Source organism: Ranitomeya variabilis, chromosome 6 (assembly GCF_051348905.1).
Source record: "Ranitomeya variabilis isolate aRanVar5 chromosome 6, aRanVar5.hap1, whole genome shotgun sequence".
Taxonomy (NCBI): Eukaryota; Metazoa; Chordata; class Amphibia; order Anura; family Dendrobatidae; genus Ranitomeya; species Ranitomeya variabilis.
In genome coordinates, this window is record NC_135237.1 from 157,010,580 (window position 1) to 157,154,758 (window position 144,179).

Consider the following 144,179-nt stretch of genomic DNA (forward strand, 5'->3'; position numbering starts at 1 on the left):
GCGGAACATGAGTCAACAAATGCAGAGATAACTATAAATCCACATTTGGTAAACAAAGACACTAGTAAAAAAACAACCAGCAGTATGCATGAGAAATAACTTCAAACCTTTAAAACCAGTGTCCTTACATATTAATGATTTTTTTCTTTCTTCTTATTATTAAGAAATTCATTATTGTATCTTAAACAGCAAATCATTACATAGCCTGTTCAACAGCAGTATAGACAGAAACGAGCAGGTGTTCCAAGTTCAATTCCCTCCTTGAAGTCTCTGCAGGCTCCAATTTGCATCAACTCTGCTGCCTCAATAGGCTGAGAAGGAGAAGCCACTTAAATAACATCAAATGTGTTGTTATCTCTAAGATGTGTGTCCAAACGCACTACCAGTGACATGGCCTCTTTCAAGGACAATGGCGAGGGACTATAAACCAGCATATCTTGTATCTGGCTAGGAAGACCCTGGCAGAATTTATTGTGAAGAGCTGTTTTTCTAGGAGGTTTACACTCAGCCCAGTGTCTGAACTAAGAGCAGTAGTCCACCACTCAACGATTTCCCTGAACCAACCTACGGATCATTGATTCAGCAGCAGCAACTTTATCGGGGTAGTCATAAATGAGGCCCAGAGCAGAGAAAAAAGCATCCACAGCATCCATGATGGCTTCTCAGTCACAAGAAATGAAGTGGGCTGTTGATTATGTTAAGACAGTGTAGCAACTCACTCGGGAAAATAGATACGCTAAAACCTAATACTGACCATGCTTTTTTTGCTGTAAAGACTAGAGATCCTCCTGACCCCAAAGTCCCTAGTAGTTCCTGCATGAGCTGAGATAGCCCTAACCAAAGACTAGACTATGACAACTCAGACATATACTGCCTGAAAGGCCATTGAACGTTTGACATGCTTAATGCCACCTACTTCCTAAAAAGAAATAGAAAATAGGTGCAGGGTAAGGAAGATAAACAGCAGAAAGATTATCCATAGCTGGTCTTTCAGTGACTGGCTTAAACTACAGCATTATGGCTGGACATCCAAATGAGACTATTTCCAGTAGGAAATACCAGCAGGGGGAAAGTATATAAAGCCACATCCAAAAGGTGATAGGGGAGATAAATTAGTAAATTTAAACACCTGTCACCATAATAATAATCTTTATTTTTATATAGCGCTAACATATTCCGCAGCGCTTTACAGTTTTGCACGCATTATCATCACTGTCCCTGATGGGGCTCACAATCTAAATTCCCTATCAGTATGTCTTTGCAATGTGGGAGGAAACCCATGCAAACACGGGGAGAACATACAAACTCCTTGCAGATGTTGTCCAAGGTGGGATTAGAACCCAGGACTCCAGTGTTGCAAGGCTGCAGTGCTAACCACTGAGCCACCATGCTGCCCTAAAAAGATGGAAGCAAGGATAACAGAAACTAAACACTTGGAGAAGAAAAAGGTGTATCTGCTGTGGCTCAACAGAATAAGAAGCCGAACACAAAGCACAGGGTAAATAGGTTGAACCCAGACGCATGACACTGCAAAGTCCCTGGTAGAAGACTGCCACTGCCAGAGACTTTGCAGTGAGGAAGAATTGTAGTTCTAATGATGACTCATGCAGGGAAAAGAGATTGCCCGTTTCTATACTGTATAAACCTCAGAAGGATTCATTTTGTCTGTTTTTAAACATGTGATGTCAGAGACCTTATAGAAAAGTGTAGAATTTTCTGGGTAGAAAGGCAAAATTAGCAATTGTAAGTCACAGTGCTATATATTATGACTGCAATATATCAAGAGGATAAAATTTTGATGGGAGTGTTTCTTTAAGGAGGAATAAAAAACTACACACCACATATATCTACAAAAAAGATGCTACAGTTGATATTTAATTGGGAATACAAGTATTTTGTAAAACAGACAGGTTTTCTAACTCTGACAAGTCCTCTGTACATAGACAACAGCTTCACTATACTAAATTTACATTCTGGAATAATGCAAAGACAATGTTATAATTCGAACATTCTTCTAGTAAACGCAACAATCACAAGGAGAAGAGTGGGAAGGAAGATCAAATACAGAATTCCACACTGGCAGAACAGTAGCTGACAAGTTATGCTCTGATTATCTTTTGAAGTGGTACTGATGTCTTTACAGAAAGTATGACTTCAATTAACAAGCTGGATGGAATTTGCATTTGTTGGTAAAAAACAAATATAGATTTCAGCTTTAATAGATGGGAAAAACCTAAAGAAATGAACTGGGATATGAGGTGGTGTGCAGGCAGCATGTAAGAGCATGACAACAGTGTCCACTAAACAGACAAAACTCAAGGTAGAAACCGTGAATTGGTGGCTTTTGAATTTTTTGATCAAAATTATGTTAACTAAGTACCGTTTATTATTTTCATGCACTATTGCTCTTTATTTATTTACTGCAGGGTACTTGCTTATTATGTTTCTATCTTGGGTTTTGTCTGTTTAGTGGCAAGTGTGAACATGCACTTACAAGCTTCATACACACCAACTGATGTCCCAGTTCATTTCTTTAGGGTTATTTTTTAGTTTGTCATCACTGTGTGCATACAAAGGTATGGCCTGCCTTTTCTTTGAGCTGGACATTATACTGATGTGGTTCCCCGTGGCTGTATGTCCACTAGCCAGGTCTGTCCATCTCAGCCCTTATTTAAATGCCTGTCACTTGACAAAGGGTAGGGATTTAACCCCTTATCCCCCCCCCCTCAAGTCTGTTTGCACCTTCATGACCAGGCCAAATTTTTAGAATTCTGACAACTGTCACTTTTTGAGGTATTAACTCTGGAAGGCTTCATTCATTCTGAGAATGTTCTTTGAGTCATATTGTACTTGACGATAGTAGCTAAATTTCTTTGATATTACTTGCGTTTATTTGGAGAAAAATGGAAATTGTAGAAAATTTTGAAAATGTAGCAATTTTCAAACTGTATTCTCTGTTGTGAATCCGCTTTTTGGGCTCCCCTGGTGGTTGCTGGTGGTACTGGTGACTTGTGTGTGCTTTGCTGTCTCAGTTCACCTGCTCCCATCAGTGTTTGGGAGTTTCCTATTTAGCCTTGCTCTCCAGTCATTTCCTTGCCGGTCATCATTGTAACCAGAGCCTTCGGTTGCATGTTCCTGCTACTAGTCTGCTGATCAGCTAAGTGGACTTTGTCCTTTTGTTTTGTATCTTTTGTCCAGTTTGCAGTTTTTGTTTTTCTCTGTAGCTGGAAGCTCTTGCGGGCTGAAATTGCCACTCCTGTGTCATGAGTTGACACAGGAGTCTTAAAGTAATTTCAGGATGGTTTTTTTGAAAGGGTTTTCAGTTGACCGTGAAGTCCTCTTTTGTATCCTTCTGCTATCTAGTAAGTGGACCTCTCTTTGCTAAATCTACTTTCATACTGTGTATGTCTTTTCCTCTTAACTCACCGTTATTACATGTGGGGGGCTGCTATCATCTTTTGGGGTATTTCCCTAGAGGTAAGCCAGGTCTGTTCCTTCCTCTACCAGGCGTAGTTAGTCCTCCGGCTGGCGCGTGGCATTTAGGAAGTCGTAGGTATGCTCCCTGGCTACTATTAGTTGTGTGGTAGATTTAGCTCACGGTCAGCTCGAGATTCCATCACCCAGAGCTCGTCCATTATTTTTGTGTTCTGATGTTTCCCTGCCATTGGGAATCATGACAGTATGACCGGCCAACGTTAAAGTTATTGGCAGAAGAAAGGAGAGAAAAAAGAAGTCTGTAGATTTTTTTTTTTTTTTTTCCCCCTATGCTTGCTCCATAGGTGGATCAGTTGTATTTCAGCTCTAATTACAGCCTTTGCCTTTCTCTCCTTCTAATCCTTGAATGGCTCTGATCTCACCTGTTTAAAGATGGACCCTCAGAGTTTGGCTGTAGGTTTAAATAATCTTGCTACCAAGGTTCAAAATTTACAAGATTTTGTTATACATACTCCGATGTCTGAACCTAAAATTCCTACACCAGAGGTGTTTTCCGGAAATAGATCTCGGTTCCTGAATTTCAAATATAATTGTAAATTGTTCCTTTCTCTCAGACCTCACTCCTCTGGAGATCCTGTCCAGCAGGTTAAGATTGTAATCTCTTTGCTGCGAGGTGACCCTCAAAATTGGGCATTTTCATTGACACCAGGGGATCCTGCGTTGCTCAATGTGGATGCGTTTTTTCTGGCTTTAGGGTTGCTTTATGAGGAACCTAATTTGGAGATTCAAGCTGAAAAAGCTTTGATAGCCCTATCTCAAGGGCAAGATGAAGCTGAGATATACTGCCAAAAATTTCGTAGATGGTCTGTGCTTACTCAGTGGAATGAGTGCGCCCTAGCGGCAAATTTCAGAGAGGGCCTTTCTGATGCCGTTAAAGATGTTATGGTCGGGTTCCCTGCGCCCACAGGTCTGAATGAGTCCATGACAATGGCTATTCAGATTGATCGGCGTTTGCGGGAGCGCAAACCCGTGCACCATTTGGCGCTATCTTCTGAAGAGACGCCAGAGAAAATGCAATGTGACAGAATTCTGTCCAGAAGCGAGCGGCAGAATTATAGGCGTAAAAATGGGTTATGCTTCTATTGTGGTGATTCTGCTCATGTTATATCAGCATGCTCTAAACGTACAAGGAAGGTTGACAAGTCTATTTCAATTGGCACTTTACAGTCTAAATTTATTCTGTCTGTAACCTTGATTTGTTCATTATCAGTTATTACCGTGGATGCCTATGTGGACTCTGGCGCTGCTCTGAGTCTTATGGATTGGTCCTTTGCCAGGCGCTGTGGGTTTGATTTAGAGCCTCTGGAAGTCCCTATACCTCTGAAGGGTATTGATTCTACGCCTTTGGCTTGTAATAAACCACAATTCTGGACGCAAGTGACTATGCGTATGACTCCAGACCATCAGGAGGTGATTCGCTTCCTTGTGTTGTACAATTTGCATGATGTTTTGGTGCTTGGATTACCATGGTTACAATCTCATAACCCAGTCCTTGACTGGAAAACAATGTCTGTGTTAAGCTGGGGATGTCGGGGGGCTCATGGGGACATACCTTTGGTTTCCATTTCGTCATCTATTCCCTCTGAGATTCCGGCATTTTTGTCTGATTATCGTGATATTTTTGAGGAGCCAAAAATTGGTTCACTCCCTCCCCACAGAGATTGTGATTGCGCCATAGATCTGATTCCTGGCAGTAAATTTCCAAAGGGTCGTTTGTTTAACTTATCTGTACCTGAACATGCTGCTATGCGAGAGTATATTAAGGAGTCCCTGGAAAAGGGACACATTCGTCCTTCTTCATCTCCTTTAGGAGCTGGTTTTTTCTTTGTATCTAAAAAGGATGGCTCTCTGAGGCCTTGTATTGATTATCGACTCCTGAATAAAATTACAGTCAAATATCAGTATCCGTTGCCTTTGCTGACTGATTTGTTTGCTCGCATAAGGGGGGCTAAGTGGTTCTCTAAGATTGATCTTCGTGGGGCGTATAATTTGGTGCGAATTAAGCAGGGGGATGAGTGGAAAACCACATTTAATACGCCTGAGGGCCATTTTGAGTATTTAGTAATGCCTTTCGGCCTTTCTAATGCACCTTCAGTCTTTCAGTCCTTAATGCATGATATTTTCCGTGAATATTTGGATAAATTTATGATTGTGTATTTGGATGATATTTTGATTTTTTCTGATGACTGGGAGTCTCATGTTCAACAGGTCAGGAGGGTTTTTCAGGTTTTGCGGGAGAATTCTTTGTGTGTAAAGGGTTCAAAGTGTGTTTTGGGGGTTCAAAAGATTTCCTTTTTGGGGTACATTTTTTCCCCTTCTTCTATTGAGATGGACCCTGTCAAGGTTCGGGCTATTTGTGACTGGACGCAGCCTACTTCTCTTAAGAGTCTTCAGAAATTCTTGGGCTTTGCTAATTTTTATCGTCGATTTATAACTGGTTTTTCTGGCGTTGCGAAACCTCTGACGGATTTGACCAAAAAGGGTGCTGATGTTGCCAATTGGTCCCCTGCTGCTGCGGAGGCCTTTCGGGAGCTTAAGCGCCGCTTTTTGTCTGCCCCTGTGTTGCGCCAGCCTGATGTTTCTCTTCCCTTTCAGGTTGAGGTCGATGCTTCCGAGATCGGAGCGGGGGCGGTTTTGTCGCAGAAAAGTTCCGACTGCTCAGTGATGAGACCTTGTGCGTTCTTTTCTCGAAAATTTTTGGCCGCCGAGCGAAACTATGATGTTGGTAATCGGGAGCTTTTGGCCATGAAGTGGGCATTTGAGGAGTGGCGTCATTGGCTTGAGGGTGCCAGACATCAGGTGGTAGTTTTGACGGATCACAAGAATCTGATTTATCTAGAGTCTGCCAGGCGCCTGAATCCTAGACAGGCACGATGGTCGTTGTTTTTTTCTCGGTTTAATTTTGTGGTTTCATACTTACCGGGTTCTAAAAATGTTAAGGCAGATGCTCTTTCTAGGAGTTTTGAGCCTGACTCTCCTGGGGATTCTGAACCTGCTGGTATCCTTAAGGATGGGGTGGTTTTGTATGCTGTCTCCCCAGATCTGCGACGTGCTTTGCAAGAATTTCAGGCGGATAGACCTGATCGTTGTCCGCCTGGTAGACTGTTTGTTCCTGATGATTGGACCAGTAGAGTCATCTCGGAAGTTCATTCTTCTTCGCTGGCAGGTCATCCTGGAATTTTTGGTACCAGAGATTTGGTGGCTAGATCCTTCTGGTGGCCTTCCCTGTCTCGGGATGTGCGTGTTTTTGTGCAGTCTTGTGATGTGTGTGCTCGGGCCAAGCCTTGTTGTTCTAGGGCTAGTGGGTTATTGTTGCCCTTGCCTGTTCTGAAGAGGCCTTGGACGCACATCTCTATGGACTTTATTTCTGATCTCCCTGTTTCTCAGAAGATGTCTGTCATCTGGGTGGTGTGTGACCGTTTTTCTAAAATGGTTCATTTGGTACCATTGCCTAAGTTGCCTTCCTCATCTGAGTTGGTCCCTCTATTTTTTCAAAATGTGGTTCGCTTGCATGGTATTCCGGAAAACATCGTTTCTGACAGGGGAACCCAGTTCGTGTCTAGATTTTGGCGGGCATTCTGTGCCAGGTTGGGCATTGATTTGTCTTTTTCGTCTGCATTCCATCCTCAGACTAATGGCCAGACGGAGCGAACTAATCAAACCTTGGAGACTTATTTGAGGTGTTTTGTGTCTGCTGATCAGGATGACTGGGTTGCCTTTTTGCCGTTGGCAGAATTTGCTCTTAATAATCGGGCTAGTTCTGCCACTTTGGTTTCTCCTTTCTTTTGCAATTCAGGGTTTCATCCTCGTTTTTCATCTGGTCAGGTGGAATCTTCGGATTGTCCTGGAGTGGATGCGGTGGTGGATCGGTTGCATCAGATTTGGGGACAAGTGGTGGACAATTTGAAGTTGTCCCAGGAGAGGACTCAGCAGTTTGCTAACCGCCGTCGTCGTGTTGGTCCTCGCCTTCGTGTTGGGGACTTGGTGTGGTTGTCTTCCCGTTTTGTCCCTATGAGGGTTTCTTCTCCTAAGTTTAAGCCTCGGTTCATCGGTCCTTATAGGATTTTGGAGATACTTAACCCTGTGTCCTTTCGTTTGGACCTCCCGGCATCTTTCGCTATCCATAATGTATTCCATCGGTCGTTGTTGCAGAGATATGAGGTACCGGTGGTTCCTTCTACTGAACCTCCTGCTCCTGTGCTGGTGGAGGGTGAATTGGAGTACAATGTAGAGAAGATCTTGGATTCCCGTATTTCCAGACGGAGACTTCAATATCTGGTTAAATGGAAGGGCTATGGTCAGGAAGATAATTCTTGGGTAACTGCCTCTGATGTTCATGCCTCGGATTTGGTTCGTGCCTTTCATAGGGCTCATCCAGATCGCCCTGGCGGTTCTCGTGAGGGTTCGGTGCCCCCTCCTTAAGGGGGGGGTACTGTTGTGAATCCGCTTTTTGGGCTCCCCTGGTGGTTGCTGGTGGTACTGGTGACTTGTTTGTGCTTTGCTGTCTCAGTTCACCTGCTCCCATCAGTGTTTGGGAGTTTCCTATTTAGCCTTGCTCTCCAGTCATTTCCTTGCCGGTCATCATTGTAACCAGAGCCTTCGGTTGCATGTTCCTGCTACTAGTCTGCTGATCAGCTAAGTGGACTTTGTCCTTTTGTTTTGTATCTTTTGTCCAGTTTGCAGTTTTTGTTTTTCTCTGTAGCTGGAAGCTCTTGCGGGCTGAAATTGCCACTCCTGTGTCATGAGTTGACACAGGAGTCTTAAAGTAATTTCAGGATGGTTTTTTTGAAAGGGTTTTCAGTTGACCGTGAAGTCCTCTTTTGTATCCTTCTGCTATCTAGTAAGTGGACCTCTCTTTGCTAAATCTACTTTCATACTGTGTATGTCTTTTCCTCTTAACTCACCGTTATTACATGTGGGGGGCTGCTATCATCTTTTGGGGTATTTCCCTAGAGGTAAGCCAGGTCTGTTCCTTCCTCTACCAGGCGTAGTTAGTCCTCCGGCTGGCGCGTGGCATTTAGGAAGTCGTAGGTATGCTCCCTGGCTACTATTAGTTGTGTGGTAGATTTAGCTCACGGTCAGCTCGAGATTCCATCACCCAGAGCTCGTCCGTTATTTTTGTGTTCTGATGTTTCCCTGCCATTGGGAATCATGACAATTCTCATGCCCTTAACTCAGAGTTATGTCACAAACAATAGTTAATAAATAACACTTCCTACATGTCTAATTTACATTCTCAACATTTTTTAAACACTTTTTTCTGTTAGGAAGTTATAGGGGTCAAAAGTTGACCAATAATTTCTCATTTTTCCAACAATTTTTACAAAACCATTTTTTTAGGAATCATACCACATTTGAAATGACTTTGAGAGGTCTATATGACAGAAAATACCAAAAATTGACACCATTCTAAAAACTGCACTACTCAATGTGCTCAAAACCACATTCAAGTAGTTTATTAACCCTTCATGTGCTTCACAGGAACTGAAACACAGTAAAAGAACAAAATTAACATTTAACTTTTTTTCACAAAGATTTTATTTTAGACCCAATTTTGTATCTTTTTACAAGAGTAACAGGAAAAAATGGACTGCAAACTTTGTTGTGCACTTTCTCCTGAACACACCGGTACCTCATTTGTGGGGTAAAACCACTGTTTGGGTGCACGGCAGGGCTCGGGAGGTTAAGAGCGCCAGTTCACTTTTTGAATGTCAAATTTGCTGGAATCATTAGCGGACACCATGTCATATTTGGAGAGTCCCTGATGTGCATAAATAGTAGAAACCCCCCACAAGTGACCACATTTCGGAAACTAGACCCCTCAAGAAATTTATTTAGATACTAGATGGTGGCCCGATTCTAATCCATCGGGTATTCTAGAATATGCATGTCCACGTAGTATATTACACAGCCCACGTAGTATATTGCCAAGCCACGTAGTATATTGCCCAGCCACGTAGTATATTGCCCAGCCACGTAGTATATTGCCCAGTCACGTAGTATATTGCCCAGTCACGTAGTATATTGCCCAGTGACGTAGTATATTGCCCAGCCATGTAGTATATTGCCCAGTGACGTAGTATAATGCCCAGCTACATAGTATATTGCCCAGTCACGTAGTATTTTGCCCAGTCATGTAGTATATTGCCCAGCCACGTAGTATATTGCCCAGCCACATAGTATATTGCCCAGTGACGTAGTATATTGCCCAGGGACGTAGTATATTGCCCAGTAACGTAGTATATTGTCCAGCCACGTAGTATATTGCCCAGTGACATAGTATATTTTCCAGCCATGTAGTATATTGCCCAGTCACGTAGTATATTGCCCAGCCACGTAGTATATTGCCCAGCCATGTAGTATATTGCCCAGCCACGTAGCATATTGCCCAGCCACGTAGTATATTGCCCAGCCACGTAGTATATTTCCCAGCCACGTAGTATATTGCCCAGGGACGTAGTATATTGCCCAGCCACGTAGTATATTGCCCAGTGACGTAGTATATTGCCCAGCCACGTAGTATATTGCCCAGCCACGTAGTATATTGCCAGCCACGTAGTGTATTGCCAGCCACGTAGTATGTAGTATACAGTATTGGTCAGCCACGTAGTATATTGGTCAGCCACGTAGTATATTGCCCAGTAACGTAAAATAAAAAATAAACATATACTCACCTTCCGAAGTGCCGTTGAAGTCCTGGCGCCTGTGTACGGTGCACGCGGCAGCTTACGGTCCCAGGGTTGGTATGAGCGCAGGACCTGTGATGACATCACGGTCACATGACCGTGACATCATGGCAGGTCCTTCTCGTGCAGGCGCGCAGGACCTGTAATGACGTCACAGTCACATGACTATGATGTCATGGCAGGTCCTTCTCGCGCAGGCGCGCAGGACCTGTGATGATGTCGCGGTCACATGACCGTGATGTCATGGCAGGTCCTTTTCGCATAGCATCCTTGGCACCGGAATCTGCCGCTTGCACTGCCGAGGACACCGCGCCACTTCGGAGGGTGAGAATAACCTTTTTTTTTATTATTATTATTTGTAACAGATCTTTTTACTATTGATGCTGCATAGGAAGCATCAATAGTAAAAAGTTGGTGACACAGGGTTAATAGCTGCGTTAATGGAGTGCGTTACACCGCGGTCCATTAACGCTGACATTAACCCTGTGTGAGCGCTGACTGGAGGGGAGTATGGAGCGGGCACTGACTGCGGGGAGGAAGGAGCAGCCATGTTGCCACCGGACTGTGCCCGTTGCTGATTGGTCGTGGCAATGGTCATGGGCGTTTTGCCACGACCAAACAGCGACTTGGATTTCCATGACAGAGGCCGCAACCAATGAATATCCGTGACAGACAGAAAGACGGACAGAAAGACAGACAGACGGAAGTGACCCTTAGACAATTATATAGTAGATGTGGTGAGCATCGTGAATCCACATGTACCTTACAGAAAATTATGTGTCAGACTGGGTTAGCTTTTTGAAATAAATATTTTTCTTCAAAAAAATGAAAGGTTTTGCATATACTCTACTGTATGTTTTTCATCAATTCCATTCATTTGTAAAAATAGATAGGAACTTTTATAGCTTGCTTCCAGTGAATACATTATTCAGTTATGTAATAGTCACAAAGGTGTTTGGTGGGGTCACAGGAGAACTTTCCAAAGTAATTTTCCTCCTACTAAAGCCAGAGATTCCCCTTTCATTGTACCCATAAAGTACGATGCCAACAAAACTGCCCCCAAACACTACATGATACCCCCACAGTGAATTATTCCATGGTACCCTCCACATGCACAGTATGAGGACCATACTGCACCGCACCTAAACTCCCCATAGCAAAGTATGGTGACCCCAACACAGTATGATCCCCCAACTGTGACCCCCACACAGCCCTCCATGCAGTATAATGGCCCCACATCTTTCCACACTGTATAATGGCCCACACTAGCCCTCCAAACAGTATAATCACCCCCACACAGCCCTCAGCACAATATGATGGACCTCACACAAACCTTCACACTGTATAACTGCTTGCATACAGTATAATCACCCCATATAGCCCTCCATAAAGTATAAAGGCTCCCACATAGCACTACAAAAATATTATAATGGCCCCCACATAGACTTCCATATAGTATACCGGGCCCAACATTGTCTTCCATATAGTATGATGCACCCCATAATCCTACATACAGTGTAATGCACTCCCCTTAATCCTTCATGCAGTATAATGCAATTCCTATAGTCCTCCATACAGTATAATGCACTCCCCATAGTCCTCCATACAGTATAATGCACTCTCCATAGTCCTCCATACCTTATAATGCACTCTCCATAGTCCTCCATACAGTATAATGCACTCCTCATAATCCTTCATACAATATAATGCACTCCCATAGTCCTCCATACAGTATAATGCACTCTCCATAGTCCTCCATACAGTATAATGCACTCTCCATAGTCCTCCATACAGTATAATGCACTGCACTCCTCATAATCCTTCATACAGTATAATGCACTCCCATAGTCCTCCATACAGTATAATGCACTCTCCATAGTCCTCCATACATTATTATGCACTCTCCATAGTCCTCCATACATTATAATGCACTCTCCATAGTCCTCCATACAGTATAATGCTCTCCTCATAATCCTTCATACAGTATAATGCACTTCCTATAGTCCTCCATACAGTATAATGCACTCCCCATAGCCCTCCATACAGTATAATGCACTCTCCATAGTCCTCCATACAGTATAATGGACCCCCATAGTCCTCTATACAGTGTAATGCACCCCATAGTCTTCCATACAGTATAATGCACCCTCATAGTCCTATTTGCAGTATAATGCACTCCCCATAGTTCTCCATACAGTAGACTGCACTCCCCATAGTCTTCCATACAGTATTCTATACACAGCTGTATTTTTTTAGGCTTGGGAAAGGCCAATTATAGAATATGACTGCTTTGTTATCCTGTTTTGACTAATATAACCTGCGAGTTTGGTGCCATGGCTCTTCTGAGTTTTCTAATATACTGCACTTTCCATAGTCCACCACACAGTATACTACACTCCCCATAGTCCTGCATACAGTATACTACACACTCTATAGTCATCCATACAGTATACTGCACACCCTACTGTATATAGTCCTTCGTACAGTATTATGACTACCTCAATTGAAAAAAAAATACATTTCCTCCTCATTCACCCGCTGCTCCGATCTCTGCAGCAAGCGTTCTAAAGTGCCACATACCTCAGAACAACGTCGAGCACGCTGCTCTAAAACGTCTGATGCCGAGGAAGAACGATGGATGAGTAAACATCAGCTGACACTTCCGCCTACATCATTGGTTTCAACTGTATCAGAATCCTGGATGCCGATACAGTTTAATGTGCAATGACAGGTGGGAGGGCCCGGTGAAGGCGCTGGTACCGGGCCCTATAGCAGCCTCGAGGCCTGCTGCCATTGGCGGTATGCCACTATGTGTGCCCATCTTATGACCATACCATTTGAAGTAATATCGCAAGAAAAAGTGAGTTTACATGCCAACAGTAAGATGGCTTAAATTTGGAATGAGCGGATCTTTAGAAATTCAAATTCACTGACAACACCGAATTTTATATAAAAAAATAAATTTGCGATGATTAAATTTGTGTCAACCAACTGGAAAGCATGAACTTGCTCAGAAGATACATGTGAGGGAGAGGAGAGTGAGAGAGAATGTGGATGACTATAAGAGCTTGTACTCTACAGGACAGGAGAGAGAGGCCACCCCTGACCATCAGAGGTTATACTCCACAGGAGAAAGAAAGAAAGAGGAGACCCCGTTAACCATAACACCTTTCACACTACTGGAGAAAGTGACTTACCCAGTAACTTTAGAGATGGAAAACGATTCTGCCATATAAACTCTGCTTGCACTGGGAACTGCTGATCTGTGATGGCCCAGATACTGACCACCACTCTACAAGGTATGATAATCAGTAAATGTCATAGCTGGCCCATGCGGTAAAACAAAAGGACATTAGTCCACTCTCTGATGCTCCAGCAGTGTGGGAAATAGTGTCTGGCAAGTTTTCTTTCTTTGCAAACTACGAATTGAATCTCAAAATATTTTAAATCACGTCAAACTGCGAATTTCAAGAAATTCAACTAAAATGAGATTCTGCTTGGATTAATCCACTTATCTCTTAACATCAAGGCACAAAAGTACACTGTTTTATGTGTTGGCCATTGTGTTTTATCCATGACAAGGAACATTGTGACATACATATGAAAAATATTGTTGAGGAAAGACCAGGCCAAAAGCAGTTTGATGCCTGCTTTATTGACATTTGATTATTGATTTGTTTGTTTGTGGATTTCATTGCCGCCAGTGAATCTAGGCGCTGCTTGATAACTTGCAATGTTATTAAATACAATATGTATGTTTACCTGCTTTTCTAATTAGAAACTCTCTTGTTTTGCAGCACAAGAATAGACAAGAGACATGCTGGTGAAACGGACAATTCTACCAGGATTTTATTCATACATACTGCACAAATATAATAAGTACAATAAGCATAAAGCTGCACTGATCTTTCGGAAACAAAAACGTAAATGAAAACCTTGTGAGACTATGAAACTTCAGTATATGGCATTAATCGGCATTCATCTCACAATGGAACATACAGTAGCTGCTGGGATCATTATGGCTACATTTATAACAACAATGACAATTTTTGAATCTATATTTGTATCAGTCATAAGAAGGTACATTGTGATAAGTTTGTTTTCTATCACTTAAAGCAGATCTGTCACTAGAATAACCATGCCCACCTAATGTCTCCACGGTGCAATGCTTATTAAACACTATTCTCAGAGTTTGTTGGATAATTTTTAGACTCCCTCTGTCGTTTAAAAAAACAACAAAAAACATATATTCCTGTAATATGTAAGTCATGTTAAGGAGGTGATACAGCCAACTTGTGCGCCCTCAATATTCAAGTTTATCTCCATCCTCTGGCATCTAGCACTGTGATTGAAAGCCAAGACTTTCCTGAATTCTGGTGGAAAATCTCTCATGTTCTACCATAGATATAATGTATGCATATGCAAAGTTGTCCTTGGAGAGAAAGTTTTTTTTGTAGCAGATTATGTTACAAACTGGTATTACAAACTGAAATTGCTGCTGGAAAACAGAATTCATCATACTATAGTGCTATAAGACTGCAGCTTTTTCTGAGCATGTGCAGGATTCGGTAGTAGGACAGTGAAAAAAAATTGTCAATCAAGCTAGGTGGGAAGATATGACGTTAGCAGCATGAATTCAATTGGACTAACAGTATATAGATTGATTAAAATGCTGAGTATTTAAAAACGATGAAAGAGTTATTCTGGGATGGATTTGCATAGTAAGTACATTATCCTCATCAGTACTTTCATGATGTGCACAAATTATATTGTTAGATCTGGTGACAGATCATCATTCAACTCAAAGGTTAATGAAATTTATATTTTAAATTTAAAGCTGATCTGTCATCAGATTTCACATTACAAACATACCTTATTAAATAGGTATATTACATGTGATAAGGCTGTTGTATTTACTTTGAAATTCCATGGCAGTATATATTTTTTCCACTTTCTGTCCATCTAGCTTGATTGATAGCTCATCATCTGTCAGTCAGGCTGGGTTGGCAGAGACTAAATACACTTGGACTCAAGCTCTCTCACTCTTTAGCTGGACCCATAAATTGCAGTATTAATATCAGGATTATACAACAGTTCTGGTATTGACGTATAAAGTAAGTAGCCCAGTCTCATCAGGTCTGAGAGCTATGCCCTGATATATACAGTTAGAATCTAGTGATTGACCTGCTTGAATTCTTGCAGTGTGTAAGATCTCTAGTATATGTCTTTCTGCCTTTTTCAGGTTTTCTGCTTTACTATAGCCACATTGCCTTTCATTTTATTGGGTCTATGATCAATATGTCATTGCCTCCCTCTAATGATTATTAGCTATCAGGGCTCTCTAGGGTTACGTATGGGTTATGCAAGGGCATGTCGCGTGAACAAAATTTGCCAGATGTCACTGCTAATTGCAGCATAATACAAGTTCACGTGGTTGCATAGCGACCCTGAGTGTACCGCAACCGCGATATGCAAGTTGTAAGATGTCTTACCCCATCAGATTTTTGGCGAATTGCTTGTCGTAATATCCTAGGGGGCGCAGTAAGACCCCATTCACTTGAAGTGTGCTGCGATGTAGCTTTAAGACCAAATGAACTTTGGTTAAGAGACTGGTGTCTTGGTCAAAATCGCCGTTAAGCCCTAGACTCTTGTCTTGTTAGGTTTGGTTTAGGTTTACACTGGACTGTTGGGAGATTGGCATTACAATTTAGTTTTTTGTTAACAGATATTTGCAAAGATCTAGTCTGACAGGACTAATAATAACAAATATAAGCCAACTGGGTAATAGTGATGAGCCATATTTGTGCAACTTTCATATCTAAACTAGACAGAGACAGAGCTACGTCATTTCTTGTATTACTCCATCAAACCTGAAAATGATTCAGAAATCCCGGTAGACTCGACGAAAGAAACACAATTGAGAAATCCCTATTATGCCAGATCTCATGCTCTGCATACTTTCTTCCTCAAGCAATATTAGCCAGACACCAATTTTATGGGAAACCTTTATCTATTCCTTTCTGCAGTAAGCTACTCCAAAACAGCAACATTCTTGACAGAAGGCCAGATTTCATGCGCAATTCAGAACAAACAGGCTGATAACACTTTCTTCCAAAAAAATGTTTCTGAGATTACAAGGTCCTGTAGCTACTGATTTGGTCTGCAAAGATAGTTTCATTTTCTAATTAATTATTGTGTAGATTATTAAACAAGCATTTTTTGGCAGAATATAGTAGTTAAACTGCTTGAAATGTCAAAAAAATTTGCACAACTTGAAATTGCACAAAAATTTGCAACTTTTGGTGTGTCCAAGCACGACTTGCAAATTCATAATAATCTTTACCAAAAAAGAAGCATAAATTACAAAGGAAGTATATGAAAGCCCCTGCCTGGTGTATATTTATGGAGGTTGCACACAACTATTGAAAGATGGGCCTCAGTCATTAAAGAGATGCAAGCCACTTAATGAATTAGCCCCATCTTACTCTTGCAGTGCCTTCATTAGGACTGGTGTGCACAATGCCAGTCTTAATGAATCGGAGTTTCAGGTTAAGTTAACACAATGAGTTTTTGACGCTGCATATTTTCACTGCACGAAAAACGCAGCATCTTACCATTCCAGCAATGTGATGGGATTTATGTCCACTTAGCTTTATTTTACACTGTGTAAACTGACCTGCGGTGTATGTTCGAAATTCATAACGTCGATTTTTATGTGTGTACGCTGAGTTTTATGTGCAGATTTCTCCATAGAATTGGATTAAATTAGAAAAATCTGAGGGTTAAAAACACATATGTACAGTACAGACCAAAAGTTTGGACACACCTCATTTAAAGATTTTTCTGTATTTTCATGACTATAAAAATTATACATTCACACTGAAGGCATCAAAACTATAAACACATGTGGAATTATATACTTAACAAAAAAATGTGAAAGAACTGAAATTATGTCTTATATTCTAGGTTCTCCAAAGTAGCCACCTTTTGCTTTGATGACTGCTTTGCACACTCTTGGCATTCTCTTCATGAGCTTCAAGAGGTAGTCACCAGGAATGGTTTTCAATTCACAGGTGTGCCCAGTCAGGTTTAATAAGTGGGATTTCGTGCCTTATAAATGGGGTTGGGACCATCAGTTGTGTTGTGCAGAAGTCTGGTGGATACACAGCTGATAGTCCTACTGAATAGACTGTTAGAATTTGTATTATGGCAAGAAAAAAGCAGGTAAACGAGTGGCAATCATTACTTTAATGCCTTTCTGACATCTGACGTACTATTCAGTCGAGGTGGTATGGGCCCGTATGACCACCACGGGGGGAGCGCGGCCAATCGGGGCCGGGTGTCAGCTGACTATCGCAGCTGACATCCGGCACTATGTGCCAGGAGCGGTCACGGACCGCTCCTGGCACATTAACACCCGGCACACTGCAATCAAAGATGATCGCAGCATACCGGCGGCACAGGGAAGCATCGCGCAGGGAGGGGGCTCCCTGTGTGCTTCCCTGAGACCCTCGGAGCAACGCGATGTGATTGCGTTGCTCTGAGGGTCTCCTACCTCCTCCTCCCTGCAGGCCCGGATCCAAAATAGCCACGGGTGGCCCTCCGGGTCCTGCAGGGAGGTGGCTTTCAATCGCCTGCTCAGAGCAGGCGCCGGGAAGCCTCCCTGCAGTGCCTGTCAGATTGCTGATCTGACACAGTGCTGTGCAAAGTGTCAGATCAGCGATCTGTCACTATTCTGTGATGTCCCCCCCTGGGGCAATGTGAAAATGTCGAAAAAAAATATTTACATGTGTAAAAAAAAATATATATATATATATATATATATTGTTCCAATAAATACATTTCTTTATCTAAATAAAAAAAAACAATAAAAGTACACATATTTAGTATCGCCGCATCCGTAACGACCCGTCCTATAAAATGGTCCCACTAGTTAACCCCTTCAGTGAACACCGTAAAAAAAAAACGAGGCAAAAAATGACGCTTTATTATCATACCGCAAAACAAAAAGTGGAATAACACGCGATCAAAAAGACGGATATAAATAACCATGGTACCACTGAAAACATCATCTTGTCCCGCAAAAAACGAGCCACCGTACAGCATCATCAATGAAAAAATAAAAAAGTTATAGTCCTCAGAATAAAACAATGCAAGAATAATTATTTTTATATAAAATTGTTTTTATCGTATTAAAGAACCAAAACATAAAAAAAATATTAATGAGGTATCCCTGTAATCGTTCTGACCCGAAGAATAAAACTGCTTTACCAATTTTACCAAACGTGGAACGGTATAAGCGCCCCCCCAAAAGAAATTCATAAATAGCTGGTTTTTGCTCATTCTATCTCACAAAAATCGGAATAAAAAGCGATCAAAAAATGTCACATGCCCGAAAATGGGACCAATAAAAACTCATCCCACAAAAAACAAGACCTCACATGTCTCTGTGGACCAAAATATGGAAAAATTATAGCTCTCAAAATGTGGAGACGGAAAAACTATTTTTTGCAATAAAAAGCGTCTTTTAGTGTGTGACGGCTGCCAATCATAAAAATCCGCTAAAAAATCCACTATAAAAGTTAATCAAACCCCTCTTCATCACATCCTTAGTTAGGGAGAAATAATACCATTTAACATTTTTTTTATTTATTTCCATTATCCTATTAGGGTTAGGGTTGGGGCTAGAGAAAGGGTTTGGGTTAGGGTTGGGGCTAAAGTTAGGGTTAGGGTTGGGGCTAAAGTTAGGGTTAGGGTTGGGGCTAAAGTTAGGGTTAGGGTTGGTGTTAGGGTTAGTGTTGGGGTTAGGGTTGGGGTTAAGGTTAGGGTTGGGGTTAGGATTGGGGTTAGGGTTGGGGCTAAAGTTAGGGTTGGGGCTAAAGTTAAGGTTGGGGTTTGGGTTAGGGTTGGGGCTAAAGTTAGGGTTAGGGTTGGGGCTAAAGTTAGGGTTTGGATTACGTTTACGGTTGGGATTAGGGTTGGGGTTAGGGGTGTGGTTAGGTTTATGGTTGGGATTAGAGTTAGGGGTGTGTTTGGGTTAGGGTTTCAGTTAGAATTGGGGGGGTTTCCACTGTTTAGGCACATCAGGGTCTCTCCAAACGCGACATGGCGTCCGATCTCAATTCCAACCAATTCTGTGTTGAAAAAGTAAAACAGTGCTCCTTCTCTTCCGAGCTCTCCCGTGCGCCCAAACAGGGGTTTACCCCAACATATGGGGTATCAGCGTACTCAGGACAAATTGGAAAACAACTTTTGGGGTCTAATTTCTTCTGTTACCCTTGGAAAAATACAAAACCGGGGGCTAAAAAATAATTTTTGTGGAAAAAAAAATATTTTTAATTTTCATGGCTCTGTGTTATAAACTGTAGTGAAACACTTGGGGGTTCAAAGTTCTCACAGCACATCTAGATAAGTTCCTTGGTGGGTCTAGATTCCAATATGGGGTCACTTGTGGGGGGTTTCTACTGTTTAGGTACATCAGGGGCTCTGCAAATGCAATGTAACGCCTGTAGACCATTCCATCTACCATGCCTTGCGAAAGTATTCGGTCCCCTGGAACTTTTCAACCTTTTCCCACATGTCATGCTTCAAACATAAAGATACCAAATGTAAATTTTTGGTGAAGAATCAACAACAAGAGGAACGCAATTGTGAAGTTGAACAAAAATTATTGGTTATTTAAAATTTTTGTGGAAATTCAAAAACTGAAAAGTGGGGTGTGCAATATTATTCTGCCCCTTTACTTTCAGTGCAGCAAACTCACTCCAGAAGTTCATTGTGGATCTCTGAATGATCCAATGTTGTCCTAAATGCCTAATGATGATAAATATAATCCACCTGTGTGTATTCAAGTCTCCGTATAAATGCACCTGCTCTGTGATAGTCTCAGGGTTCTGTTTGAAGCACAGAGAGCTTCATGAAGACCAAGTAACACAACAGGCAGGTCCGTGATACTGTTGTTGAGAAGTTTAAAGCTGGATTTGGTTACAAAATGATTTCCAAAACTTTAAACATCCCAAGGAGCCCTGTGCAAGCGATCATATTGAAATGGCAGGAGTATTATACCACTGCAAATCTACCAAGACGCAGCCTTCCATCTAAACTTTCATCTCAAACAAGGAGAAGACTAAGCAGAGATGCAGCCAAAAGGCCCATGATCACTCTGGATGAACTGCAGAGATCTACAGCTGAGGTTGGGACAGTCTGTCCATAGGACAACAATCAGTCGTACACTGCACAAATCTGGCCTTTATGGAAGAGTGGCAAGAAGAAAGCCATTTCTCAAAGATATCCATAAAACATGTCATTAAAAGTTTGCAACAAGGCACCTGGGAGACACACCAAACATGCGGAAGAAGGTGCTCTGGTCAGATGAAACCAAAATTGAACTTTTTGGCAACAATGCCAAACAATATGTTTAACTTAAAGGCAACACAGCTCATCATCCTGAACACGCCATCCCCACTGTCAAACATGTTGGTGGCAGCATCATAGTTTGAGCCTGCTTTTCTTCAGCAGGGACAGGGAAGATGGTAAAAATTGATGGGAAGATGGATGGAGCCAAATACAGGACCATTCTTGAAGAAAACCTGTTTGAGTCTGCAAAAGACTTGAGACTGGGACAGAGATTTGTCTTCCAACAAGACAATGATCCCAAACATAAAGCAAAATCTACAATGAAATGGTTCACAAATAAACATATCCAGGTGTTAGAATGGCCAAGTCAAAGTTCAGACCTCAATCCAATCGAGGATCTGTGGAAAGAGCTGAAAACTGCTGTTCACAAACTATCTCCATCAAACCTCACTGAGCTCGAGCTGCTAGCCAAGGAAGAATGGGCAAGAATTTCAGTCCCTCCATGTACAAAACTGATAGAGACATACCCCAAGCGACTTGCAGCTGTAATCGCAGCAAAAGGTGGCGCAACAAAGTATTAAGTTAAAGGGGCCGAATAATATCGCACACCCCATTTTTCAGTATTTGAATTTCCACAAAAATTTAAAATAACCAATAAATTTCATTCAGCTTCACAATTGTGTTCCACTTGTTGATTCTTCACCAAAAATTTAAATTTGGTATCTTTATGTCTGAAGCATGATATGTGGGAAAAGTTTGAAAAGTTCAAGAGGGCAGAATACTTTTGCAAGGCACTCTAAGTCTGCATTCTAAACAGCGCTCCTTCCCTTCCGAGCTCTGCCATGCGCCCAAGTGGTGGTTCCCCCCACATATGGGGTATCAGTGTACTCGGGACAAATTGGACAACAACTTTTGGGGTCCAATTTCTCCTGTTACCCTTGGGAAAATACAAAACTGGGGGCTAAAAAATAATTTGTGTGGAAAAAAAAAGAATTTTTATTTTCACGGCTCTGCGTTATAAACTGTAGTGAAACACTTGGAGGTTCAAAGTTTTCACAACACATCTAGATAAGTACCTTAGGGGGTCTTCTTTCCAAAATGGTGTCACTTGTGTGGGGTTTCTTCTGTTTAGGCACACCAGGGGCTGTCCAAACGCGACAAGGTGTGCTATCTCAAGTCCAATCAATTTTGCATTGAAAAGTCAAACGGCGCTCCATCCCTTCCGAGCTCTGCCATGCGCCAAAACAGTGGTTTACCCCCACATATGGGGTATCAGCGTACTCAGGACAAATTGCAGAACAACTTTTGGGGCCCAATTTCTTCTGTTACCCTTGCAAAAATAAAAAATTGGGGGCGAAAAGATCATTTTTGTGAAAAATATGACTTTTTTATTTTTACGGCTCTACATTATAAACTTCTGTGAAGCACTTGGTGGGTCAAAGTGCTCACCACACATCTAGATAAGTTTCTTAGGGGGTCTACTTTCCAAAATGGTGTCACTTGTGGTCGGTTTCAATGTTTAGGCACAACAGGAGCTCTCCAAACGTGACTTGGAGTTCCATCTCAATTCCAGTTAATTTTGCATTGAAAAGTCAAATGGCGCTCCTTCCTTTCCGAGCTCTGCCATGTGCCCAAACAGTGGTTTACCCCCACATATGGGGTATCAATGTACTCAGGACAAATTGCACAACAACTTTTGTGGTCCAATTTCTTCTGTTACCCTTGGGAAAATAAAAAATTGGGGGCGAAAAGATCATTTTTGTGAAAAATATGATTTTTTATTTTTACGGCTCTACATTATAAATTTCTGTGAAGCACTTGGTGGGTCAAAGTGCTCACCACACATCTAGATAAGTTCCTTAGGGGGTCTACTTTCCAAAATGGTGTCACTTGTGGGGTTTTCAATGTTTAGGCACATCAGTAGCTCTTCAAACGCAACATGTCGTTTCATCTCAATTCCAGTCAATTTTGCATTGAAAAGTCAAATGGCGCTTCATCCCTTCCGAGCTCTCCCGTGCGCCCAAACAGTGGTTTACCCCCACATATGGGGTATCAGCATACTCAGGACAAATTGGACAACAACTTTTGGGGTCCAATTTCTTCTGTTACCCTTGGTAAAATAAAACAAATTGGAGCTGATGTAAATTTTTTGTGAAAAAAAGTTAAATGTTCATTTTTTTTAAACATTCCAAAAATTCCTGTGAAACACCTGAAGGGTTAATAAACTTGTTGAATGTGATTTTGAGTACCTTGAGATGTGCAGTTTTTAGAATGGTGTCACACTTGGGTATTTTCTATCATATATAGACCCCTCAAAGTGACTTCAAATGTGATGTGGTCCCTAAAAAAAAATGGTGTAAAAATGAGAAATTGCTGGTCAATTTTAACCCTTATAACTCCCTAAAAAAAAATTTTGGTCCCAAAATTGTGCTGATGTAAAGTAGACATGTTGGAAATGTTACTTATTAAGCATTTTGTGTGATATATATCTGTGATTTAAGGGCATAAAAATTCAAAGTTGGAAAATTGGGACATTTTCAAAATTTTCGCCAAATTTCCATTTTTTTCACAAAGAAATGCAGGTAATATCAAAGACTTTTTACCACTGTCATGAAGTACAATATTTCATGAGAGAACAGTGTCAGAATCATCAGGATCCGTTGAAGCGTTCCAGAGTTAGAACCTCATAAAGGGACAGTGGTCAGAATTGTAAAAATTGGCCCGGTCATTAACGTGCAAACCACCCTTGGGGGTAAAGGGGTTAAGAAATGAAGGTCAGTCAGTCTGAAAAATTGGGCAAACTTTGAAAATGTCCCCAAGTGCAGTGGCAAAAACCATCAAGCGCTACAAAGAAAGTGGCTCACATGAGGACCGCCCCAGGAAAGGAAGACCAAGAGTCACCTCTGCTTCTTGAGGATACGTTTATCCGAGTCAGCAGCCTCAGAAATCGCAGCAGCTCAGATTAGAGATCAGGTCAATGCCATACAGAGTTCTAGCAGCAGACACATCTCTACAACAACTGTTAAGAAGAGACTTTGTGCAGCAGGTCTTCATGGTAAAATAGCTGCTAGGAAACCACTGCTAAGGACAGGTGCAGCACCCCAGAGTCCTGGTTGTTGCAGTACTGTGGCTCCGCCACTATGGGGAGCTATGGTACGTCTGATTACACTAAGGAGTTTCTCTGACCAGGTACACTGACACCACACTTCACACTCCGGCCACCAGGGGGGGTGGTCCTATCTAGTAGGCCACTCCTCACAACTCTGGTAAAACTGGGGGTTGGACAGGAAGACAGGGAGAAGTAGCTGGGAAGAGCTAGTGAGAGGACCTGTCAGGGATGGGATCCTGGCAGACTCCTCAGAGCAGAACTAACCAGTAAACAACGGGAATACAGAAAAGGAGAAATACCAGAAGGGGTCCTGCTGTTAGACCGAGGCAACATCCTTCTGAGGCGCAAATAGTCGGTGGCCGGAACGCCGAGCAAGTAAGAGACTTTAAGTACATTGCAAACCACGGCCGGACAGCTAATTACAGGTTGGCTGTCTCACTTAACACCTAAGCAGACAACGGAGGCAGCTGTGGGAGAGGGGCGACTCTAGGGTCCCGGAAGAACTCCAGGCCTACCCCGTCATACGGGTGCGTCCTACCATATCATCTGGAGGACGGAGAAAGAACAGTAGAGACAGAAAGAAACAGTTGTGAGGACTATCCCGGGAGCTCAGCAGGGAAGAACTACAACACACAGCGCTAGAAGGTAGATACTGATTCCCACCTGTAAGGAGGAACTCCTGATGTGTCGTTGGACCGGCCGGTCTCTGAAAACCCAGTTAACAGCGCTCTGGACTGAGGTCTCCAACATCTTCAGTAAAGAGGTAAAGAGACTGCAACCTGGTGTCCTCATTATTTACCGCGACCTGCACCGTTACAACACCACTTATTGCACCGGACGTCCCCCACTGACAGACAGGGCCACGGACCGGGTCTAGCCACCGTGACAACCCCAGGACTGAGATCTCAGAGGCCCGGCTCCGGGTACCCCTCGGCCCTGCGGCGGTGTGGGGGCGCTCCAACCTTGGCGTCACGAACAGGATCTACTTAAGCCTGAAGAATCAGGTCATGTGTGCCTTGGAACTGTGATTTATCGTGCTTGGACTGTACTTTATTGAGAGAACTGTGTGCTACTGCTTGCCGCGGAGAGTTACCGCCAAAATTCGCCATTGCCGCGCGCGGAGGGAGGCGCCTTAGCTACGTGGGCGGGATCAGCCAAAAGAAGCGCGGAACGGAAAGCGCGGTAAGGCGCCAATCCCGGAAGAGGAACTCCGACCCCCAGCAGGTTAGTGGGAGGAAGGGACAGCCATGTCTGAGTCGGGAGGAGAGGAGGTGGCGGTCGCAGCCGCGGACGCAGGGGCAGCTCCGGTCCCCGCAGCGGGCGAAGCCGCAGCCCTAATACCGCCACTGGCTGCCGCAGAGCCCGCTGCCCCCATCAGCCAGTCGGACACCGCCGCTAACGCAAAAGCCATAATGCCCTTCTCCATGCCCTACCTGCCCGGAGCGACCTGGCTCCCACGATACTCTGGGGAGGCGCGTACATTCACTGACTTTAAAGAAGGGCTCTGCAGCCTGCTCGAGTTCTATCCCCTAACTGAGCCCCAGAAAGTCCATATGATAACCGGCCAACTCTTTGGGGCGGCTCTTAGAGAATTGAAATCCTGGCCCGCTGAGGATAAAGGAACTGCACAACAGATTTTTGCCAAGCTTAAAGCCACCTTTGATACTCGCACTGCTACAGAAATTAAACTGATTTTTTATGGATGCAAACAAAGGTCACAGGATAGCTTGCGGGACTATGCCCTTAATCTCCAGGAAGCGATGCGGGCCATTAAGCAGAGTGACCCCGGCAGCATGCAGGATGAAGATAAAATCCTGAAGGAGCGGTTCATTGAGGGGCTCCTGTGCAGTCACCAGCGGGGCCAATTGCACTTCCTGGCTATGCAAAATCCAGACTTGACTTTTGTGCAGTTTAAAGATAAAGCTATCCAGGCATTGCAGGAGCGACAGCCCAGCCGCGCAGTAACACCCAGGCGCCCCGCTCTCACCTACCACCAGGAGGTGGCATCGGATACCCCAGTTGCCGCAGAGGCCGACGCCCAGAGCTTCGAGGACGACTCCCCCGCAGGACTTCGGCTCCAGATGCAAGAGCTAACTAAGAGCGTCGCTGCCCTGGCCCGGACGGTGCAGTCCCTACAGGAGGCCCCCAAAGAGAAGATCCAGTTGGCTTCCAGCCCGGAGGATGTCACTTGGATGCGACAGAGGAGGACTCCGCCGACCAGGAGCCGGCCCGACGACCGCTTCCACCAGGATGGACGACCCATCTGCCGCCGCTGTCACCAGGTGGGCCATCTTGCAAGGTACTGTCCTTTAAACGAGCAACCCCTGGGGCAAAGGGCCAACCCCCAGGAGTAGGACGGTCAGGCCCGCAGCATTGGAGAACCAAGTATATTGGAGGACGACCAGTTCTCCCTGTAGTGATTGATGGAATCCCCTTGAATGCTTTGCTGGACACCGGTTCTCAGGTGACGACTATACCTTACGTGCTCTACAAACGGTATTGGGAGGACGCTGATATTACTCGTGGCCCTGACGATGATTTCACCATAATCGCCAGTAATGGTCAGCCGTTGCCACAAGTGGGGTATAAGGAGGTCACCATCAAAGTGGGGCGGGTGGAATTGAAAGCCCAAGGGATTGTGATTGTAGATATTGATCGTCGAGAATGTAATCCCATGATGACTCTTGGTACTAATGTTATAGAAAATTGTCTTGCAGAAGTGATTGTTTTGTTGCAACAGGTGGCAGAAAACGCTGGCCACAGTGAGCAACGTGCCCTGCAGAAGGAAATCAGAGCTCTGATGCAGAGACAGCAGGTAGAGCTGACTGGTGGTGAGATTGGTCGTGTCACTGTAAGTGATTCAAACCCCATCGCGATACCTCCCAAGAGTGAAATGTTAATATGGTGTCGAGCAGCCATAGGCCTCAGGGGTAGGGACTACCAGGCCTTGGTAGAACCTGTATATTCAGACAATAGGCCTACTGTTCTGACAGCCCGGGGGGTGGTCGACGTCCGACAGGGGAGAGTGCCCGTACGTGTCCTCAATTGTGGGGAGGAAGAGGTCCACCTAACCAAGTATACCACGCTTGCCAAACTGTTCACTGTCAATAATAGTGTAATACAGACACCTGAACCCTTGGTCCCGTCAAACGTGGCGGAGAACAAAGGTTCTGCAGAGCACTCAAAAGACTGGTGTCGGGAATTGCATGTGGGCACTGACTCTACCCCATCTCATCAAATACAGGGGGCTTACAGGGTAGTACACGAGTACGAGCAGGTATTCAGCAAACACCCCTCAGATTTTGGACAGGTGAAAGGGATCCAACATCACATCCCCACGGGAGATCACCGACCCATAAAAGAGAGATATCGCCCTGTACCCCCAGCTCATTACCAGTGTGCCAAGGACATGTTGCGGGAAATGAAGGAGGCTGGGGTGGTGAGAGACAGCTGTAGCCCCTGGGCAGCTCCGTTAGTCCTCGTTAAAAAGAAAGATGGTACAATGAGGATGTGTGTTGATTACAGGCAGTTGAATCGCATTACACATAAGGACGCATACCCACTGCCCAGGATAGAGGAATCTCTGGCTGCTTTAAAATCTGCTAACAACTTCTCTACCTTAGATCTCACCAGTGGGTACTGGCAGGTTCCTGTAGCGGAGGCAGACAAGGAGAAGACGGCCTTCACGACACCAATGGGTCTCTGCGAGTTCAACTACATGCCCTTCGGACTGTGCAATGCTCCAGGAACGTTCCAGAGGATGATGGAGTGCTGCCTGGGACACATGAACTTTGAAACTGTGCTGCTGTATTTGGATGATGTCATTGTCTTCTCTAAGACCTACGAAGACCATCTGAAGCACCTGGCCGAGGTGTTCGAAGCCCTGTCCAAATTCGGCTTAAAGGTGAAACCGTCCAAGTGTCATCTGCTCAAACCTAAAGTGCAGTACCTGGGCCATGTGGTGAGCGCTGAAGGAGTGGCCCCAGACCCCGACAAGGTCACAGTGATCAAGGACTGGCCAAAGCCTAGTGACCTCCACGAAGTCCGGCAGTTCCTCGGGTTGGTAGGTTACTATCGGAGATTCATTAAGGATTTCACCAAGAAGGCCGCACCCTTGCAAAATCTGCTGGTGGGCCAACCAAAGAAGACCAAGGGGAGGAAAACCACCTTTGATTGGAACGAAGAGCTGGAGGAATCCTTCACCTGTTTGAAGTCGGCACTGACGGGAGAAGAGATACTGGCTTACCCCGAATACGATCAACCGTTTGTGCTGTACACAGATGCCAGTAATGTGGGATTAGGAGCCGTGCTGTCCCAGGTTCAGAACGGCAAAGAAAGGGTGATCGCTTACGCCAGCAGGAAACTCCGTCCCACGGAAAGGAACCCTGAGAACTATAGTTCCTTTAAGCTGGAATTCCTGGCCCTCGTCTGGGCAGTGACAGAGAGGTTTAAGCACTACCTGGCCTCCGTGAAATTCACCGTCTTCACGGACAACAATCCGCTAACGCATCTGGGTACTGCCAAACTCGGGGCTTTGGAACAGCGGTGGATGGCCCGGCTGTCCAACTATGATTTCACCATCAAATATCGGGCAGGACACCAGAATGCCAATGCCGATGCTCTGTCCCGAATGCCCAATCTACCAGAAGTGGGAGAAGACCCGGAGGCACTTGAAGAGGTGGAGCTGCCTGCCTTCCATCGCCCCAAAGCCACTCAGAACTCTCACCATGTGAAGAACAGGCACAAGAACCAACCGGATGCCACGTTGAATCCCCTGCCCCACCACGGATGGGCAGAAACCCAGGACAGTGACCCCGCGGTCCGTCAGGTGAAGGAACTCTTGACGCAGGCTGGGTTGCACCCTGGCCCAGATGATCCACAAGAAACTCAACAGCTGTGGAAGGGGAGAAGCAAACTGTTTATCCATGATGGCAAGTTGTGCAGGAGGAGCATCGACCCACGTACTCATGAATTGGTGTGGCAGATAGTGGTGCCAAGGCGAGATGCGCCCATGGTTCTGGGAGCCTACCATGATGGAGCCGGACACTTCGGATGGAGGAAGCTGGAGAAGCTGCTCCGAGGGAGGTTCTATTGGATTGGCATGAAGAGGACCATTGAGAAGTGGTGTCGAGAGTGTGGTCCGTGTAGTCTGCGAAGGAAGGACCGTGACAGTCAACGGGCTCCCCTGCGGCCTATCATCACCAAACGGCCGCTCGAACTGGTCGCGCTGGATCATGTGAAGCTGACGCCTAGCCGGTCGGGCTATATCTACGCCCTTACCATCGTGGACCACTACTCCAGGTTTTTGGTGGTTGTGCCTGTCAAGGATCTAACAGCTAGGACTGCCGCCAGGGCCTTCCAGCAGCACTTTTGTAGACCCCATGGCTACCCAGAGAAAGTACTGACCGATCAGGGGCCTGCATTCGAAGCGGAAGTGTTCCAAGAATTCTGCCAGTTGTACGGGTGTAAGAAGATCAGAACTACACCGTACCACCCCCAAACCAACGGGATGTGCGAGAAGATGAACCAAGTAGTAATCGATTTATTGAAGACCTTGCCTGTGGAGGAACGGAACCTGTGGCCGACAAAGTTGCCTGACTTGGTGGATATGTACAACCACATCCCAGTAAGTTCCACCAACTGTACTCCAGCGTACCTGATGCGAGGAAGGTCTAGTCGGTTACCCGTTGATTTGGACATGGGGGTCCTAGTACCCGAAGATACCTCGCCGGAGGCAGATTGGGATACAGAAAGGCAGCGAAGATACCGCGAAGTACAGGAGTGTGTGGAGAGAAGTCTCGCCCAGGCTAGGCAGAAACAAGAAAGGGACTACAATCAACACGCTCCTGCGATTCCCCTGTCACCTGGTGAGCAAGTGCTTAAACGAAAGAGGAGGTTACACAAGCTTGATGACCAATGGGAAGCGGAACCGTATACCATCTTGCCATCCGACTTCGACAACACTAAGGTCTGTCTCATCAGCAAGGACAGAGGGGAGACCTCGACAGCGGTATCCAGGGATCACCTTAAGGTCTGCCCCGATAAGTTAAAAGAGAGGGGCACGGCCCCAGAAATCTCCCCGCCGGTGGAAAAGGAGAAGATGTTCCATACTGTCCTTGGTGACTTTCCCCAGTCCTGGACTCAGATAAATCAGGCCATCGCGGTACCTGTTCTAACGTTTCCACAGCCGGACCCACCAGAAACAACGGTGGTACCAGATCATCCGGTCCCGCAACCTCAACAAGCCTTGCCTGAAGAAGCCATGCCAACCGTTGAACCGGCAAATCCTCCCTCTGCTATCAGTGAGCCTGCCGTACCCACTGTTGATAGCAGCAGCTCTGAGAGCCCCAACCTGCCAGTGCTACCCAGACTCACTAGAAGTGTAGTTAGAAGACAGCGCACTACACCAGCGGTAGCAAGCATAGCGGGCCCTGTTAGGCCAATAGCAACCCCTGCGCTGCGAAGGTCCACACGCAGCACTCAAAATCAAACTCCCCTCCGCTACAAAACTTGGAGGTATTGATAGGGCTGCTATGTAATTGAAAATGTTTGTATGCATATCCTTTTGTTACAGGTTTTTAAATGGACACTAGAGTAATGGACGGTGAATTGCTCAAAAACTTCCACAAGGGGGGCCCCTTTGTTTACCCGGGGTCCCCGCTGTTTCAACCACTGAACTGAGAGTCATAAACTGTGCATGACCAAACTTTTGCAACGTTCAAGAATCCTCACCTCCCGTAAAGGGAAGCTCTGTTATGTTCAATTGTTATGCTATTTCAAAAATCTGTGTGTTTTCTGTTAACATGTATTATTGTTCTTGTTTTCCCAGTCCCGGAGTACTGGATTTAACCGGGGGGGAGTGCAGCACCCCAGAGTCCTGGTTGTTGCAGTACTGTGGCTCCGCCACTATGGGGAGCTATGGTACGTCTGATTACACTAAGGAGTTTCTCTGACCAGGTACACTGACACCACACTTCACACTCCGGCCACCAGGGGGGGTGGTCCTATCTAGTAGGCCACTCCTCACAACTCTGGTAAAACTGGGGGTTGGACAGGAAGACAGGGAGAAGTAGCTGGGAAGAGCTAGTGAGAGGACCTGTCAGGGATGGGATCCTGGCAGACTCCTCAGAGCAGAACTAACCAGTAAACAACGGGAATACAGAAAAGGAGAAATACCAGAAGGGGTCCTGCTGTTAGACCGAGGCAACATCCTTCTGAGGCGCAAATAGTCGGTGGCCGGAACGCCGAGCAAGTAAGAGACTTTAAGTACATTGCAAACCACGGCCGGACAGCTAATTACAGGTTGGCTGTCTCACTTAACACCTAAGCAGACAACGGAGGCAGCTGTGGGAGAGGGGCGACTCTAGGGTCCCGGAAGAACTCCAGGCCTACCCCGTCATACGGGTGCGTCCTACCATATCATCTGGAGGACGGAGAAAGAACAGTAGAGACAGAAAGAAACAGTTGTGAGGACTATCCCGGGAGCTCAGCAGGGAAGAACTACAACACACAGCGCTAGAAGGTAGATACTGATTCCCACCTGTAAGGAGGAACTCCTGATGTGTCGTTGGACCGGCCGGTCTCTGAAAACCCAGTTAACAGCGCTCTGGACTGAGGTCTCCAACATCTTCAGTAAAGAGGTAAAGAGACTGCAACCTGGTGTCCTCATTATTTACCGCGACCTGCACCGTTACAACACCACTTATTGCACCGGACGTCCCCCACTGACAGACAGGGCCACGGACCGGGTCTAGCCACCGTGACAACCCCAGGACTGAGATCTCAGAGGCCCGGCTCCGGGTACCCCTCGGCCCTGCGGCGGTGTGGGGGCGCTCCACAGGCAACAAGCAGAAGAGACTTGTTTGGGTTAAAGAACACAAGGAATGGACATTAGACCAGAGGAAATCTGTGCTTTGGTCTGATGAGTCCAAATTTGATATCTTTGGTTCCAACTACCGTGTCCTTGTGCGACGCAGAAAAGGTGAACGGATGGACTCTACATGCCGGGTTCCCACCATGAAGTATGGAGGAGGAGATATGATGGTGTGGGGGTGCTTTGCTGGTGAAACTGTTGGGGATTTATTCAAAATTGAAAACATACTGAACCAGCATGCCTACCACAGCATCTTACAGCGGCATGCTATTCCATCCAGTTTGTGTTTAGTTGGACCATAATTTATTTTTCAACAGGACAATGACCCCAAACACACCTCCAAGCTGTGTAAGGGCTATTTGACCAAGAAGGAGAGTGATGGGGTGCTACGCTAGATGACCTGGCCTCCACAATCACCAGACCTGAACCTAATCGAGATGTTTTGGGGTGAGCTGGACCGCAGAGTGAAGGCAAAAGGGCCAGCAAGTGCTAAGTATCTCTGGGAACTCCTTCAAGATTGTTGGAAGACCATTCCCGGTGACTACCTCTTGAAGCTCATCAAGAGAATGCCAAGAGTGTGCAATGCAGTCATCAAAGCAAAAGGTGGCTACTTTGAAGAACCTAGAATATAAGACATATTTTCAGTTGTTTCACACTTTTTTCTTAAGTGTATAATTCCACATGTGTTAATTCATAGTTTTGATGCCTTCAGTGTGACTGTACAATTTTCATAGTAAAATAGATCAACTGACCGAACAATATATATATATATAAATAGTTTGTAGCCAAAAAAAGTCAAATATAAAATAGATCAATGGCCAAACTTGTCTGTGCTAAAAACAAGGAAATGTGAAATATGTGAAATGTGAATAGCATACTGGCTTATGAACTTTATGAACAAACACATGAGATTTTTAGCACAAGATTTGCAAACGTTGTGAGCCCATTCACCAAAACGTCAAGGTAATCTCAGATCGAATGGGTAACTACACTGACTGTCTGGTGTGAACACTTACCTATGGTATCTGAGCTGAATGCCTAATGTGAACACTTGCTTATGGCTAATGACAGGATAAAGCCTACTTATATAGGAGGCTCAGAACCAATTGTGTTGAGATGTAATTAAAACATGGAGAAGGGCAGGGCGTTCAAGTCAGAAAATAGTATATAGTAAAATAGATCAACTGACCGAACAATATATATATATATATAAATAGTTTGTAGCCAAAAAAAGTCAAATATAAAATAGATCAATGGCCAAACTTGTCTGTGCTAAAAACAAGGAAATGTGAAATATGTGAAATGTGAATAGCATACTGGCTTATGAACTTTATGAACAAACACATGAGATTTTTAGCACAAGATTTGCAAACGTTGTGAGCCCATTCACCAAAACGTCAAGGTAATCTCAGATCGAATGGGTAACTACACTGACAGTCTGGTGTGAACACTTACCTATGGTATCTGAGCTGAATGCCTAATGTGAACACTTGCTTATGGCTAATGACAGGATAAAGCCTACTTATATAGGAGGCTCAGAACCAATTGTGTTGAGATGTAATTAAAACATGGAGAAGGGCAGGGCGTTCAAGTCAGAAAATAGTATATAGTAAAATAGATCAACTGACCGAACAATATATATATATATAAATAGTTTGTAGCCAAAAAAAGTCAAATATAAAATAGATCAATGGCCAAACTTGTCTGTGCTAAAAACAAGGAAATGTATTTCACATTTCCTTGTTTTTAGCACAGACAAGTTTGGCCATTGATCTATTTTATATTTGACTTTTTTTGGCTACAAACTATTTATATATATATATATTGTTCGGTCAGTTGATCTATTTTACTATATACTATTTTCTGACTTGAACGCCCTGCCCTTCTCCATGTTTTAATTACATCTCAACACAATTGGTTCTGAGCCTCCTATATAAGAAGGCTTTATCCTGTCATTAGCCATAAGCAAGTGTTCACATTAGGCATTCAGCTCAGATACCATAGGTAAGTGTTCACACCAGACAGTCAGTGTAGTTACCCATTCGATCTGAGATTACCTTGACGTTTTGGTGAATGGGCTCACAACGTTTGCAAATCTTGTGCTAAAAATCTCATGTGTTTGTTCATAAAGTTCATAAGCCAGTATGCTATTCATTGTACAATTTTCATAGTCATGAAAATACAGAAAAATCTTTAAATGAGAAGGTGTGTCCAAACTTTTGGTCTGTACTGTATGTGGTTCGCACACGACCCTATCAACAAAGTTTTGTCAAATTCAAATACCGAGAAGTATCAAGTACAAAGTAGTTGATTTAATACATGACAAAACAAAAAGAGACAAAAACCAGAGTGTCAAAAACACAATAAAAAAGCTTGGAAAAAAATGCGCTCAAAAACAGAAGTAACTTAATTTGCTTGGTATGCAAAAAATCTGCAACATCAAAAACTCACCAAATACTCATTGTGTGACCATAGCCTAAGGTTAGGTTTCCACAATGCATTCTTGGTGAGTTTTTGACACTGTATTTTTGCTGGTCAAAAAAATGAAGTGTTGTAAAATTCCAACCAACTGTATGGGGTTTATAGAAATCTCATGCGCATTTGGATTTTTTTTTACTTAGCATGAACTGTCTGTGGTGCATGCTTGAAATGCACAACATGTAAATGTGCAAATTTCTCTTGAGGGCGAGTTTTGGGATTTTCCCCACAGATTTGCATTAGGATCTCCACAGGTAAAAAATGAGTATGTCCATTTTACCAATTTTGCATTAAAGTTTAATAGCCTTTCATTGGCTGGACCATTTAGTTTTTTAATAGTTCACAGCCGCCTGCCAACCACAGGCTGTGATGTTGGTGCTCTTGTTATGGGTGAATAACATCACTGTCATGCGCCGGCTCATCCGTTCCTCAGGTGGATGAAAAAACATGTTGCTGCTGGACTGCGGCCAGGAAAGGAGAAGCTTTTTTTATTTATTTTTTTAACTTTTTCTGTAACTCCGCACTATGGGGGCAGGATAAGAGATCATATGGGGCAGAATGGAGATGACATAGGGGCAATATGGAGACATGGGGTTCAGTATGGAGAGGCATGGGGTTCAGTATGGAGAGACATGGGGGCAGTATGAAGACAACAAGGGGTCAGAATGGAGATGATGTGGGGGCAGAATGGAGACGACATGGGGCAGAATGGATACAACATGAGGGCAGAATGGTGACTACATGGTGGCATGATGAAGAGACTTAGGGGCAGGATGAACAGACATGGGGTGGGTAGTATGGAGAGACTTGGGGCAGGTTGGGGAGACATGGGAGCAGGGAGGCGTCGAATGGGGGCAAGATAGAGTCACATGGGGGCAGAATGGAGTCACATGGAGCCAGGATGTGAGAATATATGGGGGCAAGATGGAGACATATGGAGCCAGGAATGGGAAACCACAAGGGGCCAGGAAAGAGATACCACAAGAGGTCAGGAAAGAGACACCACAAGGGGCCAGAAAAGAGACACCACAAGAGATCAGGAAAGAGACACCACAAGGGGCCAGGAAAGAGACACCACAAGAGGTCAGGAAAGAGACATGTGGGATCCAGAATGGAGTATGGCAGCAGGATGTGGGACATTGTTACTGTAGGGGCTAATTAAGGAATAGTATTACTGCTGTGATGTATTTTATTTTTGAGGATACTGTTTTCCGTGTGAGGGAGGAGAGGTCCTGTTACTGTACAGCAGAGGTGTATCTAAGGAGGGCAGCCGGGGCACAGTCGCTAGGGGGGTGCAGTCAGGCTGCCTAATGTATTTGGCTAAGTGTAGGCACCATGTAGATTAAAAATGCTATTTACCTGCAGATTAACCTCATGTTAGCAAGTTAATAGCATTTTATTGGTGGCATGTTCCCTTTAAAACATGACATATCAACTAGAGACAAAAAACGCAGTGTTAAAAATGCAATACAAAAACATGTTGCGTTCTGCTAAGTAAGAGCACTGGACATGTTAGAAACGCTATATTTGCAAGCTAATTACATTTTTTTTTTCTAGGGACAGGTTCTCTTTAACCCCTTAACGTCCAGTGACAGATATATCCAACATTGGACGCCTCCCCCTGTTTGGTGCGGGCTTTGGTGATGAGTCCTCACCTTTTCCGGCACATGATCATCATCACGATCCACCCGCCCGCGGCTGTTAACATGTTAAATGCTGCTCTCAAACTCATTTAACATGCATGCGCAGGAAGCGCGTCATTAACCCAGCCCATCGGCGCCCGTGTCACATGACAGCGGGTTGCCAATGGGTTGGCATGACATCCCGCCATCTGCAGGAGACACCTGTGGTTGTCATAGCTGTATAGCTATGAGCGCCACTCAGCGGTCGGCGCTCATAGAAGTGAGCATTTCTGCTACATAGAGCAGGGCTGCAGCTTCTAGTCTCCCATGGAGACTATTGAAGCAAGTGAAAAGTAAAAAAAATATTTTTGAAATATTTAAATAAAAACCATAAAAGTTCAAATCACCCCCCTTTCGCCTCATTCAAAATAAAACAATAAAAAAAGCAAATATACACATATTAGGTATCGCCGCGTTCAGAATCGCCAGATCTATCAATATATAAAACGAATTAATCCGATCAGTAAATGGCATTGCAAGAAAAAAATGATAATGCCAGAATTAAGTCTTTTTGGTCACTGCAACATTGCAATAAAATGCAATATGGGGCGATCAAAAGATCATATCTACACCAAAATTGTATCAATAAAAAAATCCAATCAGCACACAAAAAGTTACCCTGCCCCAGATCACGAAATATAGAGACGCTACGGGTCTCGGAAAATGGCAACATTTTTTATTTTTTATTTTTTACAATCTTAGGATTTTTTTTTACCACTTAAATACTACATAACCTAGACATGTTTGGTGTCTGTAAACTCATAATGACCTGGAGAATCATACAGGCAGGTCAGTTTTAGCATTTAGTAAACCTAGCAAAAAAGCCAAACAAAAAAACAGTATTTGCAATTTCAAAAGTACAACTCGTCCTGCAAAACCAAACTTTCAAATGACCATATTGATGGAAAAATAAAAACGTTATGGCTGTGGGAAAAAGGGGAGCAAAAAATGGAAACGCAAAAACGGAAATACCCCTGGTCCTTAAGATGTTAAATAAATCTGCTTTATTTTTGATACGTCCTAGTATTTTGCTTTGACAAAACTTTATTTATACAGTTATGTGTGGATTACATGCATTCTTTGTATGTTTCCGTAGCATTTTACCAATTTTAGATTGACGTTTAATAGCCTTTCATCAGCTGGACTAGCAGCAGCAGTATCACGATTACCACTGTGCAGTACAAATACATGCATTTTAAAAAAGAAATTCTTTGTGAATATCTCTCTGTGGCTGATTGTGAATAACCATTTACATTGGAGTAAGAAGAGGGTCTTGAAATGCAATGGAGGTAATAGTCATCTGGTTTCGATCAGTTTAATGTGTAAAGGAACGGCCTTCCCTTCTCTTTACATCTTGCATTATTCTCCTCCTTTCATTGTCTAATGGCTTGCCTACCCTGACCTGAAAGCCATCCTCTCTGTTATGAGTGTGTGCAATTAGGAAAATAGGAGAGCAGGAGCTTTGAGATAAAGATCCACACAAACTTTTTATAATATTTCTTGGCTTCTTCTTTGCTAGCAAGTGATAGGTCTTCTTTAACTGTAACTGTCATCTGAGTTCCATCGATGCACTGTTATCAAGGCTTACCAGATTTATGAATTTAGCATCCTGTCTGAGCTGAGAATTTAACATTATATAACTATTAAGCAGTACAACACAAATAAAGCTTTTTTCTTTTTACAAAAAATATCCATATTTTATGTAGATTTATGCTTGAATATTGTAAATTTATAGTACAATTTTTTTCTAACAATGATCTGCCAAAAATAACAAGCTTTATTCCCTTGAAAAGCATTTATTCACCGCTATGGCCACTAAATAATAATGTCTAGACAAAATGGGCTCAGATGTTGATTGTTCATCAAGATAGGCTCACCTTCAATCCTTCGAAATTGGAACACTGGGAAGAAACTGAAGGTTTAATCAAGAATTATACATACTGTATGTAAAAAAGAGAGACTGCTGTTCTTGATCCTACCATAGATTAGTGTAGCCTAAAGGAACTACACTGGCAAGGTGATCTCCATTATTGCATTACTTCAGTTCAATGAGGAACATTTATTATCAAATGCGTGGAATAGTTTGCAAAGTTAATGGTTTTTTGTTCTTGTTCAGTGATGACAGGTTCAGGAATATTATCCAGGATACATATCCTGCAAAATTAGTTCATTGCATTCCCTGCTTGTGAAAAACTGTGGATCATGACAAACTATATTTAAACACCACAAGGCTGTCAAGTGAGGAATGCCTTTTGCCTTTTTTGGTTAATAAATGATATCAACACATTTATCATTAAAAAAAAAAGTATTTTACATGTATTAATGGTTATGTTCAGTTAACCCGTTGCACTAAGTTGCAAACTTCATTCATTTTCAGACCCACTGATATACAATTTGCAATATGCTCCTACTTTCAGATTTTTCTAATATGTGCATTTTCCTTACCAGCTATACCTGATGGATATGAGGTCTGTGTATCTATGGGTCTTGACTAGCTCTCATGTGTCATTACAGCTTCACTCTTGTACGGCTGGCTATCACTTCTTACAGCCCAAAGTATATTTTTTACCCTGTGCTGACGAAATGCTGAGTAATATGTGATTTACTTCTCCCTTGCATTCCGCCAGGGTTTTTCTCCACTCTTTAAAATTATACATGCTGCAAGTGATCACTTTACGTACCCCTTATAAACTGCCTAGTGTATTCTTATCAGCCATATCTATAAATGGTGTGATCAATTTTCCTTGATAACGTGGAAGCTTTATTCCCTTTTGACACTCTGATATGTATTGAAGACCATCTTCCCACTTCCCACTGCTACATCTAACACTGAGAAAAGGGAGAAGGAAACTGAGAGATAATATGACATCTGCCCTGAAAGGAGCAGTTTAAGGAGCATAATAAAGAAGGGAGCCAAAAAAGACAAATGCAACAATGGTAGAGATGTGGAGGGTAGGCTGCAGGACCTAGGACTTGAAAGTACTCTCTCTCCCTCTCTGCAGCCTGAGCTTTTTACCAGTTGTTGTAACTTGATCCAATCAGATGGAAAAGGAGGGGAAAGAGTATACAAAAAGCCATTCAGGCATTAAACAAGCTTTATCCTATGCTCTCCAAGACTCCCTTTGTGACAAGAAACTGAAAGAAAGATTAAAAGAGTATTAACAATTAGAAAATCAGAAGAAAAAGTGGTCGGCATGTGACCTTGAGTATGACTGTTGCATATGAGCAGTCAGGAGACAACTGCTGGCACAGTAAAAAAAGAGTTCAATCTTAACAGTGTGTATATTACTCACTGTTGTTCAATGTTAGCGATTTGTTTACTTGGACTGCAGTCCGAGTGTGCTCCATTAATTACCACCCTTTGTTTCATATCCCTGAGCCAGCTCTTAACCCAATTACACATATTTTGCCCTATCCCCATTATTCTCATTTTATGTATCAACCTTTTGTGTGGCACCGTATCAAAAGCTTTTGAAAAGTCCATATACACTATGTCCACTAAGTCTCCTTGGTCCAGTCCGGAACATACCTCTTCACAGAAATTGATCAGATTAGTCTGACATGAACAGTCCCTAGTAAACCCGTGCTGATACTGGGTCATGAGGTTATTCCTCTTCAGATACTCCAGCATAGCATCCCTTAGAATACCCTCCAGGATTTTACCCACAGTAGAGGTTAAGCTTACTGGCCTATAATTTCCAAGTTCAGTTTTTGTCCCCTTTTTGAATATTGGCACCACATTTGCAATACGCCAGTCCTGTGCAGGGCCGCCATCAGGGCTTTACTGCCCTGACTGGCGTATGGGGCCCGGTGGGCAGATGGGGCCAGCATCGAGCCCCGTCTCATCTGCTCACCGGGCCCCTACCGGCAAGCTAAACTGGGCCCTTAGTGGCACTGCAGCAACACTATTGACGTGTGGGTGCGGGCGCGCGACCGCACGTCAATAGTTAACAGCCACCAGCCAATCGGAGGCTGGCAGCTGACATCAGCCGCAGCGCGCACGTTGCCGGCGTCTGACGTCAGTGTCAGTTGCTGGCAAGTGGGTGCTTCAGCTGAGTGGAGGGAGCAGGAGCGCGGTCAGGTAAGAAGAACTTTTTTTTATTATTATTGAGAGCGGCGATCAGGGGGGCCCGGCACTGAATGCTGGACACACTGGGGCAGAATGCTGGACACACTGGGGCAGAATGCTGGAGCACTAGGGGCAGAATGTTGGAGCACTGGGGGCAGAATGCTGGAGCACTTGGGGCAGAATGCTGGAGATACTGGGGCAGAATGCTGGACACACTGGGGGCAGGACTGGACACACTGGGGGCAGAATGCTGGACACACTGAGGCAGAATGCTGGACACACCGGGGGCAGGACTGGAGACTCTGGGGGCAGAATGCTGGACACACTGGGGGCAGGACTGGACACACTGGGGGCAGAATGCTGGACACACTGAGGCAGAATGCTGGACACACTGGGGGCAGGACTGGAGACACTGGGGGCAGAATGCTGGACACACTGGGGGCAGGACTGGAGACAGGTGGGGCAAGAATGGAGATACGGGGCAGAATGAAAGACATGGGGGCAGGATGGATACGATGGAGACAGATGGGGCAGAATGGGGAGATCAAATGGAGGCAGGATGGTGAGGTCATATGGGGAAGAATGGATACTCATGAGGGCAGGATGGGGAGATCATATGGGGCAGGATGGATACTCATGAGGGCAGGATGCGAGAACATATGGCTGAAGCCAGGAATGAGACACACAGGGGCCAGGGTGGGGAATATTATTACCATAGGGGCTAATTAAGGGATATTACTGCAGTGACATATTTATTTTATTTTTTGAAGATACTGTTTTAAATGGGGGGGCGGTCCTGTTACTGTGTAGAGTGATACTATGTCGCCTTTTTTTCTTCATGTGGTGTAATGTAGAAGTTGTGACAAATTAAGGAATGGGTTCTGCAAGCGGAGCTCAAGATAACTGTCTTATTTCCTGCAGAGAAGAGTCCTGGCTGGAAGACGTGACGGCGGTCTGTGCTGAATGAAAGATGAAAAACAAAGATGAAGGACTTCACCTAGAGATGTCACTAGTGAGTCAGTGTGTTACCTATACACTGACACTATACACTGTATACTATGTACAGAGCTCCTGTGTATAATGTCACCAGTGATCACTGTATTACCTATACACTATATGCAGAGCTTCTGTGTATAATGTCACTGGTGATCACTGTATTACCTGTACACAAACACTATATACAGAGCTCCTGTGTATAATATCACCGGTGATCACTGTATTACCTGTACACAGACGCTGCATACTAAGTACAGATCTCCTGTGTATAATGGCACTGATGATATTAGTATTGTGGGGTTTTTTTTATTACTGATCAGTATTGTAGTATTCAGTCACTATGTGGTGGTAATATGTGGTCTGGACATGGTGTTGCGGTATTTGCCAATTGTATGTGCTATTTGGTCACTTTGTGGTGGTAATATGATGTCTGGTCATGGTGTAGCTGTATTTGTTCTTTGTATGTGATATTATTCGATCACTGTGGTTTTAGTTTGTGGTCTGGTCATGGTGCGGTAGCATTTGTTCCTTGTATGTGGTATTATTCGGTCACTGGTGGTAATATGTGGTCTGGTCATGGTGCGGTGGTTATTTGTTCATTGTATGTGATATTATTGGTCATTTTAAAAATTGAAAAATAAATAAAAATATACCTAAATTGTGTTGCATATTTTAACAAATATTTAGTAGGTTACAGTAGAGTAGGGCCCAGCCAAAAGTGTCTACCGTCTTATTGTGGTGGCTTAAAAAATCTTTCGGCCAAATCAAAAGCTGCTGGCTATAATGGGAACTGTTAATGTGTGATAGGTGAGAAGTGGAGTTTTTCCAAGAGAGAGCGGGGGTACTGTGGACAGTTCGAGGGGTGGAGGCGAGGCTGGGGTGGAGCCTGGGTGGAGTCTCAAGGGGGCCCCGAAAATGTTGCCAGTATGGGGCCCCGAAATTTCTAGTGGCAGCCCTGGTCCTGTGGTACAGACCCTGTTATGATGGGGTCTTTAAAGTTTAAAAATAATGGTCTGTCAATGACTGTACTTAATTCCTGCAGTACTCGGGGGTGTATCCCATCCGGGCCCGGAGATTTGTCAATTTTAGTGACTTTTAAGCCCTCGTCTCACATAGCGAGATCGCTAGCGATATCGCTGCTGAGTCACAAGTTTTGTGACGCAACAGCGACCTCAGTAGCGATCTCGCTATGTGTGACACGTACCAGCGATCAGGCCCCTGCTGTGAGATCGCTGGTCGTGTCGGAATGGCCTGGACCTTTTTTTGGTCGCTGAGGTCCCGCTGACATCGCTGAATCGGTGTGTGTGACACCGATCCAGCGATGTCTTCTCTGGTAACCAGGGTAAACATCGGGTTACTAAGCGCAGGGCCGCGCTTAGTAACCCGATGTTTACCCTGGTTACCAGCGTAAATGTAAAAAAAAACAAACAGTACATACTTGCCATCTGATGTCCGTCAGGTCCCTTGCCGTCTGCTTCCTGCTCTGACTGAGATCCGGCCGTACAGCGAGAGCAGAGCGCAGCAGTGACGTCACCGCTGCGCTCTCGCTGTACGGCTGCTCAGTCAGAGCAGGAAGCAGACGGCAAGGGACCTGACGGACATCAGATGGCGAGTATGTAGTGTTTTTTATTTTTTACATTTACGCTGGTAACCAGGGTAAACATCGGGTTACTAAGCGCGGCCCTGCGCTTAGTAACCCGATGTTTACCCTGGTTACCCGGGTGCTGCAGGGGGACATTCGGCATCGTTGAAGACAGTTTCAACTATGCCGAAGTCGTTCCCCTGATCGTTGGTCGCTGGAGAGCGGTCTGTGTGACAGCTCCCCAGCGACCACACAGCGACTTACCAACGATCACGGCCAGGTCGTATCGCTGGTCGTGATCGTTGGTAAATCGCTATGTGAGACGGGGCCTTTAGACACAGCCGTACTTCCTGCTGGGTTAAGCAGGTGACACTTAATGGGGAATTTTTGTTATCACTGATCATCATCTGCCATGGGATTTTCTTGTGTAAATACTGATGAAAAAAAGTCATTTAGCATATCGGCTTTTTCCTCATCCTCATCCACCATTTCACCCAGACTATTTTTATGGGGGCTAACACTATCATTTTTTAGTTTCTTACTATTTACGTAGTTAAAGAATATTTTGGGATTATTTTTACTCTCTCAGGCAATGAGTCTCTCTGTCTCAATTTTTGCTGCCTTGATTTGCTTTTTACAGAATTTATTTACCTTTCTGTATTTATTTAATGCCTCATCACTATGTACTTCCTTTAATTCTCTAAATGCTTTCTTTTTGTCACTTATTGCGCCCCTTACAGCTCTATTTAGCCATATTGGTTTCCTCCTATTTCTAGTATGTTTATTCCCATACGGTATATACTGTGCACAGGTCCTATCCAGGATGCTAATAAACGTCTCCCATTTTCTTTGTGTATTTTTATGTCTCAGGATATTATCCCAGTTAATTGCACCAAGATCATATCTCATCCATTGGAAATTTGCCCTCCTGAAGTTTTGTGTACTTGTAACCCCTCTACTACACATCTTATTAACCCTTCCCGACCCATGACGCCACGTAGACGTCATGAAAGTCGGTGCCAATCCGACGTGTGACGCCTATGTGGCGTCATGGAATGATCGCATCCCTGCAGATCGGGTGAAAGAGTTAACTCCAATTTCACCCGATCTGCAAGGACAGGGGGAGTGGTACTTCAGCCCAGGTGGGGTGGCTTCACCCCCCCGTGGCTACGATCGCTCTAATTGGCTGTTGAAAGTGAAACAGCCAATCAGAGCGATTTGTAATATTTCACCTATGAAAACTGGTGAAATATTACAATCCAGCCATGGCCGATAATGTAATATCATCGGCCATGGCTGGAAACCCTGATCTGTCCCCCCACCGCCACCGATCTCCTCCCCAGTCCTCCATCCTGTGCTCCGCTCCCCCCCGTCGTCCTGTCCGCTCCCCCCGTGCTCCGATCCAACCCCTCGTGCTCCGATCACCCCCCCGTGCTCCGATTTCCACCCTCATACTTACCGAGCATCCCGGTGTCCGTCCGTCTCCTCCACGGGCGCCGCCATCTTCCAAAATGGCGGGTGCATGCGCAGTGCGCCTGCCGAATCTGCTGGCCGGCAGATTCGTTCCAGCTAAATTTTGATCACTGTGATAAAACCTATCACAGTGATCAAAATAAAAAAAATAGTAAATGAAACCCCCCCTTATCACCCCCATAGGTAGGGACAATAATAAAATAAAGAAAATAATTTTTATTTTCCACTAGGGTTAGAACTAGGGTTAGAACTAGGGTTAGGGGTAGGGGTAGGGTTAGGGGTAGGGTTAGGGGTAGGGTTAGGGGTAGGGTTAGGTGTAGGGTTAGATCTAGGGTTAGCATTAGAATTAGGCTATGTGCACACGGTGCGGATTTGGCTGCGGATCCGCAGCGGATTGGCCGCTGCGGATTCATAGCAGTGTTCCATCAGGTTTACAGTACCATGTAAACCTATGGAAAACCAAATCTGCTGTGCCTATGGTGCGGAAAATACCGTGCGGATATGCTGCGTTATATTTTCTGCAGCATGTCAATTCTTTGTGCGGATTTCGCAGCGTTTTACACCTAGGAATCCGCAGGTGAAATCCACATAAAAAACACTGGAAATCCACGGTAAATCCGCAGGTAAAACGCAGTGCCTTTTACCTGCGGATTTTTCAAAAATGGTGAGGAAAAATCTCACACGAATCCGCAACGTGGGCACATAGCCTTAGGGTTGGAATTAGAGTTAGGGTTGGAATTAGGGCTACGGTTGGAAATAGGGTTAAGAATAGGCTTGTGGTTAGGGTTATGGTTAGGGTTAGGGGTGTGTTGGGGTTAAAGTTGTGGTTAGGGTTGGGGTTAGGGTTGGGATTAGGGTTAGAATTGGGATTAGGGTTAGGTTGTGGTTAGGGGTGTGTTGGGGTTAGGGTTGTGATTAGGGTTATGGCTACAGTTGGGATTAGGGTTTGGGGTGTGTTGGGGTTACTGTTGGAGTTAGAATTGAGGGGTTTCCACTGTTTAGGCACATCAGGGGTCTCCAAACGCAACATGGCGCCACCATTGATTCCAGCCAATCTTGCGTTCAAAAAGTCAAATGGTGCTCCCTCCCTTCCGAGCCCTGACGTGCGCCCCAAACAGTGGTTTACCCCCAGATATGGGGTACCAGCATACTCAGGACAAACTGGGCAACAATTATTGGCGTCCAATTTCTCCTGTTACCCTTGCGAAAATAAAAAATAGCTTGCTAAAACATAATTTTAGAGGAATGAAAAATTATTTTTTATTTCCACGGCTCTGCGTTATAAACTTCTGTGAAGCACTTGGGGGTTCAAAGTGCTCACCACACATCTAGATAAGTTCCTTGGGGGGGTCTAGTTTCCAAAATGGGGTCACTTGTGGCGGGTTTCTACTGTTTAGGCACATCAGTGGCTCTGCAAATGGAATGTGACGCCCGCAGACCACTCCATCAAAGTCTGCATTTCAAAACGTCACTACTTCCCTGCCGAGCCCCGGCATGTGCCCAAACAGTGTTTTCCCCCACATATGGGGTATCAGCGTACTCAGGAGAAACTGCACAACAACTCTTGGGGTGAAATTTCTCCTGTTACCCTTGGGAAAATTAAAAAATTCTGGGCTAAAAAAATATTTTTGAGGAAAGAAAACACATTTATTATTTTCACGGCTCTGCATTATAAACTTCTGTGAAGCACTTGGGGGTTCAAAGTGCTCACCACACATCTAGATAAGTTCCCTTGGGGTTCTAGTTTCCAAAATGGGGTCACTTGTGGGGAGTTTCTACTGTTTAGGCACATCAGGGGCTCTGCAAACGCAACGTGACGCCCGCAGAGCATTCCATCAAAGTCTGCATTTCAAAACATCACTACTTCCCTTCCGAACCCCGACGTGTGCCTTGGGAAAATACAAAACTGGGGGTTAAAAAATAATTTGTGTGGAAAAAAAAAGAATTTTTATTTTCAAGGCTCTGCGTTATAAACTGTAGTGAAACACTTGGAGGTTCAAGGTTTTCACAACACATCTAGATAAGTTCCTTAGGGGGTCTTCTTTCCAAAATGGTGTCACTTGTGTGGAGTTTCTTCTGTTTAGGCACACCAGGGGCTCTCCAAACGCGACAAGGTGTGCTATCTCAAGTCCAATCAATTTTGCATTAAAAAGTCAAACGACGCTCCATCCCTTCCGAGCTCTGCCATGCGCCCAAACAGTGGTTTACCCCCACATATGGGGTATCTGCGTACTCAGGACAAATTGCAGAACAACTTTTGTGGTCCAATTTTTTCTGTTACCCTTGCAAAAATAAAAAATTGGGGGTGAAAAGATCATTTTTGTGAAAAAATATGATTTTTTATTTTTGCGGCTCTACATTATAAATTTCTGTGAAGCACTTGGTGGGTCAAAGTGCTCACCACACATCTAGATAAGTTCCTTAGGGGATCTACTTTCCAAAATGGTGTCACCTGTGGGGTTTTCAATGTTTAGGCACATCAGTAGCTCTTCAAACGCGACATGTCGTCCCATCTCAATTCCAGTCAATTTTGCGTTGAAAAGTCAAATGGCGCTTCTTCCCTTCCGAGCTCTCCCGTGTGCCCAAACAGTGGTTTACCCCCACATATGGGGTATCAGCGTACTCAGGAGAAACTGGACAACAACTTTTGGGGTCCAATTTCTCCTGATACCCTTGGGAAAATAAAAAATTGTGGGCTAAAAAATCATTTTTGAGAAAAGAAAAATTATTTTTTTATTTTCATGGCTCTGCGTTATAAACTTCTGTGAAGCACTTGGGGGTTCAAAGTGCTCACCACACATCTAGATTAGTTCCTTGGGAGGTCTAGTTTCCAAAATAGGGTCACTTGTGGGGTAGCTCCAATGTTTAGGCACACAGGGACTCTCCAAACACGACATGGTGTCCACTAATGATTGTAGCTAATTTTCCATTCAAAAAGCCAAATGGCGTGCCTTAACTTCCGAGCCCTGCCGTGCGCCCAAACAGTGGTTTACCCCCACATATGGGGTATCATCGTGCTCAGGACAAAATGGACAACAACAATTGGGGTCCAATTTCTCCTGTTACCCTTGGGAAAATAAAAAATTCCGGGCTAAAATTCATTTTTGAGGAAAGAAAAATTATTTTTTATTTTCACTGCTCTGCGTTATAAACTTCTGTGAAGCACCTGGGGGTTTAAAGTGCTCACTATGCATCTAGATAAGTTCCTTGGGGGTCTAGTTTCCAAAATGGGGTCACTTGTAGGGGAGCTCCAATGTTTAGGCACACAGGGGCTCTCCAAACGCGACATGGTGTCCGCTAACGATTGGAGCTAATTTTCCATTCAAAAAGTCAAATGGCGCGCCGAGCCTTGCCATGCACCCAAACAGTGGTTTACCCCCACATATGAGGTATCGGCGTACTCAGGAGAAATTGCCCAACAAATTTTATGATCCATTTTATCCTGTTGCCCATGTGAAAATGAAAAAATTGAGGCTAAAAGAAATTTTGTGTGAAAAAAAAGTACTTTTTCATTTTTACGGATCAATTTGTGAAGCACCTGAGGGTTTAAAGTGCTCATTATGCATCTAGATAAGTTCCTTGGGGGGTCTAGTTTCCAAAATGGGGTCACTTGTGGGGGAGCTCCAATGTTTAGGCACACAGGGGCTTTCCAAACGCGACATGGTGTCCGCTAACAATGGAGATAATTTTTCATTCAAAAAGTCAAATGGCGCGCCTTCCATTCTGAGCTTTACCATGTGCCCAAACAGTAGTTTACCCCCACATGTGAGGTATCGGTGTACTCAGAAGAAATTGCCCAACAAATTTTAGGATCCATTTTATCTTGTTGCCCATGTGAAAATGAAAAAATTGAGGCTAAAATAATTTTTTGGTGAAAAAAAAGTACTTTTTCATTTTTACGGATCAATTTGTGAAGCACCTGGGGGTTTAAAGTGCTCACTATGCATCTAGATAAGTTCCTCGAGGGGTCTAGTTTCCAAGATGGGGTCACTTGTGGGGTAGCTCCAATGTTTAGGCACACGGGGGCTCTCCAAACGCGACATGGTGTACGCTAAAGATTGGAGCCAATTTTTCATTCAAAAATTCAAATGGCGCTCCTTCCCTTCCAAGCCCTGCCGTGCGCCCAAACAGTGGTTTACCCCCACTTATGAAGTATCAGCGTACTCAGGACAAATTGGACAATAACGTTCGTGGTCCAGTTTCTCCTTTTACCCTTGGGAAAATAAAAAAATTGTTGCTAAAAGATCATTTTTGTGACTAAAAAGTTAAATGTTCATTTTTTCCTTCCATGTTGCTTCTGCTGCTGTGAAACACCTGAAGGGTTAATAAACTTCTTGAATGTGGTTTTGATCACCTTGAGGGGTGCAGTTTTTAGAATGGTGTCACTTTTGGGTATTTTCAGCCATATAGACCCCTCAAACTGACTTCAAATGTGAGGGGGTCCCTAAAAAAAATGGTTTTGTAAATTTTGTTGTAAAAATGAGAAATCACTGGTCAAATTTTAACCCTTATAACTTCCTAGCAAAAAAAAATTTTGTTTCCAAAATTGTGCTTATGTAAAGTAGACATGTGGGAAATGTTATTTATTAACTATTTTGTGTCACGTAACTCTCTGGTTTAACAGAATAAAAATTCAAAATGTGAAAATTGCGAAATTTTCAAAATTTTCGCCAAATTTCCGTTTTTTTCACAAATAAACTCAGAAATTATCGACCTAAATTTACCACTAACATGAAGCCCAATATGTCATGAAAAAACATTCTCAGAACCGCTAGGATCTGTTGAAGCGTTCCTGAGTTATTACCTCATAAAGGGACACTGGTCAGAATTGCAAAAAACGGCCAGGTCATTAAGGTCAAAATAGGCTGGGACATGAAGGGGTTAAAGGATACATGAAAACTTATTATTTTGTGATCACTATTCCCCAAGTAACCCCCAACCCTTATATTTGCTATGCGGTCTGGCCTGTTGGTTAATATTAGGTCTAACAGTGCCCCCCTTCTTGTAGGGTCCTGAACCAGTTGTGGAAGGTAATTGTCTCTCAAAGTTGTCAAAAAACGATTAGGCTAGTTTCACATTTGCGGTAGGATCCGCAGAGTGTAATCCGTTTTTTAGATGCATAAGGTAATGCATGCGGTTAAAAAAAGCTGCGTTTTCACGCTTTTTTTATGCGTTTTGCATGCGTTTGCGTTTTCTGTTCGCATGGTGGAAAATTTAACAGGAGAAAAATGTAGATAAACAGACACCGCCAATGGGACTACAGTGGGCTTGTATTATTGGATATCTTTATATAGACCCTTGGACTGCTGAAATCTTCACAGTTTGCTACAGTATCCTGCGTCATGATGGATCTTCGCATGGAGAGCTTTTATTTCAACCTCAGGAGTTTCTCTCATCACACACAGTTGTGTGATCCCGGCCAAGGTCACTGCTGCAGTACACCGCATTGCAATACTTACAAAATGCATTTCGGACCCGAGTCGGGGCGCTGACCCAGCCATCCCTCATTGCTTTAGCCACCTCATTCCATAGCCGCCGGATCATCACGTTGTCCGAGTGCTGCTGAACCCGGGTGTCCCACAACGGGACTCGCTCATGGACCAGGGAGATTAGGATGTCATTGTCAATGAGGTCCTCATCCCATTCTGGAACCTAAAAAATATATAAAGACATTAATGTTGGAGACATTAACATAAGGAAAAGAAAGAAAACAACAGAGACAGAAAACTGGCGTTAATATACTCAAAGTCAAGAAAAAAAAAAGGAGTCAAGAAGAAAAAGGTAAAGAAAGAGGAAAGTAAAGAAATGCACATTCAAGAATAGTAAAGTCAGGATACAATAAACAGTCAGCCAGGTATACTTACAAGCTGCTGCCTTGCCACCTGACCGTGTCCATGCTGCTCCTGCTCAGCCTCTGCCGCAGTGGAAGAACTGCTCTAAAAAAAGAAAAAAAAATTTGTCACGTGTAGATGTGACAGAGAATACTTACCAATCTAAAGACGTGAGTACTCACTTCACTTTCAATTCCACCTTGTGCAGGCCCAAGCCGTTGCTCCTCAGAAGAAGATGAGATTCTGATGCATGCAGCAAAAGAAAAAAGACAGAAATTAGGACATATAGAGACAGAAAATAGAAAATAAAGACATTGGCTTTGATACTCACATTGTTCAGAGTGTTGATTCCTCCCAGGTTCCTGCGTCTGTCTGCTCTTGTTCCCAGTCTGCTGAGTTGTGGACTGCAAATGCCCACTCCCTCCTTTTATCAGTTTGTATGTGGGGGGTGGCTAATCAGTTTCTAGACGTGTTTTCCTGTGGTAAAAACGCATGCGTTCACAAACGCAAGCAAACGCATGTGCTTGCGAACGCATGCGTTCACATAGACCGTAATACTTTTTTTGCCGCATTCCCTCCGCTAACAACCGCATATGTTTCGAGGCGGAAAATTGACGCCTCTGAAATTACTACATGTAGCATTCACCACGCCAAGCCGCAGACAACGAACGACGCATGCAGCGTCAAATGGGCCAAAACGCAACCAATCGCAGGCACCTGCGTCCCTAATGTTAAAGGAGGAATACGACGCATGCAGAAAATTGCGGCACAAACGCTGCAGACACAACCGCAAATGTGAAACCAGCCTTACCTTTGCTGGAACTGCAGTTTTCTGTTCCCCAATCTATTTCAGGGTAGTTGAAGTCCACCATAATAATGACTTCTCCTTGAGTCGCACTTCATCTATTTGCTTTCAAGGATATTCTCTGTTGCTTCCATTATTTTTGGAGACATAACTAACCCCTATCAGTAATTTATTATTTTTCGCCCTCCCCTTATCTCCACCCACAGGCACTCTACATTTTCCTTAGATTCACTTATATTATCACGCAGGATTGGTTTAAGGATGATTTTACATATAGACACACACCTCCCCCTCGCTTATCCGTTCGGTCATTTCTGAACAGACTATAGCCCTGCAAGTTAGGCTACTTTCACACTTGCATTTTTAGCAATCCGTCGCAATCCATCGTTTTGGGCAAAAAACGGATCCTGCAAATGTGCCCGCAGGATCCGTTTTTTGCCCATAGACTTGTATTGCCGACATCGTGCACTGGATCCGTTGGTATTTGGCGGACCGTCGTAGCGAAAAAACATTCAAGTGAACGTTTTTTCGTATGTCGCGTCTGCCATTTTCTACCGCGCATGCGCGGCCGAAACTCCACCCCCTCCTCCCCAGGCTTTACACTGGGCAGCATATGCGTTGAAAAACTGCATCCGCTGCCCACGTCATGCCACAATTTCACAACGTGCGTCGGTACGTTGGCCCGATGCATGGTGATGGACCCGTACCGATGCAAGTGTGAAAGAGGCCTTAACAGCCCAGTCATGGCTCTCATCCAGCCATGTTTCAGATATCCCCACCATGTCATAATTATGCTCCAACAACATTAATTCTAATTCGTCCATTTTGTTGGCGAAGCTTCTGTGTTCTGCCCTTCCTAATGAAGGACAGGGGTTCGTTTCAAGCATTAAAAGGTTATCTATTATTATAGTTCTGGTTTTGTTGTGTTATAGCACCACCCAGTGGTGGATAAATTTATAACCTGTGTTTTCCATGAATAATAGAGTGTTGCATTGTGGGTTTCAGCAAAGCATCATGGGATTGGGGAATTCCCCAGCCTTTTCTCTTGTATTTCCTGTTCACTCGTGTTATTCAGCTGTGTTGGAACTACTTCATTTACCTGCCACCCTGGTTAGTTTATCCGGTAAGATTGCGATCCTTGTTCTGGTAATATATTGTTCTATAGAATGTGATTACTGTATAGCAGCCAGTACACAGGAAATGTGGTTACCAGAAATCTGCTGTATGTAGTTATGTAGAGGTTGCACCATACTGTATGTTTCCCTGTTAGTTGCAGTTGTGTTATCGTTTAGCCCAATACTTATACATATCATTTGTATTCTTCTAGTTTTACCACGCTCATGTTTACCAATAAACAAGTTAGACTACAGAGAACAGTCCGCTTATTAGGGAGACAGAAGTGGTTTATGCCGTATGTCGGATCACACACCGTATCAACGTGTATGAAGACAGAACAGTAAAACGGAGACTTAATACCAGCGGAGGCTAGTAAAACGGGAGCTAGGCGCCGGGATTACAGTAAAGGGAGGCTAGACGCCAGCGATAGCAAATACCACCTACGCAGCCGCTTGTACCACACCGCACTGCCTGCAGATACCACAGCGGCCGCCATACAGTCACAAGTACCGAGAGTGCAGCCCACCAAGCACCACACGTCTCAGTCCACGCTGAAGTCACCCCTACCCGCTCCGAGACGTCCTACAGCCTGCAAACGGACATAAAATGTCTGCAAGTCAAACATCTTCACTCAGGACGAGGTCCCAAACAAGCCGCTCTAGCAAGTCTTCCTCGAAAAGGTCTGCCACCCTCGCCCGAGCAGAAGCTGAGGCGGCGAAAGTGAGATCCTCCTTCGCTGCACAAGAGATGCAGTTAAAGTTAAGACAAGCAGACCAAGAAGCAGAAAGAGCCCGCCAAGAAGCAGAAAGAGCCCGCCTGCGAGCAGAACAAGAAGCAGAAAGAGCACGCCTGCAAGCGACCTTAGAAAGGCTTTCCGCTGAAAAAGAAGCAGCAGCCGCAATAGCCAAAGCTGAGTTTTTAGAAGCCGTGGAGTTTCCTGAATCCGAGCGAGGCAGCGACATACGCGGACCAGACCTTGATCATCAGGACCCTGCTCAACGCGTCACAGAATATGTCCGCCAACATTCCAAAGTGGAAGACAACTCTGATCCGTTACACCAACCAGCCTATACAGATTACCAGAGATCCTTCCTCCAAACACCGTACTGGAAGCAGGAAAGTATACTGCGAAACGACATTGATCACCACTACCGTCCTACGGAACAGAAGGTATGGCCTCCACCCAGACTGACAGGGACACCCTTCGCCACTGAACGGGTTTATACAGACTTTCCTATGCCAGAAGCTCCTACCAGGTATGAGGATGCACCACAAACACCGCATAACAACAGCACACCAGCTCACGTCGGCACAGACTCAGCCACTATGAACTTTGCAAGGTTCTTTACCCGCCGGGAGCTGGTGACCAAGGGACTTGTAAAGTTCACTGATCGAGCTGAAAGCTACAGAGCATGGCGAGCCTCTTTTCAGAATGCCATCAGAGACTTGCATCTTTCCAGTAGTGAAGAGTTAGATCTTCTGGTTAAGTGGCTTGGGAGCGAGTCAGCTGAACACGCCAAAAGAATCAGGAACATTAACATAAAGTACCCACACACAGGACTTCGTATGGTGTGGGAGAGACTCGAAGAATGTTATGGGTCAATAGAAGCTATAGAAAATGCTTTGTATAAAAGAATTGATGATTTCCCCAAGATAGCAAATAAGGGTTATCAAAAGCTCAGGGAACTGAGCGACTTGTTAATGGAGGTACATGCTGCTCAGGCAGAAGGTGATCTACCAGGGTTGGCATTTCTGGACACTGCCAGAGGTGTCAACCCGATTGTCCAAAAGCTCCCTTACAACTTACAAGAAAAGTGGGTCAGTCACGGGTCCCGTTACAAACACGCTCATAAGGTACCATTTCCTCCTTTCAGGGTGTTTGTAGACTTTGTTGCTCAGCAGGCTAAAGTTAGAAATGACCCTAGTTTCGATTTCACTATGTCATGTACCGCTGCCTCTGGTGTAAAACCCAGTAAAACACCAGTGGCAGTCCACAAAACTAATGTTACCTCCACAGGGGGTACCCTGGCAAGTACAGGGCAAGTAAGTCTTCTCCAGAAGAGGACAAACCGCAGGATCTCAGCAAACACTGCCCCCTACACAAGAAACCTCATCCTCTCCTAAAATGTAGAGCCTTCAGGGAGAAGTCTCTAGAAGACCGTAAGAGTTTCCTAAAGGAAAACAAGATATGCTTCAGATGCTGCGCGACAACCTCACACTTCGCCAAGAACTGTGAAACCAGTGTGAAATGCACAGAATGTAGTAGTGTGGAGCACAACACGGCCTTACATCCTGGACCACCCTCAGGGGTATCGTCACGAGTAGAAGAGTCTGCCGAAAAACAGACGGACCCCGACGTGGACACCCCAGTGGTCACTTCTCGGTGCACAGAAATCTGCAAGGAACTCGTAGCAGGAAGATCCTGCTCAAAGATCTGTCTTGTCAGAGTATTCCCAGCGAGCCAACGGGATAAGGCGATCAAGGTATATGCAATCTTGGATGATCAGAGCAACAGGTCTCTAGCTAAATCCTTTCTCTTTGACACCTTCAACATTGCTGGTCCCGGCTCTCCGTACTCCTTGAAGACATGTGCAGGTACTGTCGAGACGGTGGGGAGGAGAGCAACTGGATTTAAAGTAGAGTCTATAGACGGTCAAACCTGCTTATCCTTGCCATCAATACTGGAGTGCAACCAGATTCCAGACAACAGGTCTGAGATACCTACACCAGAGGTAGCAGCTCATCACACCCACTTGAGATGTATAGCTCACCTGATACCAGAGCTCGACCAAGGAGCTCCTATTGTCTTACTTCTCGGAAGAGACATACTACGGGTCCACAAGGCTAGAGGACAGATCAACGGCCCACAAAACGCCCCATATGCTCAGAGACTTGACCTAGGATGGGTCATTGTGGGAGATGTCTGTTTGGGTGGAGCACACAGGCCGACATCAGTCAACAGCATGCTCACCAATACCCTCGAGAATGGACGCCCGTCTCTCTTCCAGCCATGCGAGAGCAGTTTCCTGGTTAAAGAATTGCCACACCACACCCCTCCACCTTGTCCGTTAGCTGATCCTTCCTGTGAAGACCATGCATGCGACGGTGAGCAAGATCATATAGGGTGCACAGTTTTCCACAGGAAAAGAGAAGACAACCAGGTAGCAATGTCCATAGAGGACATACTGTTCTTGGACATCATGGAGCGAGAGATAGTAAGAGATGAATCAAAGAGTTGGGTCGCACCTTGTCTACAGTCGATTTGTCTCCCTTACACGCAAACTGCAGAAGGCACCAGAAACAAAACAACACTTCTTTACCTTCATGGAGAGAATATTCCAGAGTGGCCACGCGGAAATTGCACCTGTACTTCAAGATTCCGAGGAATGTTGGTACTTACCTATTTTCGGCGTGTATCATCCGAAGAAACCAGGTCAGGTAAGAGTGGTATTTGACTCAAGTGCCAGATACGAAGGTGTTTCTTTAAACGACGTCTTCCTGTCTTGTCCAGACCTCAACAACAGACTTCTGGGAGTACTTCTTCATTTCCGCAAAGACGCAGTAGCATTTATGGCCGACATACAACAGATGTTTCACTGCTTCCTTGTTAAAGAAGAACACAGAAACTACTTGAGGTTCTTCTGGTACCGCAATAATGACCCATACAAGGACATCGTGGAATATCGTATGAAGGTTCACATCTTCGGGAACAGCCCTTCCCCTGCTGTCGCTATCTATGGCCTTAGACATTCGGCCAGAGAGGGTGAAGCAAAGTATGGATCGGATGTAAGATCTTTTGTGGAAAAGGATTTCTACGTAGATGACTGCCTGAAATCCACACCCTCAGAGGAGTCGGCAGTCAGTCTCCTGAAAAGGGCACAAGAAATGCTCGCTTCATCCAATTTGAGGTTGCACAAAATTGCTTCCAACAGCCAGAAACTAATGGCAGCCTTTCCCTCTCAAGATTACTCAACCGATTTAAAAGACTTGGATTTAAGCACAGACTCCCTTCCCATGCAGCGGAGCCTGGGTCTACTCTGGGATTTGAAAAAGGATGCATTCACCTTCCAGATCAGCGAAGAAGAGAAACCCTTCACGCGTAGAGGCGTCCTGTCCGTTGTGAACAGCTTGTACGATCCTCTGGGATTTGTAACCCCTGTAACTATCCAAGGTAAAATGATGTTGAGAGACTTCACCCAAGAGACATCCGATTGGGATGATCCGCTTCCCAGCGATAAAAAAGAATTGTGGGAAAGATGGAAAAATTCTTTAGAAACCCTGTCAAGTCTCTACGTGGCACGACCATATGCTTCTGTGCCTTCATCAGAAATCAAGGTGCAAAGGCTTTGTATCTTCTGCGATGCTTCAGCCAAGGCAATTGCAGCAGTGGCATATTCGAAAACAACTGACATCAATGAACAATGCCACGTAAGGCTTGTTATGAGCCAGACAAAATTGGCCCCACTCCGTGAACACACAGTTCCCAGACTGGAACTCTGTGCAGCTGTGCTGGCAGTAGAGTTAGCTGAGCTTATCTCGACAGAAATGGACCTGGAAATCAAGGAAGTCGAGTTCTACACTGACAGCAAGGTAGTGCTGGGGTACATTTGCAATGAAACTCGTCGCTTCTATGTCTATGTCAGCAATCGGGTGCTAAGGATCAGGAGATCCACCGAACCTAAACAGTGGCACTATGTGTCCACGCACCACAATCCGGCGGACCACGCAACCAGATCCGTTGAAGCAAGACAACTTAAGGACACAACCTGGTTCACCGGCCCTACATTCTTATACCGTTCGACGCCATATGTGGACGAGTCAAACATCTTTGAATTGGTGGATCCAGAGGCAGATGAGGAAATCCGCCCTCAGGTATCCGTTCTACGTACTGTGACTAAAGACAATCACCTCAAATCCCACCGCTTCAACAGGTTCTCAACTTGGGACTCACTTGTTCGTGCCCTCGTTTGTTTAATTCATGTGGCTCGATCCTACAAGTCAACATCACCCGCCATCCAGAAACCTTGCAAAGGTTGGCACCACTGCAAGCTTGCTTTTACCGTTCCAAGCATGGAAAATGCCAAGAACTTTATAATCCGTACCATACAACGTGAATGCTATGCCAAAGAAATAGATAACCTCGATAAAGGCCAACCTGTTTCTAGAGATAGTGTCTTGAAGAAGCTTGATCCAATCATTGACCAGGATGGGCTGTTAAGAATTGGAGGTCGTCTTCAAGAAGCTGAAGTGGAATTTGGGGAGAAACACCCTATAATAATTCCTGGACATCATCATGTCACGACCCTGCTTGTGCAACACCACCACGTCTTGGTGAAACATCAGGGACGACTGTTTACTGAAGGAAATCTACGAACTGCTGGACTATGGATAGTCGGAGCAAAGCGATGCGTGAGTAAACTCATTTACAATTGTGTGATTTGTCGCAAACTCCGTGGCGGGACTCAAAAGCCGAAGATGGCCAATCTCCCACCAGACAGACTTAGTACAGAACCTCCATTTACCAACGTCGGACTGGACGTATTCGGGCCATGGTCTGTGGTTGCACGGAACACTAGAAGAGTCCAGGCCAATGCCAAACGCTGGGCTGTTATGTTCACCTGTATGTCCATTAGAGCAGTCCACATTGAAGTAATTGAGTCCATGGACACTTCAGGGTTTATAAATGCACTCCGACGTTTCATCGCCATCAGAGGTCCCGTGAAGCACATACGCTCCGATAGAGGTACCAACTTTGTAGGAGCAGTGAAAGAACTTCAAATCCCTTCCAACCTAGACACCACCGGTGTGGAAAGATACCTGAGTGAGCAGGGATGTACCTGGACTTTCAATCTACCACACTCTTCTCACATGGGAGGTGCCTGGGAGAGGATGATAGGAATAGCACGCAGAATCCTCGACTCCATTTTCTTGCAAGCAGGTAGTGCAAGACTCACACATGAAAGTTTGACCACATTCCTAGCAGAAGTTTCAGCCATCATTAATGCCAGACCATTGACTTCACTTTCTAGTGACTCTGAGGATCCGACCATTCTTACTCCTGCCATGTTACTTACTCAGAAAGCCAGCGTTCTCAGCGCTCCACCTGGAGAATTTAGCAACAAGGACCTCTACAGACGACAGTGGAGACAAGTCCAAAGTCTCTCCAATACCTTCTGGGACAGATGGAGGAAGCAGTACCTCTCCACCTTACAACCAAGGAAGAAGTGGCAGACCGACAAACCAAACATCAAAACCGGTGATGTCGTTCTCATGAAAGACAGCCAGTCACACCGTAATGAGTGGCCACTAGGCCTCATCACTAAAGTATTCCCAAGCAAAGATGGGAAGATCCGTAAGGTCGAGGTCAAAGTAGGCAAGTCCGGGGAAAGCAAACTATTCCTCAGACCAGTGGCGGAACTCGTCTTACTGTTTTCGCCAAAAGAACCTGTAGGTGGCATCGGTTGATGCCAAGCGGGGAGTGTTCTGCCCTTCCTAATGAAGGACAGGGGTTCGTTTCAAGCATTAAAAGGTTAACTATTATTATAGTTCTGGTTTTGTTGTGTTATAGCACCACCCAGTGGTGGATAAATTTATAACCTGTGTTTTCCATGAATAATAGAGTGTTGCATTGTGGGTTTCAGCAAAGCATCATGGGATTGGGGAATTCCCCAGCCTTTTCTCTTGTATTTCCTGTTCACTCGTGTTATTCAGCTGTGTTGGAACTACTTCATTTACCTGCCACCCTGGTTAGTTTATCCGGTAAGATTGCGATCCTTGTTCTGGTAATATATTGTTCTATAGAATGTGATTACTGTATAGCAGCCAGTACACAGGAAATGTGGTTACCAGAAATCTGCTGTATGTAGTTATGTAGAGGTTGCACCATACTGTATGTTTCCCTGTTAGTTGCAGTTGTGTTATCGTTTAGCCCAATACTTATACATATCATTTGTATTCTTCTAGTTTTACCACGCTCATGTTTACCAATAAACAAGTTAGACTACAGAGAACAGTCCGCTTATTAGGGAGACAGAAGTGGTTTATGCCGTATGTCGGATCACACACCGTATCAACGTGTATGAAGACAGAACATTCTGGCATTAGTATACATGCACTTTATGTATCTCTCTGTACCTCTATTCTTTCTTAAATTATTAATTGTTCTAACCCCACCCCTCATGCCACCGCCACCCCCAACTTCCTTATTTGTGCCAAGGTCTCTATCTGCACTATCTTCCCCTCCTATAAAATGAATACCCTCCTCCCCAATCCCTAGTTTAAACACTCCTCCAACCTTCTAGCCATTTTCTCCCCAGCACAGCTGCACCTTCCCCATTGAGGTGCAGCCCGACCCTAGAGTAGAACCTGTAGCCAACTGAGAAGTCAGCCCAGGTCTGCAGGAACCCAAACCCCACCTTCCTACACCAATTCTTGAGCCACTTATTAACCTCCCTAATCTCCCGTTGCCTCTATGGCGTGGCACGTGGTACAGGCGGTATTTCGGGAAAATACCACGTTGGAGGTCCTTGCTTTCAGCTTGCAGCCTAATTCCCTGAAATCATCTTTAAGGACCTTCCACCTACCTCTAACTTTGTCATTTGTGCCAATATGGAAAGGTTTTTTAAAGGGTCAATATCATTATCGAAGATTGCTCCTTCCAATTGGTTGCACTAGAGACCCTATTCAATTCCTTTTTGATAAGGCTATTAGCTTACCTTTTCCCCAGGGAGCATTTCGTGTAGTGTCTTTCCACCTGCTTGTCAGTCTCCTTATGAAAAAAACTTTACCCTTTTCATTGACAGTTTATGGTTCTAAAGAGTTTGTATTAACATTCTGACTTCTTGATAAAAAGTACTTCTAAGTAATCTAAATAAATCTTTTAGTTTATAGTACTAAGAACACTTATAATATCAACATTCATAGGGCTCGATAACACAACTTAAAATCTGCACAATTTCTGCTACCTGATGTGTGTTACACCTTCATGGCATTGGTATTGTCAATACCCAGGAAATAGGGCCTTCCCATGGGTCTCTGGCCCTCTCCCCAACCCAAAATAATGACATGACTCCCAAATTGGATATAATTGGCCACAGCGGTCTTTATTATAAACAAACAAACATATAACAGTAAATAAGCTGGGAAGGGGTCCTTGAGACTAAAAATCTGGTGTTAACCATAGTATAAAATAGTGGACAGAAAACCAACCATAGTTTACTCTCAGCCGTTACCCCACAGGCTCGAGAGCACCAAAAAATACCCTGAAGGGTTAACATTGTCCACATCCAACTTAGTAATCTGGCCCGCCGTTGCCAAGATTCCCCCAAATCACCAGACCCGAAACCAAAATTTATACCAACTGAAGAATCCATATCCCGACGGATCCCCCAGGCCAATTTAGCACCAACTCCAAGGACCCCTCCCACCACCACAACGAGAGTACTTGAACCCCTCAAGTAACCGAGACCCCACCACCCTTAACCGCTATGGCTCTTTCAATTCCATTTTGCAGCCCCAGGGCCCACAAATCCATGTCCACAGCGTTCAAATGGATGCCATCACCCAAAATAAATTCGTCACCCCCATGTTCCAACTCAAAATGACGAACTGCCAGACCCCCATTCCGAACAATAAAACCAGACATTGCCCGATTCACCTTGATGCGGGCCTTGTTAATCTTGGCCACTGACCTAGCATGCCTCCAAGACTTCCGCGGAACAATCTCCGACCACACTATGGCATTTCCCGAAAAGAAACCAATAATCTAAGTAAGTCATGCTTGATGTCTTGAATCAACTCGCGACAAGGGCGGATTCCCAAGTAGTTTCCCCCAACGTGCAACACCAAGATATCAGGCGGCCTGTCCAAGCGAACTTGATTATGCACCTCCTGCATGACTCTGTTCCAGCCCAAGCCCCGAAAACCTAACCACCTGATAACGGCCACGTCCCTGGAAAAACCGAGCTGTCTTCCATCCTGACGGACGTCTGCTCGCTTCGTGCCCCAATAACCATAGGAGTGGCCGACAATCCAAACCAACAGCGAGGTTGCACCTGAAAAATATAAACCACTTAAAAAAAGCAAACAAAAACAAACGAGTCAACCGATCAGCCAACACCCCTCAAGGCCTAACATAACTCTGATATCGGCCAGACTCCCACCAACCTATCCTCTGTACCACTGCCGGAGTCAAACCTCCCAGCACTGCCTCCGTGGCAGCCCCAATCCAAAAAGAATGAGAGGCAAACCTGGAAGCGTCCACTCCGATGGCCACTAATGTCTGCCGAAAAACCGCCACGAACTGGTATCTGGAAAGAAAAGACCCGTCCTCGTGATGCAACAACGGGCCCTCTCTGCACGGTTGAAAGCTATCAAAAAACCTGCCAACAATGGACAGGACACATAACCGAACCCGGAACGGCGCTCAAAACCACCTTTTTACCCCATCCCGCCTGATCCGTCTTAGACCTCCGGATCCAAAAATGCAATGTCCCCCCGGTAACGAAGACGTCCCCAGCCCAAAGCCCCCCTTGCCGAACAGTAGTAGGAGACACCAACTCCCCAACTCTCAAAGCCCCGAAAAATGCAAGAGAAAAGGCTAGACGAAAGAAGGCAGCCTCAAAACTGGAATCGCAAATATCATCCAACCGCATCCCCAACTGCTCAAACATCTCAAAAGACACCGGGCGCCTACGATCACCTCGGCTACGTGCTCTTCTCAACCCCTTTGCCGCTTGCTTCACCAGAAAAGTGGAGCACCCCCAGATGCAGGGCAGTGGGGTACACGGTACCGGGTCCCTCTGTCTCGGTTCTGGGGATGTCACGGTGGCCCGACCCGGCCCGTGGCCCTGCTAAGGGGCGTCCAATTAAAGGGTTATGAAAGTTTGTCAAGTGTTCGTGATGCCACCTGTGGTATTCGGTCAGGGTGACCGACGCTGCTAGGGGTCCACTGGGGTGATGGAATGGCAGCTAGATGGTATACCTTCCCACAGGTGAAGTATGTCCCCAGGGCTTCCCTTGATGAGTAGATAGTAATGGTGTAGGTCGCAGTAAATGACGAAGACACAGGGTTGCAGTCTCTTTACCTTTTTACTGAAGGCTTCGGCATCCACAATCCAGAGCACTGGTAACAGGGCTGGCTGAGACCGGCCGGTCCGAAGGCACATCCAGAGTTCCCTTTGCAGGTGGAAATCTGTAGCCTTCCTACTAGCGCCTGTGTGTTGTAGTACCTCCCTGCTGAGCACCACGGGATAGTCCTCACAACTGTCGTGTATGTTTCTGTTTCTCTCTCTCTACGTCCCCCAGATGATATGGATAGGATGCACCCGTATGACGGGGTAGGCCTGGAGCTATTTTATAGGGACCCTAGAGACGCCCCTCTCCCACAATTTGCCTCCGTTGTCTTCATTAGGTGTAAAGGTTGGACAGCCAACTTGGAATTAACTGCCCTGCCGTAGTTCAGAGTAATACGTAGAGCCAATCACTCCCTTGGCGTTCCGGTCGCTGGCTACGCGCCTCAGAAGGATGTTGCCGATCTCAAGGCAGGACTCCTTCTGGTATTATCTCCTTGTGCTGTGATCTCGTTTCTCACTTCTCCACAATATACTTCGCTTCTTGTCCTTTCTTAGGATGCTGCCGCAAGGAAGTGCAGGCGCAGCTCCGTAACGTTCTATCTCGTGCTAGGCCGCTGTCAGGATCCCACCCCTGATAGGTCCTCCCTGGGTCTCCCCAGTCAGCTTCTCTCTCTGACTCGATGTTACCGGGGCCGAGCCCAGTCAGCTTCTCCCTAACTTCCTATCCGACTACCAGTTTTACCAGAGTGTGAGGAGTGGCCTAATAGATAGAACCCTTTTCTCCCCCTGGTGGCCGGAGTGTGAAGTGTAGTGTGTGACTGTGATACCTGGTCAGGTGAACTCCTTTAGTGCCATCAGACGTACCATCACTCCCCCTAGTGGAAGAGCGACAATACTGCAACAACCAGGACTCTGGGGTGCTGCAAAAGACTTTGTCAAATCCTGAAGACCCCGAAGCCGAAAACCAAACGCCAAAGCCGCTATTATCCTGTCAACCTTCGCCGCCGGCCATCCTTGATCCACCCCGTGCCTCAACCATAACGACAAGGCCCCAACTTGATCCTGGCCTGTGTTAGCAACCCCGCACGATGCCAACCAAGTCTCCCAATCGCTCCATACCGACCGATAAGCCGACCACATACTAGAAGCCAAGGATGCCTGAATCAAAGGTTCCGCAGCCCGGACACCATGCTCCAAAGCTCCGCCGGGCATTCCAGCCCCGTCTCCTCGGCATCCGGAGCCAGCAACCGAAAACGCTCCCACTGGAAAAAAGATAAAGAGCCGGCAATGCAATTGTGAACACCGGGCACGTGAGATGCCGTAACATAAGCATTTAAAGACAAACAAGACAGCACCAGCTGATGAAGAACCCTAATCACAGGGGGCGAAGATGTCGTCAAACTGTTAATAGCACATACAACTGCCATATTATCGCAATTAAAATGAACCCTTCTATTCCAGAAATCATCGCTCCATAGATGCACCGCCACTAAAATCGGGAAATTCTCCAACAAGGTAATGTTCTTTACCAACCTGTTTTCAAACCATTCCTCCGGCCATCTAGGGGAACACCAACGGCCCCCGAAAAAGGCCCCAAAACCGATACCGCCTGACGCGTCAGTAAAGAGATCCAGGTCGGCATTACCGACCACTGCTTCCATTAACAATGAACGCCCATTGTAACAAGCCAAAAAACGATTCCAAACCTCCAAATCGGCCTTGTGTTCGGACGACAATCGAACAAAATGATGAGGGGCGCTAACCCCAGCCGTAAAACTAGCCAACCTGCGTGAAAAGACTCTCCCCATTGGGGTAATCCTGCACGCAAAATTCAGTTTCCCAAGGAGCGACTGCACTTCGCGCAACGGCAATTTCTTCAAGCATCTGGCCCGGGCCACCTCATTCCTCAAACCAAGCACCTTGTCAACAGGCAACCTAAACTCCCATTTTACTGAATCGATAACGATGCCGAGGAAGGACAAACTGGTACACGGACCCTCAGTTTTGTCAGGCTTCAGCGGGACCCCGAACCACTCAGCTATCCAAACCACCGTCCTCAACAGGACCTCATAACATTGAGACTGCTCGGGGCCTATACACAAAAAATCGTCCAGGTAATGAATCACAGAATCCAAACCGGACACATCCCGTACTGCCCATTCAAGAAAAGAACTAAAGGCCTCAAAATAAGTGCACGACAACGAACAGCCCATCGGCAAACATCTGTCAACATAAAACCCGCCGTCCCAATAACAGCCTAACAACCGCACGCTATCGGGGTGAACCGGCAATAAACGGAAGGCAGACTCAATATCGGTCTTAGCCAACAACGCCCCCTGCCACAACTACGCACCCACCTAGCTGCCTCATCGAACGACGTATAAACCACGGAACAAAGCTCAGGATCGATCCCATCATTCACAGACCTCACTTTTGGGTAAGATAAATGCTGAATGAGCCTAAACTTGTTAGGCTCCTTCTTGGGAACCACACCCAAAGGCGACACAACCAAGTCGTCCAACGGAGGAATGGAAAAAGGTCCAGACATCCTGCCTAAAGCCACCTCTTTGCTTCATTTTTCCGACACAACCGATGCATGTAACTTCGCCGATCTAAGGTTTTTTAAACTCAGTGGTATAACGAAATCAGGGGCGGGTATGCAGAAACCAACACTAAATCCCACCCGCAGCAGCTCCACACTCTCCCTATCAGGGAACCTATTTAGATAGGGGACCATCTCATCCAGCCTCACCGGCATCACCCCCTTTGGAATTACCCTCTGGCTTCCCTTTTTTCTTAAAACATCTGGACGCTTCATGGGAAGAACCGTTGCAGTGCGAGCACAAGTGCTTGAACTTGCAGGTTGTTCCAAACTTACACTGGCCCTCATTGAACTGCCAGCACACCCCGTGTTTTGACCCCCGGATTGACCTGACTGACCCCCGGTTCCTGAAGAGCTACCTTGCGAAGCGGCTTGGCCGGAAGCTCCGGCCCCACTTTGAAAGGAATGTCCAAACTTCGTTGGCACCATTACCCCTAACCACAACCCAATGTCCTTCTGATCCCACCAAATTGCCGGACGAACTGCCTTCCGTTGTCTAAACTGTTCGTCATACCGCAACCATGCTTGGCCTCCATAGGCCCTATGCGCCTCACCTATAGAATCCATGTAACAAAACAAAGCGGAGCAATTCTCGGGGGCCTTCTCACCAATAACGCTAACCAAGATCGCAAATGCTTGAAGCCAATTCACGAAAGTCTGAGGATTAAGGCGCCATCTCCGTTTTTACTCATCCTCCTTCTTACTATCCTCCTTCTTGCACTTATGTAAATTAAATTTCTCCAATGGCAAAAGCAAAAATATCTCCACGTACTCATCTTTCCAAATCTTTTCCCGCACCTCCTTTTTCAAATGCGCCCCTAACGGCCCCTCAAAACAGACATATACCTCACCACGCGCCTTATCATCCAAGCGAAGACACCCTTCCTTCTCCTTCTCAGTCTGCACAGACACAGAGACCGGCTCAGCCGACCTGTCCCGCACCGTAGAATCGCTACCTGACAACTCAAACCCCACATCCACAGAGCCCACCCAGGCTGACAAAGGGGATGGCCCTGACCTACCACCGCCCAATCGCGACAATAGGTCTCGCACACCCGACAACAGCTCCCCCACCCCTTCACAACTCCCCTCAGCACATACACCAACTCCATCACCCCGCTCCACAGACCCCCCCAGCCCGATCTACAGTAACTGGAGTAGGCGTCGAAAACGCCAGCGACAGACGAAACACAGAATCATTCTCACCAGGCTGCAGGGGAGCTGTGAACCCCCCCAGCCGCAGATGCTGTAGCCATCCAGCCATCTCTTGCTCCTGACGCCAACCTTGGAACCTCCTGGATGCGACTTTCACCTCTCGACGCAGCTCCCGCCGTCGCAGCCCCAGCAGAAGGGACTATGATGAATCCTTCAGCCGCGGGTGCGGCCTGGTGTAAAGGAGCCCCAACCCAGGCCCACCATTCGATCCGCTGCCATCCGCTCCCACCGACCTATAAGGTGCCGGCCTGGTCGCAGGTATAAGAAGGGAACTGGTATCCCCAGCCGAGACTAGCAGCCCCTCCGGATCTGGGGCGCTGCCTGCCACTGCCTCCGGAATACTCCCCCGCCGTCTCGTGCTGGTTGAAGTGGCAGGCCGCCTGGCCTGGACATCACCGCGGCGGCCCGCTGCAACATCACTGCAACTGTTGGTGGATCTGGCGCGTGCAAGCCCCGCCCCCTGGAGCAATGGGAGTGAAGGCCTGATTGCCGCCGCAGGCCACAGCGCAGCTGGCGGATTCCTCCCAGACCACGGCCTGCTTGGGCATTTGCGAGCAGGCACGCGATCCAGAGGGTCACTGGAGGGGCTCCTGGGGCAAATTAGGGGATAGGCGCTCCAGCGGCCTTACTCGCCTAGACCGTTGCTCGCCAGAGCTGGCCGCCATGGGATCCCCACTGCTACCACCCAGGATGCCAGCCACTTGCGCCTCCAACCAGCCGGGGGGCTGGGTAACCGCAGCCGCCTGCAGCTGCGACAGCTCATGGTCGATGGAAGACATCCCGGGTGAGTGAAGATATCCTGCTCAAGCGCTTCCAGAGCGGAAAGTGACAGGCTCCACCCCCCACCACTACTATAACCCCTTTCTTTCAGGAAATTCCTTCCCCCTAGATGAATTAACCCCCGCCTCACCTATTCCTGCTCCAACCCCCCCTGTCATGACGGCTTCCTTGTACGCCCCCCGTGGGAGGGGGTGGGGCGGCTCACTCCAGCCTGCTCTTTAGGCCGGGGTCACACTAGGCCATAATACGGACGAGTGCAATGCGAGAAAAAAATCGCATAGCGCTCGACCCAATGTTAATCTATGGGGCAGCTCCCATCATCCGATATTTTCTCGGCCGTATTCAGGATCCGAGTGAAATCGCAGCATGCTGCGATTGTCAGCGTATCTCGGCCGAGAATCGCCAATGCAAGTCTATGGGAGTGAGAAAAAATCAGATTCCACACGGACCAGCAGTGTGACTTGCGAGAAATACGCAGCGGTGTTCTATAGAAAAGCCGGTAATTCAATTGCCGGCTTTTTCTTTCTCCTTCCCAAAACCGACATGATATGAGACATGGTTTACATACAGTAAACCATCTCATATCCCTTTTTTTTGCATATTCAACACTACTAATGTTAGTAGTGTGTATGTGCAAAATTTGGGCGCTGTAGCTTGTAAAATAAAGAGTTAAATGGCGGAAAAAATTGGCGTGGGCTCCCGTGCAATTTTCTCCGCCAGAGTGGTAAAGCCAGTGACTGAGGGCAGATATTAATAGCCTAGAGAGGGTCCATGGTTATTGGCCCCCCGGCTACAAACATCTGCCCCCAGCCACCCCAGAAAAGGCACATCTGGAAGATGCGCCTATTCTGGCACTTGGCCACTCTCTTCCCACTCCCGTGTAGCGGTGGGATATGGGGTAATGAAGGGTTAATGTCACCTTGCTATTGTAAGGTGACATTAAGCCAGATTAATAATGGAGAGGCGTCAATTATGACACCTATCCATTATTAATCCAATAGTACGAAATGGTTAATAAAACACACACATATTATTTCAAAGTATTTTAATGAAATAAAGACACAGGGTGTTGTAATATTTTATTATACTGGTAATCCACCTGAAGACCCTCGTTCTGTAACAAAGGAAAAATAAAAAATCAACAATATCTCATACCTTCCGTCGCTCAGGTCAAGTCCCACGAAGTAAATCCATCTGAAGGGGTTAAATCATTTTACAGCCAGGAGCTCTGCTAAAGCAGTGCTCGTGCCTGTAAAAACCCCAGGGAATGAATGGAAAGCAGGGTGACCTGTAGTTACCTTGAGTTGCAGTGATGCGCCCTCTGCTGGATGTCCTCATGAACTGGAGCCTGGGAAAAGATCCCACGCTCGAGGTCATATGAGGACATCCAGCAGAGGGCGCATCACCGCAACTCAAGGTAACTACAGGTCACCCTGCTTTCCATTCATTCCCCGGGGTTTTTACAGGCACGAGCGCTGCTTTAGGCCGGTTTCACACGTTAGTGATTCCGGTACGTGAGGTGTCAGTTTTCTCACGTACTGGAGACACTGACTCACGTAGACACATTAAAATCAATGTGTCTCTGCACATGTCAGCGTGTTTTCGCGGACCGTGTGTCCGTTTGGAAAACACGGAGACATGTCAGTGTTCGTGGGAGCGCACAGATCACACGGACCCATTAAAGTCAATGGGTCCGTGTAAAACACGTACCGCACATGGATGTTGTCCGTGTACCGTGCTGGAGACAGCGCTTACAGTAAGCGCTGTCCCCCCTGTGTGGTGCTGAAGGCTTAATTCATCTCTTCTCCCCCGCAGCGTTCGCTGGAGAAAAGAGATGAAAGATCAATTTTTTCTATTTTTTTGTTAAAAATAAACTTTGCTGGTGTCCTCCCATCCCCAGTGCGCCCCTTGCAGATGCAGAGAAATACTCACCTAGCTCCCGCGATGTCTCCTCTCTCCTCTCCGCGCTGCTGCTTCTCCTGTATGAGCGGTCACGTGGTGCCGCCCATTACAGTCATGAATATGCGGCTCCACCTCCCATAGGGGTGGAGCCGCATATTCATCAACTGTAATGAGTGGCACCACGTGACCGCTCATACAGGAAGAAGCTGTGTCTCAATGACATATATATATATATATATATATATATATATATACATACTGTATATATGTTTTAACAAACATTTGAGCACATAAATCCATTAGATGTCGGTTTTGCAAGCCTGCAAGAAAAAAATCGCAGATGCCATACGGATTACATACGGAGGATGCCATGCGCAAAATACGCTGACACACCCTGCCTACGGATGACATACGGATCACTATTTTTGGAACATTTCTGTGTATTACGGCCGTAAAATACGGACCGTATTTTCATACGCTGAGTGTGACGCCGGCCTTAAATGGGCACTCCAAAAATGTGAGCAAATGCCCCTATCACATATTTCAAACTGCAGATCATAAGAGTTGCATGTCAGGATTTGCTAAAAAAAAACTGAAGAAACACATAAACTTAGAGAAGTATCCTAAACACACATACCCCAATCAGCCGAGTAGAAGAGCTGCAACCTGAGGAAAAAAATCTCCTCAGCTAATTAAGCATAACTTTCTCCAGTCAAGTCCTCCATGTGCAGTTACTCTTCACACCCAGCTGTAAAGCTGTCAGTATGATGCAGCTGAGTTGGTATATAAATAAGCATGGAGGAAGATTAAGCTGGAGAAAAAACCCTTGTCACAGCCCTACTCCATGGCTGAGTGACGTATGCGTGTTTGCGATACGGCTCTTCTTTTAGTTGAGACACACATTTCGGGAGCTGTATTTCTTCAGTCTGCAACTTGTCCTGATACGAGAACAAGATGGGTTGAAGCTTGAAATATGTGTTGGAGCCATTTTATCACATTCTCATGGAACCTATTTAAAGTTTCTGTCCAGAATTTAATTTTTAGGTCCAAAATTCAGTTCTGGTTAATATCATATTATATAGGTATTGGGGAGCACTATTGATTAGTTGAAACAACTTGGAATTTCTAAAATGTTTTGAACAAATATGCAGAGATGACACATTTACATTACATTAAAAATGTATTTTTTTAGTAAAATTGGATTGTTGAAAGAAGGAGAAAGAGAATGCAGTGCAAGAATGGAAGTCAGCTTCTACATTTTTGTTATGGGCACCAACATTTAAAAAAAATCCTACATTAATCCTTAAAATATTTGTACCAAGTATGGAAGTTATCCCCTATTAATAAGATAGATGACAACTTCCTAGTCATTTGGTCTGACAGCTGAGTCCCTCATCAATCTGCAGAGCTTCACCTGCATGGAGCGGAGAATATCCCAACCTATTATCTATCCATCCTCTATAAAACTGTCAGAGATAGCTGAGTATTGTGCTAGATATCTCAGTCAGCCTCATGCCTCCACTCCACACACTGTGCTTTATTCCAATTTGGCTATGCAAAGTTCTTTTTTTGAAGATCTGTGGGGCCCCGTCTGTTCGACCCCCACCGATCAGAATAACTGGAAAGCTTTAAAGGGACTCTGTCACCTGAATTTGGAGGGAACAATTTTCAGCCATATGGGCGGGGTTTTCGGGTGTTTGATTCACCCTTTCCTTACCCGCTGGCTGCATACTGGCTGCAATATTGGATTGAAGTTCATTCTCTGTCCTCCATAGTACACGCCTGCGCAAGGCAAGATTGACCCGAAAACCCCGCCTCTATGGCTGAAAATTGTTCCCTCCAAATTCAGGTGACAGAGTCCCTTTAATAATTATGGTCACATTGGCATATGGAGTTTCAGCCGTCATCTTTGTAAGTCATCACAGGATCCTGTCCACAATAGTCTGACAAGGTACACTTTGCTATCTTTATATACTGTATGTAAGCATTAGTATTGTGTTCTTAGGCTACTTTCACACTTGCATTTTTTTTAATCCATCGCAATCCGTTGTTTTGGGCAAAAAACGGATCCTGCAAATGTGCCCGCAGGATGCGTTTTTTGCCCATAGACTTGTATTAGCAACGGATGGCCACACGTCCGTCGTGCAACGGATCCATCGTGTTTTGGCGGACCGTCGGTACGAAAATACGTTCAAGTAAACTTTTTTTTTGTCTGTCGCGTCCGCCATTTGCTTCCGCGCATGCGCGGCCGAAACTCCGCCCCCACCTCCCCGGACTTCAGAAAGGGCAGCGGATGCACTGAAAAACTGCATCCGCTGCCCAAGTCGTGCACAAATTTCACAACGTGCGGCGGTACGTCGGCCAGACACATAGCGACGGACCCGTACCGACGCAAGTGTGAAAGTAGCCTTAGCCACTGCATTATTATATCATGAGTTCACGATATTAAGTAAACAGAATTGTCTGTAGCATTTTCACTAAACAGCAATGTTTCCAGAGCTTCTTATGGGACAAACTTTTTTTTTTAGCACTGATAATGATACAGCTTATAGAGAAGGCGGAATAATTGTTTAAGCGAATGGCATTTGTAGTTTCTACTGTTTACAGCTTGGTGTTAAAATCACATTTCTTTTATTTTAGTGAAAAGGCTGTCTAGTTTCCCACACACTTGTCAAATCTCAGAATCCATAAGTGTGTGTGACAGCATCCCTGATGCACCAAACGACCATTATACCCAGTCATCTGTCTGAAACTTCTGTTACTTCACATATCCAGGCTCGCTCTACACAGATACAAACAGGCGGCAATATGTCAGCTGGTAAGAATAAATAAGGCAGAACAAATAGCACAATTAAATGTGAAAGTGGATGGCACAGAATAAATGCTTATTTCACTAAATACATGTACGAACGGTAGAATCAATATGTGATTCCAAACCTTAATGTGTAGAACAGAGTTTTATTGTTCTCCATGGCAGTTTTATCATTTATACATTTCAGTTGTTCAGGTAAAAACTTTCATTTCAGTGTTTGGGGAATTTTACGGATTTTACTTTAAGGGTAAGTTCACACTAGGTGTTTTTTCAGCATTTTTTTCCTGCAGCAAAACCTGATCTCTTGGCAGGAAAGAAGCATTTTTCATGGCGTTTCTGATGCATTTTTTGCGGTTGTTTTGGCATGCTAGATTTGTCTCGTGTGCATGTTGATAAAGTTTAGTGTTGAAAAAAAGTCCTAATCCATAGAATCAGGTTTTTGCACCAAAAACGCAGCAAAACAAGATACCTGCATTTTTGTTGTGCTATTTCAGCGTTTTTTACGCCACCCATTCAAGTGAATGGGTGAAAACGTTGAAAAAATGCTGAAAATACTGATAACAAAAAAAGTGTGTGTGGATGAGATTTCTGAAATCTCATAGGTTTTGCTGGTACTGTAAAAAGCTGCTGAAAATTGGCATAAAAAAGCATTAAAAAACGCAGCAAAAACACCCAATGTGAACTTATTCTATAGGAAATCTGACACCAGGGTTTGGCCACCTTTTCTGACAGCAGCATTACTTAAGGTACCGTCACACTGAGCAACTTTTGAACGAGAATGACAACGATCCGTGACATTGCAGCATCCTGGATAGCGATCTCGTTGTGTTTGACACGCAGCAGCGATCAGGATCCTGCTGTGACATCGCTGGTCGGAGCTAGAAGGCCAGAACTTTATTTCGTCGCTGGATCACCCGCTGTCATCGCTGGATCGGCGTGTGTGACGCCGATCCAGCGATGTGTTCGCTTGTAACCAGGGTAAACATCGAGTTACTAAGTGCAGGGCCGCGCTTAGTAACCCCATGTTTACCCTGGTTGCCATTGTAAATGTAAAAAAAAAAACAGTACATACTCACATTCCGGTGTCTGTCACGTCCCTCGCCGTCAGCTTCCCGCACTGACTGTGAGCGCCGGCCGTAAAGTAAAAGCAGAGCACAGCGGTGACGTCACCGCTGTGCTGTGCTTTACGGCCGGCGCTGACACAGTCAGTGCGGGAAGCTGACGGCGAGGGACGTGACAGATACCGGAATGTAAGTATGTAGTGGTTTTTTTTTTTTACATTTACAATGGTAACCAGGGTAAACATCGGGTTACTAAGCGCGGCCCTGCGCTTAGTAACCCGATGTTTACCCTGGTTACCCGGGGACTTCGGCATCCTTGGTCGCTGGAGAGCATTCTGTGTGACAGCTCTCCAGCGACCACACAACGACTTACCAACGATCATGGCCAGGTGGTATCGCTGGTCGTGATCGTTGGTAAATCGTTTAGTGTAACGGTACCCTTAGAGAACCTGATTTCACCAATGTATCTCTTACTGTGCTACAGTTTGATAAAATCACTTATTTACTAGCAGGAGATTATCACTAGAGGACTAGTTAACGTTCTATATTCATGAGCTCTGTATAACCCCGCCCTCACCACTGATTGGCAGCTTTCTGTCTATGCACAGTGTACACAAAGCTGCTAATCAATGAAGTGGGCGGGGTTATACAAGGTCAGAATTCAAAGAACTGGCAGATCTGTAGAATGTTAAACTGTGATTTTATCAAAACTGCAGTAAATAACCCCATAATAGATGTATCAGTGGAATTAGAGTCTCTTCCCATATGTCTTGCTGCTCTCAGATGGGATAAATAACAGATTCTCTTAACAGGGAGTCTGACAGCAGTTTTGATCTTTCATATCTGCTGACAATGCTAGACGAAACAGCAGTGCTTTAGAATGTGTAGTTTTGTCCTGATGTGCACCATTCCTCTAAGTGCCCAGAATATGCCTCCCAACTTTTGAAGAATAGAAAGAGGGATAAATCCTGAGGCGTGCTATGTGTGCTGCAGCAAATTTTGGCCATAGCCCTGGCCACACCACAATCCACACCCAGTTACAATTTCTTTCTACCCTGGCAGGACGAGATGTCAGAGGTGTGCTGGTAGTGAGAGAAATTCAGATGCCTGAGACTGCAATACGTAGACCCAAATCCTGGGCTATTCGCTGTATCCAGGACAGTTGGGAGTAGAGATGAGCGGATCGATTCACGGGTCTCTGGTCTAGCGTGCAGGTCTGTGGTACCTGGTGGCTGGACAGGAGGCCCGCAAATCTCTTACCATCCGGCGTTCCCGGTGCGGCTTTTGATTAGCCAGGGCTGGTGAGACGTCATCTGCGGCTGCCCATCTCTAGATAGAACCTATGGATTTATTTTTTATTCCTTCATTCACAGTCATAGCAACTTCAACTTGCTCATCCTTATGTAGCTTCACTATATGACATCTGCCCTTTTGGTCTCTGTAAGGTCGTGTTTGCAAGTAGCGAAAATACTGTGTGTTTGTTTTCTGTAAGGATCCACACCAAACTATGCAATATTCTTCTCTGATTATTGCATTTATGCTGCTTTTGTAGGCCGTTTCCCCCCTTATATGATACATTTTTAGTGCTGATGTGAAGATGTGTTTTAAGTCCTTTTAATAGTACAGAAAAGCTTTGATTCTGCACTTAAAAAGTATTTGCAGGTTTTTTTGCCTGCATTTTTTTAGGCTCAACATAGAAGCCTAGATAGACAAAACACAAAGTGTGTTTAGACACACAGCAGGCACAGTTTTCATGAAATCACATCCACTTTGCTTAGGCTACTTTCACACTAGCGTCGGACGACGCACAACGAATTGCGTCATTGCGACGTACCGACGCTAGCAGTGAATGCGCCACACAATGGGGGCAGCGGATGCTGTTTTTCCACGTATCCGCTGCCCCATTGTGAGGTGCGGGGAGGCGGGGCAGAGTTCCAGCCACGCATGCGCGGTCGGAAAAGAACGACGCACCAAAATTTTTTACAAGCAATGTTTTTTGGTGGCGACAGTCCGACGCAACACGAAGCAACCATCGCACGACGGTTGCGACGTGTGGCACTGCATCGCTCATGCAAGTCAATGGAGAAAAAACGCATCCTGCAAGCACTTTTGCAGGATGCGTTTTTTCCACAAAACGACGCATAGCGACGAACAGTGCACGACGCTAGTGTGAAAGTAGCCTTAGACAGTTAAACCCAGCAGAATTTCTGAGGTAAAAAAGCAAAATGGAAGTGATTTCATTAAATTTTCGCACTCATTGTGTCTAAAGACGCTGCTAAACTCTGTGGTTTTGGTGCTTTTTTCTTTTATAAGCTTCTATATGAAGCCTGAAAAAAAAATGCCACTGCATTTTTAAGAGCAGAACCAAAGCTTTTCTGTAGTATTATCTGCACCAAAAAAGCATCAAATATGGGTGAACATGCATAAAATTAACATAGCAAAAATGCAATAATGAGAGAAGATTGTTATTGCGTCATGTGGTGCGGACACTTGCAGGAAAAAAGCAGTCAAAAAATTGCAGCATTTATGCTACATGTGAACACTGCCTTAGTGTTACATTTTTATTACATATTTTTTATGGGATTCATAGTGAAAAATATCAATCATAACATTTTTTACGCCATTTATCAATTCCCATAAATAATAACACCAAATAAGTCAGTGTTATTTGCTGATTTGTGATGTTTAGTATTTTTAAAAAGCAAATTAAAACTGATATTATAATTGGTTTTTTTATTATTTTTTTTACTAACTTTATAGGAAGAAAATAAATCTTTTTTATTCTCCTTCTAGAATATAGAGACATAACAATACACTGCTATGTACAGATATAGCTCTATGTAATCTTCAGATGCAGACGTTTATTCTCAACGGGGAAAGGAAAGCGTAGGACCTGGTATACGAGAGATGCCGTAAAGTGGCTACCAGGTACACATAAAATTGGCCATTTTTATGCGCTAAACGCTCTCATTTTTCATATTTCTAGTGCAGTAATGCAGTTTAGTTTTCATGTTTCATGTTTGCATGTTTCAGCGCTGCAGTGTGCTGCCTTATTTGCTTGACTGTATAAGAGTTGGTGACTCTAGGTTCAGCACCTGTGCACACTTAGTCTATGTTTGGATGTGACGGTCAGTTTTTTAAAAAATATCTGCCTGTGAAGTCAGAGCCTGCAATTCAGGTAAAGCATACAACATTCTTCCAGTGACATCACCAGAGAAGTTGTAGCTTCGAGACCTAAAGAGATTGAAAAAAAAAAAAAAAAAATGACATTTTCGTAATTGCATTTTATTATATTTAGTAGTTTTATAGTAACAAAAATATTTGACTTTTTCCTCACCTCAGTATACAAGCACAAAGAAATACACTGCTGTATACAATATACAGTACATGTACAAGTGCTTCTCACTAAATTAGAATATAATCAGAAAGTTAATTTATTTCATTTCTTCAATACCAAAAGTGAATCTCATATATTATTATAGTCATTACAAACAGAGTGATCTATTTCAAGTTTTTTTTTTTTGTTAATGTTGAAATTAGAATACTTTATAACACCAGCTTGAAAAATTATTTTAAAATCTGAAATGTTCACCTACTGAAATGTATATTCAGTAAATGCCCTCAATATTTGGTCAGGGCTCCTTCTGCATCAATTACTGCATCAATGCGGCGTGGCATGGAGGCGATCAGCCTGTGACACTGCTGAGGTGTTATAGAAGCCCAGGTTGCTTTGATAGCAGCCTTCAGCTGGTTTGCATTGTTGGGTCTGGGGTCTCTCATCATCCTCTTGACAATACCCCATAGATTCTCTATGAGACTAAGGTCAGGCGAGTTTGCTGGCCAATCAAGCACACTGTTGTTTTTAAACCAGGTATTGGTACAATCGTTTGCTTTTTTTTATTTTGTCTCTCTGTTGCGGAGATATTAGCAATCAGAGCTGCATTTAATACCTTTGCATCTCTTCTATGATGCACTGTCTGCAGTTCTGAAAGGTCAAAACTGTTGACTTGCTTTAATAAGAAGACTTAATATTTGCTCATCAGCTTCTCCCAAAGAGCCATGTGGTAGCAGGCAAAAGCAGTAAGCAATAGACCTATCATTTTTTTTTTGCTAATATGAAATGGAATATATTGCTGAGAAGAGATAGATTTAGAGATGAGTTCTATTTTTCTTGATAATCATTGGGGCTCAGTTACATAATGCTAAGAATTGTATGTCCTGCAATTCCGACAGTTGGTTGGCTTTCTTACTTCATACTTCCTAACATGCATTTACTGCTGAAGAGACACATTTCTGCTCCCACCTTCAGATGTTAAATAAAATATTCTGCCAGTTGCCTTGTATTCTTTACACTTGTCACTGGATTGTTGCCCAACATGGCAGAATGAAAAATTGGACTATAGAGATACATAAATGTATGCCAAAAAAGAAAAAAAAAATGTTTTCAAACTAAGTGACCTTTAAGCACTTTACACTCAAGTAATATATTATTATTATTATTTGAACTTCCTAGGATTTCCTGTAAATAGTATATATATAATTTGTCCCAAAATGCATTATTACATTAATTCTCATTGTTTCTGCTAAATTTCTAAGAGGAGAACAAAAAGTATCCCGTGAATTGACAGCCAAGCAATGATTCTGTCAATTTGTATATCCATGTAAATAACTTCCTTTCCTTTTACCCTATCTTATTGCAATGAAGTCTTAAAGACATCTAAGAAAAACCTGGCACTCAACTTTATATAGGTGATATTTTATTATTCCAAGCGGAGGTGCAGTAACAGCAAACGTTTCGGTCATAAACACATGACCTTCATCAGTTACGTAAAGTGATTGCTGGTGAAGTAAGTCTTAGCTCTGTTTAACAGACTATAGAGCTAATTGCCCATTAGGGGGAGGCACTGGTTAGAATACTCGGGTATGGGCGCAGCCCTGCTGTGGTGATGTAGACGCGGAGTCCACCGCGTCTGCAGCACCACAGCAGGGCTGCGCCCATACCCGAGTATATAGTATATACTATTTATGTTCAGAGCTTAGTTTTTGTACAGTACTTATATATGTGTTGAGCTGTATTCTGGTACAGTATTTATGTGCTAAGCTTGGTTCTGGTACAGTATGTATGTACTGAGCTTAGTTCTATTACACTGTTTAGGTTTTGAGCTTAGTTCTTGTACAGTGCTGTTTATATATGTTTAGCTGGTTTCTTGTACAGTATTTATGTACTGAACTTGGTTTGCTACAGTATTTACTGACCGCAGATATTGCACAGTACTGTATACATGTGATTAGCTAAGTTTTGGTACAGTGTTTATTTATTGAGCTTAGTTTTTGTACAATACTATACAAACTCTGTGTGCTAAATTTGGTTCTATACAGTATTTATGGACTGTGCTTAGTTCTTGCTCAGTACTGCATACATCAGTTGAACTGGGTTCTGGTGCAGCACAGTTCTGGTATCGTGTTTAAGTACTGACCTTGGTTTGGTAGAGTATTTATATATTGAGCTTGTTTTCAGCACTTTATTCATTTTGCTTTGCTATGTTCCTGTATTTTCTATGTGATGAACTTGATTTATGCAGTTATATTTGTCCTGGTACCATAAATACTGTATATATTAAGTTTGCTTCAGGGAATATAGTTTTGTCCGGAACAAGCTTGAGTCTTGTGACACGCAGAAAAAGTGCTAACTGCTGTTGCTTCAAATGCTTCCAGCAACTAGAGGGGTTAACAGTCTCAGGAGACAGGGAGTGGTTAGCAGAGTCCCAGGGGATTGTGGGAAACTGGTTTACCATTCTGGCAGCAGCCAAAGGTATGAGTGGTGTGTTTCTGTGATCTCTCTCACAGAAGTTAAGGCAAGTGAACCATAGGGATACTGGATTCATGTACAGAGTGGAGTTGGGCTACCCCTATACTGCTAGATTGAGGAAGTCTAACAGGAACGGAAAGATAAGGACTGGAAGAAGTTGTGTACAGGGATAACATCCCTCAGTAAACCCTCCCCCTCCTCCATTACACTGTGCTTGAACGAATGCTGTATACTCCTGTGCTTTTGTAAATAGTCTTGATCTGTGTTGAACTGTGCTATGTAAAGAGACTGTTAGTCAATGTTCCTCTAAGAAGCAGCTGTACTGTTTATGAAGTCTGTGCTTAAGAGACTTGAATTGTACTGAATGTGCTGTGACATTAAACTACACTGTTCATCTGTTCATGAGAACTCAATTGTATCTGTGTGAGCAAGTGGATCCATCTTGTGCCTGAGGAAGCTGCAGTACATGGTCACACTGAGTAATGGTTCCCCCAGAGTTCCAAAAAATTCATAAGACCTGTCAAAAAAAAGTTATAAAAAATAGTTTTACCCACTGTAGACTAAAATTGTAGGGGTTTAACACAATAAACAAGTTGTCTCCTATTGGTAGGAAATGACATGTTGATCACTTGAGATCTCACCTTTGAGAACCCCAGGAATCCCAAGAACTGGGCTCTGCAAAGTCCAATATGAAAATAGCAGAGGTTTAACATACACCTCTCAGTTTCATTCATTCTCTATGGGACTGCTAGAAATTGCTGAGGGCAGTACTTAGATATCTCCAGCAGGCCCATAGAAAATAAATGGAGAAGAGGTGTGCATGCTCGACTTCCACTCCAATTGAGAGGACTCCATAGAGCCACATAATCAGGATTGTGGGGGTCCCAGTGATTTGACTCCCAGCAATCAATAAATTATCTCCTATCCTGTTACTAGAAGATAGTGTATACTTGGTACAACCCATTTATCTTTTTCTGACAAGTTTCTTTTAAAACAATTCTTAACAAAAGCATGGAGGAGGAAACATTATGTTTTGGGGGTGTTTCTCTGCTAAGGGCACAGGACTACATCACCACATCAATGGGAGAATGAATGGAGCCATGTACCATAAAATCCTGAGTGACAACCTCCTTCCCTCCGTCAGGACATTAAAAACGGGTCGTGGCTGGGTCTTCCAGCAATACAATGACCCAAAACATATAGCCAAGGCAACAAAGGAGTGGCTCAAAAAGAAACACATTAAGGTCGGAGTGACCTAGCCAGTCTCCAGACCTTAATCCCATAGAAAACTTATGGAGGGAGTTGAAGCTCTAAGTTGCCAAGTGACAGCCTCAAAATCTTAATGATTTAGATAATCTGCAAAGAGGAGTGAACCAAAATTCCTCCTCCTGACATATGCGCAAACCTCATCATCAAGTACAAAAAAAATCTGACTTCTGTCCTTACCAACAAGTGCTTTGCCACCAAGTATTAAGTCTTGTTTGTGTAAGGGGGAGAAGCTAACCAGGTTTGCCTAATCTGTAGCGGGTCCAGAACCGTCGGGTCTGTCACCTAGGATACAGGGGGGAGAGCTTGGGGTGTCAGTGTTCCCTGTGCTTGAGAGAAGGGGGCAGGGCTAAGCAGACAGTTAATGCACGTGCAGAAATTCAAACAGTTCAGGCGGGAACGGAGCACGTGTGGGAGTCCTGTCAGAAAAGATAAGCTGTGAGGCGACAGGGCAGTGCTGACTGGAGCCAGGGATGAGGGGACGTGCTTACAGGAGTCGACAGACGAGGTCCCACTGACACACTGGAGATACTGCTGTACACGCTAGCGTCGCTGTCCCCACTTACATCACGGACATTTACCAGACTGCTGACATGGCTGACTACGTTAACAAATCCATCCTGGCCGGTGACAGTGAGAGGCAAGGTCTGTGTGCGAGATACGGGCGCTGAACAGTACAGCGCAGTGGACCGGGCTAGTCATTATAAACAGTGTCGGGACAGTGTCATAGGCCCCGCTAGGGTAAGGGCTCTCACCGCTGAGAGAAGAGATTATTCCCCTTCCTTCATCCGTTGAGGCCAGTGGCCATGCTGGAGCCCCAGACTATCGCAGCCGCCATCAAGAGAGGGGGAGGACACTGCCATCGCCGGGACTACAACAGGACAACGCCATCGTCAGGACCACCAGAGAGCACCGACATTGTCAGGAACATTGGAGCACACCGTCAACGTCAGCGACGTTTTCTCCCATTCTTCCCAGAACTGTGATAAATCCACTTTGAGCATAATCTAATGGTCTAAGTCGTGGACAGGAGCACATCTGTGACAGGAGCCCAAAGTGTTAAGTACATAGTTTAAATTTTTTTCCCTTTTAGTATATTCTGTGTTGGAAATTACTTCATACCCAGGGTTATATACTGTATATCTGTCTGCGAGGAGTTAGGGTACCGTCACACAGTGCCATTTTGATCGCTACGACGGCATGATCCGTGACGTCGCAGCGATCGTATGATTATCGCTCCAGCGTCGTAGACTGTGGTCACACGTTGCAATCACGGCGCTGGAGCGATGCCGAAGTCCCCGGGTAACCAGGGTAAACATCGGGTTACTAAGCGCAGGGCCGCGCTTAGTAACCCGATGTTTACCCTGGTTACCAGCGTAAACGTAAAAAAAACAAACAGTACATACTTACATTCCGGTGTCTGTCCCCCGGCGTCTCAGCTTCTCTGCACTGTGTAAGCACAGCGGCCGGAAAGCACAGCGGTGACGTCAGACGTCACCGCTGTGCTCGCTTTCTGGCTGGCCGGTGCTCACAGTGCAGGGAAGCTGAGACGCCGGAGGACAGACACCGGAATGTCCTAAGTATGTACTGTTTGGTTTTTTTACGTTTACGCTGGTAACCACGGTAAACATCGGGTTACTAAGCGCGGCCCTGCGCTTAGTTACCCGATGTTTACCCTGGTTACAAGCGAACACATCGCTGGATCGCTGTCACACATAACGATCCAGCGATGTCAGCGGGAGATCAAGCGACGAAAGAAAGTTCCATACGATCTGCTACGACGTACGATTCTCAGCAGGATCCCTGATCGCTGCTGCGTGTCAGACACTGCGATATCGTATGGATATCGCTGGAACGTCACGAATCGTACCGTCGTAGCGATCAAAGTGTGACTGTGTGACGGTACCCTTACTGATTGTTAAATAAATCCCCTTGTTGACCCTTGATCTGCCTCTTTGTCCGTGCTGCATCCTATAACTTGCTTATATTTGCCAGAGGGATCAAATACTTATTTCTAACAGAAAAATGCAAATAAATGTATAGAATTTATACAATGTGATTTTCTGGATTTTATTTTTGATATTCTCTCTTTCAATGTTAAAATTAATCTACCCTTAAAATTATAGACTGTTCATGTCTTTGTCAGTGGGCAAACTTAGAAAATCAGCAAGGGTTCAAATACTTATTTCCCCCACTGTATCTTTGCGCAGAGCAAAGGGATTGGCTGTCGGAATGCCAATGTGCCAATATTTATCTACAGAAGCTTTGGAAGCCCCCTGTACATATTAAACTGGCAGCCAATGTTACCAAAGGGTTAAGGCTACTTAATTCTAATGTGTACATGAATCTTTATAGTGCTCTACTCTCCTATTTATCTGGATTCTGAAAATGGACAATAATGATGATCAAAATCAAATCGGAGCAGCCCTTTCCTGCAACTCTACATCACTTCTTCATCCTGATGATATCACATATTTGCCCTTGCCAGCATTCCTCGATTTCTACAGTACATTCACTCACGTTTTACAGGGCATTTCTCGTTATAGCTGCACAGCAGATGTAAATCCAGTAATGTAATTTAATGAAATCGAGGTTCAATTTTTGAAGTAAAGGCTTGCATCACAACAGGTTTCAGGAATTATCGACAACTGTATCTGATGTTGCCACAAACTAAATGCATTTTCTAATGTATGTTTGTGGTTTACCTTTATTCCTCTAGGCACAATGTGTAGCGATATACAGTTAATATATAACAATACATTAAGGTTAATGTTATCATATTTAGAGCTGTAATGAGCTACATACTTAAGCAATTATCAGTATCGGTTTTCTTTAGTATCTACAGGCTTTCCTCCTATCTTCCTCTGTTACATGAATGAACGCATATGAATTTGATCCTAATTGCGAGCAGCCTGGCTCCAGATGTCACTTATTGCGTCTTATGGGATTTATGACAGTCATTTCTTTCCCTCTACTTAAATGATTATAAAATGATTATGAAGTCTCAAGAAATCTGGTTGGATATTGCTGGTCGAACCATTTCATAATTTTTTTAAAGTAAGGAAGCAAAATACATCCTCTTAGACAGCTGAGGATGTAAGCAACTGCTTATGGTTAGAAACAGTAAAGGCCATATATGCAATTTCTGATCTATGGACAAAATGAATTGAAGACTTGGAACATTTACCAGCCTGCCTTTAAAAATGATGACTAAAAGAAACCCATGCCCTCCAAACCGCCTGCATTCATATCTATCTATGTATATATATATATATATATATATATATATATATATATATATATATATATATATATATATATATATAGATTGTCATGATATGTACTTTTGCCCTGTCCTGCATTTGAATAATATGCCATTTGATGTATGTAACTGTTCTCTGGTTTCTATTAGCTGTAATTTATGTATTTAAGTGTGCTAGGAGTTTACCTGTAACAATGTCTCCTTCCCCCAATACTTGCAGCCCTAAGCTTTAATGTAATTAAGCTTTGTCAACACTAGTGAAGGAATAGCCATTCTTCCTCTCAGCAGGTGGCTAGTCAAATGTTCATACGACCTAGACTAAAGGTACCTTCACACGAAACGACATTATAACGATATCGCTAGCAATCCGTGACGTTGCAGCGTCCTGGCTAACGATATCGTTTCGTTTGACACGCAGCAGCGATCAGGATCCTGCTGTGATGTCGCTGGTCGCTGAATAAAGTCCAGAACTTTATTTGGTCGTCCGATCGCTGTGTATCGTTGTGTTTGAAAGCAAAAGCAACGATACCAGCGATATTTTACACTGGTAACCAGGGTAAACATCGGGTTACTAAGCGCAGGGCCGCGCTTAGTTACCCGATGTTTACCCTGGTTACTAGCGTAAAATGTAAAAAAAACAAACAGCACATACTCACATTGCGTCCCCTGCAGTCTGCTTCCTCCTCTGACTCAGCGCTGCAAAGTGAAAGTGAAAGCAGCACAGCGGTGACGTCACCGCTCTGCTCTCACTGTACGGCGCTCAGTCAGTCAGGAAGTGGACGCAGGGGGACGTGAATGTAAGTATGTGCTGTTTGTTTTTTTTAGATTTTACGCTGGTAACCAGGGTAAACATCGGGTTACTAAGCGCGGCCCTGCGCTTAGTTACCCGATGCTTACCCTGGTTACCAGGGGACCTCGGCATAGTTGATCGCTGGAGAGCGGTCTGTGTGACAGCTCTCCAGCGACCAAACAGCGACGCTGCAGCGATCGACATCGTTGTCGCTATCGCTGCAGCGTCGCTTCGTGTGAAGGTACCTTAAGTGGAGCCGACCAGAATAGAATCTTCTGGTGGACTCGGCCATTGAATAAAAGGTGTGACCCCTACCCCCTTCATGGGCGGATCCCAGGAGCTCAGACAATCCATTCTTATTTTTGAGATCAGATGTGAGTTGACCCTTGAAGGAGAAGGAGTGGGGATTCTTAGCTGAGGCAAGACCCCACGTTCATCTGTGACTGCGGAAGCGAACGGAGCGAGACTTGAGCTGAGGACATATCTCGTCGTTCGTAGGATTGTTTTGGGATCCCTTGGACTCGTGTGGACTATTGCTTTGTTAGCTGGCACAAGGATTATCGGGAGGTGCCCCGAACCTGTTCCGTTGGACTAATTGTGGACTCTGTAGATGTACCTGCATGTGTTGTTCCAGCGTTCTTGATAATAAATCTGTGGAATCATCCATTGGCCTGTTGTCCCTTCTTGCTCTGCCATACACCCCATCACATATATATATATACACTCACTGGCCACTTTATTAGGTACACCTGTCCAACTTCTTGTTAACACTTAATTTCTAATCAGCCAATCACATGGCGGCAACTCAGTGCATTTAGGCATGTAGACATGGTCAAGACAATCTCCTGCAGTTCAAACCGAGCATCAGTATGGGGAAGAAAGGTGATTTGAGTGCCTTTGAACGTGGCATGGTTGTTGGTGCCAGAAGGGCTGGTCTGAGTATTTCAGAAACTGCTGATCTACTGGGATTTTCACGCACAACCATCTCTAGGGTTTACAGAGAATGGCCCGAAAAAGAAAAAAAATCCAGTGAGCGGCAGTTCTGTGGGCGGAAATGCCTTGTTGATGCCAGAGGTCAGAGGAGAATGGGCAGACTGGTTCGAGCTGATAGAAAGGCAACAGTGACTCAAATCGCCACCCGTTACAACCAAGGTAGGCCTAAGAGCATCTCTGAACGCACAGTGCGTCGAACTTTGAGGCAGATGGGCTACAGCAGCAGAAGACCACACCGGGTACCACTCCTTTCAGCTAAGAACAGGAAACTGAGGCTACAATTTGCACAAGCTCATCGAAATTGGACAGTAGAAGATTGGAAAAACGTTGCTTGGTCTGATGAGTCTCGATTTCTGCTGCAACATTCGGATGGTAGGGTCAGAATTTGGCGTAAACAACATGAAAGCATGGATCCATCCTGCCTTGTATGGAGCATCTTTGGGATGTGCAGCCGACAAATCTGCGGCAACTGTGTGATGCCATCATGTCAATATGGACCAAAATCTCTGAGGAATGCTTCCAGCACCTTGTTGAATCTACGCCACGAAGAATTGAGGCAGTTCTGAAGGCAAAAGGGGGTCCAACCCGTTACTAGCATGGTGTACCTAATAAAGTGGCCGGTGAGTGTATATATACATATAATTGTCTAAGGTCCACTTCCGTCTGTTTGTCTGTAACGGAAATCCCGCGTCGCTGATTGGTCACGGCCGGCTGAGCGCGAAAAATCAGCGATATTGGGACAGGATTTAAACACAGAATCACTTTGTACTATTGATGCTGCCTATGCAGCATCAATAGTAAAAATATATAATGTTAAAAATAATAAAAAAAAAAAATCGTGATATTTTCACCTTCCGACGTCCCCAGCAGCTTTTCCCGCTGCTCGCAATGCTCCGGTCCTGTGGGCTGTGTTTTATACTACGTGGGCTGTGTTATATACTACATGGCTGTGCTATATACTATGTGGGCTGTGTTATATGCTACGTGGGCTGTGTTATATGCTTCGTGGCTGTGTTACATACTATGTGGCTGTGCTATATAATATGTGGGTTGTGTTATATGCTACGTGGGCTGTGTTATATGCTACGTGGCTGTGCTTCATACTACGTGGGCTGTGTTGTATACTACATGGCTGTGCTATATACTACGTGGGCTGTGTTATATGCTATGTGGGCTGTGTTATATGCTACGTGGGCTGTGTTATATGCTTCGTGGCTGTGTTACATACTATGTGGCTGTGCTATATAATACGTGGGTTGTGTTATATGCTATGTGGGCTGTGTTTATATGCTACGTGGCTGTGCTTCATACTACGTGGGCTGTGTTATATGCTATGTGGGCTGTGTTATATGCTACGTGGGCTGTGTTATATGCTTCATGGCTGTGTTACATACTATGTGGCTGTGCTGTATAATATGTGGGCTGTGTTATATGCTATGTGGGCTGTGATATATGCTACGTGGCTGTGTTATATGCTACGTGGCTGTGCTATATGCTAAGTGGCTGTGTTATATGCTGCGTGGCTGTGCTATATACTACGTGGGCTGTGTTATATGCTACGTGGGCTGTGTTATATGCTACGTGGGCTGTGTTATATGATTCATGGCTGTGTTACATACTATGTGGCTGTTATATAATACGTGGGCTGTGTTATATGCTATGTGGGCTGTGTTATATACTACGTGGCTGTGATATATGCTACGTGGCTGTGTTATATGCTATGTGACTGTGCTATATGCTACGTGGCTGTGTTATATGCTACGTGGCTGTGTTATATGATACGTGGCTGTGCTATATACTATGTGGATTGTGCTATATACTGCATGGGCTGCGTTGTATGCTACGTGGCTGTGCTCTATGCTACGTGGGCTGTGTTATATGCTACGTGGCTGTGCTATATTTCTCTGCTGTATCTGTGCATCATGAATCGTGGTATGTGTTAAAGGGGGGGTCCACTGAGACTTTCGCCTGGGGCCCTCAAAAACCTGGAGCTGGCCCTGGCTTCACTGATTGGCCACGCCCGGCCGGCCGGCTGGATGAATCCTGTGTGTTCATTGCATTATTCTTAAATCTTCATAAATAAACTACATACATATTCTAGAATACGGATGCATTAGAATCGGGCCACCATCTAGTGTATATAGTCTAAGGACCATTTCCGTCTGTTTGTCAATAATGGAAATCCCGTATCCCTGATTGGTCCTGCCTGGCCAATCAGCGACAAGCTTTACTATTGATCCTGCCTATGCAGCATCAATAGTAAAAAGATATAATGTTAAAAATAATGCTATTCTCACCTTCCGGTGCCCCCCCGAAGCCTTCCCCATCCTCGCGGCAGCTCCGTTCCCAGTAATGCTTTGCGAAATTACCTCAGATGACATAGGATCACGCGAGACCGCTACGTCATCACAGGTTATTGCTGCAAGGCATCACTGAGAACGGACCTGGCGAGAGCATCGCTAACTCCTGGGCTGGATCTGGGGGCCACCAGAAGGTGAGTATATAACTATTTTTTATTTTAATTATTTTTTTAACGGGGATATGGTGCCCACACTGCTATATACTATGTGGGCTGTGTTATATACTCCGTGGCTGTGCTATATACTACGTGGCTGCTATATACTATGTGGCTGTGCTATACACTACATGGGCTGTGCCTGTGCTATATACTACGTGGATTGTGCTACATACTACATGAACTGTGCTATATGCTACGTGGGCTGTGTTATATACTACGTGGACTGTACTATATACTACGTGAATTGTGCTATATACTACGTGGACTGTACTATATACTACATGGATTGTGCTATTACTATGTGGACTGTGCTATATACTACATGGACTGTGCTATATACTACGTGGGCTGTGTTATATACTACGTATATGTGCTATACACTACGAGGGCTGTGCCTGTGCTATATACTATGTGGCTTTGCTATATACTACGTGGACTGTACTATATACTACGTGGACTGTACTATATACTACGTGGATTGTGCTATATACTTTGTGCACTGTGCTATATACTACATGGACTGTGTTATATGCTGCATGGACTGTACTATATACTACGTGGATTGTGCTATATACTATGTGGACTGTGCTATATACTACGTGGCTGTTATATACTACGTGGACTGTACTATATACTATGTGGGCTATGTTATGTGCTACGTGGGCTGTGTTAGATACTACATGGCTGTGCTATATGCTACGTGGCTGTGCTATATACTACGTGGGCTGTTATATGCTACATAGCTGTGCTATATGCTACATGGCTGTGCTATATGCTACATGGCTGTGCTATATACTATGTGGGCTGTTATATGCTACATGGGCTGTGTTATATGCTACGTGGCTGTGCTATATACTACGTGGACTGTACTATATACTACGTGGATTATGCTATATACTTTGTGCACTGTGCTATATACTACATGGGCTGTGCTATATGCTACGTCGGCTGTTATATGCTATGTTTACTTTAACTGAACAAGTTCTGTCATACATATTCTAGAATACCCAATGCGTTAGAATTGGGCCACCATCTAGTACTGTATAATTACCCTGCCTAACAAGCCCTTTCTACTACATAATTCATTACCGCTGTAATGATAGTGGTGGAACCACTGTGCCATGGTTCGAGGAGAGCCTGGAGGGGCGTAACTAGCCCCTGACTTTTAACTAGAGCCCCTGATGTTGGGCTTGGCTCCCAATGAACACTAGGTGCTACTCCAGGACAAACTACAGACACACAGCTGCTGAACCCCAAGGGAATGGTAGCCGGAATGGCCTGGATGGAAATTACAGCAGATGCAGGCAGGCACTGAAGGAGCACAGAGACCATGGATACAGATGGGTCCAGCTGGAATATAGATGAGCAATGGCAGGTGTGGGCTGGACCAGCTGTTATACAGATGAGCACTGGCTGGTGCGAGCTGGATTGGTTAGTATACAGATGAGGACTGTTGGGTGTGGAGTTGACCAGCTAGAATACAGATAGATGATCAAGTACAGACAGACAGGTACTGGAACGGCAGACTGACTGCCGGGTACTGGTGACCTCACAACTAGCAAGCATGCTAAGGGCTAAGTAACCACATTGCTCAGGCACTGCCATGCTGGAGAAGGTGCCTTAAATAGGTGTCCTGTGGGTATAGGCAGGGGACACTTTAGGACAGAGCGCACGGCCACTATATGAAAGAGGGAATGCATGTGTTTTAAGCACAGTGACCGGGGATCTGCACAGGGTGCATGCATCCTGTGCAGCCGCCGACAAGAAAGAAAGAGGAGTTGCGGGATGCGGGCTGAAGCGGTGAGTGTGCCAGCGTCCCTGCTGAGGAAGAAAGGCAGCGTGCAGGGATGCCAGCGCTACAACCGTGTGTCAAAATATATTTTTAATTTCCTTTTTCAATTTGCAAATAAGTTTCAGACAAGTCGATGGGGTGTTGGTTTACCTAAACTAGTCGTCCAACTCATCATTTTTTCACACCCCAGTGGGGATGATAACATGATTTGCAAGAGCTGGCGTCATTATCATGTCCCTGCAAATCTCGGACATGTGCGTGACTTTCTTTCATATACATCATTGTGCCCCTGAAGCCGTGTGTACTTCAGAGGCGCACCTGTGGCACCCCAGTTCGGGTACAACAGTAGTGCTGCCTTCCTCTCGGGGAGGGTAGTGCTATGCCTGGAGACAAGTGAGATTCCCTTTGGCAGGTTATCACACACACAACACCGTCCAAATCCAGGCCAGGAGGGGGAGCTAAAAACCCTGTTTTAGGGCAGCTTCCCTGGATAAAGATCCTGGTTTGGAGGCGGAGTCAGGTTAATCTGTACAGAAAGTCTGTGAGTGAGGACAGACAGGGACGAAGCACAGTGGAGATACTCCAGGAGTCTACGAGAAGGCCTCCACAAAGTCAGTGTGCAGAATCCGGGTACCGGGAGCCTGAGGCTTTTTGTGGAGTACTCAGACACAGAGCAGAACCGGAGGGCATAGGTTTACTCAAACATTGCCCATTTGCACCTGTGGTACAGCAGCACTCTGGAGCCTGGAGTCTCCATGAAAATACCCCAGTAAGCACGGCTTAAGCTGTGTACCATACAGGTACCTGTTCCAGGACAGGGGAACGAATTAGGACTTTGCTGGGAACACTTAATGGCAGCATGGGCCTCAGTTACTGCAAGCGCAGAGTGGAAGGCTTCTACCTGACCTGCCAAGGGGATTCTGCTTGTCTCTGGACTGCCTGGACTCTTAATTCACCTGTTGCCAGTGCCCTGGACTGTGGCCGTAATAAACCAGGTAAAGACTTACAACTTATCTCCTCTCTTTATTTACTGGCTATACCATCCACACCCTACACCATAGGACCCTGGGGACCCCGCTTTACCCATGGGAAGTGTAACATCTGTGCTGCTGCAACATCCCCCAGGGGACCCCTTCAATGCAGTGTCGGTCTAACTACTGACTGAACTCCACGGGTGACGTCACGACAAACTTTGAACATTTTCCCCTTTAACGTTGAGGCCCAGGGCCACGGAGCGGGTCGCAGCCACCGTGACATCCCCCTTGCGACCGGACCCGGTACTGAGTACCCCACTGCCCTGTGGGCAACTCACACCGTGCATGTCCGGGAGCAAAGTTGTAGCCTGAGGAGGAGGAGCTGAAGATTAGTTGCTGAAAGACATATTTGTAAGCTCTGTGCTACTGACGTCAGGCTTCTTTGCTTTTGTGCATGCGCAGTGTTATTATAGGCAGCAGAGAACCCTGTGTACTCTGTACATTGAAGTGTGTGGGTCCCTTGTAATGTAGCAGGTGATTTGCTAAAGCTGAGGTGCTTATCACAGTTTTCTAGACAATTGTCCTAGTCTCCTTGGGGGATGGTAAGTAAACAGGACTTATGATATGACCCAAGTCAATCATTAAAGGAGTTTTTCCATTATCACAAGCAATGACATTTCACAAGGAGATGCCAACACTTCCTAATTAGTGGGGTCAATGCAATAATTCCCTCAACCTCTGAAGAAAGGGGCTTGTTGAGTTTTGAACACTTAAAGGGAACTTGGCATCAGGTTTCTCGTTATTAAAATGCTGGCAGCACATTATGCCCATCCTAATTAGAATCCTACGGATCGCCAATACAGTCCAGCATTCCAGTAAAAAGTATCTCTTTCCGTGCTCACCTGCACTGTACTGAGCACAAAGTGGTCTGATGGACGTGTACAAACTAATCCATACACCTGCAGTGAGCACATTAACCCGGACCCTCTGACTTTGACTAGTGGCAGGTTAGAGAGATCACAGCAGGCACTGAAGTAGGTCCATAAGCGCCCATGAGACTGCTCAGCACTGAGCAATATGTAGGAGAACAGTGAAAAAAAAGATAATTTTAAGGGTGCTGCAGACTGCCGTGACTGTGTATTACTCGCGTGAGGATCGCATCGCAGTCTGGCCATCTGCTCTCCCGACTTGAGAGTGACAGCAGAAATACATGTTGTCATGCTCAGGTCAGGAGAGCAGACGGCATAGCGATGTGATCCTTGCGTGAGTAATATGTCAGTCCGATTGGACCCTTAGAGGTATTCCAGGATGCAGGGGCATATTAAATGGATCTTTAGGATCCTATTTAAGAGGGAAATGTGATGGCTGCAATTTATTAAAGGGAAAGGTGATGACAGGTTCTTTTTAATTTGTTTTCCCTTAACAGTGATGATGCTGAAGGGATATTTTCTCGTTGTTATGAGTATTTGGGAGGTTTCCGAGTCTGTACATGCAGCCAATGAAACATTAAGAAACCCTATTATATTTTTCAAGAGGATTTACCTTTTCAACATTTTTTTTTTTTTTACAAAAACATACTGGCCATGATAAAAATAACAAGATCAACAGGTAGTCACCTTCCTGGGTCCAGTGCACCATCCTCGCCGCTGTTTAGGCGATTGTGTACATGCTGCAGTAGTGACGTCACATCTATAGCTCTGTGACTGGTCTGAGGGAAGGTGAGTACCTGCTGAGTTTATAATTTTTATCATAGCAAGGACAAATTTTAAAAAAAAATCTAAAGTTGTAAGGAGAAGACCCCTTTATGACCATGATGGGCCTCTTTTTCTACAGGACACCAGATTTGAAGTCTGTCTCTGGTGCAACAGTACACAGTAACGGGCATCGTAAAAACAGAATTTAAATGGCTGGAAGAACAGAATAAAACAAGTGTGAACAGGTGCAAGCTGCTATGACTGCATAATATACAAACAAAAGAATACAGCAGCACTCTGAAAGGGCTAAGATATATGCAAACATTGAATATATATAATTTCAACTGGATTATTGCTATATAGAATATAATTATAAAATGAAGTCCCTTAGCCCAGAAATTGTCCAATTCATGAGAGCCCACCAGCCATGACGAGGTGTACTTATTATAATTAATGTGGGAGCCTCCTAGAAAGGCTTTCTTTAAAAATAATATGGGAATAAAAAAACATATAATAATAGTTACATAGTTACATAGATAGTTATTAAGGTTGAAGGAAGACTTTAAGTCCATCTAGTTCAACCCATAGCCTAACCTAACATGTTGATCCAGGGGAAGGCAAAAAAACCCCATGTGGTAAGAGTAAGCTCCACCATGGGGAAAAAAATTCCTTCCCGACCCCACATACGGCAATCAGACTAGTTCCCTGGATCAACGCCCTATCAAGGAATCTAGTGTATATACCCTGTAACATTATACTTTTCCAGAAAGGTATCCAGTCCCCTCTTAAATTAAAGTAATGAATCACTCATTACAACATCATACGGCAGAGAGTTCCATAGTCTCACTGCTCTTACAGTAAAGAATCCGCGTCTGTTATTATGCTTAAACCTTCTTTCCTCCTGACGTAGAGGATGCCCCCTTGTCCCTGTCACCGGTCTATGATTAAAAAGATCATCAGAAAGGTCTTTGTACTGTCCCCTCATATATTTATACATTAACATAAGATCACCCCTTAGCCTTCGTTTTTCCAAACTAAATAGCCCCAAGTGTAATAACCTATCTTGGTATTGCAGACCCCCCAGTCCTCTAATAACCTTGGTCGCTCTTCTCTGCACCCGCTCCAGTTCAGCTACGTCTTTCTTATACACCGGAGACCAGAACTGTGCACAGCATTCTAAGTGTGGTCGCACTAGTGACTTGTATAGAGGTAAAATTATGTTCTCCTCATGAGCATCTATGCCTCTTTTAATGCATCCCATTATTTTATTTGCCTTTGTTGCAGCTGCCTGACACTGGCCACTGAATATGAGTTTGTCATCCACCCATACACCCAGGTCTTTTTCATTGACGGTTTTGCCCAGAGTTTTAGAATTAAGCACATAGTTATGCATCTTATTACTTCTACCCAAGTGCATGACCTTACATTTATCCCCATTAAAGCTCATTTACCATTTATCAGCCCAAGCTTCTAGTTTACATAAATCATCCTGTAATATAAAATTGTCCTCCTCTGTATTGATTACCCTGCAGAGTTTAGTGTCATCTGCAAATATTGAAATTCTACTCTGAATGCCCTCTACAAGGTCATTAATAAATATGTTAAAAAGAAGAGGGCCCAATACTGACCCCTGTGGTACCCCACTACTAACCGCGACCCAGTCCGAGTGTGCTCCATTAATAACCACCCTTTGTTTCCTATCCCTGAGCCAGCTCTCAACCCACTTGCACATATTTTCCCCTATCCCCATTATTCTCATTTTATGTAACAACCTTTTATGTGGCACCGTATCAAAAACTTTTGAAAAGTCCATATACACTACATCTACTGGGTTCCCTTGGTCCAGTCCGGAACTTACCTCTTCATAGAAGCTGATCAAATTAGTCTGACATGAACGGTCCCTAGTAAACCCGTGCTGATACTGGGTCATGAGGTTATTCCTCTTCAGATACTCCAGTATAGCATCCCTTAGAATGCCCTCCAGGATTTTACCCACAGTGGAGGTTAAGCTTACTGGCCTATAATTTCCGAGTTCAGTTTTTGTCCCCTTTTTGAATATTGGCACCACATTTGCTATACGCCAGTCCTGTGGTACAGACCCTGTTATTATGGACTCTTTAAAGATTAAAAATAATGGTCTATCAATGACTGTACTTAATTCCTGCAGTACTCGGGGGTGTATCCCATCCGGGCACGGAGATTTGTAAATTTTTGTGATTTTTAGACGCCGCCGTACTTCCTGCTGGGTTAAGCAGGTAACATTTAATTGGGAATTTTTATCACTAGTCATATTGGCTGCCATGGGATTTTCTTTTGTAAATAATGATGAAAAAAAGTCATTTAACATATTGGCTTTTTCCTCATCCTCATCCACCATTTCACCCAGACTATTTTTAAGGGGGCCAACACTATCATTTTTTAGTTTCTTACTATTTATGTAGTTAATGAATATTTTGGGGTTATTTTTGCTCTCTCTGGCAATGAGTCTCTCTGTCTCAATCTTTGCTGCCTTGATTTGCTTTTTACAGAATTTATTTAATTTTTTGTATTTATTTAATGCATCCTCACTACCTACTTCCTTTAATTCTCTAAATGCTTTCTTTTTGTCACTTATTGCGCCCCTTACAGCTCTATTTAGCCATATTGGTTTCCTCCTATTTCTAGTATGTTTATTCCCATACGGTATATACTGTGCACAGGTCCTATCCAGGATGCTAATAAACGTCTCCCATTTTCTTTGTGTACTTTTATGTTTCAGGATATCGTCCCAGTTAATTGCACCAAGATCCTCTCTCATCCGTTGGAAATTTGCCCTCCTGAAGTTTAGTGTCCTTGTCACCCCTCTACTACACATCTTATTAAAGGAGACATGAAAACTTATTATTTTGTGATCACTATTCCCCAAGTGACCCCCAACCCTTATATTTGATATGCGGTCTGGCCTGTTGGTTAATATTAGGTCTAGCAGTGCCCCACTTCTTGTTGGGTCCTGAACCAGTTGTGAAAGGTAATTGTCTCTCATAGTTGTCAAAATCCGATTACCTTTACTGGAATTGCAGGTTTCTGTTCCCCAATCTATTTCAGGGTAGTTGAAGTCCCCCATAATAATGACTTCTCCTTGAGTCGCAGCTTCATCTATTTGCTTTACGAGGATATTCTCCATTGCTTCCATTATTTTTGGAGATTTATAACAAACCCCTATCAGTAATTTATTATTTTTTCCCCCTCCCCTTATCTCCACCCACAGGGACTCTACATTTTCATTAGATTCACCTATATTATCACGCATGATGGGTTTTAAGGTCGATTTTACATACAGACACACCCCACCCCCTCGCTTATCTGTACGGTCATTTCTGAAAAGGCTATAGCCCTGCAAGTTAACAGCCCAGTCATGGCTCTCATCCAGCCATGTTTCAGATATCCCCACCATGTCATAATTATGTTCCAACAACATTAGTTCTAATTCGTCCATTTTGTTGGCGAGGCTTCTGGCATTAGTATACATGCACTTGATGTTCCTCTCTGTACCTCTATTCTTTCTTAAATTACTAACTGTTCTAACCCCACCCCCCATGCCACCGCCACCCCCAACTTCCTTATTTGTGCCCAGGTCTCTATCTGCACTATCTTCCCCTCCTATAAAATTAATACCCTCCCCCCAATCCCTAGTTTAAACACTCCTCCAACCTTCTAGCCATTTTCTCCCCCAGCACAGCTGCACCTTCCCCATTGAGGTGCAGCCTGTCCCTAGCGTAGAGCCTGTAGCCAACTGAAAAGTCATCCCAGTTCTGCAGGAAAGCAAACCCCTCCTTCCTACACCAATTCTTGAGCCACTTATTAACCTCCCTAATCTCCCGTTGCCTCTCTGGCGTGGCACGTGGTACAGGCAGTATTTCGGAAAATACCACGTTGGAGGTCCTTGCTTTCAGCTTGCAGCCTAATTCCCTGAAATCATCTTTAACCCCTTCATGACCGTGGGATTTTCCGTTTTTCCGTATTCGTTTTTCACTCCCCTCCTTCCCAGAGCCATAACTTTTTTATTTTTCCGTCAATTTGGCCATGTGAGGGCTTATTTTTTGCGGGACGAGTTGTACTTTTGAACGACATCATTGATTTTACCATGTCGTGTACTAGAAAAAGGGAAAAAAATTCCAAGTGCGGTGAAATTGCAAAAAAAGTGCAATCCCACACTTGTTTTTTGTTTGGCTTTTTTGCTAGGTTCACTAAATGCTAAAACTGACCTGCCATTGTGATTCTCCAGGTCATTACGAGTTCATAGACACCTAACATGACTAGGTTGTTTTTTACCTAAGTGGTGAAAAAAAATTCCAAACTTTGCAAAAAAATAAATAAATAAAATTGCGCCATTTTCCGATACCCGTAGCGTCTCCATTTTTCGTGATCTGGGGTCGGGTGAGGGCTTATTTTTTGCGTGCCGAGCTGGCATTTTTAATGATAGCATTTTGGTGCAGATACGTTCTTTTGATCGCCCGTTATTGCATTTTAATGCAATGTCATGGCGACCAAAAAAACGTAAATCTGGCGTTTCGATTTTTTTTTTCATTACGCCGTTTAGCGATCAGGTTAATGCTTTTTTTTTATTGATAGATCGGGCGATTCTGAACGCGGCGATACCAAATATGTGTAGGTTGGGTTTTTTTTTTATTGATTTATTTTGATTGGGGCGAAAGGGGGGTGATTTAAACTTTTATATTTTTTTTATTTTTTTCACATTTTTTTTACTTTTTTTTTCAACTTTTACCATGCTTCTATAGCCTCCATGGGAGGCTAGAAGCAGGCACAGCCCGATCGGCTCTGCTACATAACAGCGATCATCAGATCGCTGTTATGTAGCTAAAATGCAGGTGTGCTGTGAGCGCCGACCACAGGGGGCGCTCACAGCCACCGGCGATCAGTAACCATAGAGGTCTCCAGGACCTCTATGGTTACCTTCCTGACGCATCGCCGACCCCCGATCATGTGACGGGGGTCGGCGATGCGCTCATATCCGGCCGCACGGCCGGATGCGGTAGTTAAATGCCGCTGTCTGAGTTTGACAGCGGCATTTAACTAGTTAATAGCGGCGGGTGATCGCGATTTCACCCGCCGCTATTGCGCGCACATGTCAGCTGTAAAAAACAGCTGACATGTCGCGACTTTGATGTGCGCTCACCGCCGGAGCGCACATCAAAGCGGGGGTCCCGACATGTGACGTACTATCCCGTCACATGTCGGGAAGGGGTTAAGGACCTTCCACCTACCTCTAACTTTGTCATTTGTGCCAATGTGCACAATGAACCGCTGGGTCTTCACCAGCCCCTCCCAGTAATCTGTCCACCCGATCAGCGATGTGTCGGACTCGAGCGCCAGGTAGGCAGCACACCGTTCGACGATCCCTGTCTTTGTGACAGATTGCCCTATCTGTTCCCCTAATAATTGAGTCCCCCACTACTAGCACCTGTCTGGCCTGCCCTGCTCTCCTATTTCCCTCCTTACTGGAGCAGTCACTCCTCCGGCTTTCAGAGGACATGCCTGGCTGCAGCATTGCTACCCCTGTGTTGTGAATTCTGTTGTGGGTTCTGCTCTTGGGCTCCCTCCGGTGGTTATAACTGGTAGTGATGCTGTTTGTCCTTCACAGCAGTCATCAGGTGCTTCCACTTTGGACGGGGCTATTTAGTCTGGCTTCACCCTTTAGTGAGTGCCACTTGTCCATTGTTTTTCTGGAGGATTCACATCTCTGCTTGGTTTCTCCTGCTGGATTGTCCAAATCATCAAAGATAAGTCCTGGCTTTGTTTTTGCAGTCCACATGCGGTGGACTTTATAGTTCAGTGAATTGCTATGTTTTTTCTTGTCCAGCTTTGTCTGTGTAAAGATTTATTCAGCCAAGTTGGAAGCTCTGGAGTCGCAGAGTTACCCTCCATGCCTTTAGTTAGGTGTGGAGATTTTTGTATTCTCTGTGGTGGATTTTTGTAGTATTTTAATACTGACCGCACAGTACTCTGTCCTGTCTTTTCTTTCTAGGTAGTGTGGCCTCCTTTGCTAAATTCTGTTTTCAGTCTGCGTTTGTAATTTCCCTCTCCTCTCACAGTCAATATTTGTGGGGGGCTGTCTTTCCTTTGGGGATTTTCTCTGAGGCAAGATAGTTTTCCTGTTTCTTTCTTTAGGGGTAATTAGTCCTCCGGCTGTGACGAGGTGTCGAGGGAGTGACAGGAACATCCCACGGCTACTTATAGTTGCGGTGTTAAGTTCAGGGTCTGCGGTCAGTATAGAGGCCACCTACTCCAGAGCTCGTCCATGCTGCTCCTAGGCCACCAGATCACAACACCCCTGTACTGGTACCCCCCTCATCTGCCAACTTAGCAAACTTATTGGGGTGAGCCAGATCAGGACTAGCCTCCCTGGCACTCTTCCCTCTACCCCGCTTTCTGAATGTCACCCAGCTACCTACTTCACTGTCCTGCAGCTCCATCCTACCATCCCCCTCCTCATCTATCCCATTGAGCGTCTGCTCTGTGAGCAGAAGACTCCTCTCCATATTGTCTATGGATCTCAGTGTTGCCAGCTGCACATTTAGATCCAGAATCTGGGATTCCAAATGCACAACGTGCTCACATCTCACACAGCAGTATGCACCCTCGACCGGCTGATCAAGGACTGCATACATGTGGCAAGATGTGCACTGGATGGCATTAACAATAGTGGAGCACATTTCCTAATGGGGATTGCACCAGACAGAAATGTTAAATAAAAATTAAATACAAGTATTAATTAAAAACAGACAGCAATTCCTCCCTTTTAAACTCCCTGATTCCAAAGTCACTGAATCACAAGTCACACTTACCGCCGTCCACACTTGCGCTCAGGTCACACTCAGCTCGCTCACACTCCCTATGCTGAAGATTTATAGATTTTTTTTCCTCTATTTCCCTTCAACAACAAGCCACCTTGCTGTTCAAATGCACTTCCAAAAAGGACTTGAGCCCCAAACAGCTGCCCCTTATAAACCCTTGATTATGACCACCCACCCTTAGTTAACCCCTTGTGAATATAGCTACTCCCAATTCAGCAACTCACACAAATTCACACAGGTATTTGTTAAAGGCCTTCCAAATACCTCCTCACTGAATCACAAGTCACACTTACCGCCGTCCACACTTACGCTCAGGTCACACTCAGCTCGCTCACACTCGCTATGCTGAAGATTTATAGATTTTTTTTTTCCCTCTATTTCCCTTCAACAACAAGCCACCTTGCTGTTCAAATGCACTTCCAAAAAGGACTTGAGCCCCAAACAGCTGCCCCTTATAAACCCTTGATTATGACCGCCCACCCTAAGTTAACCCCTTGTGAATATAGCTACTCCCAATTCAGCAACTCACACAAATTCACACAGGTATTTGTTAAAGGCCTTCCAAATACCTCCTCACTGAATCACAAGTCACACACTTACCGCCGTCCACACTTACGCTCAGGTCACACTCAGCTCGCTCACACTCGCTATGCTGAAGATTTATAGATTATTTTTTTTCCTCTATTTCCCTTCAACAACAAGCCACCTTGCTGTTCAAATGCACTTCCAAAAAGGAATAGTAGCATAAATAATAATCCTCTAATAACAGTATGCCATTATCAGACATCCATCTTGATGCATAACAACAATTCTGCCCTTCTCGGGGGGCCAACCCACAGCTCTACTCTTGGGGGAGTCGTGGAGGGTAAATTTTTCAAACATAAAATAAAAAGCTAGAAAACTCAGGGAGTTGAGTAGATTATCCTATTTTCTTAAAAGTGAAATTCCCCATTATATTGAGATAAAGCAAATGATGTAATTTAACTCAACCCCACCTAGTCTTATAATTAGACAGGAGAGTGGTGTAATTTACATTCCATTATCTATGAATTCATAGTTTCATTCTCTGGGAATAAAGAAATCTCCCACTCAACAAGCAAATACAAACCCACAAATATGTCCCATCTGCTAGACTGTTGCCAAAAGTGACATACTAAAACACACTTCAAAAGAAATGCGTATAATGTACATCGCACTCACACAAACATATTAGCATACAAATTACCCATTACAAAATGAAGGCAAACTCATCAACCAGACGAACCAATGGCTTTCACAACAAAGAAAGTGATTGTTCCTGGCCCTTCTCTGCTTAGCGTTCATGTAAAAATGAACCTTTTATGATGTAATATCAACCTCGAGGCAGGAAAGATTAAGAGCATCACTTAATCTCACTGTAATACCGACACTACGTGAGTGACAGTCCAACATGATAGCAATAAAACAAGCTGACTCTTTGGAGCCAAGGGTCTCTACTTCAATTCAAGTTTCTGTTCAATTTAAGTCAAAGAGAAGATTTATGGCGCTTGGGATCAATAAAAAAACGTTTGTCGCCTGTACCTGCTTGTGAAGCAAAAAAAAAAAGATCCTTACATTATGCCATTAAGTCGTTAACTTCTTTAGTTCTCTCATTAAGGGCTCATGCTCATGGCTATGTTACAGATCTGTGTTGTTCAAGGCATGCAATGGTCTTATACCATAACTCCGCGCGCCTTTGATTTGTGTATGAAGGCACATATAAGATTTTTTTATGTCACGGATAGATACATAATCCATTTTTTTTGTACAATCAAAAAGTTTTCCTTGTGTTTAGTTGTGGGGTATTTGGCTTGCTCAAGTTTTTTATGTGTTTACTTCGCTGTAGGGATGCACAAAATTAGCTAAATTCAGCTAGCAGATTGGATTTGTTCTAAATAAAATCTGTCGAAAGTGAAAAGACATTAAATACACTTTGAGTATAATAAACGGGGGGGGGGGGGGGAGAAGGGGTTAAGAGATTTTTTGAAAAATAACATATTCTGCTCATCTGTCCAAGGCCTTCTTTATGGCACTGAGGGTCATATGGTCAAGCGGGCGACAACACATATCATTGACTTCAACGACGTGCACCACTTTTCCACCAAGTGACCACGTGAATCTCATCGCTGAATCGAACAAAACACCTAAGCTCAATGTTGCACTGGATAACACTGGGCCCACCAGAGAAAATCATTCTTGGGACCCACCATCCAGTACTACAGAAATAAGAAAGGAAAAAGTCTGCAACAAAAAGGAGAATGGCGCTATGTACAACTAGCTGAAGCATGTGAAACTAAATATCAGAAACTTTTCATTTTTCCTACCACTAATTGGACTATATTGGATTTGATATTCTACATTGGACCGACATAGGATCAAGAGCGTTAATAAAATGGTCAAAGGGGGATGGTGTATGGTAGTGTTTTTTTATTAAAGAATTTTTTTTAACACTTTACTATAGCATTAGTATGGGATATATCTGACACACCTTTAAGTTATCATTGTTGGGCCTAGTGTCAGCCAGTGTTATTTTGATGACTCAAAAATGACACCTCCCTCACAATTAACTATCTAATGCACTAAGAGAATTGGGAAAGAGTTAAGGCCCCGTCTCACTAAGCGATTTACCAACGATCACGACCAGCGATATGACCTGGCCGTGATCGTTGGTAAGTCGCTGTGTGGTCGCTGGGGAGCTGTCACACAGACCGCTCTCCCCAGCGACCAACGATCAGGGGAACGACTTCGGCATCGTTGAAACTGTCTTCAACGATGCCGAAGTCCCCCTGCAGCACCCGGGTAACCAGGGTAAACATCGGGTTACTAAGCGCAGGGCCGCGCTTAGTAACCCGATGTTTACCCTGGTTACCAAAAAAAACAAACACTACATACTCGCCTTTCGGTGTCCCTTGCCGTCTGCTTCCTGCTCTGACTGAGCCGCCGTACTGTGAGAGCAGAGCGCAGCGGTGACGTCACTGCTGCGCTCTCACTTCTCACTGTACGGCCGGGAGTCAGTGAGAGCAGGAAGCAGACGGCAAGGGACACCGAAAGGCGAGTATGTACTGTTTGTTTTTTTTGGTAACCAGGGTAAACATCGGGTTACTAAGCGCGGCCCTGCGCTTAGTAACCCGATGTTTACCCTGGTTACCAGTGAAGACATCGCTGGATCGGTGTCACACACACCGATTCAGCGATGTCAGCGGGGCCTCAACGACCAAAAAAAGGTCCAGGCCATTCCGACACGACCAGCGATCTCGCAGCAGGGGCCTGATCGCTGGTACGTGTCACACATAGCGAGATCGCTATGGAGGTCGCTGTTGCGTCACAAAACTTGTGACTCAGCAGCGATCTCGCTAGCGATCTCGCTATGTGAGACGGGGCCTTTAGTTCCCCCCAGAAACAGACCATCCAATGTGATAGTTTGTCCCATTGTTTTTACATTAAGAAGTAACCAGCATCCAGCATCCAAGGACTTTCCCATCCTAAGAGCATTTCCTGGTGTTGGTTTTCCATTAGTTGGTTATGAAAATGTGCAGACTCACAAAAAAAAAGAATAAATAAATTAGGTTATTTCACATGTAAATATTTTATTATGTGATTGTTTGAAAACATAAAAAGGAGCTCAAGAAGGCAAACATTTCCTGCTTCTACTGTAAAGACATCAAAATAAATGGCCCCAGTATAGTGGATACAGACTGCTCAATTTCTGCATAAATGAACAGTTGTGCAAGTATCAAGTCCAGGCGATAGTAGTGGAAAATTGCCTTTCACATATATTACTAATGCTGTAAGAAAATGTTAAAAAAATAAAAATATTTAAAAAAAAAAACATTTCTGACACCGTGCCTCTGTGATTTTCTTAAAGACATGGATCCCATACCGGTCCAACATAGTCCATCAAATCAGATGTAAACCAAATTGGAAAACTGCAAAAAGTAAAGGCACTAGAAATGCATGGTTTCAGTAATTTTATATTTTGACAGAACTGACTTTATTGACTTGGTGATGCTAAGTATGTTTATTTTGTATTTTTTTTTTACATTTTGTATTTGTTTTTATTGGAGGAAAAGGGAGGTTATTTGAATGTTTATTTTTTATATTTTCTATATTTTTCTTCATTTTTAAGTCCACTTAGGGAATTGTAATTGTCTAATTGCTTACACTACATATTTGAATCCTTCTGCATAGCATTATATAAAGATGTTGTGGTTCTGCTGTGGAGTTCAACCTTCCGCTTTACAGAAGGGCCAAGATGGCAAAGACAGGGCCATTGGTTACAACCATGGGGGGGGGGGGAAGGAATGGGGGTGGCAGGCTGCAACCAGGTGCCCGCAACAGCTCATTCCCCAGTGGTTCTCAGCCTGTATGACCCAATCTTGGCACCATCCAGGTTGAAAACTGTTTATCTCCAGACATGGATTAGGGTGTAGGACAGGACAACGGACAGGTGAGAGAAATAGTCGTTTTTTATTTTTTTAGTTTTACAGGAGACATTAGCTTTAGTGGAATTAGGTGAAAGGTAAATATTTTTGTTTATTATTTTATGTTTTTTACAGGAGACCATTGCTTCAGTGGAATGGACGTTAGTTAAGTGTAGCTGTGTTTTTTAGTTTTAAATAAAAAAGTAAAATTGTTTTTTATTTCAAATTATTATTATTATTTATTATTATTATTTATTTATATAGCACCATTGATTCCATGGTGCTGTACATGAGAATGGGTTACATACAAGTTACCGATATCACTTACAGTAAACAAACTAACAATGACAAACTGATACAGAGGGGCGAGGACCCTGCCCTTGCGGGCTTACATTCTACAGGATTATGGGGAAGGAGACAATAGGTTGAGGGTTGCAGGAGCTCTGGTGTTGGTGAGGCAGTATCTCCGGTAGTGATGAGGAGGCAGCGGGGTCAGTGCAGGCTGTAGGCTTTCCTGAAGAGATGGGTTTTCAGGTTCCGTCTGAAGGATCCGAATGTGATTGATAGTCGGACGTGTTGGGGCAGAGAATTCCAGAGCATAGGGGATATTCTGGGGAAGTCTTGGAGGCAGTTGGATGAGGAGCGAATAAGTGTGGAGGAGAGAAGGAGGTCTTGGGAGGACCGGAGATTACGTGAGGGAAGATATCTGGAGATTAGATCAGAGATATATGGAGGAGACAGGTTATGGATGGCTTTGTAGGTCAGTATTAGTAATTTGAACTGGATACGCTGAGGGAATGGGAGCCAGTGAAGAGATTTGCAGAGGGGGGAAGCGGAGGAGTAGCAAGGAGAGAGATGAATTAGTCGGGCAGCAGAGTTAAGGATGGACTGGAGAGGTGCAAGGGTGTTAGCAGGGAGGCCGCAGAAAAGGATGTTGCAGTTGTCAAGGCGGGAGATGATGAGGGCATGCACAAGCATTTTAGTACATTGACGGTTGAGGAAAGGATGGATTGTGGAGATATTTTTGAGCTGAAGGCGACAGGAGGTGGACAGAGCTTGGATGTGTGGTTTGAAGGACAGGGCAGAGTCAAAGGTTACTCTGAGGCAGCAGACTTCCGGTATGGGGGAAAGCATGATGTCGTTGATTGCGATAGATAGGTCAGGTAAGGAAGATCTATGGGATGGTGGAAAGATGATGAGTTCAGATTTGTCAACAATGAGTTTGAGGAAGCGAGAAGAGAAGGAGGATATAGCTGATAGATACTCTTGGATTCTGGAAAGCAGAGCGGTGACGTCTGGGCCAGAGAAGTAGATCTGAGTGTCATCAGCATAGAGGTGGTACTGGAGTCCATGTGACTTTGAGTTGTCCCAGGCCAAATGTATAGATTGAGAAGAGTAGGGGTCCTAGAACAGAGCCTTGGGGGACTCCAACAGAGAGAGGGTGGGATGAGGAGGTAGTGTGGGAGTGGGAGATGCTAAATGTGCGGTTGGAAAGGTACGAGGAGATCCAGGATTGGGCGAGGTCTTTGATGCCAAAGGAGAAGAGGATCTGTAGTAGGAGGTAGTGGTCAACTGTGTTGAAAGCAGAGGACAGGTCTAGAAGGAGGAATACAGAGTATTGTCCGATAGCTTTGGCGGTAAGTAGGTCGTTAGTGATTTTGGTCATGGCTGTCTCAGTTGAGTGATGGGGTGGAAACCAGATTGTAGACTGTCAAAGAGCAAGTTAGATGAGAGGTGGGAGGAAAGTTCAGAGTGGACGTGCTGCTCCAGGAGTTTGGAAGCGAATGGGAGCAGCGATATTGGGCGATAGCTGGACATAGTTGGATCGAGGATTGGCTTTTTAAGGATAGGCGTGATTGTGGCATGTTTGAAAGCAGAAGGGAAGGTGCCAGAAGTTAGTGATAGGTTGAAGAGGTGGGTTAGGGATGCGATAAGTGTGGTGGTGAGGTTGGGGAGGAGGTGGGATGGGATGGGGTCAAGCACACAGGTGGTGAGGTGCGATTTGGAGAGGAGACAATTAAGCCCCCCTTCAGTGATGTTGGATAGGGAGGTTATGGGGTTTGGGCATTGGTCTGGAATACAAAGGGGTTGTGGTGGGTGAACAATGAAGACTTGCCTTGTCTGGTCGATCTTATTTTTAAAGTGTGTGGCAAAGTCCTCAGCAGAAATGAAGGAGGTTGGAGGGGGCAGTGGGGGGTGGAGGAGGGAGTTAAAGGTTTTGAATAACTGTTTGGGGTTGTAGGATAGGGAAGATATGAGGGTTGTGAAGTAGGCCTGTTTAGCAGAAGTGAGAGCAGATTTAAAAGCGAGTGTTGCCTGTTTGAATGCAGTGAAGTCATCTTGCGAGTGTGTTTTCTTCCAACGCCGCTCTGCAGCCCTGGACACTTGCCGCAGCTTTTTAGTGGTGTTATTGTGCCAAGGTTGTCTATTAATACGTCGCACTCTGCCATGGACGAGAGGGGCAACCGTGTCCAGGGGCTGACTGGCCCAGGTGGCAAAGAGGCAAATGCCCCCCGGGCTGCTCCCCCAGCAGCTGTTCAGGGCCGGCTGCCTGGTGGTGGCTACAGCCACACAGCAAATTGTGCGTAGCCATGTCTGCTGTACTGTGACGCGGCTGGCAGCAGACACAGCTGCATCACAGTTGGCGCACACGTCTGCGCTGGGGCCAGGAGCTATGCTTGGCTGTCACCTTGACGGCTGCGCAGCTACTGCTCCCTTCATGTTCTCTATACTTCCAGGTTAGGTGTTGGGCATGCGTGATGGCGTCCTCACACACACGCCGACATGACCCGGATGCTAGAAGCAGAGAGGCACTGCAGGGGAGCGACTGGTGAGGTAAGTATGAAGAACTTTTTTGTTTTCTTTATAAAATAAATTTAATGGTGGGTAACTGCATGTTATGAAGTGGGGGGTGTAAGGAGGTTGCACATGATGGAATTTGGGGTTAAAGGAGACTGCACATGATGGAGTGAGGGGGTAAGTGGGGCTGCACATGACGGTTGAGTGGGGCTGTACATGATGGAGTGGGGCTGCACATGATGAAGGGGGAGTGGGGCTGCACATGATAGTTTAGTGGATAAAGGAGACTGCACATGATGAAGTGGGGAGAGTGGGGCTGTACATGATGGAATGGGGCAGCACATGATGATGTGGGGGTAAGGGGGATTGCTCATGATGAAGGGGGAGTGGGGCTGCACATGAAGTGGGGGGTAAGGGGGACTGCACATGATGAATTGGGGGTTAAAGGGGACTGCACATGATGAAGTGGGGGGTAAGGTGATCTGCACATGAAGTGGGGGTAATGGGGACTGCACATGATAAAGTGGAGTGTAAGATGGACTGCACATGAAGTGGGGGGTAAGGGTGACTGCACATGATGAAGTGGGGGGTAAGGGGACTGCACATGATGAAGTGGGGGGGGGGGTAAGGGGACTGCACATGATGAAGTGGGAGAAGGGGACTGCAGGACTGCACATGATGAAGTGTGTCTGATGTGGGACTGCTCATGATGAAATGGAAGGGGGATAGGGGGCTGCAAATGATGAAGGGGCACTGCAGATGAAGTGAGAGGGTGATAGGGGACTGCAATGAATGAAGTAAGGGGACTTCAAATTAAAGTGGGGGGACTGCAAAATGATAAATTCAGTGTGAGGGACAGGGGACAGCAATTTAATTGAAGGTGGGGGTGGGGAGAGCAAATGATCAATTGAAGAGGGGGTGGGGAGAGCAAATGATGATCTAGGGGAAGAACAAATAATTAATTTTAAGGGTGGGGGAGTAAATGATGTATTGAATGTGGGGTAGAGCAGTTGATAATGAATAGAGGGTGAGAGAGAAAGACATGACAATGAATTGGGGCGGGAGGGGCATGTAACTATAATGAATCGGGGTTAGGGTTAGAGTGGTGGGTACATAGTGGGGGCGTTGAGGATGAAGTGACTGGTAATGAATTGGGGGAAAGAGTACAGGTGCTAATTAATTTATATATTAAATGGGGAAAGTGGCTATTTATAGTTAGTGGGTGCACAGTGGTGGATTATAATTTATATTTGGAATGGTCAGTTAATAATAATAATTATGATAATTTTATTTCTATAGTGCCAACACTTTACATTTTAGAGGGGACTTGTACAGACAATGGACATTAAGCATAACAATAAACACATAGGTCAACAGATACCAAAAGGAATGAGGGCCCTGCTCGCAAGCTTACAATCTATGAGGTTGCATAATAACCAATTATATATTGTTTGTGGGTGCAACTCTGTATTCAGATGTCTAGTGTACACCATGTTCCAAATTAGTATGCAAATTGGATATAAGTGTCATAAAGATTTAATTGTTTTGTTTTTCAAATAAACTCGTGGATGGTATTATGTCTCAGGGCTCAGTGGATCACTGAAATCAATCTTAAACACATGTGATCATTAGTTTTCCAGGTGATTCTAATTAAAGAAAAACTACTTAAAAATGATGTTCCACATTATAAAGCAGACCACAGGTTTCAAGCAATATGGGAAATAAAAAGGATCTCTCTGCTGCTGAAAAGCATTAAATAGTGCAATGCCTTGGTCAAAGTATGAAAACATTAGATATTTCACGAAAACTTAAGAGTGATCATCATACTGTGAAGAGATTTGTGACTGAAACAGAGCACGACAGAATTCATGCAGATAAAGGCATAATGAGGAAGGTTTCCTGCCAGACAAATTCATTGGATAAAGAGAGCAGCTGCCAAAATAATATTACAAAGCAGCAAACAGTTATTTGAAGCTGCTGGTGCCTCTGGAGTCCCTCGAACCTTGCTGTGGTGCATAAACCTACTATTCGGCCACCCCTAAACAGTGTTCACAAGCAGAAACGGTTGCAGTGGGCCCAGATACACATGAAGACTGTTTTCCAAACAGTCTTGTTTACTGATGAGTTGAGTAACCCTGGGTGGTCCAGATGGATGGAGTAGTGGATGGTTGGTGGATGGCCACCATGTCCCAACAAGGCTGCAACGTCAGCAAGGAGATGGAGGAGTAATGTTTTGGGCTGGAATCATGGGGAAACAGCTGGAAGGGCCCTTTAAGGTACCTGAAGGTGTGAAAATGACCTCTGCAAAGTATATAGAATTTCTGACTGACAACTTTCTTCCATAGTATAAAAAGCAGAAGCGTGCCTTCAGGAGCAAAATCATCTTCATGCATGACAATGCACCATTTCGTGCTGCAAAGAATACCTCTGAGTCATTGCCTGCTATGGGCATGAAAGGAGATAAACTCATGGTGTGGCCACCATCTTCCCCTGACCTCAACCCTATAGAGAACCTTTGGAGTATCATCAAGCAAAAGATTTATGAGGGTGGGAGGCAGTTCACATCAAAACATCAGCTCTGGGAGGCTATTCTGACTTCATGCAAAGAAATACAAGCAGAAACTCTCCAAATACTCACAAGTTCAATGGAGGCGAGAATTGTGAAGGTGATAACAAAGAAGGGTTCCTATGGTAACATGTGACTTGGCCTGTTAGGATGTTTTGGAGTTAAATAGCTTTTTTGTTCAGTGAATGTGACCTCCTAATGCTGCAAATTCCACAAATGAGCATTTTCAGTTCTTTAAAACAGATCAAATGTTTAGATATTCTACTGTGCCTAATAATTTGGAACAGTGCATTTTGAGTTTTTATTCATTTTGGAGATTATACTGTTATCATTGGGAGGTTTCTCCAATAAAACTCGATGTATACTCTAACGGGTGATGACTTTTATTAGACTGACTGTCATTTGCACTGACCATTTAGGAAAATCCGAGAAAAATATAATTTGCATAATAATTTGGAACATGGTGTAGAAGAAAGGGAAAAAGTGGGGAATGTGGTCTGGAAGCCATGCTCTAGGTAATTGTGTTATTTTATGCAGAGACGAGTCCTGGCTGGAAGAAGTGATGGCAGTCTGTGCTGGATGAAAATGAAAAGCAAAGATGAAGGACTTCAGCTAGAGACATCACTAGTGAGTCAGTGTATTACCTGTACACTGACACTATACACTGTATACTATATACAAAGCTCCTGTGTATAATGTCACTGGCAGTGGTGATCACTCTATTACCTGTACACTGACACCTTATACAGATCTCCTGTGTATAATGTCACCCGTGATCACTGTAGTATCTTTACACTGACCGTAAATACAGAGTTCCTGTATACAATGGCACTTAGTGTTGTGCTTTTTTAAAATTAATGATCAGTATTGTAGTATACTAGTAGTAAAAGTTCTACACTCCCTGACAGAAGTAATGTCGCTTATCCATGTTATGTAAGTAAAAGCTTATAACCTGATGTTAAATTCATCCATTGGTTGTATAAATTATTCTTTTGAAAGCTGAAACCTTCCAAAATGTGGTTTAGGTTAAGAAAATAAATTGACATCAATGCAGAAATATTGATCAGTTAATGGACACAGAATGGTCAGATTTTAGCAAGACAAAAGTTTTGTCGCCTGGTCATATAATGCACCCAATCCTAGTTTACATCCTCACCTGTGCTCAGTAAATGATCGGTTATTTAGTGTGTGTGTATAAAAAGAAACCCAGCACCCCAGACCTTCACTTGAACTGCAACTTGAGCTCTTGACAACATGCCAAAAATCCACCCTGCGACCAAAGCCTGGATTATCAAGAGGCTGAAGACCAGATCCACTGCAGAGGTGGCGGGCACCTTTAATGTGTCTCAGCGTCAAGTGCAAAGAATTAAAAAAAAGATTTGAAGAGACTGAAGATGTGTTTGACTAGCCCAGGTCCGGCAGACCCCGCAAGACAACTGCTCAGGAGGAATGTTTGTTGGTTAGAAAATCCAAAGCAAGCCCCTCTTCCAGAGTAGCAGAGCTCCAACAGGTCTGGTCACCTCAAGTCCCTGTGTCAACTAGTAAAAGTTAAATTCACCTCACGTGACACGCCGATCGTTAGCAAGGCGCGGGAGCGCCGCTTGTCATAGCAGACACTTCAGGTCCACACTACTGGACAGGATCTTCCATAGGCAGACATTTAGATTACAATAGAACTTATATTGCACCGCTGGGACTTTCCGCCTTCTCTGTATATCACTATCTTAGCTGGAACAAGCGATTACGTGACAAAGGCTCTGGTTGAGCCGAAACGTTGTATATAAAAAAATCACAGATGCTGTAATATTCTGTTACGCTCCCAGTTTATATATAATAAATTTATACCAGACTTTGCATAAGAAACCTAGAGAGAGTGCAGTGTACTTAACTTTTACTGTTATTCTGGGCCATTGGTCCGTTACACCAGCACCTCACCATATTAAGGCTGAGTGCACACCTAAACCTTTACCTGTGTCAACTAGAACAGTTTGTAGGATTCTGTCTCAAAATGGCCTCCATGGTCGAATCAGTGCCCAGAAGCCAGCACTAAACAAAAGGCAAATAAAAAACCGTGTGGCATTTGCAAACTCTCACAGCCTGCTAAATAGATGGACACTGGAAAAGTGGCAGAAGATGGATTTCTCTTCAGTAGAATTACACCACAGCTGCCACAAACACTGCAGGAGACTTACTGGAGCCAGTATGGATCCAAAATACACCCAGAAGACAGTTACATTTGGTGGTTGAAAGATCATGGTCTGGGGTTACATTCAGTATGGGTGTGTGCGAAACATTTGCAAGGTGGAAGGCAATATCAATAGCCTAAAATATCGAGAAGTATTAGCTACCGCTTATATTCCAAATCATAAAAGAGTTAAAATTCTGCAGCAGGATGGTGCTCCATCTCATACATCCATCTCTACAACAAAGTTCCTCCAGGCAAAAAAGATCAAGGTGCTCAAGGACTGGCCAGCCCAGTCACCAGACATGAACATCATTGAGCATGTTTGGGGAAGGATGAAAGAGGAAGCTTGGAAGACAAAACCAAAGAATCTAGATGAGCACCACAACTTCATTCACCAATGTCATGCAACATATATTTGTATTTTAAGTTAATTATTTGTCTGTGGGCAACAAAAATTTTGTCTTGCCAAAATCTGACCATTCTGTGTCCATTAACTGATCAATATTTCTGCTTTGATAACAATTTATTTTCTTAACCTAAATCACATTTTGGAGGGTTCCAGCTTTCAAAAGAATAACTTATACAACCAATGGATGAATTTAACATCAGGTTATAAGCTTTTATTTACATAACATGGATAAGCGACATAACTTCTGTCAGGGAGTGTATGGTGGCATCATTGGTCTTTGTATAGAATGTAGTTTCATGTAGAGGTAATGGTGGTATTATAATATTATGTATTCTCTGTGTAGTGGTGATAGTACTAGGCACTGTGTAGCTGTATTGTGTGTATGTTTGTAAGTAAGCTCCGTTATGGCACCATATAAGCAGTAAGCTTGGTTCTGGTACTCTATCAATGTAGTAATCTAGATTATGGTACTGTATGTATGTCGTAATCTCAGTTCTGCTCCAGTTTCTATGTAGCAGACTTGGTTCCATGTAGTAGACTTATTAAGCTCGGTTCTGCTCCCTTATCTCTGTAATAAGCTCGGTTCTGCTCCCATATCTCTGCAGTAAGCTCGGTTCTGCTCCCATATCTCTGTAGTAAGCTCGGTTCTGCTCCCTTATCTCTCTAGTAAGCTCGGATCTGCTCCCTTATCTCTGTAGTATACTAGGTTCTGCTCCCATATCTCTGTAGTAAGTTTGGTTCTGCTCCCATATCTCTGTAGTAAGGTCGATTCTGTTCCCATATCTCTGCAATAAGCTCGGTTCTGCTCCCATTTCTCTGCACTAAGCTCAGTTCTGCTCCCATATCTCTGTAGTAAGCTTGGTTCTGCTCCCATATCTTTGCAGTAAGCTCGGTTCTGCATCCATATCTCTGTAGTAAGCTCGGTTCTGTTCCCATATCTCTGTAGTAAGCTCGTTTCTGCTTCCTTATCTCTGTAGTAAGCTCGTTTATGCTCCCATATCTCTGTAGTAAGCTCGGTTCTGTTCCCCTATCTCTGTAGTAAGCTTGGTTCTGCTCCCTTATCTCTGTAGTAAGCTCCGTTCTGCTCCCATATCTCTGCAGTAAGTTTGGTTCTGCTCCCATATCCTTGCTGTTAGCTCAGTTCTGCTCCCATATCTCTGTAGTAAGCTCGATTCTGCTCCCATATCTATGCAGCAAGCTCCGTTCAGTTCCCATATCTGTGTACCAGTCTGTTTTTAAAGCCTGTTATCTCTGCTACTTTAATGTAGTGGCCAGATATAAGCAGGGAAAAGGAGGGCCACCGCAACTCGAGGGCCACTGCCTTGTGATTGCCCCCCAGGCTGAAAATTGCCAGCCAGCCCCTGACCGTGTCAATAGCTGATGCGAGAGTGGCATTGTAGAAAGCAGCGGAATTGTCTGTGTCGTAGAGTGAGGATATGGATGCCAGTGGTAGGATAGTTAGAGAGTGTGTGGGTGTCTAGGTGTGCAAGGTTTCTGCGGGGGTGCGCAAGTTGCTGGACATGGGTGACAGGTGAGGAGGACAGGGATGAGAAGGTGAGCAGATGGTGGTCAGATAGAGGGGAGGTGGTGAAGTTAGGAAGAAAGCAGAGACGGGTGAAGACGAGGTCTGGTGTATGTCCGTCTGTGTGGGTGGCTGCGGAGGACCACTGAGTAAGTCCTAAGGATGAAGTAAGGGACAGAAGTTTGGAGGCTGCTGACTGAAGGGTATCAATGGGGATGTTGAAGTCACCCATGATGATGGTGGGAATGTCAGCAGAGAGAAAGTGAAGAATCCAGGTGGAGAATTGGTCAATAAAGGCAGTGGCCGGGCCTGGAGGTCGGTATATGATGGCCACTTGGAGGTTGGAGGGAGAGTGGATGTGAACAGAGTGGACTTCAAAAGAGGGGAGGATAAGGCAGGGAAGAGGTGGGATTGTGTTAAAGGTGCAGCTTGAAGAAAAGAGAAGACCCACTTCTCCACCATGTCTGTTGCCGGGGCGATGGGTATGGGTGAAGTGGAGGCCTCCGTAACACAGCACAGCAGGGGAGGCGGTATCAGAGGGTGTTAGCCATGTTTCTGTGAGGCCAAGGAAGGCAAGATTGCGAGAGAGAAAAAGGTTGTGAATCACATGAAGCTTATTGCAGATTGAGCAGGCATTCCAGAGTGCTCCAGAGAGAGGGAGCAGGGGGGTGGGCATCTGGGGCATGGGTTTTATGTTGGAAAGACTGCAGTAGTTCATATTAGATAGGGAGCGATAGGAGGGAGTAGTAATGGGAGGTATGAGCTGTGGGGGTCCAGGGTTGGGAGATATGTCTCCAGCAGTGAGGAGAAGCAGAAAAAGGGAGAGTGGGTGGGAGAAAGAGAGTGGCCAGCTTGTTTTATGCTATATTAGGACAGCCTGGAGGTGTGTTTGGGGTCATTGTCCTGTTGAAAAATAAATGATGGTCCAACTAAACTCAAAGCGGATGGAATAGCATGCCGCTACGAGATGCTGTGGTAGCCATGCTGGTTCAGTATGCCTTCAATTTTGAATAAATCCCCAACAGTGTCACCAGCAAAGCACCCTCACACCATTACACCTCTTCCTCCATGCTTCACGTTGGGAACCAGGCATGTAGAGTCCATCCGGTCACCTTTTCTGCGTCACACAAAGACACGGTGGTTGGAACCAAAGATCTCAAATTTGGACTCATCAGACCAAAGCACAGATTTCCTCCGGTCTAATGTCCATTCCTTGTGTTCTTTAGCCCAAACAAGTCTCTTCTGCTTGTTGCCTGTCCTTAGTAGTGGATTCCTAGCAGCTATTTTACCATGAGGGCCTGCTGCACAAAGTCTCCTCTTAACATTTGTTGTAGAGATGTATCTGCTGCTAGAACTCTGTGTGGCATTGACCTGGTCTCTAATCTGAGCTGCTGTTAACCTGCGATTTCTGAGGCTGGTGACTCGGATAAACTTATCCTCAGAAGCAGAGGTGACTCTTGGTCTTCCTTTCCTGGGGCGGTCCTCATGTGAGCCAGTTTCTTTGTAGCGCCTGATGGTTTTTGCCACTGCACTTGGGGACACTTTCAAAGTTTGCCCAATTTTTCGGACTGACTGACCTTCATTTCTTAAAGTAATGATGGCCACTCGTTTTTCTTTACTTAGCTGTTTTTTTCTTGCCATAATACAAATTCTAATAGTCTATTGAGTAGGACTATCAGCTGTGTATCCACCAGACTTCTGCACAACACAACTGATGGTCCCAACCCCATTTATAAGGTAAGAAATCCCATTTATTAAACCTGACAGGGCACACCTGTGAAGTGAAAATCATTCCCGGTGACTACCTTTTGAAGCTCATCAAGAGAATGCCAAGAGTGTGCAAAGCAGTCATCAAAGCAAAAGGTGGCTACTTTGAAGAACCTAGAATATAAGACATAATTTCAGCTGTTTCACACTTTTTTGTTAAGTATATAATTCCACATGTGTTAATCCATAGTTTTGATGCCTTCATAGTCATGTAAATACAGAAAAATATTTAAATGAGGTGTGTCCAAACTTTTGGTCTGTACTGTGTCTATATATACAGTGCCTACAAGTAGTATTCAACCCTCTGCAGATTTAGCAGGTTTAATAAGATGCAAATAAGTTAGAGCCTTCAAACTTCAAACAAGAGCAGGATTTATTAACAGATGCATAAATCTTACAAACCAAAAAGTTTTGTTGCTCAGTTAAATTTTTATAAATTTTAAACATAAAAGTGTGGGTCAATTATTATTTAATATTTTGTGGAATAACCTTTGTTTGCAATTACAGCTAATAATCGTCTTTTATAAGACCTGATCAGGCCGGCACAGGTCACTGGAGTTATCTTGGCCCACTCCTCCATGCAGATCTTCTCCAAGTTATCTAGGTTCTTTGGGTGTCTCATGTGGACTTTAATCTTGAGCTCCTTCCACAAGTTTTCAATTGGGTTAAGGTCAGGAGACTGACTAGGCCACTGCAACACCTTGATTTTTTGCCTCTTGAACCAGGCCTTGGTTTTCTTGGCTGTGTGCTTTGGGTCGTTGTCTTGTTGGAAGATGAAATGACGACCCATCTTAAGATCCTTGATGGAGGAGCGGAGGTTCTTGACCAAAATCTCCAGGTAGGCCGTGCTATCCATCTTCCCATGGATGCGGACCAGATGGCCAGGCCCCTTGGCTGAGAAACAGCCCCACAGCATGATGCTGCAACCACCATGCTTGACTGTAGGGATGGTATTCTTGGGGTCCTATGCAGTGCCATCCAGTCTCCAAACGTCACGTGTGTGGTTGGCACCAAAGATCTCGATCTTGGTCTCATCAGACCAATAGAACCTTGAACCGGTCAGTCTCAGAGTCCTCCAAGTGATCATGAGCAAACTGTAGACGAGCCTTGACATGACGCTTTGAAAGTAAAGGTACCTTGCGGGCGCGTCTGGAACGGAGACCATTGCGGTGGAGTACGTTACTTATGGTATTGACTGAAACCAATGTCCCCACTGCCATGGGATCTTCCCAGAGCTCCTTCCTTGTTGCCTTGGGTTAGCCTTGACTCTTCGGACAAGCCTGGCCTCAGCACGGGAGGAAACTTTCAAAGGCTGTCCAGGCAGTGGAAGGCTAACAGTAGTTCCATAAGCCTTCCACTTCCGGATGATGCTCCCAACAGTGGAGACAGGTAGGCCCAACTCCTTGGAAAGGGTTTTGTACCCCTTGCCAGCCTTGTGACCCTCCACGATCTTGTCTCTGATGGCCTTGGAATGCTCCTTTGTCTTTCCCATGTTGACCATGTTTGAGTGCTGTTCACAAGTTTGGGGAGGGTCTTAAATAGTCAGAAAAGGCTGGAAAAAGAGATAATTAATCCAAACATGTGAAGCTCATTGTTCTTTGTGCCTGAACTACTTCTTAATACTTTAGGGGAACCAAACAGAATTCTGGTGGGTTGAGGGGTTGAATAATAAATGACCCTCTGAAAAGACTTTTCCCAATTTAAAAAAAAAAATAAACAAAGAAATAACATTCTTTTTGCTGCAGTGCATTTCACACTTCCAGGCTGATCTACAGTCCAAATGTCACAATGCCAAGTTAATTCCAAATGTGTAAACCTGCTAAATCTTCAGGGGGTTGAATACTACTTGTAGGCACTGTGTATATATATATATATATATATATATATATATATATATATATATATATATATATAGCCTATATATATATATATTGCCTTGCAAAAGTATTCGGCCCCCTGGAACTTTTCAACCTTTTCACACATATCATGCTTCAAACATAAAGATACTAAATGTAAATTTTTGGTGAAGAATCAACAACAGGTGGAATACAATTGTTAAGTTGAATGAAATTTGTTGGTTATTTAAAATTTTTGTGGAAATTAAAAAACTGAAAAGTGGGGTGTGCAATATTATTTGGCTCCTTTAACTTAATACTTTGTTGCTCCACCTGTCGCTTAGGGTATGTCTCTATCAGTTTTGTGCATCGAGAGACTGAAATTCTTGCCCATTCTTCCTTGGCAAACAGCTCAAGCTCAGTGAGGTTTGATGGAGATCGTTTGTGAACAGCAGTTTTCAGATCTTTCCACAAATTCTCAATTGTATGGAGGTCTGGACTTTGACTTGGCCATTCTAATACCTGGATACGTTTATTTGCAAACCATTCCATTGTAGATTTTTCTTTATGTTTGGGATCATTGTCTTGTTGGAAGACAAATCTCCATCCCAGTCTCAGGTCTTTTGCAGACTCCAACAGGTTTTCTTCAAGAATGGTCCTGTATTTGGCTCCATCCATCTTCCCATCTATTTTAACCATCTTCCCTGTCCCTGCTGAAGAAAAGCAGGCCCAAACTATGATGCTGCCACCAACATGTTTGACAGTGGGGATGGCGTGTTCAGGGTGATGAACTGTGTTGCCTTTATGTCAAACATATCGTTTGGCATTGTTGCCAAAAAGTTCGATTTTGGTTTCATCTGACCAGAGCACCTTCTTCCACATGCTTGGTGTGTCTCCCAGGTGGCTTGTTGCAAACTTTAAACAACACTTTTTATGGATATCTTTGAGAAATGGCTTTCTTCTTGCCACTCTTCCATAAAGGCCAGATTTGTGCAGTGTATGACTGATTGTTGTCCTATGGACAGACTGTCCCACCTCAGCTGTAAATATATCTGCAGTTCATCCAGAGTGATCATGGGTCTCTTGGTTGCATCTCTGATTAGTCTTCTCCTTGTTTGAGATAAAAAGTTTAGAGGGAAGGCCGGGTCTTGGTAGATTTGCAGTGGTATAATACTCCTGCCATTTCAATATGATGGCTTGCACAGGGCTCCTTGGGATGTTTAAAGTTTTGGAAATCATTTTGTAACCAAATCTAGCTTTAAACTTCTCCACAACAGTATCAATGACCTGCCTGTTGTGTTCCTTGGCCTTCATGATGCTCTCTGTGCTTCAAACAGAACCCTGAGACTATAACAGAGCAGGTTCATTTATACAGAGACTTGATTACACACAGGTGGATTATATTTATCATCATTAGGCATTTAGGACAACATTGGATCATTCAGAGATCCAAAATGAACTTCTGGAGTGAGTTTGCTGTACTGAAAGGAAAGGGGCCGAATAATATTGCACACCCCACTTTTCAGTTTTTGAATTTCCACAAAAATTGAAAATAACCAATACATTTCGTTCAACTTCACAATTGTGTTCCACTTGTTGATTCTTCACCAAAAATTTACATTTGGTAGCTTTAGGTTTGAAGCATGATATGTGGGAAAAGGTTGAATAGCTCCAGGGGGCCGAATACTTTTGCAAGGCACTGTATATATAAGGTATACACACACACACACACACACACACACACACACACACACACACACACACAAAATTAGAATATCCTCAAAAAGTTAATTAATTTCAGTTCTTCAATACAAAAAGTGAAGCTCATACAGTGAGGAAAAAAAGGATTTAGTCAGCGATCAATTGTGCAAGTTCTCTCAATTAAAAAGATGAGAGAGGTCTGTAATTGACATCATAGGTAGACCACAACTATGAGAGTCAAAATGAGAAAACATATCACCTTGTCTGATTTGGCAAGATTTATTTTGTAAAATATGGTGGAAAATTAGTATATGATCACCAAAAAACATGCAAGATTTCTGGTTCTCACAGACCTGTAACTTCTTCTTTAAGAGGCTCCTCTGTCCTCAACTCATTACCTGTAGTAATGGCACCTCTTTGAACTTGCTATCAGTATAAAAGACACCTGTCCACAACCTCAAACAGTCACACTCCAAACTCCACTATGGTGAAGACCAAAGAGCTGTCGAAGGACACCAGAAACAAAATTGTAGCCCTGCCCCAGGTTGGAAAGACTGAATCTGTAATAAGCAAGCAGCTTGGTGTGATGAAATCAACTGTGGGAGCAATAATAAGAAAATGGAAGACATACAAGACTACTGATAATTTCACTCGATCTGGGGCTCCACACAAGATCTCACCCCGTGGGGTCAAAATGATCACAAGAACGGTGAACAAAAATCCCAGAACCATACGGGGGGACCTAGTGAATGATCTGCATAGAGCTGGGACCACCGTAACAAAGGCTACCATCAGTAACACACTACACCATCAGGGACTCAGATCCTTCAGTGCCAGATGTGTCCCCCTGCTTAAGCCAGTCCATGTACAGGCCCATCTGAAGTTTGCTAGAGAGTATTTGGATTATCCAGAAGTGTATTTGGAGAATGTCATATGGTCTGATGAAACCAAAGTAGAACTGTTTGGTAGAAGCAAAACTTGTCGTGTTTGGAGGATGCTGAGTTGCATCCAAAGAACACCATACCTACTCTGAAGCATGGCAGTGGCAACATCATGCTTTGGGGCTGTTTCTCTGCAAAGGGACCAAGATGACTGATCCGTCTACATGAAAGAATGAATGGGGCAATATATCGTGAGATTTTGAGTGCAAACCTCTTTCCATTAGCAAGGGCATTGAAGATGAAACGTGGGTGGGTCTTTCAGCATGATAATGATCCCAAGTACAACACCAGGGCAATGAAGGAGTGGCTTCATAAGAAGCATATGAAGGTCCTGGAGAGACCTAACCAGTCTCCAGATCTGAACCCCATAGAAAACATTCGGAGGCAGTTGAAAGTCTGTGTTGCCCAGCAACAGGCCCCAAATATCACAGCTCCAGAGGAGATCTGCATGGAGGAATGGGCTAACATAACACCAACAGTGTGTGCAAACCTTGTGAAGACTAACAGAAAACATTTGACCACTGTCATTGCCAACAAAGGATATACAGTTGTGGCCAAAAGTATTGACACCCCTGCAATTCTGTCAGATAATACTCAGTTTTTTCCTGAAAATGATTGCAATCACAAATTCTTTGGTATTATTATCTTCATTTAATTTGTCTTAAATGAAAAAACACAAAAAGAATTGTCCTAAAGCCAAATTAGATATAATATATTAGATGTGGTAGATATACCACAACTGTATAACAAAATATTGAGATGAACTTTTATTAATGACCAAATACTTATTTTCCACCATAATTTGCTAAATAAATCTTGCCAAATTAGACAAGGTGATTTTCTGGATTTGTTTCCTCATTTTGACTCTCATAGTTGTGGTCTACCTATGATGTCAGTTACAGGCTTCTCTCATCTTTTTAAATGGGATAACTTGCACAAATGGTCATTGACTAAATACTTTATTTCCCCCACTGTATTATATAGAGTCATTACAAACAGAGCAATGTATTTCAAGTGTTTATTTCTGTTTATGTTGATAATTATGGCTTACAGCCAATGAAAACCCAAAAGTCATTATCTCAGTAAATTAGAGTAATTAACAAAAAACACCTGCAAGGGCTTCCTAATCATTTATGGGGAAGACTGCTGACTTGAGTCATGTCCAGAAGGCAGTCATTGACACAATCTCCCTGCCGAGTTCATTCAAAAACTCTGTGTAAGTTACCTAGAAAATATGTTAAGGGCAAGAGGTTGTTAGGTAAAGTGTTAATTTGATTTGGATTTATCTTTTATTCCTTCACTTTGCATTTTCTTAATATATAAAAATAAACTATTACCTCTTCTATTTTTGGAAGCATTCTTACTTTGCAGCATTTTTTCAAAATGTATTTAAACTTTTTGGACAGTACTGTATATACTATATATGATTTTATTTATGCTTCAAATAAAGTAACTCTCAAAATAAAGAAAATTACTTCTAGGCTGATTGCAAAAATGATGCTTTGATGCAGCTTTTATGTACGGTATTTTGTGATTTATAAGATGCACCGGATTATAAAATGCACCCCAAATTTTGAGGAGAAAAATAGAAAAAAAACCCCTTTTTTAATAAAATGGTGGTGCTTTTTGCAATCCATGCATCTTATTTCTTACCGGGGGTGGCGGCTGCATTGAAATGGGGTCCCAGGGTTGCTGCTGGCGGAGGCAGGATTGGGGCGATGCTGCATACCCCAGACTGGAAGAAAGGAGTGTTCAGATGTGCAACGCAGCAAGTGTTCGGTGGTGCAGGGGCTCAGCCAACATTTTTTGGAAGCCCGGAGCCCCGTATTTCCATGGTATACTTTGCAGTGGACTCTGCGAAAATGGCTGCCGGGGGCGGCGCATGAACAGATGGAGATCTTGGCTCTGAGATCTCATCTCCTGAGATTTTGGTGCCGGGATCTCAATCTGTGCATGCGCTGCACCCGGCAGCCATTTTCCCGGATTTCACCACAATGTAAACTATGGAAGTGCAGGGGTCCCGGGCTTTCACAAAATATCGGCAGAGCCCCCACACCGCCCAACACTTGCAATGTCACACCTCCAAATACCCCCTCATTCCAGCCTGTGGCCTGCAGCAGCGCGCCACTCTTGCCTCCTCCATAAGCGACCCTGGGACCCTGCTCCACCACGGCCGCTAAAGGTTTATTCGAATTATAAGACGCACCCCCATTTTCCCCAAAAAATTTGGGGGGGAAAAATTGCATCTTATAATCCGAAAAATACGGTAATTTTTTAACCAAACACAGGAGAGAATACAAAAAGAGGTTTATCTTTCTCTTTCCTTCTATCTCCACATCTGGTCCCCAAAAACAGCATTTAAGTTTCCTTCACACATATTTTTGTGACATTTTATTCTGGCTTACAAAAATATAAATTTCATGTAATTTTTACAACTATTAATTGTGGCAAAAAAAAATAGATCGGACTTTTACGGATGCAGCGATATCAAATAAAGGTATTTTCATTTACTTCGCTTTATTTTTAATGGGGAAAAATAGGGTTTACAAAAATCATATTTCTAAAAACTTTCTTTTCTCACTTTTTACTTTGTTTGTTAGTCCTCTTAGGGGACTTGAAGCTGCATCGTCTGATCGCCTGTGAGATATATATATATATATATATATATATATATAGATATATATATACAGTCATGGCCAAAAGTATTCACACCCCTGCACTTCTGTCAGATAATACTCAGTTTCTTCCTGAAAATGATTGCAAACACAAATTCTTTGTTATTATTATCTTCATTTAATTTGTCTTAAATAAAAAAACACAAAAATAATTGTCCTAAAGCCAAATTGGATATAATTCCACACCAAACATAAAAAGGGGGTGGACAAAAGTATTGGCACTGTTCGAAAAATCCTGTGATACTTCTCTAATTTGTGTAATTAACAGCACCTGTAACTTACCTGTGGCACCTAACAGGTGTTGGCAATAACTAATCACACTTGCAGCCAGTTGACATGGATTAAAGTTGACTCAACCTCTGTCCTGTGTCCTTGTGTGTACCACATTGAGCATGGAGAAAAGAAAGGAGGACTTGAGGACTTGAGAAACCAAATTGTGAGGAAGCATGAGCAATCTCAAGGCTACAAGTCCATCTCCGAAGACCTGAATGTTCCTGTGTCTACCGTGCGCAGTGTCATCAAGAAGTTTAAAGCCCATGGCACTGTGGCTAACCTCCCTAGATGTGGACAGAAAAGAAAAATTTACAAGAGATTTCAATGCAAGATTGTGCGGATGTTGGATAAATAACCTCGACTAACATCCAAACAAGTTCAAGCTGCCCTGCAGTCCGAGGGTACAACAGTGTCAACCCGTGATATCCGTCGGCGTCTGAATGAAAAGGGACTGTATGGTAGGAGACCCAGGAAGACCCCTCTTCTTACCCCGAGACATAAAAAAGCCAGGCTGGAGTTTGCCAAAACTTACCTGAAAAAGCCTAAAACGTTTTGGAAGAATGTTCTCTGGTCAGATGAGACAAAAGTAGAGCTTTTTGTCCAAAGGCATCAACATAGAGTTTACAGGAGAAAAAAAGAGGCATTCAAAGAAAAGAACATGGTCCCTACAGTCAAACATGGCGGAGGTTCCCTGATGTTTTGGGGTTGCTTTGCTGCCCCTGGCACTGGACTGCTTGACCGTGTGCGTGGCATTATGAAGTCTGAAGTCTACCAACAAATTTTGCAGCATAATGTAGGGCCCAGTGTGATAAAGCTGGGTCTCCCTCAGAGGTCATGGGTCTTCCAGCAGGACAATGACCCAAAACACACTTCAAAAAACACTAGAAAATGGTTTGAGGGAAAGCACTGGAGACTTCTAAGGTGGCCAGCAATGAGTCCAGACCTGAATCCCATAGAATACCTGTGGAGAGATCTAAAAATGGCAGTTTGGAGAAGGCACCCTTCAAATATCAGGGACCTGGAGCAGTTTGCCAAAGAAGAATGGTCTAAAATTCCAGCAGAGCATTGTAAGAAACTCATTGATGGTTACCAGAAGTGGTTGGTCGCAGTTATTTTGGCTAAAGGTTATGCAACCAAGTATTAGGCTGAGGGTGCCAATACTTTTGTCTGGCCCATTTTTGGAGTTTTGTGTGAAAATGATCAATGTTTTGCTTTTTGCTTCATTCTCTTTTGTGTTTTTTCATTTAAGACAAATTAAATGAACATAATAATACCGAAGAATTTGTGTTTGCAATTATGTTCAGGAAGAAACTGAGTATTATCAAACAGAATTGCAGGGGTGTACTTTTGGCCATGGCTGTATATATATATATATATATATATATATATATATATATATATATATATATATATATATATATATATATATATATATACATATAGCAGTGCATCAACACTGCTATGTATAGAGAAAATCATGATTCCTATGAACTCTGACTTTTCCAGGAGGATCGTCATGACAGGCACAGGGGTTATCAGCAGACCCCTGGCTGTCATGACAGCCTATTGGCGCCCAGTGATCACGTCACTGGCTCGCCGATGGTAGAATGGATTGACACACACCTCCTGCCTGCGCATGTTAAATGCTGCTGTTGGAGATTGATCGTGGAATTTGGCAGGTTAACAGCTATGGGTGGAGCTAAACGAGGTCCCGGCATGTGAGCCTGCATCAAAGGCAGGGTCATGACTTTTGACGTACAAGTACGTCAAAGATCATGAAAGGATTAAAGAGAATTTTTCAGCAAGTCAAAAATGGGCAATTCTTATTATATGCCTGTCACCCTTGAGTATTTTTTGTTGTTGTTTTTTATAAATCTATCATACAGTTCTAGAGACATGTTACTCTGTATTTAGCACAAATTTTTATGGTCTTTACCAAGTGAAGCAGTGCTCGCAGGGCAATAAATTAGAGCAGCCTAAAATCCGTCCCCAGAGAATCCTGTGAGCAATGACCCCTTCATAAAGCCCATAAAATTGCCACTAAATAAAAGAGCTCAATCTCTGAAACCATATGGCTGATTTATAAAAAAAAATTGAACAGCAAAATAAAGTGCATAAACTGGCCACTTGTGACCTCTTATGAGGGGAAAATGGTGTGCACTCAGGTCAAGGACACAGAGGTGCTGGTAAAACGGACCATGTGGTCCAAACAGTCATATACCAAAAAAATTACCGCATACTCAGGATTGGTATGATGCAAAAAGTGTTCTACAAATTTATTGCCATAACAAAAAAGTTGCCACAGAGTGATAAGAGCAATACGTGTAGATAGAAACCAAACGTTTCGACCCACCAGGGTCTTATTCATGGGGTTACTAGGGAGATAAAGAAACAGTATCAATAACAGGTCATGCTATAACAACAATTTCAAAAGAAAGCAATATACATTGGAGAAAAAATATATATAAAGACACCAAAGTAAAAAGAATAATAAAGTACAGATGCAAATAAAATAAACAAAAGAAAAAATACAAAGATAAAAACCATGTGACCAAGGCTAGTCACGGACTATTTTAAGGCTAAATAATGCTCACCATAGGATATCACAAAGGGAAAAGATATATGCACAGATACTGCACAGGGATATCTGCGCATGCGCGGTGAGTGCTGAAGGTTGCGCACATGTGTGGGCATATGGGTGCCAGGAGTTGGGTGTGCTAGAAAGCGGTCACATGTATGGCTGAGCCAATGGAATAGTACGGTGTTTATGGCTGCATGTGGATATGGATATGGGGATGTCTGGAAGGGGTATAGGATAGTATGGTCACATATATGTCTAGATCTGTTAGGCCGTATGGATCAGGACTACCAAGCAGCTAGCAATGGCAGAACTGTGTGTGGGAGGGATAACTAGTAAACATTATTAATGTCTCTAATGGACCCTAGTTATGTGTGCTGCAGAAAATAGAAAGGGTAAATTAAAGGGAACTCGCCTAATATACTGTAGGCTCAACGTGTCTGGAAGGTAAAACGAAAGATTAGTGAAGTATTACAGTAACCAGTCTATTTCCCTATTAAGCCCTTTGGGGGTTAGGGTCTCCAACTTATGGATCCAGAATGTTTCTCTCAACTTAAGTTGTTTTAATGTGATCGCGGCCTCTTCTTGGTTTGGGTACCTGTTCGATTATCTGATACTTTAATTGTGCCGCCGTGTGTCTGAATTTAACGAAGTGCTCCGGAATGGGTAGCCATGTCTTACCGCAGCAGATGGTAGACTTGTGGCTCGCTATACGGTCCTTGACATGTTGTGTTGTTTCCCCTACATAGAGGAGGCCACAGGGACATTTTATTACTAATGTAATAAAAAGTTAGAAAAAGGTAAAAAAAAATATATATATATTTTTAAAAATATAAAAAAATAAAAAGACATTGTAATCTCTAAATAAATATTTGAATGAAAACAACAATAAAAGTACACATACAGTATTTGGTATCACCATGTCCGCGACGACACGACCTATAAAACTATCCCACTAGTTAACCCCTTTAGTGAACACCATAAAAAAATCAATAAAAAACAAGGCAAAAAACAATGCTTTATCATCATACCACCTAACAAAAAGTGGAATAAAACGCGATGAAAAAAGACGGATGCAAATAAACATGGTACTGCTGAAAACGTCATTTTGTCCAGCACAAGCCACTGTACTGCTCCATCAGCAGAAAAATAAAAAAGTTATAGCTCTCACAAAAAAGCGATGCAAAAATTATTTTTTTATATAAAATATTTTTTTGCGGAAACATAAAAAATATGTAAATGAGGTATCGCTGTAATCGTACTGACACAAAGAATAAAACTGTCTTATCAATTTTACCACACTCAGAACAGCATAACCCCCCCCCCCCAAGAAAAAAAAGAAATTCCTGAATTGCTGGTTTTTGTTTGTTCTGCCTCACGAAAATCGGAATAGAAAGCAATCAAAAAATGTCATTGCCTGAAAATAGTACCAAATAAAAAAGTCAACTCGTCCAGCAAAAAGCAAGACCTCACTTGACTCTGAGGGCCAAAATATGGAAAAATTATAGCTCTCAAAATGTGGTGATGCAAAAACAATTTTTTGCAATAAAAAGCGTCTTAGTGTGTGACAGCTGCCAAACATAAAAAGCCGATATAAATCTGCTATCGCTGTAATCACACCGACCCAGTGAATAAAGTTGCCTAATCACTTATACCGCATGAGGAACAGCGTAAAAAAGAAATAAAACCAATCCTTCACCTACTGTTCATTTTCTCATTCTGCCTCCCAAAGATCACAGTAAGGCTCGGCGCACATTTGCTCTGCGTTGAGCAATTATACCAGGGTTTCCATGTAAATCTCTGCAAGACGTGATTCAGATGGAACCTCTGGTGGAAGATTCTCTATAATGTGGCAGATGGAAGTGCTGTGAATGCCATCTGGCCTGTGATCCAGCGATGTCCGTCTTTTAAGGCGTGCATAAAAGTGACATCAGCCACAGCTTTGTGCATTTCTGAAAAAAAGGACACCGCTGAACAGAGGCCAGATGGAGTCCAGAGTAACTCTGCTGCCTCATTATAATTAATGGATCTGGGGTTTCATCTGAATCACGTCGCTCAGAGATTTAGATGGAAACCCCAAAGTAAGTGCTCAGTGTAGAACGCCAGATAAATGTGATCCCAAACGTTATGTGAAATGTTCCCAATAAAAGCTTCAACTCAATCTACAAAAAGCAAGTCCTAACTCAGATCCGTTATCTTTTACCGGAAATATATGGGGCTTCCACATTACTGGTAGTACAAAGGCGAAATGGCTCCATAACCCTCCAAAAGAAATTCAGCAAATTTTGTGCTCCCAAATCCAAATGCCCCCCACCTTTCTGAGCCACACTGTGTACCTAAACCACATATAGCATCCACATGTTTGGTATTTCTGAGTGATAAGAGCCCACCTATCTTACAAGTGCATGCCTCCAGAAGCACAGGCTGGGCATAACGTACTGGTGACAGCAAGGCACTGGTCACTATAGCGTACTGGTCACTACAATGGCAGTTTGCAATTTTCACTTGGCAACATTCATTGCTGTTTGTTTCTGGAATATACCCATGAAGTCAAAATCAGCACTACACCTGCAGATAATTCCCAAAGGGGTATAATTGCCAGAATGGGGTCACTTGAGGGGGATTCTGCTCTTCGAGCAATTAGGGGCTCTGCATATGGCGTCCACAGACTTTTCTAGGAAAATCTGCACTCCAGGGATCAAATAGTGCTCCGTTCCTCCCGAGTAAAATGTAAAATCTGGGGCTAAAACTAAATTTTGATGGTAAAAATATAGTTACTTTTTCTTCATTGCTCAATAGTATAAAATTCTGTGACCCACCTGTGGTGTCAATATGATCCCTGCACCCCTAGAGGAATTCATTGAGAGGTATAGATTGTAAAATGGGGTCTCTTAAGGGGGATTCTGCTGTTCTGGCACCTCATGGGTTCTCCCAGTAGGTCATGGTACCCGCAAGCCATAACAGTAAAATCTGGTGCTCCTTGCAATCTGAGCTTTGCATCATGCTTGAAAAATATTTCCCCATTTTATGTAGGGTATTCGCACACTCAGGAAAAAATGGACTTCAGTTTATTGTTAAAAAAACCTTCCTATTAGCCCTTAGAAAAATTAAAAACTTGGGGTAAAACAACATTTTTGTGAGGAAAATGTGATTTTATTATTTTCACACCTCAACTTTATAAACTTCTGTTAAGCACCTAGGGGTTCAAGGTGCTTACTATGCACCTAAATACATTCCTTGAGGGGTCTACGTTCCAAAATGGTGTCACTTGTGGGGGATTTTTACTGTTTAGGCACATCAGAGGCCCTCCAAACCTGATATGGCGTCCCCCAATTGTTGCAGCAAAAAAGTCAAATGGCGCTCCTTCCCTTTTGAGCTCTGCCATGCACCCAAACAGTGTTTTTCTCCCTCATATGGGGTATTGGCGTACTCAAGAGAAATTGCACAACAAAATTTTGGGGTCCATTTTGACCTGTTACCCTTGTGAAAATAAAAAAAAATTAGATCTGAAGTAAATTTTTTGGGAAAAAAAGTTAAATGTTCATTTTTTTCCACATTCCAAAAATTCCTGTGAAGCATCTGAAGGGTTAATAAACTTCTTGAATGCACCTTGAGGGGCGCTGTTTTTGGAATGGTGTCACTTTTGGTTATCTTCGATCATATAGACCCCTCAAAGTGACTTCAAATGTCATGTGGTCACTAAAAAAAATGATGTTGTTAAAATGAGAAATCGCTGGTCAACTTTTTTAACCCTTATAACTTTTAACCCTTATAATTTTGGTTCCAAAATTGTACTGATATAAAGTAGACATGTGGGAAATGTTACTTAAGTATTTTGTGTGACATATCTCTGTGATTTAAGGGCATGAAAATTCAAAGTTGGAAAATTGCGAACTTTTCAAAGTTTTCGCCCAATTTCTGTTTTTTTGTTTCACAAATAAACACAAGTCGTATCAAAGAAGTTTTACCACTATTATGAAGTACAATATTTCGCAAAAAAACGCTCTGAAAATCATCGGGATCTGTTGAAGCGTTCCAGAGTTATTACCTTTTAAAGGGACAGTGGTCAGAATTGTAAAAATTGGCCTGGTCATTAATGTGCAAACCACCCTGGGCTTAAAGGGGTTAAGGGTCCAAAAACTCTAGCTGTTTAGGGGTTAAAAGTTTCAATTTTGTCCAAAAAAGATATACGGATCAATGTATATACTGGTTGTATTCACATATACAAAAACTTGTGAAACATCAGTACTAAATTGCAAACAGTACTTGAGACAAAAGTAAGGTACGATGCAGAAGACTGGTATTCCATGAATGTCTTTACAAATGTGCGTGAATTCCTCCTTTAAACGAGAAATGAGTACATAGAGCTCTGTTCGTGTATTCAAGTGTTAGCCTGTACCACCCCATCTACTGTACTGCCGGCTAAATTTACACATTTTTGGCATAATGGTAAAACTTAGTCATTATGTATAACGTAACAGATAGATAAGATACAATCGTATAACCAAGGTATGCATAGCAGAGATGACTGGGATATTGTGAGTATGCTAGAAACACCCTGAAAGAAGACCAAAATAGATGACTGTAAATGTGCTGAAAGAGGACACTTAAGGTGAAACAGTCTAAACTTGAAAAGAGTTCGATGTTAGCCTTCAATGATTTAACAATTTTAAGAAAATTCAAGGCTATAACTAAATCAGGGATTTTTCTTGCTCAATTATATTGTTCTGCATCTACAAAGATTCAGAAACCTTGATTTTTTTTTACTTATCCTCTGGATCAATCTTTATAATCCAGTATTTCCAATAAATTCTGAGTTTGGCCTTCAGATAATATTGCAATACCTAAATAAAGGCTGGAACTTTCTCATGGATAAAGACAAAGACCCAGGCCTGAAATATATCGTTATAATATAGATATATTATTATTGATAAAGCGTTATTGAAATATGCCCTTTCTTCAGTTGTGGGTAAGCACTGGCTACATATACATCATTAACTATACCCACTTTCTGACGCCATTCTTATCATTGTGATATATTGGCTGTCATTTATTTAACATGGGGGAGATATTTATACGTAGGTCCTCCTGTGCTTTCCATTATAGAGGCACCATTGCTTTGTATATAACCAAAGGCACTTCATTCACACTTGCACTTTATTACTGTATTATAAGTTTATTGGACCTTCACGTAGACTATCACGCACAAGATATTTTCTACTCTATTGGTGTATCGTTGCTTTGCAAATAATTAATGGCATCTTATTTGCATTTGCACCTTATTATTATATTATATGCCAAATGCGCTTTTTCTTAGACTAATATGCATAAGATTGGTTCCGTCTCACATATGTATAATTACAACTTTGCAGTGAATGTTCTATAATCCCCTTTGACATTCAGTCCAGTTGTCACTACCATTATCTTGTTTTTTTGCTCCATCTCAGCTTATTTCTCTTGTTCACCTCAATATATTTTATAAAAGCTTAGGCGTATTATTATTATTATTATTATTATTATTATTTAATGGCCTTTGGCTTGATCTTGAGCCATGGCAACTTGATGGATAAACGCTCTGTAGGAAAAATCGATCTTGTGCAAACCTAGATGGCTCTATCAGTGTCCTTTACGTCATCATCTTGACAGTATCAAGCTATCAGGTTGATGGTCTTCCTCATTGACATGTTCCTTCTATTCTTCCGACCAGGTCATCCTTCTCCAGTGATTGCGGTTTTCCTGTGATGTGTCCATAGTAGGCAAGTCGTAGCTTGGTGATCCTTGCTTCAAGTGACATGTCTGCCTTGATTTGTTCCAAAATTGATTTGTTAGTTCTTCTTTCCATCCATGGTATTGATAACATTCTTTTCCTGCACCACATTTTGAAGACTTTGATCATTCTTCTGTCTTGTTTCTTTATTGACCAGGTTTCATATCTGTATGTTACGACAAAATGGACCAAACTATGTACGAGCCATGTCTTCATCGCCAGTGAAATGTTCCTTGATTTGAAGACCTTCTCGTGACTTCATTGTTGATTTGCCCATAGCTGTTCTCCTATTGACTTGCAGTGTTGTTATTGCATCTTCAGTTATCATCGATCTGAATAGGTTGAAGTCATATACAACCAATTTGTCGCCAACCATCTCAAATACGTCCCTGTTGTACCTGGCAGTAAAAAATATCTTTGTCTTCTTTGTGTTGACCAACAGTCCCAAGTGTGAGCTTTCGAGCTTGACACTCTGTAATAAGTATTTTATTCCATCTACGCTTGTTGCTATCAATGTTGTATTGTCTGCTTTTCTAAGATTATTAATTATTTGTCCAGACATTTTGATTCCTTTTTCTGTTTCAGCAAGTCTAGCCTTACTGAAAATACAGTTGTGCTCAAAAGTTTACATACCCCAGCAGAATTTTTACTTGGCCTTTTTCCAGAGAATATGAATAACAGCAAAACTTTATCTGCACTCATGTTTAGTGGTTGGGTGAACCCATTTATTGTCAAACTACTGTTTTTCTCTTTTTAAATCATAATGACAACCCAAAACATCCAATTGACCCTGATCAAAAATTCACATACCCTGGTGATTTTGGCCTGATAACATGCACAAAAGTTGACACAAATGAGTTTGAATGGCTACTAAAGGTAACCTGCGACCTGTTTGCTTGTAATCAGTGTGTGCATAAAAACTGAGTGAGTTTCTGGGATCCAAACTCTTAAAACTTTCATCCAGCCACTGATGTTTCTGGATTGTGAGTCATGGGGAAAGCAAAACAATTGTCAACAGATCTACAGGAAAATACAGTTGAAAGGGATACAAAAAGATATACAAGGAATTGATAATGCCAGGAAGCAGCGTTCAAACTGTGATTGACTAATGGAAAATCAGGGGCTCTGTAAACACAAAACCACGGTCAGGTAGACCAACAAAAACTTTTGTCAACAACTGCCAGGAAAATTGTTCGGGATGCAAAGAAAGACCCACAAATAACATCAGCTGAAATACAGGATTCTCTGAAACATGCCATGTGGCTGTTTCACAATGCACAATAAGGAGGCACTTAAAAAAAATGGCCTGCATGGTCGAGTCGCCAAAAGAAAGCCATTACTTCCCAAAATGCTACAAAGTTTCAATACGCAAAACAGAGCAGAGACAAGCCTCAAAACTTCAGGAACAAGGTAATTTGTAGTGATGAGACCCAAATTGAACTTTTTGGCCACAACCATAAACGTTACATTTGGAGAGAGGTCAGCAAGGCCTATGATGAAAGGAACACCATTCCTACTAGCATGGAGGTGGATCGCTGATGTTTTGGGGATGTGTGAGCTACAAAAGCACAGGAAACTTGGTCAAAGTTGAAGGAAAGATGAATACAGCACGTTATCAGCAAATACTGTAGGCAAATTTGCACTCATCAGCCCGGAAGCAGCGCATGGGACGTACTTGGACGTTCCAATATGACAACAATCCAAAACAGAAGGCCAATTTGACCTGTCATTGGCTACAACAGAGTGAAGTTTCTGGAGTGGCCATCTCATTCTCCTGACCCCAATATCATTGAGCCACTCTGGGAAGATCTCAAGCACGCAGTTGTTGCTAGACAGCCCAGGAATTTACAGGAACTGGAGGCTCTTTGCTAAGAAGAGTGGGCAGCTTTAACATCTAAGAAAATAAAGAACCTCATCCACAACTACCACAAAAGACTTCAAGCCATCATTGATGTTAGAGGGGGCAATACACGGTATGAAAAAATGGGGTATGTGAACTTTTAATCAGGGTCATTTGGATGTTTTGGGTTGTCATTATGATTTAAAAACAGAAAACACAGTAGTTTGACAATAAATGGCTTCACCCAACCACTATCTATGAGTGGAGAAAAAGTTTTGGTGTTATCATTCATATTCTCTGAAAGAAGGCCAAGAAAGCAAAAATTCTGCCTGGGTATGTAAACTTTTGAGCATAACTGTAGCATCTGCATATAAATTGAAGCAAAATGGTGACAGGACACAGCCTTGTCTGAAGCCTCGCTCTACTTTGAACCATGCCATGTAGCAGTGTTTCGTTCAGACTGTTGCTTTTTGCTCTGTGTAAAGGTTCCTGATCAAATGGTTCTGCACAGCTTAGCTGTAGGGGATGCAGAAGTAGCAGTGAAACTTGTCATTGTGCCTGATAGTTTCCAAATTCCCCTTTCATCCTATATTACATTGGGCAAAATTAAAATGCACTGGGGCTCATCAGTGACAATTTATAACTCTGGGAAGCACAAATGTTTATCTGTCACATTAGAAGATGCCAGTATTATATATATGAGAAAAGAAAAGAGTCAGCTCACCTTTAGGGCGGATTGTTTTCAGGAGCTTCTGGAGCCACACACGGATCAAGTCAGAGCAATTCATGAGCCTCTTTAATTGGATTGGCACATCTTTCAACTGTTATGTGACAATGGAAAAGCCCAAGGAAAAAAAAACACAAAATGAAGATATGTACTGTAGTAAGTAAATAGTACATGTAAATATACCAGTGTACTTATTTAACAGTACTTTGATCAAAAAGTGTAAAAGCCATCCCACCGCTATAAGGTGTACCAAATCGGGACAGTACTATCCCGTCTTATTAAAACCTTACCTTGCGTCAGCCGACCTCAATGTATATAACAGGAGAGCAGGACAGGGGCCAGACTATTCAAATACCTGCCCATTGGAAGCTATATAGATGAAATGCCTAGCTCAAAAGGGGGGTCATTTCCCTCTTTGTACAAAGTGCAAGAAACTATAGAAAAACCAAAGAAATGAGCTGTAGCATAAGTTGGTATACGTGCAATGAGGAAGAGCACATTCACACTGTGGCCATTTCACAGCCAAAACCCATTAAAAAAACAAAATTAGCATACACCCTGTAGTAACTAAATAAGTAACTAGTAATAGTACATGTAAATAAAATAGGGTACTTAGTTAACACTATGTTGGTAAATAAAAGGCCATCCCACTGTGACAAGATGCATCCAATCGGGACAGTCCTATTCTGTCTAGTATTAAAACCTTACCTTGAGTCAGCCAACCTCAATATAGACAAGGCCAGAGCAGGAAAGGGACCCGACGGTTCAGACACCTGAATATATATATATATATATATATATATATATATATATATATATATATATATATATATATATATATATATATTGCTCAAAAGCTCAAAAGGGGGGTCATGCCCCGTTACCCCTGTTTATACAAAGTACAATAAACAATATCAAAACCAAAGAAGTGAACTGGAGCATGAGTTGCACAGAGATGTATATCAGCAGTCGCTCAAATACATTTTCATCTGAAGTTAGCCAACTTTTGAGGGTTAAATCATGATGAATTTGTCAGATCGTGTACACCCCAGCTGAGCTCGGCACACTTTTCAAAAAGTTTGAAAAGTTGGCTGGGACTGGTGTAAAACTGACACAACCTTGAATTGAGTAAAACATTTCAGATATTTCAAGCAGTTTTACACCAAATTATGGCAAACACTGCTAGATCAATCAGGGCCTACAGTATGTTCCATAATTCTATGGAAGGAATCCAAAACAAAATCTGCATAAAGTCCCACATTTTTCTCTATGGATTTGATGTCGGTTTTAGCATCAAAATAGAAACATTTAAATCATAACGTATTGCTACTAAGCAATGTTACAGTCATGGCCAAAAGTGTTGGCACCCTTGAAATTGCTCCAGAAAATAAATTATTTCTCCCAGATAACTATTGCAATTACACATATTTTGTTATATACATGTTTATTTCCTTTGTGTGTTTTGGAACAGCACAAAATAACTGAGAGAAAAAGGAAACTTGGACAAAATTTCACATAAACCCCAAAAAATGGGCCGAAAAAAAATGTTGGCACCCTCAATTTAACAGTATGTCAGGCAAAACTTTGTAGATGCACATCAACATACAGTAGCTTGAAAAAGTGTTCATACCCCGTGAACTTTTTTCACCATTTTTTTTTTATAAATATATTCCATGAATTGGAATCGAAGTTGTATATAATATACGCTCGCAGGGATTTCTCCAAAAATCGGTCTAGTACTGGCACCAGTGATTGTTTCGTCTATCAGTTGTCAGTCAATTGCGCAATTGTCCTGCCGATTGGTGACAGCAGACTTGCGTTCCCTTGACAGTTGCTCATTCTTTTGTCTTAAGATGTTGTATGCTATATACAAACACATCCATATATGCACATATATAATATGTCATGATCCAGGTCAGGGTTTGCTTCTTTCTTTTCTTTCCCCGGCCTGGTTATGGAGGGGTTAACCTTTCCCACCTCTCTTTGGTTCGTGGGTGGCTATTTATTGGTGCCACTCCTGGTAGCATTTGTCAGTGATAATTCCAGTCCCTGGCTTGAGCAGCTGACCTGTATACCCTAGTGATCCTTCTGCCTCTGATTACCCATATTTGTGCCTGACCCGTTCCCTATCCCTGACTTAGTGTGTGTTTGGTGGTTCCCTACAGTGTATGACTCGGCTTGAAATCTGGACCCTGCCTCCTGCTTTCCATCTCTGTTACTATGTTTCCGTCTGGCTTTGACTCTTTGGCTCATACCCTGACTACATCTTCGGTCTCACGTTTTGGATCCCATGCTCCCGTCTGGTTCCGATTTCTGGCTTGTTTCTGACCACGGGTATTGCTGTGACTTCTGGTATTTCGTCTTCCTGTTTGTTGCTGAGCGGCATGTCTGACTACTGTCGCCTCCTAGTGGTGCTCCTCACTTTGCTCTGTGGTGCTACACAGTGAGTGCTACCTTTTCCCCTTATCTGCGCCCCCAATGCAGTTTCACTACACTATAACAATATATTACTAAGGCTGCTTTCACACATCAGGTTTTTTGCATCAGGCACAATCCAGCAAATTTTCAAAAAAACAGAACCGTTTTTTTTCCGCAGGATCCGTTTTTATCTCATAGAGTTGTATTAGCGCCAGATTGTGCCTGATGTCCCAACGTTTCACCCGTTTCATCCGGCGGGAGAAAACGACCAGAGGAACTTATTTTGTTGCGGTGAAAAACCTGATGGCACCGGAATCGGCGCCATCTGGCTTTTCTGACAATGGACGCCTATGGGAGCTGGATGTGCCACATGACGATATCCGGTGCCGGAGTCCGGCCTCCAAACTGCGCATGCCCTGTTCTCTCTCTCTCTTTTTACTATTGATGCTGCCTATGGGCGGCAATGACCCCAGATGACGTGCGGTCTCGCGAGACTGCTACGTCATCACAGGTAATTGCTGCGATGCATTACTGAGATCGGGAGCATCATGAGCATTGCGAAGAGCGGGGAGGCTGTGGGGACGCCGGAAGGTGAGAATATCAAGATTTTTTATTTCTGTTTATTTTTTTTTTACATTATATCTTTATCCCGGATCCGGAAGAAAAGCTGATCCGGCGCAATCAGTTTTTACACTAATTGCGCCGGATCCAGCAATCCGTCCCGCCACCGGATTAGGCGTGACGGCGCGGAACGGTTGTGTGAAAGTAGCCTAATAGAGAAATGTATAATGTATAGTCTGCAAATAATAGCACCATTCAAGAACTTGATACAACCTGAGGGAAAAAATAATACCGGATCGATAAATACAATCCTTTTGGATACAATTGTACATTCTAAAAAGTGATAATTCCTGTAACATTTGGGGCATTTTGCAATATACAGGTGCATCTCACAAAATTAGAATATCATCAAAAAGTTAATTTATTTCAGTTCTTCTATACAAAAGGTGAAACTCTTCATTATATAGAGTCATCACAGAGTGATCTATTTCAAGTGTTTATTTTTGTTAATGTTGAGGATTATGGCTTACAGCTAATGAAAACCCAAAAATCATTATCTCCGTAATTTAGGATACTATATAACACCAGCTTGAAAAATGATTTTAAAATTCAAAAATGTTGGCCTACTGAAATGTATGTTCAGTAAATGCACTCAATACTTGGTCGGGGCTCCTTTTGCATCAATTACTGTGTGAATGAGGCGTGCTATGGAGGCGATCAGCCTATGGCACTGCTGAAGTGTTATGGAAGACAGGGCCGGACTGGGACTAAAATTCAGCCCTGGCATTTGAAATCACACAGGCCCACTTGTCACATGGTGACTGTATAATATCTTTGTACACTTGTAGGTTACAAGAAGTGAGGGGAGTGTAACACGACTATATAACATATAATTACAGCTGTATCCAGCATTACAGCTCAGCCCCCATAGAATGTAATACAGCACAGCCCCCATAGAATGTAATACAGCCAGCCCCCATAGACTATAATACAGCACAGCCCCATAGAATGTAATGCTGCACAGCCCCCATAGAATGTAATGCAGCACAGCCCCCATAGAATATAATGCAGCACAGCCCCATAGAATATAATGCAGCACAGGCCCATAGAATATAATGCAGCACAGGCCCATAGAATAGAATGCAGCACAGCCCCATAGAATATAATGCAGCACAGGCCCATATAATATAATGCAGCACAGGCCCATAGAATGGAATGCAGCACAGGCCCATAGAATATAATGCAGCACAGGCCCATAGAATATAATGCAGCACAGGCCCATAGAATGGAATGCAGCACAGGCCCATAGAATGGAATGCAGCACAGGCCCATAGAATACAATGCAGCACAGGCCCATAGAATACAATGCAGCACAGGCCCATAGAATATAATGCAGCACAGGCCCATAGAATGGAATGCAGCACAGGCCCATAGAATGGAATGCAGCACAGGCCCATAGAATATAATGCAGCACAGGCCCATAGAATGGAATGCAGCACAGGCCCATAGAATGGAATGCAGCACAGGCCCATAGAATACAATGCAGCACAGGCCCATTGAATATAATGCAGCACAGGCCCATAGAATGGAATGCAGCACAGCCCCATAGAATATAATGCAGCAGAGGCCCATAGAATGGAATGCAGCACAGCCCCATAGAATATAATGCAGCAGAGGCCCATAGAATGGAATGCAGCCAGCCCCATAGAATATAATGCAGCACAGGCCCATAGAATGGAATGCAGCACAGCCCCATAGAATATAATGCAGCAGAGGCCCATAGAATGGAATGCAGCCAGCCCCATAGAATATAATGCAGCACAGGCCCATAGAATGGAATGCAGCACAGCCCCATAGAATATAATGCAGCAGAGGCCCATAGAATGGAATGCAGCCAGCCCCATAGAATATAATGCAGCACAGGCCCATAGAATGGAATGCAGCACAGCCCCATAGAATATAATGCAGCAGAGGCCCATAGAATGGAACGCAGCACAGCGCCCCCCCCCCAATAGCTCCACAATCCAGTCATCACTCATTGATAAAAAAAACAAACAAACACTCTACTCACCTTTCCTCCTGCCCCGCGCTGCTCTGGCTCTGGTCTCAGCAGTCGCAGTCTGCCCGCCCGGTCACACAGCAGGTGCGCGATGATATGATGTCATCGTGCACCCGCAGTGTCAGCGGCAGGCAGAGCGGGGAATGATGGGAGAGGAAGCGTCAGCAGACGCTCTCTCCTCCATCATTGCATTCAACTGTACCGGCGTCTATGACGCCGGTATAGTTGAATGCGGGGCCGGGAGTGCGCCGACAGCGGGGGGGAGTGTGCCGACAGCGGCACACTCGAGCGGCCCACTACTGCCACCGGCCCTTCTGGCATTTGCCAGAACTGCCCGATGGCCAGTCCGGCCCTGATGGAAGAGTAATAATACAAAACAGACTAAAGACATGTCCCCAGAGAATCCTGTGAGCAACAGCCCCTTTGGTAAAGACCATAAAAATAGCTCTAAATAAAAAGGCCCACATCTCTCAAACCTTATTGTAGATTTTAAAACTAATTCTCAGGGGAGAAGAGCAAAACAGGAATAAAATAAAAACAAAAACTGTCCACATTTGATCTGGCAAAGGCCTCTTTTTAAAGGGATTGTCATATATGAATAAAGATAATTTTAATCAATCGATCTTTGAATAATAATAATTTCCTCTATTGGATGTGTTTAAACATTTTTTTCTTGTGCTGAGATAATCTTCTTAATGTGTCCCAGCTGTGTACTGGGTAATGGCTGTTTCTGACCGTACAGGGACATGGTCAGATCATACCACAGCTCCTGGGCAGGGGAAGATGTAAAAAGTTTACAGACATTACAGGATCACAAATAATTATTTCTTTGAGGTAAAACATTTTTTAAAAACAGGCAGTGAAATGCTTTACCTCACAGAAAGAATCAGCTGTCATCCCATGCTCTGTTATTTACTCTCTTTTGCTTCCCTCCTGCCCAGGAGATGTGGTATGATCAGACCATATTCCTGTATGACAACACCTAATTATATCCTCCACAAGAGACCATGAAGGGATTATTAACAAAGCACCAAAGAAACTACCTTCACACAAGGCCAGTAAAATTACATATCAACTTTATTAATCAACATAAAAGTAATAATCAGTAATGGGTATCTACCCATAGCACAGGAAAAAAGGTGGGCAACCCAGGTCAGGGCTCCATCAGTAGTGGTATCATAATACAAGCCATAATATAAAAATGCATATTACAATTGTGCAAGTGACCATGTACAGGTATGCAAACAGTAAATAAACAAAATAATAATAGTACAAGTGTATACAATATAATGATATAGTTACCAAATGGAGCGCTCCTGGGGGCCCACCACACCCGACACGCGTTTCGCACCGAAATGCTTCGTCTGGGGGTGGTTGGATACTGGCCAATGATCGTATATATATCAATGGAGACCAATAGGAGAGGTGCTCAAATTAACATGATGATGATAGACTCCTGTGTACAAATGCGCAAATAAACGAATAGACGCTGATGTGATAAAGCGCACACTTACATATAGCAATGGAACAGGAATGGCCGATGACTGGCGCGGCAGCGCATGTGCACTAGCCCGCAATAGATAAGCCCGCAATCCACGTGGACAAACAGCCGCCATCCTACCAGACGGAAACCGAAACTGCACACGCCGCACATCACTGACGCAACATCTGGTGCGTCCTTTCAGGTAGTCGTAGCAACCACCAGAAACATACGGCACCCTGCAGGACACGCTCTGAACTGGTAAATACACCATGCAGGTCCGGAAGTCGCTATAAATTACATACAGCAACGATAGTGACAGTTGCTAAGGACAAACAGCAATCAATAATACTGATACCTATGGTACTCGATCGAAAGATTACCGCCATGCCTATTATAAATAGACCACAACACTGAACAATATAAATAACTGAAAAGTGCGAAGTGAAATAATGAGTGCGCAGTGAAACCGAAATAAAACCATAATCAGAATGCTATAAAATAAAATATTATTATTAGAAACAATCATAATATACAGAAGAACTAAGCAACACAAGTAAAAAGAGTGTGTGTGTGTGTGTATGTATATATATATATATATATATATATATATATATATATATATATATATATATATATATATATATATATATATATATATATATATATATATATATACATACACTATGTTCCAAATTATTATGCAACTGACATTTTTATCGGATTTTCCTAAATGGTTGGTGCAAATGACAGTCAGTCTAATAAAAGTCATCACCCGTTAGAGTATACATCGAATTTTATTGAAGAAACCTCCCAATGATAACAGTATAATCTCCAAAATGAATAAAAACTTTAAATGCACTGTTCCAAATTATTAGGCACAGCAGAATTTCTAAACATTTTATGTTTTAAAGAACTGAAAATGCTCATTTTTGGAATTAGCAGCATTAGGAGGTCACATTACCTGAATAAAAAAATCTATTTAACTCCAAAACATCCTAACAGGCCTCAAGTTACATGTTAACATAGGACCCCTTCTTTGATATCACCTTCACAATTCTTGCATCCATTGAACTTGTGAGTTTTTGGAGAGTTTCTGCTTATATTTCTTCCCTCCCTGAGCTGCTGTTTTGATGTGAACTGCCTCCCACACTCCTAGATCTTTTGCTTGATGATACTCCAAAGGTTCTCTATAGGGTTGAGGTCAGGGGAAGATGGTGGCCTCACCATGAGTTTATCTCCTTTTATGCCCATAGCAGCCAATGAGGTATTCTTTGCAGCATGAGATGGTGCATTGTCATGCATGAAGATGATTTTGCTCCTGAAGGCACATTTCTCCTTTTTATACCATGGAGGAAAGTTGTCAGTCAGAAAATCTATACAGTATACTTTGCAGAGGTCATTTTCACACCTTCAGGAACCTTAAAGGACCCTACCAGCTGTTTCTCCATGATTCCAGCCCAAAACATGACTCCTCCACCTCCTTGCTGACTTTGCAGCCTTGTTGGGACATGGTGCCATCCACCAACCATCCACTACTCCATCCATCTGGACCATCCAGGGTTGCTCAACGCTTATCAGTAAACAAGACTGTTTGGAAATTAGTCTTCATGTATGTGTGGGCCCTATGCAACCATTTCTGCTTGTTAACACTGTTTAAGGGTGGCCGAATAGTAGGTTTATGCACCACAGCAAGCCTTTGAAGGAGCCTACACCTTGAGGTTCGAGGGACTCCAGAAGCACCAGCAGCTTCAAATATCTGTTTGCTGCTTTGTAATGGCTTTTTAGCAGCTGCTCTCTTAATCTGATGAACTTGCCTGGCAGAAATCTTCCTCATTATGCCTTTATCAGCATAAACACATCTGTGCTCAGATACAGCCACAAATCTCTTAACACTACGATGATCACACTTAAGTTTTCGGGAAATTTCTAATGTTTTCATCCCTTCACCAAGGCATTGCACTATTTGATGCTTTTCGGCAGCAGAGAGATCCTTTTTCTTTGCCATGTTACTTGAAAGTTGTGACCTGCTTAATAATGTGGAACATCATTTTTAAGTAGTTTTCCTTTAACCCCTTCACCCCCAAGGGTGGTTTGCACGTTAATGACCGGGCCAATTTTTACAATTCTGACCACTGTCCCTTTATGAGGTTATAACTCTGGAATGCTTCAACGGATCTTGGCGATTCTGACACTGTTTTCTTGTGACATATTGTACTTCATGATAGTGGTAAAATTTCTTCGATATAACTTGTGTTTATTTGTGAAAAAAATGAATATTTGGCAAAAATTTTGAAAATTTCGCAATTTTCCAACTTTGAATTTTTATGCCCTTAAATAACAGACATATGTCACGCAAAATACTTAATAAGTAACATTTCCCACATGTCTACTTTACATCAGCACAATTTTGGAACCAAAATTTTTTTTTGTGACGGAGTTATAAGGGTTAAAAGTTGACCAGCAATTTCTAATTTTTACAACACCATTTTTTTTAAAGGACCACATCTCATTTGAAGTCATTTTGAGGGGTCTATATGACAGAAAATACCCAAGTGTGACACCATTCTAAAAACTGCACCCCTCAAAGTACTCAAAACCACTTTCAAGAATTGTATTAACCCTTCAGGTGTTTCACAGGAATTTTTGGAATGTTTAAATAAAAATAAACATTTAACTTTTTTTCACACAATTTATTTCAGCTCCAATTTGTTTTATTTTACCAAGGGTAACAGGAGAAAATAGACCCCAAAATTTGTTGTACAATTTGTCCTGAGTACGCTGATACCCCATATGTGGGGGTAAACCACTGTTTGGGCGCATGGCAGAGCTCGGAAGGAAAGGAGCGCCATTTGACTTTTCAATGCAAAATTGACTGGAATTGAGATGGGACGCCATGTTGCATTTGGAGAGCCCCTGATATGCCTAAACATTGAAACCCCCCACAAGTGACACCATTTTGGAAAGTAGACCCCTTAAGGAACTTATCTAGATGTGTGTTGAGCACTTTGACCCAACAAGTGCTTCACAGAAGTTTATAATGCAGAGCCGTAAAAATAAAAAATCATATTTTTTCACAAAAATGATATTTTCGCCCCCATTTTTTTATTTCCCCAAGGGTAAGAGAAGAAATTAGACCACAAACGTTGTTGTGCAATTTGTCCTGAGTACGACGATACCCCATATGTGGGGGTAAACCACTGTTTGGGCGCATAGCAGAGCTCGGAAGGGAAGGAGCGCTATTTTACTTTTCAATGCAAAATTGACTGGAATTAAGATGGGATGCCATGTTGCGTTTGGAGAGCCCCTGATGTGCCTAAACATTAAAAAACCCCACAAATGACACCATTTTGGAAAGTAGACCCCCTAAGGAACTTATCTAGATGTGTTTTGATAGCTTTGAACCCCCAAGTGTTTCACTACAGTTTATAACGCAGAGCCGTGAAAATAAAAATTCCTTTTTTTTTTCACAAAAATGATTTTTAGCCCCCAGTTTTGTATTTTCACAAGGGTATCAGGATAAATTGGACCCCAAACGTTGTTGTCCAATTTGTCCTGAGTACGCTGATACTCCATATGTGGGGGGGAACCACTGTTTGGGCGCATGACAGAGCTCGGAAGGGAAGGAGCGCCATTTGGAATGCAGACTTAAATGGATTGGTCTGCAGGCGTCACGTTGCATTTGCAGAGCCCCTGATGTACCCAAACAGTACAAACCCCCCACAAGTGACCCCATATTGGAAACTGGACCCCCTAAGGAATTTATCTAGATGTGTTGTGAGAACTTTGAACCCCCAAGTGTTTCACTACAGTTTATAACGCAGAGCCGTGAAAATAAAAATTCCTTTTTTTTTCACAAAAATGATTTTTTAGCCCCCAGTTTTGTATTTTCACAAGGGTATCAGGATAAATTGGACCACAAACGTTGTTGTCCAATTTGTCCTGAGTACGCTGATACCCCATATGTGGGGGGGAACCACTGTTTGGGCGCATGACAGAGCTCAGAAGGGAAGGAGCGCCATTTGGAATGCAGACTTAAATGGATTGGTCTGCAGGCGTCACGTTGCATTTGCAGAGCCCCTGATGTACCCAAACAGTACAAACCAGCCACGAGTGACCCCATATCGGAAACTAGACCCCCCAAGGAACTTATCTAGATGTGTTGTGAGAACTTTGAACCCCCAAGTGTTTCACTACAGTTTACAACGCAGAGCCGTGAAAATAAAAAATCCTTTTTTTCCCACAAAACTTATTTTTTGGCCCCCAGTTTTGTATTTTCCCAAGGGTAGCAGGAGAAATTGGACCCCAAAAGATGATGTCCAATTTGTCCTGAGTACGCTGATACCCCATATGTTGGGGTAAACCCCTGTTTGGGCACACGGGAGAGCTCTGAAGGGAAGGAGCACTGTTTTCCTTTTTCAACGCAGAATTGGCTGGAATTCAGATCGGATGCCATTTCCCGTTTGGAGAGCCCCTGATGTGCCTAAACAGTGGAAACCCCCCAATTATAACTGAAACCCTAATCCAAACACACCCCTTACCCTAATCCCAACAGTAACCCTAACCACTCCTCTAACCCAGACACACCCAACCCTATTCCCAACCGTAAATGTAATCCAAACCCTAACCCTATCTTTAGCCCCAACCCTAACTGTAGCCCCAACCCTAGCCCCAACCCTAGCCCTAACCCTAGCAATAACACTAGCCCTATCACTAGCCCTAACACTAGCCGTAACACTAGCCCTAGCCCTAACCCTAGCCCTAACCCTAGCCCTAACCCTAGCCCCAACCCTAGCCCCAACCCTAGCCCTAACCCTAGCCCCAACCCTAGCCCTAACCCTAACCCTTGCCCTAACCCTAACCCTAACTCTAGTCCTAACTCTAGCCCTAACCCTAACCCTAACCCTAATGGGAAAATGGAAATAAATACATTTTTTAATTTTTTTATTTTTCCCTAACTAAGGGGGTGATGAAGGGGGGTTTGATTTACTTTTATAGCGGGTTATTTAGCGGATTTTTATGATTGGCAGCTGTCACACACTGAAAGACGCTTTTCATTTGCAAAAAATATTTTTTGCGTTACCACATTTTGAGAGCTGTAATTTTTCCATATTTGAGTCCACAGAGTCATGTGAGATCTTGTTTTTTGCGGGACGAGTTGACGTTTTTATTGGTAACATTTTCGGACACGTGACATTTTTTGATCGCTTTTTATTCCGATTTTTGTGAGGCAGAGTGATCAAAAACCAGCTAATCATGAATTTCTTTTGGGGGAGGCGTTTATACCGTTCCGCGTTTGGTAAAATTGATAAAGCAGTTTTATTCTTCGGGTCAGTACGATTACAGCGATACCTCATTTATATCATTTTTTTAATGTTTTGGCGCGTTTATACGATAAAAACTATTTTATAGAAAAAATAATTATTTTGGTATCGCTTTATTCTCAGGACTATAACTTTATTTTTTTGCTGATGATGCTGTAAGGCGGCTCGTTTTTTGCGGGACAAGATGACGTTTTCAGCGGTACCATGGTTATTTATATCAGTCTTTTTGATCGCATGTTATTCCACTTTTTGTTCGGCGGTATGATAATAAAGCGTTGTTTTTTGCCTTGTTTTTTTTTTTTTTTCTTACGGTGTTTACTGAAGGGGTTAACTAGTGGGGCAGTTTTATAGGTTGGGTCGTTACG